Raw genomic sequence first — 144,179 nt, forward strand, 5'->3', positions numbered from 1 at the left:
AATTCATCTTTACAAATATCTGTGACGCCTGTCTTAATTTTCGACTTACACTATAGACGGTTAACGTTTGACCTTAATTCAAGAGTCTTAACTGCATATTTTATTTGCACGTTAGCAAATATTTCGTGTAACGCATTGCAAAGTAATATCTCAAAATCAATGCAACACGTTCTTAGTCTGATGACCTGAAGAATAATATATACATGAAAACCGCACAGAAATACCGTGGAACAGGAAGGCAACACGTCATAAATAGTAAGTTCGAGTCATTAAGAATAATTTTGAAATAATAAGTGCCTATTTAGAAAACGCTCGAATAAACTTAGATTAAATAAGAATAATTCAGTTTAATTCAGAATAGTCTAGAACAATTTATAACAAGTTAGAACAACTTAGAATATTAAGCATTAACATGCTTAAAATGCGTATGAACTATTCTGAGCTGATACACCATTGAATGATATCACCGTATCCTGCACATTGTTAATAAATATCAATACAGCCTCGCTTTTAATGATAGGCGCCTCATCAGCATTGATTAAGGGGTTAATCAACGTTCTAGCGTGCGTTACTCACAGGATTAATGCACTCCGGGTGTTAATGCTATCGCTGGATGCAGTCGGGCTCCGCTACGCTCCGCCCTCGTGCATCGCTTGCATTATCCCCCGATCGTGCATTAATCATGTGAGTAACGCACGCTAGACCGTTGATTAACCCCGTTCATTCATACGCTACCATTTGTGTGGGGAACAATCATAAAACAAAACAATTTTGGTTACATATAACCAAAGATTTATTAAAGTAATGCCCCGTAAGTCGAATTAGCGATTAACAACCAGCATAACAATGTACATGTGCAATTATTAAATAATACTGAACGATAGTGAATAATTATAAAGGAAACGTCTTCATAAAAGATGAACCATAATAACATTTTAACTAAAGTTTGGCAATATTGCGGCCATAAAACTATTTTTGAAAGGTCTCAATAACAAGGAACTACAAACAATTACTAGTTGGCTTCATCATATCAATACCCTACAGCTTATGGTTCCCATAGCAACCATTCTAGGGACAAACATGTACGTATGGTATACAGTCATACGATAACATGGTAGGCCTTGTATTGAACACGTACGGTACGTACCACACCTACGTACGTACGTACGTACGTACACTCACTTGAACGTACGCACTACACAGTGCTTCTCCAATTCGATCTAAGTCTTTCTAAACCAGGTTTGCAAATCTCTCATTGTTTTCCTGAGTGTCTACCTCGTCTAAAGTGCGCAAATCGAAGTTCAAATCAAACGTTATATTAGCTATTTTGTGTTTTTGATGTATTTCGATAGCTCATCAAAGCAGACGACAAAACATGATAACATGGTAACAATTGTATTCATCCGCCGGTAATTTTACCGTGCGTTACTCACAGGATTAACCACGGTCAGCTGACCTGAATGGACCAATAGGATTTAGGAATCTTTACTAAGTATGAATGAATGGGGGTTAATCAACGGCAACCGTGCGTTTATGGCAGGATAACTCAAGTGATGCACGAGGTCTTCGAACGAGTACATCCAGCTATAGGCTTATACCCCCCCCCCCATCGCAGTGAGTAATTGAGTTAACAAATCAACTCTGAAACCCATCACCCTCTAACAATTGTTATAACTGAAGAAAGTTACTTGGTATTGTTTATTCATTGTAGTATCAACTAACGGCAAAGGCCAAAAAACATTTAGCAATATTACAAAGAGTAAGGTAATTTGAGAATGCTGTTGACTCATGTAATGCTCATTGTGTGACGACTGACCAAGGCAAAGTATGTTTAAGTCACCCAACAAAAGGATATTAACTCTGACGTAACTTTCATCTACTCACTGACTGAATATGCATTTTTCAATAATACGTTAGATATATTTTATATTGAGCCCCTTAAAAAGCTGCAGTGACCAAAGTTTGATCATCCCCCCCCCCAAAAAAAAAGAGGAAAAATATTGCGGACGTGAGACACCAGCATACCAAGTACGAAGTTTTCCAAGCTTCACCTTTAAAGTTCTCTTGTTAACAAGGTTTTCAAGCTTCAAATTAAATTGCTCTTAAGTGACCTTTAACCTCCTCAAAAGCAATACAGTTCAGGCTCCTCATTAAGGTAGAATAACATTCGGAGTATAATATTATTATTAATCGCTGCTTTACTGTCGTTTGCAAATATTTGAACATTTTCCTACATAAGTTAATTACAGTTGGTCGAAACGTTATAAGTTGACCCAGTTAACTTCAAAGACTTTTGACCTCACTCAATAATGAACACACGCACGGAATAATGGGGAATAATTGGGATGTAATACATGATCTTTTAAATGGATATATGCATCAGATCTTTCTTTTCAAATAGAAGGTACCCCCTCAGTCGTAGTATATGCTACAATAACTCAGCTGGTACAACTGAACATCGTAACTGTGCGTGTCGCACAATGTACATTAAGCTGTTTGTAAAGTGATTTGGTAAAAGTTTATGTGGAACAGCAGTCTTCTGTTTGTATCCGAAACCTTGGTCAAGTGTATAATTCAAAAAGGCACAAAACATAGTTGTATTCGCTAACTTTTGTTCCTTGTTAAGAAAGATATCACCAGAGGGGACATTATAACGCATTGGAAATACATAGCTACATGCTGACGCCCGCCTTCTTCATAATTCGAGTTCTTACGTTACACGCAATGAGAATGACATTGCTAACGTTGACCTTAATTGAAGAGCGCTAACTGAGTTCTTAGTTTGCAATTTAGCAAATATTTCGTGTGACAAACAAGTCACATTATATTCAATGCAAAACGTTCCTGATCTGATGACCGAAAAAATACTGTGGAACAGGAAGGCCAACCAAATAAATAATAGTAAGTTCGAGGCATTGAGATTAATTTTAAAATAATTAGTGCTTATTTAGAAAACTTTCGAATAAATTTAGATTACATTAGAATAATTCAATATAATTTAGTATACTGTAGAACAATTTAGAATGATAAGCTGTCACCTTAGGATAGGCAATTTGCTTGACATTCTTTTGAACTGTTCTGTGCTGATGTAACATTGCATAATATCACCGTACACTGTACGTTGATAAATGACATCAATACAACTTCGCTTTTAATAACAGACTCCTCATCGGTATTAATTAGGGGCTAATCAATGGTCTACCGTGCGTTTATAGCTGGATAACGCACGAACGGGGTAAAATAAATTATGCACGAGGTCTTAGACCGAGTACATTCAGCGATAGGCTTATACCCTCTCACCCAGTGAGTAATTGAGTTAACAAATCGACTCTGAAACCAAACACCCTCTAACAATTGTTATAACTGTAGAAAGCTACATGTCAGTGTTTATTCATTGTAACATCATTTTGACAATTTACGTTCAAAGACAAAATCGTTTAGCATATATTACAAAGAATAAGGCCATCGTGAGCCCATTTGACAAAACCAAGGCACATTTTATATTGAGCCCCTTAATAAAGCTGAAGTTGATGTAAGTTTGTTCACCAAAAATAAACCATTGCAATAGATGTCTCAACATGAGGCACCATATCACACCAAGTATGAGGTTTTTCCAAGCTTTACCTTTGGAGTTATCATGTTTAAAATGTTTCAAGCTTATAACGTATATTGGTTTAGGTGACATTTGACCTCTTCAGATAGCAGTAAAGTTCTTGTAACCACATGGAGGTGCAATAATATTCTGAGTATGATAATAATTGCTGCTCTATTCTGGCAGTTTCTCAGTTGACTTCACGTGACTTTTGACCTCTCTCAATAACGAAAGCACATAATCAAAAACGATTCAATATCACTTCAATATACCTTTACTAGATTTTGTAGCCCAGATTCTAGCATTAACAAGCTTTGCAATTATCCTGTTTAGGATGTATTATTGTTCGAACAGAATCGAGTACCAACGACTATTTTTGTTTAAAATGTTGAACATTTGTTAAAGACTGCATGTGTGTACGATTGGAGTAAGTTCTTGCTTTTCCTTCTAACCAGGTTGGCCTTGTTCTTAAACTTGTGGTTTACTTCCTTTCAGCAACGATGCGTTTTGAAATCGAAAGTTGTAGTAGCAGTATAACGTTGTGCATTGTCACTCAGTGGTAATAATAGTAAGGCAAAACCCAATACAATGACCATTGCTTCTTAGGAATCACCCAAACAGTATGACTTCGTTGGCTAGTTTTGCTATTCTGCATTTATAAGATGATACTGAATATGTATGACAACTATCTTTTAGTTTTATATTTATTGACATTTAAATGACAGCTGAGGTGCAGGATTCCAAACCTTCAGATGACCAGTTGTTATATCGGAATCAAAAAGTGTGAATGTACAAATACAAATTTTCTAAGGTCTAAATTTATTTTGGTCTCGAAATTCATGCAACTAGTCAATCCACCATAGAAAACAATGCATACTTGTTTCGTGCAGTTTCTATTATTGTTCCATCAGTTCAGCATCAACTTGTACTGCACCTTTAGATCCTCTGCGCACACTTGATAACAATAAACAGCATAGTTGGAGAGGAAAGATGGTCACAATGATTAGGTCATTACCAAATGTAACAGGAAATGCATGCGACTGTGGTACATCAAACGAATTCTTCAGATCATATACTAATATGGAAATTTTTGTTTTTTTGTATTATTCGATGCATGAGCAGTTTATGAAGAAAATGATTTCAAGAGAACGAATGCCAAAAACCTTTGTTTCAGGGGCATGGAACATTATCTGTTCTGAGTGCATTCTCATATATCATTACCTAACAAAGGTTATTATTAGTTGGTAGCTCAAGACTGTAACCATTTAAATGAAGATATTCTTTTGTTGATTTCCAGGTAATTTACACGATTCTACCCAATTATTCAAAATGAAAGTAGATGCCGCTCTCAGTCATCACGTGATGCATTCTTTGTTGTTCCTACTTGTTTTCAATATTGTTGGTGAGTATTTCAAATATAAAGTAGTTGAACATTTTAAACTATCATACCCTCGCTTTACATATAATCTACACATGGAAACGATAACACGTAATTAATACTGTTGATCTTACAATGAGTTTATTATGTACATATGTGGCACTTAAAAATATCATGATCATTGCTTACAATGCCTTCACAATAAGCATGTAATGTAACAAATAATTAGTGATGTTTTCTCAACCTCATCATATGACAAAACGTAAACATTATCATGTGGAGTAACTCAGCATCAATCAATAAATCTAAATCAAAACTTTTCCTACTTGAAGTTGCTGGCTGTTATCGTTCTACTTATTGACATTGCATGTTTGTATCACCAGGTTCATCATCTAATACTGTGGTGACCTACACAACTAAGAACGTCGAAGAGATGCAGTGTCTGATAAATGGAAACACACTCGCTGCTACATGGACTGATAGTACCACTGACGATAGCCTATATACATATAAAATTTCTTCTCCTGATATTGATAATGAAAGGACTGAGCCAAAGCATGACAATTTCAAGTACTCATATGTGCCAAACACTCACTTCAATCTGATCATTGACAAAGTTGAAAGAGAAGATGAAGGTACCTATTCATGTTTTGAACTAGGAGATGACAATAACGAAACTGTGTATGACGTTACAGTTGAAGGTATGTCAAATTTGCTTTCCGTTCCTTTCACCTTGTGTTGTGGTTTTCTGTATTTAAATCCTTCAGAAGTGTGTACTTTTACCTGACATAAGAAATAAACATGGTAGTTTGGACAGAAGTTCTTACATTTACTAAAGAAAAGAAATGAGAAGTTTCACATAACTACAACAATCGATCGATTGATGAATCATTCTATTACCCAATCAACCAAACTCTACCTTTCTCTGTTTATAAGTTTAAGTTGAATGATTATGGATGCATTCGGCTGAAAATAATTGAAGAATGTAATACAGCAACCAAACTTAGCGTACTCTAAAAAACAAGTAAGGTGCCAATGAAAATCTTTAGAGTCTTAAGGCGAGCATACAATTGTGAACCCTTAGGTTAATTAATGACTAATTCCTGTTGTAAATTCATTACTTTCACCTCAATATGCTCATTTTAAGACCCATTTTTATTACTATAACGACGCCGTAACGGTTTCACTCGACACCCTAAGAGTGTCCGGTTCCTGGTGTGCCAGTAAGTACAACTTTGATGATGTCCCTGACTACAAATAAACTTGCAGTTGATTTTCAGATTACAATGATAACTGTTAAGTCTTTGTTACACACCAACGAAACATTAACAAACTTTCAATAGTTCGTTCATGATCTTAGCCTCTTCTAAATGGAGGTAGTAGTGGATTCAGAAGATACTGCTATATGGGATAGCTTCCGAGATAATCACATTGTTTTCATCTGTACTGATACAGAGCCTTCGTCAAAGATGACAACTATCTGGCTTTCACCAATGTCCATTTTATTTCCTGACATGTCCTGCAACAAGTATCATACAAAATGCTGTTAATTTAACGCAATGCACACACATACAAACACCCCATGCACACACCCACACCACCCACACACGCAAACACGCTCTCACACTCTAGATCTTCCAAAACTTCTATATATATATATATATATATATATATATATATTCTGTAAAAATCGAAATATGCCGTAAGAAATAATGGCCTCCGAAGAAGAGAAGAATGAAGAGATAAATATATCATGATGCTAGCTTGATGATAACATGATGCTGAAGACTGGAAGATTGAGGTGATTTGTAACAGATTGGTTGATCTTTTGTGTTTTGATCACCAATCTATGTTCAGTAATCTCATTCACGTTCATAGCGTGTTTTCGGTAATGTAAGTTGCAAATATTGCAGTAGATGATGCAATTGACATTTTTAGATAGGCAGTGTATTTTCTACCGTATTGTGCAAATGCGTGTAGTTTGGTTATTTCTGAAAGGCCCTAGTAGATGTGACTAGTAAGCACGCCTTGTAAGTTTGTGTGCTGTGCGATGATCCTGTATTTTCTGTATGGTTCGCCCCTGATGGTGTGTCATCCTGAAAATAAGCCCGAACTAAAATGTTCCTTAGTATTCTAGGTCTTGTAAATAAATGACAGATGAAATTTCTGAGAAAACAGACTTCACACGTTTGATGCTTTGAATTATGTGAAAATTCTTCTGAATGCAGTATTTGCCAGTCGCGGAAGACCACGGTGATATTCAGTAATGGTACCCTTTTGGGACTGGTTTGATGAGTTTCTACGCTAATGTTTCTGTGCGGGTATGTCTTTGGCATTTTTTAAGGCATTTACAATGCAACCCCGGAAACACTGTCTGTTGAGGTGTTAGTTGGTGCGAGAATCAAAATCGACTTCAGAAGAGCAAATGCATCGAATGCGCAACGCTTGACTGTATAGACTTTTTCTAGTACCATTACGTGGATGGCAACTGATTAGTAACAGGGTGAGTTGCGCTTTATCGCGGATTTACTGAACAAGTCTTTTTTTGAGTGAGCCATTTGTAGGGTCACAGTGGTGTCCAGAAATTGAACGTCATGTCTAGAAAAATCGGCAGTAACTTTCTTACCAAAAAAGCGTATTTCAAAATCCACAATAAAGTCGTAAGCTTTCTAAACACTCAAACAGGCATACTCCAAACTTTTTCATTAACAAAATGTAAACAGAAAATTAATCTATCAGCGTTTTCTACTATCAAACGATTTACCTAGTTGTTATAGGAAACACCTTTGAAAACAGTGTATCTTAAATTTATTGTCTTAATAGCCGAGACATAGCGTAGTAACATACCGTTGTATGCCTCTATTGAAAAAACTGATCAAATGTGCACTCCATGTATTGCATAAAAAAACAGTGACAACAACATTTACTGTTTGAATGTGAATTTTCCTTCTCGTAATCTGCATTTCCAACTATTAAAGAATGCGATCAATTAAACCAAAATACAAGGAGAATAACAATCTGGAAGCGTGAAAGCAAAAATTGCTGTGATGGAAATTTTACGGCTCACTCAGTGATCAAATAAGTCGCTCACGCATCAACCATTTCTTTTAAAAAGTTTGCATGTTGAATTATTTATATATGGAAAGCCAAAACGAACATTATTGAGTAACTTTGTATGCAGCTTTTACTCCTTCTTTGGTAGTAAATTGTGTGTCACATACTAAGAAAACAATTACAAGTCGTTATATGAGGTTCTTTATACGCAGCATAATGACCAAAGCTTGAAATTGTATTGGGCAGTCTGTCAGCTGTCACAGAAAAGTCGCCATTTTGGACAAAAATCATATTGTCTTTCTTGTGCAGTTTTAACGGCCGCATAATGACTTCACGAAAAATCGTAGTTTTTAAGCGTCACTATTTACAGTCACATAATGATCAAGAAAGAAAAACACTAATCTTGCGGCAATGTTATAGTCAAATATTTTTTTTTGCAGCAGAAGTAAGTCATCCGTATATTTCATGATACACACTATCAAGCCCATACGCTTGACCATTTCTTAAGTAAACAGTGTTAAGATTACCTCAAATTAATGAGTTTAACACAGGTGTATCTATGATTATTGCTTATCAAATGGCATTGTCACCTTCCTTGCAACATGAATTATCTTTATCATCAAATTATAATGTAATAAGTAAACAAAAACTTTAGTGGTCAAACTTTAGAACTCACTAAAAATTGTAACTATATAGTTATTTAAAACAAATAGAAGCAAAAACTATGGGCATCTCAGATTGGTTCCAGTTAGGATTCATTCATTAAGTAACTGGAAAAATAGTGAATCGTTTGCTTTTAAATGTCCATGTGTATGTGTTCTTTCTTTTAATTTTGATCCAATTTTGTTGATATATGTACAGTCATATCTTGATAAGTATTAAGAGAAACGAAAGCGTCTGTCCTTTTCCATGCAATAAATATAATATGAACATGTTAATATCTTTTGTATGCATGCACTATGTTTTTTTTCTATAATGATTCTGTAAACGTTGTTACTTATAATTACTTCAGCTGAGAAATATTCACTTTATATATCTTCAAATTAAGTACATTTGGATCAATACATTTGGATCTCAACTTCATAGGAATTACTATGAAGGCCCCAGTAGGGGTCACGGGGCAAAACTCTTACAAGCTGTAGCATTTTGAGATATTGCTTGCTATTTCTTTTACTTCTTTGATTTTCCAGGTGGGGTGATTACATTTGGTACCTATATTCCACTCGGAATGGACTGCATTCAAAGCTTTAATCATCTAACGTTAAGTTGTTACTCTTGTATAAATAAATGAATCTGGATGGATATATCTATATATCACCTATTGAGTTACAGTTCTGAATAATTGCAAATCTACCTTCACATTTGAACGGAGAAGAGAAAGACCAATGTGAGTGGCCATAACGTGATGATTATAGTCATTGTTTGGTCGCAGCATATCTACTTACTGTTTGGTTGGCAGGACCATAGGCGTATGAGCCCAAATTTATTTGGGGGGGGGGGAGGGGGGCTGTAACGCCTTGCCCGAAAAATATAACCAAAGTTTCTTCGCGCGCTCCTCGCGTTCAACATCTTAATGTTCATATCGTATATGTATGCATCGGTTATTACATCGCATGCCAATAACATACAATCATATGCCGTCTTATCAACCTGCCATATTGGTTGGAACTTTTGGTGAAGTCGTTACAGTAATAATGATATTAAAAACGTATATGTATGCATCGGTTATTACATCGCATGCCAATAACATACAATCATATGCCGTCTTATCAACCTGCCATATTGGTTGGAACTTTTGGAGAAGTCGTTACAGTAATCATGATAAAAGTTTAACAACTGAAAGACACATCGCAATTTTTTGTTTGTTTAATAGGTGCTCGAAGAATTCTCAGCATATTGCCCGAATTTTCAAAAAAATATTTGGTTGGGGATGCAGACCCCCCCCCCCCAGCCACAGCCTCCTACACCTGTGGACATGGCCTCAATATTATTCGAGATGTATTACATTCTGAACTTGTTACAAGTCCTATTATTGATGATAGCTATTGATGACATCAAATGTTTTCAGAGGCATGAGGGAATAATGTCACATGCGATTCTGCTTGCATATCTCTTGTTCATGACTGGTACACTTTTAAAGTTTTCTTTCCTAGTTAATTTTTTGTTTTGAATTTGGTTTGAATAGGGCTTTAACTTTATCTAAAAATTATCTGAAATGACTGTATGGTGATTATTTCGAGATATAACCACTATTAAAGTATGAACATGGATGTAAATGTAAAGAACAAACACAAATAATTTGTTTCCAGTGTGCACTCATGGTACGATATATAATAAGTATTGAAGTGCGCATGCGCGCTACAATATTGGGATAACTAGCCCGCTCCATCATCTACATGGCTGGCTGGTGAATGCCAGCTGAACATACACTCTTCATAGCACCCTCAAATAAACAGGTTGGCTACGCATGAATTAATCCAGACTCAGGTTTGCAAAGAATTGTGGCGGCGAACAGTTAATTATGCACAAGTAAATAAACAATATCTCCTTGGGTAGCATAGTTCTTCAAAACAATACGTAAAATTCTTTACTTTGTTTTTTAATCTCGAACTGAACAAGACAGGTAAAACTTGAACGCATTTTAGTTAAAGGCGATATCGCTCGTAGACTTTTTTTTTTGAGGGCGCTGGCATTATCGAGGTTTCAGCGAGGTTTACGGGGACCCCTATTAATCACGTGACCTCGGTGGCAAATTTAGATCAGTGAATAGCACAGGCAAGCGTATGCGCAACAAGCCCGTACCCATTGCACACATAATGTTATAACACAGCATTTCAGTTTACTGTACTGTTTACCGCATAGGACGTTCGTCCTCGATAGTTTGTTGTTTGTGTGCCTTTTGAGTAAAGAATACTGTACGATTTTCGTCCAAATACATTCGATTAGAGTATTGTGACAATCATGGAAAAAGGATCAGGGCAAGAAGAATCGGGCGAAATAAAACGACCTTATCCTGGAACGAGCGTAGGTTAGGTTTAAGTGGAGGAAGGCCTTTGTTGCATGGACCTGACAAAAACAGCAGTGCAAAGGAACAACAGCGACGAAGAGATGCCACGAAGATCTATCTTCTACGTTCCTATGTAAGCTGGCAAATGGAGAAAGAACTATACAGACATGTCCATGATTTGACTTCTGTGAGCAACGTATATTTCGCAGGACATTTGCTTCAGGATCACACAAAAAGGTAATGATTTGCTAAGCTAGGCTAAAACTGTATAGGGTAGTTGTCCTAGGTTACATGTATAGCCTATCAGTTTTGCGAAGTACAGAATACTGTCAAGTTCGGACACCCCTAAGAAATACACGATTTCACAATGATAACCTACAAGCAAAAGCCAATATCACTAAAAACTACGAAGCTACAGTTATTTCCTCTCCAAAATGACCTGTGTGCAAGTATGTACGTATATATTTGTCAATAAAATGAAGATAACGGAGTTTTGGGGTATTTTAAGGCTTAGGTGTTCGAATTTCGCAGTGTCTAGTATGCTATTGTATTTGTAACATACATGATTTGATATGCCTAGGCCATGTAACTAGTCCTATCATTCATTATTTTTCCAATGGGCCTAGCGTATGCTAACCTTATCATACTTATCCTAGCACAAAGTAGCAGTAAGTTGTATTACTGAGTCAGCATCATCACTGTTTGTGAATGCTTGTCATGAAGATACTGTATACAGTTAAAAATGAAAGTATCCTTTCTAAAGAAGACTGAATCATATTTATGCAATGGAAAGCTGGGCCTTCTCATCACCAAATAGTAAACTGTTTTTGCCTCAACAAATTGATGGAAATATATTTTCTAACCACTAGGCCTTGGTGATCTGTTCATCCCCACCCCCTCCAGGTTCTAAATTGTTATCAGCTGTCCTTGTTTGAAGAAGATATTCTTGTGAATGAGCATTTGAAAAAAAAAGAAAGAAGTTTGAAGCCTCATCTTTGCCCAGTCATAATTTACTAGGCATATATAGAACTAAGGCCTATTGTAATAAGTATCTGATTTTACTGTTCAAAGTAACTGCATCCCCTAATTTTGTAATATGCACCAGTGAGGAAGGCCTACTGTGCTGTACACGTACAACCACATGGACCTGCAGTTTTTCCTATAAAAATGATGCATCTACATAAATACTTTAGAATCACTCCTAACTGATTCACATGTTTTCACACCGCTACATATGCAACTATACCTTAGGTTTTTCTAAGGTCAGCCACAGCCAGCATATACGCAATCAAGTTTTAATGGTTCATTTGGGCAACGGGGTGTACATGTTATCTACTGACTCAATCATGTGTACATTTCTGCGTTTGGGATTTTTGAAGGAACCCAACTGCTATGCAAGAACTAAGGTAAATTAGCCTCACAAATTGAGGGAACATATTAGTACATATAGCTACACCTATATAAACCTTTATATTGCCATGCCTGGAGGTAAGAAAGTACCAGTTTTTTGTGTAGGCCTGATGCTATAATGTTGTGATAGGTTATCATATTTTTATATATGGGTCCATCCATGCCAAATCAACAGTGGCCTCCACGCCCACCCTCTCAGAATTGCCTGAAATTGCAATATGTCTCAAAGGATGAAATTGGGCAAAAAAAAAGTTGGAAAACTTTTTGGTTGCTAGGATACGGCCCGCCTAGCAACCAAATCCAGATTGCATTTTAAGAGCCCTAAATGATCTGATGTTTAGTGTTCAAAAATTATAATCTATTAAATTTGGTGACCGTAACTATCTCTTGTGGAGAGTAATCTAGCGTTAATGGTAGTCTGAAAACTAGCTATGCATGTAAACAGGAATTTTTTCACAATGGTGGGCTTATGTCATGGAGTAAGCTAGCATCTCAATTCTCACTCATGAAACCAACTGCTCACATAAACAGGAAGTTTACACAGTAGGTAAATAATGAGTGTACATCAAACTTTCATCAAAAGACTGGACATCTTTTAGTGATATGAAACCGATCAGTTCACTTAGACAGGAAGTTTACATAGTAAATTGTACATTGACATGTGAGCTCAGGTTGTTGAGCAAGCAGTTGGGCAACACAAAATTATCCTCACAATTTTCTTGAAAGGTACCACGGTTTTAGGATATGTTGAAGAAGAGTATGAAAGAATATATCATCCTTATCTGGGTTTAAATTATTGTGGGTTAACAATATGTTATTATTGAAATCTGCCAAAGTGTTTGTTTGTTACTTTTCTCTTTCATATTTTTTCTTGGGTAGGTATGATAAAAACATGTTTGTTTGTAATAATCATTACCAGATTCATTACGCATACAATTAAGCTTGGGGTGTACAGTAAAATTACTATTTCAGTTATATGATTTACGGACAATTTTTTTGTTCATTGAACAGGTGTTAAATGCATCTTTCCAGAAGGATACCGAAAGTCAAACAGAGGCATTCTCAGCAGCTGTCACCACAGAAAGATCAGTTGACACTCAGAAAGGAGAAGGTAAATTTATATGTTTATCCTTGCATGAATAACAGACTGGAAGAGCAGTGCTAATCTTATATCTGATCTGATGTGATCAGAAAAATAATACAATTTCATTCTCATTAAATTCCTAAAGAAAAGAAAAAAATGGTAGCATATTGCTCATCCACTAAAAAGGGTACATGTGTATGAGAATTTATATAAAAGTCAGTGGGCCTGATTATAAGGATCTTCTTTAGAGGCAAACTGACTAGTAACAGGAAATTCAAGAGACACAATAGGGCTGGTACAGAGAGGACATGGTGAACACAAAGAAAGAAGTTAATGGTGTATTGAAAAAAAGGAGTCAGGGAAAGCAGAGGTATTTAGATAAACTGTGGAGTACAAAGCGAGGATTAAGAAAGGAGAGAGGGGGAATGAACTATGGCAGAATACAGAGATGGAGCAGGATTAAGTTAGCATAGGCGTAGGAGCCTCATTTGATTTGTGGGGGGCTGAAACGACTTGCCCGAAAAATATATCCGAAATTTTCGTGCGCTCCGCGCGCGATCAACATGTTGTTGTGCATATCATATAGGCATTCATCGGTTATTACATCACATGCCAATAACATACAATCTTATTAGCCTTCCATATTGGTTAAAATTATTGGGGAATCTGTAAAACAAAAATGATCATAACAATATAAGTTTAAACATTGAAAAACACATTGCAAAATATTCTTCTTGCAGTAGGTGCCCGAAAAATTCTCAACTTATTGCCGAATTTTCACCAAAAAAAGTGAAAAACACATTGCAAATTATTCTTCTTTCAGTAGGTGCCCGAAAAATTCTCAGCATATTGCCCGAATTTTCACCAAAAAATGTGAAAAACACACTGCAAATTATTCTTTTTTCAGTAGGTGCCTGAAAAATTCTCAGCATATTGCCCAAATTTTCACCAAAAAATGTGAAAAACACACTGCAAATTATTCTTTTTTTAAGTAGGTGCCCGAAAAATTCTCAGCATATTGCCCAAATTTTCACCAAAAAATGTAAAAAACACACTGAAAATTATTCTTTTTCAGTAGGTGCCCGAAAAATTCTCAGCATATTGCCCGAATTTTCACCCCAAAATGTGCAAAACACACTGCATATTATTCTTTTTTTAAGTAGGTGCCCGAAAAATTCTCAGCATATTGCCCGAATTTTCACCACAAATTTTGGTTGGGGGTTGTTGGATGGTGCTAAGGCATTCCGTCCACTCTCTCTATCTCTGCTGTGGTGTACTATGTCTGAGATGGTTAGTCTACGAATTTAGTTACCTGTTGGGACATGTCTTACTCTAATGGTATGATTGGGGAATTGAAAGTGTTCCCCTACTGGAGTCTCCATTTTCATTGTATTGACCTGTGACTAGAACTGCTTATTGAGGGTGGTCTTGGTTTCACCAATATACTTGTAACTTCAATATCTTCTACTTCAATGTCCTCTAAACTCAATGACACCATTTAAATTGAAATATCAGTTTCCAGTGCTGCGAAAGTGTAATAAGTTCTAAACAAAAGTATATTTTTAGTCACAGCCATAGTAGCTATAGCATGATACTTGCAATCTAGTAACAAATGTTTTATGTAATCTTTACAGATACTTCTGATCCAGTTACTTCAACACCTCTCAAGAAGCCATCTGCCATGTTCTGTCCAATGTCACCAGTAGGATTAGATATGGAGCAGCATGGGAGAGAAACTTCAGACCATACAATTTACACATTGCCACATTTACATGATCCTGAACAAAAGAGATCATACATATGGCAGGGGCAAGCACTTTTCCCAGACTTTTATTGACAGGTTGTGCGACATTCACGTTGGATTAGCAGCTATTGATACATCTGCATCACCAGATTGAGATAAATTGCGTTCGTCCATTTTGTTCGATAGTAGCTATGACTGTGAATCAGAAGCTTGGCCACCCTCTAAGTCAAGGTGGGCAAGGTTGGGGAAATTCAATCAAGGAGTAACAATCAGAGAATGGCCAGCTTTGTATTATTGTATATAGGCCTACACACAGCGGGTATAAATATCTGTATCGGTTTATTTATACTGGTGTTCATATCCGTTGCCAGGAGGCAGGAGGGGATATGATTTGAATGTGGGGAGGGTGTGGGGGGTGGGGAAGGGGTCCCCTTTGAAGTGTTCAAACAGTGCTACATTTTACATCTATCTTCTTGAATCACATGTATATTAAACACCCCTATAGACACGATCAATCAGTCCTGTCTCTCACCTCCTCTCATGCACTGGTGTATTTATTTCCTGGCAACATAACAGTTAGGCATAGTAAGGGTCAGAGGTCATCACAACTTAAAAGAGTTGTGTGAGTCCCTGTGGTCTCTTACATCCTTGTAGCAGTAGGGAGAAGAAGCCTAATAGATAAGAAACCATGATTATCTTCTGTTGTGTCTTATTTTCCAGCATCCTTGAAACATTATATCCTTCCCCTTTGATTTCTTGATGTCATAAGCTGTATTTATGTGGTGCAATATTTAATTCCAGTATTGAGATTGTATATTCTTCTTGTGTATTTGACAGTATCCCAGTGATCTCCATTTTCTGCTCTTGGTTTTCTTTTCTCTGTATTTCATATCATATCTATCTCTACCCCTAACCTCCATCTCCACATTTTCTTTACTTTCTTCCTCCATCTCTTCATCTGTCTTTCACTCTTTCTTTTTTGACTTCTTTCCTTCCCTCTGTTTACCCTGTATGTTTTAGTTTGCCTACTCCCCCCCCCCTTACATCTTACCCCCCTAAAAAATGTTCACAAGGTTGACAAGTCTCCCCATGCTAGTCCCAAGTTATACACCTTTGTTGTGGTGACCGTTCACTATACTTGCGGATCAAATGGAAAGCCCCACCCCCCCACCCCTTACTTCCCCAGTGTCATGAATCGGCAAATGGAAGATTATTCGGAGTTGTTCGTGATGGTTCAATGGTCTTACAGTCAGGCATAGGCCTATATGGTTCTCTTTGTCCTTCATTGTCGTCGAAGTTTGAAATGAATTAATCGTGCTAGGAATTTCCGGGCAATGTTTAATTTTCTGTGGCAAGAAAAAAAAGCTCCCCCCCCCCTCCAGTGTCCCTCCTGGTTGACTAGAGCCTGTACGCCTATATGGTCACATAATAGTATAGATAAGTATGAGCCATGCAGACAGGTTTTTTTTTTTTTTTTTTTTAAATTCAATCCAATTTGAGTTATAGTTTTGAGTTGTAATTCGAGTCAGTCGTGATGAGGTGCCCCATGGTGGGGCTGGGTAACCCACCCCCAACCCGTTGCCGACTTGGCATTTCTTTGGGAGCCGTTCGGAACAAGAGGCAGGAAAATCAATACTGGAGTACAGTACGCTGGAAAGCAATAAACTGACGTGATTTAGAAAAAAAAGGTGTTTGCTTTGACTGCAGATGTTCAGCGAGTCACTTTTCAATGGAAATAACTTTTAATTTATTGTTCATGTACTTATTCCCTTTTTGCCAATCCTTTCTAAAGAGGGTGGAGCCGCCCCTTATGGCAACGTATTTTCGTTCCCTTTGCCGTTCAAATTTCGTTATTTTTAATTCGGGTCAAAGGGGTGCAAGGACAGGGTTTACGTGCACCGGTTAGGAGGATGGGGTGCAGCTAGGGCAAGTGTTCTGTGATCGCCTAAAGGGCCCGTTGTCAGGAGTCCAAAAATAATTAAATATACATATTTATCTATATATGGTTTATGACATAAAATCCTCCTGATATATAACTAAAATTTATATATAAAATACAATGTAAGTTGTGACTGTGTCTATGTGTAATTAATACCTAAATTGGCTGAAATACCAATTGTTCACATATGACGGACTTGACCATACGTTTGATACCCAATGTTGTAATCACTTCAGTCAATTTTTTCACTCATTCGCGTCTGTCCTTTTTGTGACACGAGTCAATGTATCAGACATAAACTTCACTATAAGTTTCTTGAGCTGTGAAAGAATGTCGGCTCGCAACTAAGGTTGCAATATTTCAAATACTTTACTCAGGTTAGTACAAGACTGGCGCATCTGTAAAGGTTTGGAATACACTGTTTTTTTTACAGTAAAATAGCGTTAGCTTACTGTACTTCTATAGGCTAAACTTCTGATATTCGATACAGCATAAAGCATGCAGAGCTTTCCAAATCAGTGAATCAACTACGAAACCAGGGCATCCGAACAGTCCGGACTTCGACTGTTCACCATGTGGGCCTAAAAGAGTAAAAAGCAGGGAACCGCTCGAGTAGCAGCTCCCTGGTCAAACTATTACATCTATACTGTACAGCTACTACAGCCCACTAGTTGTGAAAAGTTATGAACGTAAAGCAAACCACAGAGTTTTGTATCACACAACACACACGAAAACGCGACGTAATAATTTACCGCACACTACTGACAAGGGAGTTTTTCCATAACAACTCCCTGTACTGACACTGCTATACAGACAAGAAACTATGCAGGAATTTCGCCAAGGCCACCGCTTCAGGTAACCAAACCCGTTTATTGCTTACTAGCCGTAAATACGGGATTGCTGAGAAATTACGAAACAACAGCGACGAACCGGTAGAGGGTAGTATTGATATTATTTTTGAATCGGTTGGTGTGAAGGACAGAATTAACGAGGAAATTACGAGCGATCCCACCTTTAACAACATCCTGCAAAAAAGCTGCAAGCAACTAATGTTAATCGTATTTATCCGCAACGACTCGGCGTTATCTGTAGGCCTACTACTTCAGCTATTGCAACATAGGCACTTGTAATGTTATTATTGTGGCATGGCATTATACACTGTGGCCGTGTATGGCATATATTACAGGTTTTGAATGATGATAAACCAGGGCCAGGATATCGAACAAGTAGTTTTTAATAGACCGGAGGTTTATATATTTGCAATGATAAACAATAGACCAATGTGTATTCGTTAGATTAATCGTCCATTAGACCTTCGGATGTTCCTTATGTTCGTAAAATACAGTACTGTTAACATGTTGTTCAATTTGACCAATCAGTATCCAGGACTCTGTGTAATCTCTGTCAAGTCCGAAACTGGAGTAATTCGTGATTTACAGCTTAGTTCTGATGGTTTAAGTAATCATGTCTTCGTTTATATTACTGGCACACGCTAGGTAGAGTACTGTGTATTAAACATTGCACAATATAGCTTAGATTTAGTCTACGTTAATGGACTAAACGGCGAACTTGCTTCTTCGTGACCGAAATAACTTCCAATGAGTTGCCCTAACAAAGCCCCCATTGAATATGAACAACTAACCAAGTTTGACCTTCACCATGCACTACAATGAAAAGTGTTTGTATACTAACACTGTTGTTCTTGTTTTAATTGGAAATACCTCAGCGATGCTATGGTGGAATTGCTCGCAAATTTCACCAGAGTGCTATGAATATGTTCTTCTTTCATTAGGACGAAAAACATGTTTCCTCATCGTAATATTTGCCAATTTAAAATAAATACTTGTGTATTTCAAATCATAATGTCCTTAATGATTCTACCAAGCGGGGTAATGTTTTCCTTTATTGAGATACATTGTAGTCAGTTCATGTGCAGAACAATATTTCATTCACCGGCTATCTACACCGTTGCTTCTAGTGTGAGATTCTTAAATAAAAGTCATGTCTCGTTTAAGCATATGTAAGTAGGCTAAGCTCCGGCTACATTACCAAGCGTTTGCAATCTACACACTAGTGATGTTCTTTGTATTGTAGACAAGGCTACATATCGCGCATGTAACAACCCACTTGGCCATGTATAAAGTCACTCCATCTGCAATAGATAAACCATGGTGACAGATATCACCAATTTCTTCAACTTGTTTAATGTCAAGAAAACTTCGTTGTTTATTAGTCTGATTGAATTATTCATAGTAAGTTTGGAAAATCTACTAAACTTTTCAGAATCATCCTTCACATTAACTTGGTATTTTGTTTCCAGCTATCCCGGATGAAATTTCATTTGATTGCTTTGTCCCTCCTGCTGTCACTTGTCCTGCACAAGGTGTGAATCCTACTTCAGAGCTGATATGTACTTGTGCAGCTAAAGGGGTGCATCCAGGTACACTATCCTTGGATATTTCTGGTGCTGATAATGTGCAGCAAGATAGCCCAGTAGCAAATGATGGCCTGTTTGACCTTAGCTTGACAGCAACAGTACCAGTTACTGACTCTGCGATAGAAGTTACCTGCAGTGTTAATGGATACAGCACCACGGAACCAATACCACCAAACCTCATCACTAAAACATTAATGATATGTAAGTTGATTACAGTTTTATACTGTATGTAAAATGTTATGACCGTACCCTTATCGAATGAAATGAATTTAAGGACATCATAGCATATTTCATCTTATTATAACGTTTCATTAGTGGTGTACATTGACATCACATTGTAAAACAGGAATACACAACATAGAGCCAATTCCTAATTAGACTTTATAATAGGCCTATTGAAACGTTAGTGATATGTAACTTAATGATATGTCAAATAACAGCTACAACTGTACTGGATAGTTATTTTCCAAGTTCATAAAGATACATAACGATTAGACGTAGTATCCTGTCCAGCCGAGACTGCGAGCCATGGAGTGGAAATTTCATCTCAAACCTTTTGACATGGTGGGAAATTCTGAAGCTTTGATTCATCTAGTATATGACCTTTCACCTGACCATGTGCTTGCTTTTGGGAAACTTTGGCCTAATACTTCTAACTCCAACTATTTTATGAAATTTTACGTTAAGTAGCGAGATGTTTTTATCTAAAGTAATTTTATTTATAGGCACCTTGATGGTTATTGACTATAATTGTTATTAATACGATAGTGCGCTTAATAATCTAAGTTTTGTATCAATATAATATAAGTGTATTAGCTATTTGTAATTTGAAAAACCGTTTGTATCTTCACCTCTGTACAATTCATGACTCACTGGGCCAGACATACACCCATACAGTTTGAAGTCCTTTCTCTCGCAAGTAAGCGAATTTTGACGTTTGACTTTTATAGACCCCGTGGCCGTTTTAGCAGTGTACATTCAAGTATTATATGTTCAAGCACTTTGTACAATTGTAGATAGATGGCATTGAGAAGAGTTATTTTAATTTCTAGTTCTAGTTATGAAGACCTTTCATCTTATAAAGAAAATTCTTTACAACTAGTGGTGCATGGTCTATCTTTGCTTTATACTAACCCTGATATGCTTACATAGCATTAGGTACTGTATATTGTCAGTCCTTAGTTAGAACCGGCCAAAATCAGGTACGTGGAAAACTGGCCAATGCGAAATTGAAGTAGGATGTGAAAACCAAAACGAACTACATAAAAAGTGCACACACATTTTTGAAAGGCTGGTATCGTCCTTCCCAATAAAATGTGGTAGACGTCAGGCTGACGAAGCTATCTTTTCCTATAGCTCGGTGATAAGCTTTTATCTCTGCTCTGTGAAACAATAACAACACCAGTGACTTTTGTTTTAAACGAGTCTACTCAAGTTACTAATGATTGAAAAGATGTGGCATTCAGACTAAAACCATTGTTCTGCGTCTGTTGCAAGTTTGCAACTGTTAAGTAACCCCTTAATTGGAACATTAATAATAATCAGCAATCTTTAATTATGTTTCCAAACCAGCACGGATGAAGGGTGAATTTTAAGAACGGCCAAGTTCAGGTTACAATAATGCTTCGTGACCTTGGTTGGAGAATTTCACATGGGGCCCTGGTCACCAACTCGAAACGTTACTACCTAACGCATTGAACACAGATTATTTCCGAGAAACTGCTGCAATGACCATGTACACGGCATTGTTCATGTATGTGTTTGGAAACCGGTCTTTGTTTTTTAAGCTATATGAGTGGTTTCATGCTCATTCGGACATAATTAGTGGTGATCGTTCATGGTCAGTAGGGCATAGTGTTGTATTATACGGAGTTGATCCCCCGAATTGTCATGTGGGAGTTTTTCGCATGACATTGTTTGTATCGCTTTTTAATTAAGAAACATGAAGGGGGTAAACAGATACAATAAAGTGTTTTGTGGAAGAGACGATCCATGTCAGCTTGTTCCTGCAGCGTTGAAAAGTGACATACGGATCCAAGTCGAGGCCGATGTTCACTGCTTGTCGTGACATGTTTTCACGGGCCGTTGGCGCCGCGTTTGGGGGCACTGGTTGGCCGACCGTTTGTACCTTTGCATAGGTTTTCGAGTTAAGTTCAGTGTAGGGAGTTGGTGGGGGCAGATTACTCTGTGGGTAGGATTTGTCTTTTAGTGCCTTTTAGGCATTCATGTTTTGGATTCCACGGGGCGTATCACGTGAAAAGCAGCTGTTCGTGTGATTTATATTGAACTCTCACCGTTGACTTTATAAAATCATAAGTCATGGAGGGCTGACAAAATTCATATAAAAAGCAGTTTTGGTTCTCTCAAATACACACAGCGTATCACGTACATACATAATTTGGGACATAGCGAAGTGGTTGTTAATGAACGATGATATGTGCAAGTTATTGTTTTGGTCAATAGATAACTTTATTCTCAACACCAAAGTAGACTTAATAACCTTCTTGTAAACTTGCAGACGCTTTTCCAAATTAGATTTATTTTTATTCCTTGAACCTTAAAATACATATTGATTTCATCTGATGAAATGTTTTCAACATGAAGATTTGCCATTAAAGGATGTTGCTTCCAGTTTCTTAGAATCTGGTTTAACTTGAAAGTGAGAATTTAATTCGTTTTATTTGACAGCACCACCAACATGTGCCCTGGACATTTCATTTGACCAGGACTGCAAAGAAGCTACCTTAAGCTGTTCTTGTTTTGCTATCCCAACTGATGGAGAATCCCCCTCAGACTCTGGAATGGTGTTTAGCTATTTCAATGGAACTGGTCATCTTATACAGGGTAATACAACTACCACAGTACAAACCAATGACGTAGAAGCTGGTGTAGACCTGACATATAGCTGCAGAGGGTGCAATGGACTTTACTATGGAGATAGCTCATATGTCACAGACAGTAAAGTTTGCACAATAAGTAAGTATGAGATATTATGTAGTGTTGTGAATACCATCCCTATTTCATAATTAGGCTGATATGTTACACAAAGAGCGAATTGATAAAGAGGTACGTGTAAAATATTTCGCTGGTGTTGTAATGCTGAGTGACTTTTTATCTGATTATAATTGGGGTAGGGCATGATCTCGCTTGATTCAAGGTAGTAGTTTATTGTAATCTTATCTTAGTTGTTGCATGTTGATGCCCATGACAATTAAGCTAGGACTTACCTTTTATTATTCTCCGTTGTTTACATCACATAAGCCAGTTTTAGTCAGTAAGAGCGGTATTGTTCCAACATATTTTTTTTACTTTTGTCAAAGAGGAGTTAAATTAAAATCATCTGTTTCAAAACAAAATAATATACCTCCTGTCGGTCATATCACCTCCAAGCATTATTTTAGGGCTACGTAAACTGCGTCGACAGACCAGAGGATATTGTGCTACATATGTCCGGCGTTTTATGTCATTTCAGACCGATAGCAAACGCTTGACTTGATTTCTGAGTGAAATATAATATTAGAACAAATATGGGTACAAACTAGTCTCAAGTACGAGTACGGAAAATGTTCTCGGGTAAGAGTATGAGTAATAGCACTACAGGTACAGTGTACAGACCTGTCTTTTGAAACATTGAATCTAACATACAAATGGTGCTCTTCGCTTGAGCATTTAGATAAAAGTACTTCTATATTCTTATATTTGTTTTTTTTTCTTTTACGTACTTATTTTAATGATATTATTATATTGGTTTATATGTTATCGATGTGGTGTCGGCCTTCGGCCAGACTTGTAAGGAAACATTTCATTTCTGCATAAAACCTTGACTAAATGATAGTGATTTTTTCCTAATTTAAACAGCATACACATACAGGTTAGTCCTAACTTGAAATGAATCAGCCCCAAATATTTCATTAGATTGAGGTGAAAACAAATCCACTAGGTTGTATAACGTCTAATTGCATAAGACGATCGCTCTAGGCACCAAACTAGGAATCTGTTCAGTCTCTTCATTCCTGGATATTTTACCACAAACCATGCCTTTGGTTTCGTAGATATTTTCAAACTGAATTTCCTCAGGAATTATTAAAATGAAACTTTGTCATGCAAATGTGGTCTCGGATTATAAACTAATGATGGATCTGTTTCATCTTACAGCGCGGGCGTGGCAATACGGCTGGTATTTTAACTGGTTATACTATTCAACAAAGCAGTATTTGACTTGAAGATTAACATGAAAATTAATAAATAAATCACAAACTTACACATATTTCATATCCTGTTGTAAAGGAAAGTTCTGATTAAGTTGCTCATTTTTACTTTTTATTCTTTTGTTGGACTTCTATTACTGAATCACGGTAATACAATTTTTACTACTGACGAATAAAATCGAAGACAATTTACATTTGATAACTGCATGTAAATAACAGCTGCCCTTGCATACAGTTTTTTTTTTCATTGAAGGGATCAACTAATTAACCTATATTTAAGTCTGTTCTATAAATATTTTAGAAGAAGGAAGTTAATACTTTCAAATTTACAGGTAACACTGTCCTACCTACTTCTACTGTAACAACTTACCCTTTTCAGGGTATGTGAACTTCTTTTCATATTTTAGTCAACTCTTCACAATAATGTTCATAAAAGCACTGTGATTGCTTGTTATAACTATGAACGCCGTTCAAAAGTTGTGTTTTGTATTACTTTTTCCTGTAAACCCAAATGTTGTTGGTAAGCTAAAATATGTTTGATTTATTTGCTGAAGAATATAATTTCCAAAAATTACAATTTCAAAAGTAATCCATTCGTTCTGCGTGATTCTGTTCACTTTTTATTTACGGAAACGAGTCACTGTACATTTGAGCATTATAAATTGCCTGCTTTAGTTTAAATTTACGTTTTATTTGTTTTATTATTTCTAATTTCATTCTCTTTGATGCAGGAAGGGGTCGATAACTTTAAGCAAATTCTCCTTTACTGTATGTATTTGTATAAACAAATAAGCGATAATATTTTAATTACACTAATTATTCAATTATTTTCCCGCTATGTAGCCCTGTCTTCCTAATTGCTTTCATAACGTGTTAAACTATGTTAGTGACATGTCATAAGGAAATATGCTTTTCAAAGTTCTACTTCATAATGTGTTTTCTATAAAATTAATATGATTTAGTTAAAGCGACCACCCGTGGATCACTACTTTCATATAACTTTCCATGTATTTTCCATTCCAAAATTTGAAGCTAGCACGGTTACAACTCAACACCGATCTACCAATGATCCTCGGAATAAAAGTAAGTTTTTCATATCCAGTTAGCCTCATTGCTAGAAAAAGGACTGGGAAATCATTTTTACCTAATTTCATCAGATTGGTATTAATATGATTTGCTTAATCTTGACAGAAATTCTGTTTCTCTGATGGCGGTTTGAATACCAGTTAGATATATTAATGATATTATGTAGGGTGTGGTTTTAAAAATTTCAATCTCTTGTTACCAGGGATGTTGTCACATTAGAGTAGATAGGACAGTGTATTTTACTATTGGTGATGATAGGCTTGGTCATCTTTTGCATGAGTGAACAAGCTGTTGTGTATTAAAACTTTTAATCCAGGGAACCCGTCAGATCTAGTATAATCATGCTGACTAGGTAGTAGGAATGTGTCAGCATTATAGTGGTAGGTGTATGAATAGGGGTAGATTGAGAATGCTGTAGAATTGCTCACAGTTCCCAGGTGATCCTATTATCTGCGCCAATAGATGCGACATATTTTCTATACGATGGACTAGCTAATGCATGTATAAGCTAGTGCTGAACAAACACATCACTCTTAGCTAAAACACCATGCTGTGAGAGTCATATGATTTCTATATGTATATCTCTTGGTAAGTCGCCCGATTTAATTTTCCGTTTCAACACATGGCATGGGATTTATTTCACTTATGATAACCTATATAAGCCGGGAGGCCATAATGTTGTGAATTTGGAATTCATCATTGGCAAGAATTGTGTTGGGAAAAGTCGCCTGGTTACCAAAATCTTGATAGAGTCTGAGGAGGGCAGCTGTTTGATGGCAGTATTGGATGCTGACATGTATCGCTACAGCTGTACTACGGGGCTTGCCAAGGGACGTCAAATGTGATATCATTGTAAGTAAAACTTTGACATAAAGCATGTATTTACAGTAAACATTATTTGGTTAAATATTGAGATTTGCTGTAAGGGAGAAACAATGTAAAAAGGTTTGTAATTGTTCTATGAAATTCATTTCCATGTATGCATTATTTATGGCATTTAGGTAATGAAAATATAGCATGCATGAAAAGAGATAAATTGTGTTAAATTAGTGAATTTACCGCAAGTAAAGATATTATTTTAATGTGCCGCGCCTAGTTTTGGAGTTGTACGACATGTGGCAATAACATTACTCTACAAGCGTATAAAAGTAAAGTTATTTTGACGTTAGAAATGAGTTTAATGTAATGTAAAATTAATTAGGTCAACTTTTGGAATGACTAAAATGATGTATAATTTTTAGTAAATTATCCCATCTACTGGCGGCTTGAAGTTATTATTTTTGAAATATGAAAATCATCTCAAAATTGGTTGTAATGAAAGCATATATATATATATATATATATATATATATATATATATATATATATATATATATTGCATTGTGAATTGGAATTCAAAATATTATAAAAGTTTTGGGTTCTTGCTTATTAAATACAGTGCCACTTTTATATCCGTTTGGGATTCAACGAGAATAACAAGTGACTTTCATCTTACTGGGATAATCAATCCACACTGACTGGTGTAACATCTTATACTACTGAAGAGCGGTAGAACTTTATGATTGTAACATCTATAGTTACGAGAAACTGTCTCTTACTGAGGAGCATTGGACACTGGAACGTCGTTCAATTTTGAACTTTAAATATTGTGTTCACAAGTAAACTTGTTCTCAACTACTGGTAATATCATATTGTAAAATCAACACTATCGAGGTATGAGTAATTACTTAGTTTTTCTGGGGCAAACAAACTACTTGGGTATTGAGTAAATCATACGTTTTGGAAAACAACCAAATTTTGTCTGAGCACCTAAAATTTGTTAAACTCTTGTAAATGGTTTCAACTTTGTGAAGTATCTCAACTCCATGCTTGTAGCAGGAGAATATTAGAATCCATAGTATTATTGACTTAGAATTATATTCATTTATTTATTTAAGAAAGAAGAGACTTTGATGAATTTAATTTGTATTATTAAGATATACTTGGATGTCTTTGTGAATTACTTGTACTGTGTCTTTATATTGGTCGGATAGCCTCCATTCGACCGCGCTAAATTGTACCCCGCTCTTGTAGGTGACAGATGTGTAAGGATAATGTTTCATTAAAACTTAAACACTAGCGACTCATACAAATATCCTCTTACCAATCTGGACTTGATAGCAGGTAAATTTGGGAGTTGCATAGTAAGGATAGGTTCCTAATAATATATACTTAGTAAAGAACAAAAGCGATGACATAACCGGCAACAACGTCGCTTCAAAGAGTTGATATTATTCTAGCTTGTACACTCCCGAAGCGACGAGTACGTACTGTATTCTATCAACAGAAGGCAGTTATTTTTCACCCAGTAGATATAGAACACCACTCAAACGGAGATCAATTATAATAAGGGATGACGTATATGCAGACGCATACGAAAGGCTGTTTCATTTTCTTTTTTTTCTTTTTTTTTCTTTTGCAAAATTAACAATACTGAAAATTAAATGTGCAAACGTGACTCTATCCAAAATAACAGCCCAAATCTCATCAGTCCGAATGACATCGCGTATTATACTTAATTGATGATTTACTGAAAATATTAAGAGTAAAGAAGTATTTTAGTGCATTTCAAGAACGAATCTGCTCACTTCAAACAAATAATACCCTCACAACCTCACATTTAACAAATACCTATTTGTAGTTTACCCTGAAAATTCAATTATATCAAGACAAAGGCGAATAATCGAAAGTTGTAAACATTTGATTTACTAAATGAAATAAATATTTATTTGGCTCTTTCAGGAAATTGTCCACCGTCTCTGTCATATATATATACATGATGATCCTTGAACAAAAAAACTGTTAAGTAAATTAGTAAAACCACTGGCCACGTTACAAACGGTACTTCACTTCTTGAAACTCCGCCTATGCAGTAGAAGGCAGACTTCAATACTTCGCATTAGTTAGGTACGTCCCAATAATGTAATGTGTAAATGCATTTATTTTATGTTTGAACTTTCCTCAGTCGGAACTTTAATGTTGTTCCGAGATACAATCACAAACGTATTCTTTCCACAGTTTCAGATTGCAACTATACAGGGCTGATTGCTGCCTGCATAGTGGAGGCTATCATCATTGTGATGTTGGTCCTTGTAATTATTTATTTGATTGCACGTGACAGACTAGGTACGTGTTTTTATTTCTTCTTACATGCATGTTTCTAGTTTTGACTAAATAATTTCTAGGTAGAGTCACAAATTAACGACAATGTCAAAATAAAATAAAACAATAATTCCTAACAACTCTCTTTTAAATATTAATTCAGTAGTGTTTGATTCTAGATAATATCTCTACATATCAAACAAAGAATGGAGGGTAGTGAAAAAGATAAATATTTAAACAAGAAAAAAGAAGCATATTACCAAAAAAATACGATATAATACATACAAATAAGACAATATTTTATTTGAATATTAGCGTTTCAAGAACTCCTTTCCAAGGTTTTTTAATAGAAAATGACAAGCTGTTTTTAGATTAACATGTATCATATTGTAACGATTTTGGGGGTGGGGGTTGAGATTGGGTAGCGTTAGGCCGGCAGGTTAGGATCCTTGGCCGATGGTGTTGTATTTTGATTGGCCACAAAGTCGGCGAAATAGCGTGGAGTCAAACACAAGTAGAAATTATCCAAACAATCCAGGTAAGTATAAAACGGTTTATTTCCGCAACTGACTATTAAAATAAACGTAAATGGACTTCTTCGTCCTAAACAAGGATAAATAAATCAGCTCTCAAATGCTCTAAGAAGTAACAGAAAAATACGGCGAGAAGTAAAAGAAAAACGATGAAATACAGCTTCAGAGGCCTGCTCTAAATGGTATTGGCTTCAGGGCGTAAACCTGCCAAGATACCAAAAAAACGCTATAGACCTTGCCGTTGAAGAACTCGATTAAGGTGTGTCCTATTTCCTTCGAAAACATCCTTATATACGGGATCTAATTTACATAAACTTGCAATGGGTCTCTTTGACTAAGAATGGTTGATAAAAGAGTGCAGCTTTCCTAAGGTCTGATAATCCCCCCGAAAACGAAATACATTTTAAACCCTTAATAGAACATTAGCTAAAAACATCTGCACCCATCCCACATGAATGAATTTTACGATCGTACGACATACTGTTACGTAATGAATATTACCATAACGTTTGTGATGGCGGATAATCCGCATAGCGGCAAACAATGGTCTATGCAGCGCGCGGCTAATCCTACTATTACTACAGTAACAAAGGGAATACCTAAGCCAAGGGATTAACCCGGAGAGCCGCTCCGCAGGGCTCCGCCACTGCTCCCCATACGCTCCGCACGACCTTGGCCAGAGGTCGGCCCGAGCGTTACACTCTCCTCCACTTGGCTTACACCATGTGACCCCACATGATAAATACTCTTAATAGTGCCGTAACAAACAGCAAGGACCTAGACCATTGTTAGTCGCTATTTACAAACTTTTTAAATGGGTTACCTCGTGAGCACGAGAATGTAGATGTGAATTCGATGAATGCATTTTAAAAACAGAAAGGAATCACGTTACTAAGATACTGAAATACTCTCTTCACACCTACTAAGCATGTTCCTAACAAAACAGATAAAAACAATAAAGGCTTCGAAGTTTCTCACCGCTAAAATATCCAAAGGAAAACTTTACATAAATTGAATCCAACAAAAAAAAATGCGGTTCCTTGGCTGAGTCCGTACACAAATTTACAATAAATGGTCCAATTTAAAAACTCTTTGAGATCGTCTTTTGCACTTAAATTAAAATTACAAACACAAAACATTTTCTTTCAGTTTGAAACGCAAATACTCGGCTTCACAATTTTAAAACATAATAGTTGGTAACCTTCCACCATAAACTCTTCCGTCGGATTTTCTAGGGGAAACACAGGAAAAGGGACCAGCTTCCGTGTGGTGCTGGCCCCGGACTGCCGACCACATCCGATTGGTGTGATCTTACCTTGGCACATTCCGAAAATGCGAATACAAAATCAAAGGCTTTACTGCAACTAAGTTCTAACGAAACCGGGGGCGCAAGTTGTAACGGCGTCCGGGTGGTTTCTCCTTCGGGCCGGGGTCAGAAGGGGGCGTCTTACTTGGTGTTTTCGGAGTGGGTACTTCCAAGGTGTTCCTTGGTGTGACAGGTTCCTCCTCTCTGGTGTCTTCTTCGGGGACTTGCCCCTTCCACCATCCCTTATCGTGGGTGCCTAGGTAGGGTTTAAGCCGATCGGAGTGAACAACCTTTGGCTTGCACCTAGGGTTTTTCCGGATGCGATATGTCACATCTGTTAATCGTTTCGTGACGACGTAAGGGCCATCCCATGTGGGGCGTAGTTTCGGGCTCAGCCCGATCTTCCTCGTCGGGTTATAAAGCCACACCGAATCACCGGTTTGGTACCGTGTCGTTCCTTTACTGCCCCTGTCGTAGTGGTGCTTTTGTCGGGTCATCTGTTTCCCTAAATTCGTGCGTACTACCTCGAAACTTGTTTCCAATCTGTAGCGTAGGCGTTCCGCATAACCAATATGCGGGGCTTGGTTCTCCCTGTAGCTTCCACTGAAGTCCTCCTGCAGGGGTAGGCCCACCACAATGTCCAGCGGCATCTCCACTTCTCTTCCCAGCATCAACATATTTGGAGTAAACTTGGTGGAGTCATGTTCAGTGGATCGGTAGGCCATGGTAATAAATGGCAGACTAACGTCCCAGTCTCTCTGATTTCCTGACACATAGTTGGTCAGCATACATTCCATAGTCCGGTTAAACCGCTCCACCATGCCGTCAGACTGGGGATGGAAAGGGGACGTACGGGTTTTCTCAATGCCAAGTTCTTTACACATACAGTAGAATAACCGGGATTCAAATTCTCTGCCCTGGTCCGTGAAAACTTCTCTGGGTGTGCCAAACCTGCATACGAACTGCTCCACGAACGTATTGGCAACTGTTTCTGCTGTATGGTTGGGCATGGCGTAAGCTTCGGTCCATTTCGTGAAGTAGTCGCTTACTACAAGTATGAAACGATTGCCACGACAAGTCTCAGGGAAGGGTCCAGCCACGTCCATTGCGACTCTTTCCATTGGTATCCCAATTCGATACTCCTGCATGGGGGCTCGGTTCTTTTTCGTGGGACTTTTCCTGGATCCACACTCATGACATTGGACACAGTGTTCGTAGATGTCCCTCCGCATATTTCTCCAGTAGACCGGTGCACGTTTCGCTCTACTCCACGTCTTGTTGAAACCTAGATGCCCGGCAGTCCTGACGTCATGCAGCTGACCCATCACTTCTTTTCGCATGGCCTTGGGTACTAAGAGCTTATAGTTTACAGTCTCCCCGGTTGCGTCTTCCCACCTCAAGTACAGCACATTTTCTTGGATGCGTAATTGCTCCATACGTGACCAGAGAAACTTCACAGCGGCATCCTCGCTGGAAATCTCTTCCCAGGAAGGTCGGGTTCTACCACTTTCTAGAATTTCTATGAACATTTTAAGTTCTCTGTCTTTGAGCTGCTCCTTTCTGAGGTGCTCTTTCGACCAAGTAGGAATTGTCATGGAGTCTGTGGCACTATTTGGTACATGGTCAACGTCAGATATTCTGGGTAGCTTCTCAGTGTCACCATCGTTCTCTGGGTGGGGCGTTACTGCCTCCACATCTGCTTTCACGCTCAGTTCGTTTTTTCCAGGATCTGTGGAGCTGCTGAGTCCACACTGTGCACATGGTTTCCTCGATAGTGCGTCTGCATTGAGGTGCTTGGTTCCCGGCCTGTGTTCGATCTTGAATTCATAAGGGGCCAAACTCTCTATCCAGCGAGCAACCTGCCCCTCGGGTTCCTTGAATGAAAACAACCACCGCAAGCTCCCATGATCGGTACGTAGTAGAAACGGCTTGCCCAGCAAGTAATGTCTGAAATACCGTACAAAGTAAACAACGGCCAGCAACTCTTTTCTCGTTGTACAATAGTTGCGTTCCCTTTTCGTGAGAAGTCGACTTCCATAGGAAATAACAAGTTCCTGACCAGACTGTTTCTGTGAGAGCACTGCACCTATTCCAAACTGGCTGGCATCTGTGTCGAGTACAAAAGGGTCCTTATCGTAGGGGTATGCCAAAATCGGAGATGAGGTTAGTTTGTTCTTCAGAGTAGCAAATGCTTCTGCACAGTCATCGCTCCACTTGAACTGCTTTCCTTTCTCAGTCAGTGCATGCAGTGGACGGGCTATGCTGGCGAACCCTTCAATGAACCTCCGATAGTAGGTTGCAAGGCCTAGAAAGCTCCTCAGGTCTGTCAAGGTTGAGGGTGTGACCCATTCCGCTACATCCTTTACTTTCCGGGGGTTGGGACTTATACCTTCACCTGATACTACGTGGCCCAAGAACTCAACTTTGCTTTGGAATAGGCAGCACTTCTTGGTTTTCAGTGTCAGATTGGCCTCTCGCAAACGTTGGAGGACAGAGCTTAAGCGTTCTATGTGTTCCTCAAATGTGCGCCCATGCACTATGATGTCATCGATGTATAAGACGGCAACGTCCCACTGAAGGCCAGCAAGTACCCTTTCCATCAAACGTTGGAAAGTGGCCGGGGCGTTGCAGAGACCGAACGGCATAACTGTGAATTCATACAGTCCTTTTCGAGTAACAAAGGCAGTCTTAGCTCGATCCTCCTCTTTAACTTCAACTTGCCAGTATCCAGAGGCTAAGTCCAAAGTGGAAAACCACCTCGACCCGCCTAGGGAATCCAAGCTATCTTCGATCCTTGGAAGAGGATACGCGTCTTTGATGGTGGCATCGTTGAGCTTTCTGTAGTCGATACAGAAGCGGGTGGAGCCGTCTTTCTTTGTAACAAGCACAATTGGAGATGCCCAGGGACTCTTGGAAGGTAAAACAACGCCACTTTGTAACATTTTCTCCACCTCCTTGTCCGCAACTGCTTGTTTGTGAATTGGGATTCTTCTTGGGCACTGTTTGATCGGAGGGTTGTCTCCGGTGTTGATCCTGTGCTTCACGATATTTGTTCTCCCAAGCTGACTATTGCCTGAGCTGAAAAGTTCAGAAAACTTCATGAGGAAGCATTCTGCCTGATTCCGTTGGGTATCAGACAGATCGCATCCGGCTCCATCCAACAGTTTCTGAATGTGATCTGGAAGAGAGCTCTGACCTTGGTCTGCAGTGGTGCTCTCAGTTTCAGCTGCGTCATCCGTGTGGATAACACCGACAGATTTAGGCGTCCGTGTCTCCGGTGCAGTGTCATCGTCGAGGATTTGAATGGAAAATTCTACAGTAGCTGGTTGGGAGTCCTTGTACAATGTGACTTCATTTTCCGTCGGATTGAAGACTCGGAGAGGCATGACTTCCTGTGATGCATCCACGAGGGCATGTGCCACTACCACGTCATGCCTGTCATGAAAGCTCTGTAATGGTGACACGTAACCATTCCTCATGCCATCCTTCTTTACAGAATGGTGACAACGACCAGTTTTCACAAGTTGGGCTGCTACAATGGATTCACTTCCTGGGGGAACGATTGTAGTCTCCTTTACACTGAGACGGAATACAGCGTTTTGGATCGCCTGCGAGTGTAGTTCTACATTCACTCCATCAAAGCAAATTTTCCCCCTTTTCCAGTCAAGTTGACAGTCATGTTTGATCATGAAATCCAGACCCAGGATACCCTCATATTCAATGTCCATTACGTGGATCTCATGCTGGAATCTCTTGTTTGCAGCTTCGACGTCCAAGACTATTGTCCCCTTGTCCCTGATCTTACTACTGCCATCTGCCATCAAAACAAACTTGTCTTTGCTTTTAAGCTTAGCCTGCACACTGGGTGGGAGATCCTGAAAAATCCGTTCTGATATTACAGTGATTGTGGCACCTGTATCTACCAACAGCTGGACAGGTCTTTCGTGTATTTTGACAGTAACGAACGCTCCGGATGCATCGATTTTGTGAATTTGTGTCGGACTTACTCCTTTTGTAGGCCATCGTCGTCTGTCATGAGTCGGGCTAGGGCCTACTGACCCGACTCCCGTCCGTTTCCCTGGTTCGGAGGAGCCGTCTTCAGAGGGTGAGGACATTCGTACTTGAAATGGCCAAGTTCACCGCAGTTATAACATTCCCTCGAGGCATTCCTTCTGTTCCTTCGTCCACCTGCTCCACCTTCCCCTCTTTTCACCGACTGTTGCCAGTCCTTAAGCTCAGTTAAAGTGCTCTTCATCTCCTTGAGCATCTGTACGATCTGGGCCATACCGAGTGATTCTGACTTATCCTCTGGAGCATCTCCCACGACCTGCCTCACGTTACCCCGTTGCTTCAAGTGGTTTGTCTGTTGTGCCCGCTGGAATGACTCTGTTTCCGCTGCAATTGCCACTGCTTCCGCTAGTGATGTTGGTTTTGACATGAACACAGCTCTTTGAAGTTCCATGTCGTTGAGGGCATTTCTGAAATGTTCGAGTGCAATATCGTCTCTAGCTTTACTGTTAAGTGTAGGGTATGCATAACTTACAAGCTTCCTGATAGCTTGTGCCAGCTGTTGGACAGATTCTCCTCTCTCCCTTGTCCTCATAGTCAGCTGAGCTCGGAATAAAGGACCTTTATGTGCATGCCCAAACCTTGTCTCTAGGGCGGTGCTGAGGGTTTCGAAATCCATCTTGGTACTGGAGAGGTCTGCCAGCGTCTCCAGAGCATCTCCCTTCAAACTTGCCTTCAAGTACTTTGCCTTTTCACATAGGTTCCACCCATTAATGTCCGAAACACTCTCGAAGTGTGATATGTAACTGTCCCAGGGCTGCAAGCCGTCGAATTTCTCGGGGAGCATATTTGGTCGGGTTTTGGAAGAACGCTCCAGTTCTCTGGGACGCTGGGAGTGTAAATGCTCATCCCTCGTAAGCTCGGCTGGGTGCTCTCGATCCCTTGGTGCATATCTCCCAGGATCTTGCAAGTAAACATCTTCAGGAGGGGTATCGTGTTGAAGTGCTCGGGAGTCGGCTGTTCCTCCGCTCCCTAATCGTTGAGCTCCTGAACCGATTCCTGTCCTCCTCCTGTCTGCAGCTGTGTCATAGGCCCCGGAGGAATCCGGTTGGTTCCGAACCCGGTACGGGGGAATACGACTACGATGGAAGTCTACATCCTCCGCAAAGGTGCAAGGTTCCGACTGGTACCTATTACCTTGGCCCCCTTTGCCTGTCAAAGGTGCAAAGTCCGTGTGAACCTGTCTTTGCCTTTCAATTCCACTCCTTTTCTGATGAGTCCCGGTTGAGTCCGGCTGGTCTCGGTACCGGTGCTGGAAAACAGAGTCCGAATGGTCTCGTTTTTCCGCACGGACAGTGGGCTCCGAATGGTGCCTTCTACCCTGACTCGGCAAGAACCCTTCATCTATCACATGGGGTTTGGTGCCTGGTAGTTTCATGTACTTATTACTGGAGGGAGAAGAAATGTCTTCATCTGCATCCTCAACTTCATCGCCTGAATGACTGTCTTTCACGAGCGGAATCATCCTCTCACATTCTTCCTTAAGGAACTCTATTTCCTCTAAAATAACCTTTCTACGGTCAGAAAAATGTTCGTCAGAAGGTTTTGTACTTGCCATTTTTTTACGAGCTGGTCCAGCTATTCCGTCTTGATGATCCCACCGCTGCCACCAGTGTAACGATTTTGGGGGTGGGGGTTGAGATTGGGTAGCGTTAGGCCGGCAGGTTAGGATCCTTGGCCGATGGTGTTGTATTTTGATTGGCCACAAAGTCGGCGAAATAGCGTGGAGTCAAACACAAGTAGAAATTATCCAAACAATCCAGGTAAGTATAAAACGGTTTATTTCCGCAACTGACTATTAAAATAAACGTAAATGGACTTCTTCGTCCTAAACAAGGATAAATAAATCAGCTCTCAAATGCTCTAAGAAGTAACAGAAAAATACGGCGAGAAGTAAAAGAAAAACGATGAAATACAGCTTCAGAGGCCTGCTCTAAATGGTATTGGCTTCAGGGCGTAAACCTGCCAAGATACCAAAAAAACGCTATAGACCTTGCCGTTGAAGAACTCGATTAAGGTGTGTCCTATTTCCTTCGAAAACATCCTTATATACGGGATCTAATTTACATAAACTTGCAATGGGTCTCTTTGACTAAGAATGGTTGATAAAAGAGTGCAGCTTTCCTAAGGTCTGATAATCCCCCCGAAAACGAAATACATTTTAAACCCTTAATAGAACATTAGCTAAAAACATCTGCACCCATCCCACATGAATGAATTTTACGATCGTACGACATACTGTTACGTAATGAATATTACCATAACGTTTGTGATGGCGGATAATCCGCATAGCGGCAAACAATGGTCTATGCAGCGCGCGGCTAATCCTACTATTACTACAGTAACAAAGGGAATACCTAAGCCAAGGGATTAACCCGGAGAGCCGCTCCGCAGGGCTCCGCCACTGCTCCCCATACGCTCCGCACGACCTTGGCCAGAGGTCGGCCCGAGCGTTACAATATTATCAGCATATGTTTCCATAGTTAGTTCCAAAACTAAATATGACGACTACTCTTTTAACCTTATTCACGAAATTCATGAAACATTCGTACTTTTGATAATTTCAGATGTTCAGAATTTTGTCAATCTTAACACCTGATACCTATGATGAAGTATTGCATTTTATCTACTGACAGTTTCACTTCCTTTTCTCTTTTTTTTTAAAATCTTTATTGTTTTGTTTCATAAAGGAAATGGAAAACAAGAAGAACCCAGGTAAGAATACTCAGTTAAATGATACACCCATCCAACTATCAAAAAACACAGCAATACAACAATAAACAAAGGGTATCTTATAGGGGAGCGGGGTAGGTAGTTAGCATGGTTCCCCACATCCGATCATATGAAGGGGAAATTGGCTCAGTCTGGGCGTTTTGCATTCTTCCTGGGAATAAGAGGACCACTTCTAACTGTATATCAACCTCCAACCCCCCCCCCCCCCCACCCCAACTTTTTTTTTACAACATCACACTTCAAATATTTATTATTGACACATTGCGTTTAGAGCTACTTCTATCATCCATACTCAAAAAGTCTAAATATGCAACAGGATACACCATGTCATGTCTAGTTCTTTAAATTTATTTCCTTAGGAAGTCTCAGCCCCTCTTTATTAAAAACGACTTCAAAGACCACAGGACAGCATCCCTCCATTATTAAAAACTTTGTTCACACATTACCCTCCCATAAAGTTCACTATCTCATGTGGGGGAAGTATGGAGTTTATTGCTTTCTATTAACCTAAATTTATCCCTCAAAAAACACCATTTGACGTTTAAAACCTCTTTTCTAGAGCGTAGACCCCATTTAACCCTTCATAAAGTCACTTAACCAAGTGCAACCCCCCAATTATTTAAAATCGTTCAGCAGTTCACAAAAGTTCAGCGAAGACCTTAATTAGTGAATGAGTAATGAGCACACTATCAACTGAAAATGATGTCAACACAACCGTGAAACGATTAACATAATTTGGAAATAAATAAACTGTGATATATTGATCTTCACAAAACGACATTAATAAGGTCTACTTCCTTTTCAGATCCAAGAATCAAGTAGACGAAAAGAAAGGGACTGAAAATAGAGGTAGACTTTTCTTTAATTTAAAATGTTGAAATTCGAGGGAAAAAAAACAAATGTCAATGACGTATGTAATTTATATGACACTGATGATATTAACATTTGTTACCACGGAATGCATTTTTGCTGAGGGACCAAATGAATGGTCCTGTAATGTCTTGACGTACATCCCTAGTTTAAACATTTAATGGGGGAAGAAGAACAGGCCTCGTATTTCTACTATTAAATTTGGGAAAATATCTGTCACATCTGCTGTCCCATCCCTGTTCTTACGAACTCGAGAATTACATGCACGTTGTAATGAATTTGCTACAATGTGGTTGTACTTACAAACTCAACCAATAAAGGGGAAATAAAGTAGCCTATTTTGTATCGCAAATATATTGATTATGTTTCCTAATTTATCTAATCAAACTAGAATGAATGATGTCATCATGGCAATCCACTGCTGATGAGGTCACTATGTCAATGTGAAAGTAAATGTATCAAAGACAATTCTTTATACATGTCCAAAAGATACGGAATGCCATATGTATCACAATAATGTCTAAAGCAATGTAAGCATGTACACAATACTATAAAATTGTTCACATTAATATATAGCCTACATCTCGAAACTAATATAAGTATGTCGAAAAATAATAGAAACATGTTCATATGAGAGTGTGAAAACTTATATGAACATGCCGAATGTAACTGCTAACTTCAACTTCGTGATGAACATGTTGGCGTTTGAAGTTACGCCGTATGTTCCACATATCAACAATTTTGTTGTGCTGAAAACGAATACGGCATATCAAGCTCACAAAGACGGTGTACAGTCCATTTGTTACCCTCTTAATGTATGTGTTCATATTTAATATATTTTTGGACATACCTATATATTTTGGACATGATTTTATTGTTTTGGAAATTTTTGATACATATTGCTGTCTGTATGAGGGTTGAAGAATTTTGATACCAATAGTTGAAACTATAAGTATTGAAAGTATTTACCTCATAAAGAAACAGAGTATTGTATTTTTAGTGTATTCAATAGCTGAACTATCAGCTTCTTGAAGATAATTGATGAGCACTAAATCAAACCTGTCAATTATCTAGCAATACAAGCTGGTATGAAGACTAGTATTGGAGTAAGTGAGAAACACTCTCGATAGCCTTTCATTTCTAAGGTTTCTCTAGTTTGATGAGAAAGTCCATGTCAACATATATACATCTGCAAGGTATGCAGATGACAAAATACAAAATATTACAATTTGTTGTTAACGGAAACACAATTTGCTACACTGGTTCTCACTAAGTTGGAGTGTTTGAGTAGGTTATGAAGGCAAATATCACTTCGAGTGAGCGGTATGTATGTTACCGAACATCCCAAATGTGATAATACTCCGACGCTATTGGTAGCTCCAGGCTTGATGTACTTTTCTTATAGAAAAGTGTGCCATCCTTGGTTTCTATATTAAGTTAGTTACGATATCACACGAAGTCACGTTCCTGTCTTTATAGCTTACATGGATCTCCAAGAACTTGAAGTTAATACGAATGAGAAGAACAAGAATCTTGAAGTCCCAGAGAAGAATGTGAAATTAGTTTCACTTTTACCTGGAAAAGGAATGATGCAATATCACAAGGCTATAGTTATGAAAGCAGCGGGAAATCTAGAAGCTGTGGTCAGAACCTTGTCAGGTATTTACTTTGAATATTACCTTAGCAGACTAAAAGAAAGTAACTTCTTCAGTACATATTGTTTTACGAAGACATATATTAAAAATAACGCGTGTGAAAGCAGCATAATATTGTTAGGAGAATGACTTGTTTTAACCCCGTCGACTATTTCATCGAATGTTATGTGATTAAAAGAGAACAACAAAAAACATTTACAAAACTCAACTCGTCTCAATCAAAGTGTACAGTGGATGGGACAGTGATAACCTCGATGCGTTTAACAATCTACTGACTGATTGCTTTTCAGGTGATTCAACTTTGCGGATGAATGAATTACAAACTTCAGAGGTTCAACACATATTAAAACTGCCCGGTGATAACAGTATTATGAAGCTTCTCGGATGGTGTGATACTGGTACGAATACTCGCACTTTTCTAAATGTGGTATTAACCATTCAACCTTAACAATGCAGGCCTTTGTCTTTGCATGTTTGTTGTGCTATAAAGAAATACTAAAATATATACAAATAATGATACTGACCATGATAATTTTAAGTTAAGAGATAACAAATGAATTGGGAACAAGAAAAACATATGATTAAAACTTGAATTCAATAAGGTCATTTGTTTGTTCTTGTAAATAAACGACTAATCACTGATTTGCATTCGAATAACTTTATTTGGTTACTACTTTTCAGTACCAAATTATCTGATTTGTGAATATTTAAGCGGAGGAACTCTCTCAGATCACCTAACTGAAGAGTTCAGTCCCCAGAAAGCACATCAGTATGGCAATACTAAACAGAAGCGTTTTCAAGTTGCCGAGAAGGGAAACGCCGATCATTTACCAAAATATGCACTTCAGGTGGCGAGAGGATTAAAGTTTTTGACAACACATAGAGTAAGTTTATCCCAATCCAGTGTATTTTCTCCTTATAGTGGGAGGATATGTAAATCAACACATGTGGGAAATGTTAAATATGGGTACGAAAAAGGCAACAATGATGTCAAATAGCCTTGGTCAAATGAACATCAGAAGAAGACTGAAGATGGCTTTACTTGCATATGCGGCAATTGATATGCACTTCGATTAGGCCTACATGCAATGGTTTATCTTTACCTATATGTTAGCTTGAGTGGTCAGAGCAAATCAGTGTGGCTAATTTTATTAAAAGGGGTTGAGAACATGGACTGCCGTTAATGTTTTTAATTGTTCAGTCTAAATATTTATGATATGATCTCAGTTGGGACTTTAGGCACTATGACCAAAATATATATTAATTGGTACATAAACAAGAACTAAGAGGAGAATAATAATGATATGATAATTAATACTTCCAAGTAATGTATTGTCCAAAGGTGGAGGAGTACTTTCTACTGTAAATAGTGACACTTCAGCAAACAAAAACAAAAATTGGGCCTAGGTATCAAAAGTTAAGCCTTATCAAGGAGGTGGTATAGGGTTGATTCTAAAAGATTTCGATATAGTACTTAATTCTCTTACTAACTAATAATTGCTTAATCTTCATTAACAGTTCATCAGCCCCGGTCTTCGAAGTAAGAAAGTCTTGTTGACAGCGTCAGGGAAGTGCAAGTTATACGACTTTGTTTCGGTGGACAACGCTAAAGAATGGACTGAATTATCCTGGAATGAAGTCAGTATATATATATATATATATATATATATATATATATATATATATATATATATATATATATATATATGGGTGTGTGTATGTGTATCTCTATATAAGTTTTATTTAAAATACCATACATTTCTTTCGCTCAGGACGTTCCCTTTCAGTGGATGCCTCCAGAGTTTCTCTTCCTTGAAACGATTTCTGCCGCAGGAGATGTCTGGTCCTTTGGTGTTCTTCTCTGGGAAATTTTCAGTTACGGTATTGGCATTTAAATAATATAACTGGATATTGTAGATCATATGCGATTGATTCCTTCACTTTCTACGTAGCTTGAGTTCTTATTATTGCATGATAAGACAATTGTGTTTTTGTATGGCATTGTAATTTAATATCAATAAAAAGGCGCAAATAATTTATTCTTCCTATGCTTTGTAAAAATATATCAAACAAATAAAATTCCTTTTCGGAAATAGATGAGAAGACGCTTTCTTTATTTTCATGGGGTATCCATTTTTTTACCGCTGTGTAGGATCGGAACCGTACCAAGGACAAAACAGAGCTGATGTCGAGAAGAGCCTTCGCGCAAAACAGCAGCTCCTTCTTCCTGATAACTGTCCAGGAGCCATGTAAGCAAGCTTTTTTTCCCCTGTATACTAGTCTTTCTCTTATCACCTTTTCCATGTTTTTCATATATAAATTGGCTCCCTTTGTTCTCATCTCAGCTGGCAGGTGATGATAACTTGTTGGGAAACGGCTGCAGAAAAAAGACCTAAAATTGATGACGTTACATTAAAGCTGGCTGCAATGTGCAATGAGGATAAGGTAAGAACAACAAAGGAATAACAAGATTATTAATTTAAAATAGACTTTGTTTCATTCAAGGATTGCTTGTGAAGCGTTTGAGTTGTAACCCACATTTCACATTTCGGAATTTAAACAAAGAATTGTTATCAGCTCTGTTAACAATTGCAGCTCTGTTAACAATTGCAGAGTTACATATTTTCTTCAAATATTTAATAATCCTTGAACTTTTAACTTCATTAAAATCCACTGTGGATCAATAAATCAAATTCATCGATTTTCTAACTTTTTGTCAAAGGAATATCAGGAAATCTAATAAGAAGACCTTTCATAGACGGCAGCATTTATCGCCGACTATCAAATTTGAACGATGAGTATGGAAACATTATATGACGGAAAAACTATCGAAAAGAAATACTTAATATCGACTGACATATTTTTATATTTTCCATCTTTTTACTTGTTATCCTTATTTGAATGTATATATTATGTTAAAGTGTCCGTACTTGGCAAGAATAGGTTTCAATATAGTTTACATTAAAGTAAAGATTTAGAAGAACATTTTGGTACGTGGAATATGCAAATTTTTAAATATTTAATTTAAAAAGAAACCAACTAATGTAATCATTTCATGTAGTGATATATCTCTAAAAAACAATGTGATGAGAGAATATGTTCTCTTGTGAAATAAGTAAGGCAAAATAACTAAGTTAAACTATGATGTATTTATTACATCATAATACAAAGTATGTCAATTTAATTGTAAAAGTAAAAGATGATGATGCATTTTTTTATTGCAACTGCATATATGTGGTTAATTTTCAAATTAAACGCAATTTGTTGCATAGTGATGATACAGAAACAGATTCTTTGCTTTCTGTATTGCCCTTGTGATATTTTCTGTAGAGTATAAGGCTCAATGCTACCGTTAGTTCAATCATCGTGTACTTCCTTCTTGTTAACCACACAGGGATAGGAAACAATTGACCTGGTATTGAAACCAGACAGTGTGATCGTTTAGCTGATTTTGTGCACGAGAGTATCGGTAAAGATTAGGGGATTTCCCGAACGTCGATCAAAGTCGAAAACAACGTTAACAATGCCCTTACTTCAAAGGGGACCAGTTTATTTACTTACCCTGTATACGAAAATAGTGTTAATGGAAGAAAAAGTGTGTGACCTTTAACAAAACTTATTGTTGCAAATATGATGTGTTGCTGGATCTGTCGGTGCATACCTAATATCGACATATCTTCAAATTCAGATATATGGTTGTTGATCATACATAGGAATTTTGTCTACTTTTTCAATACGAAGTATTTTCTGATTTCATCCAGCCTACTTGTTTGTTTTAATAATATAATTGATTGATAGTAATTAGCAGCTCATTGTAATCGTATCAACACAGATAAACCTCGAAGACTTATCATAAACATGTTGACGACATTAACTCCAATGCTTTCAATATGCTTCGTAAATAAGCCTATAGCTATAATACTGTGTTACTTTGTTTATGACACTGCGTTGGTAATTTATCTGAGCATTTTCTCGTTCTCGTTTCAGAAATTATATACCCAATATGAGTTTGAATAGATAAGGTTCGTGTGCTAGAAGAATCAGAAACCTAAGTGATGCTAAGTCTGTGACGTGGCTAACAAATATTAACTCAAATGTTGTTGAATGGTGCATGATATTGTACGTGGTATTATTTATAGTTAAGTCTGTACTCATCTGTTTTCTTAATATTCATCATATCAAATTATATACAATACATGATGTTACAAATTCCGTTAATGAGATTGTCTGCACCATGTCCATCATTTGAAAATTGCATAACAATAAATCATTCAATTGTATAACTGCTCTAACTTGACACCATGCACTTAAACATAAAATTTGTTTTATTTAACTGTAGCCCACAGTCAGCACGAATTCGTTGAATCAATATTAACTTTGCTTCCATTTTATTCCCATTACTCTTCTTACTTCATGTTTTCTAAGTTTACGTTTGATGAAAATATATCTGAGTTATTTTTTTATTCACATAGCCACATATAGAAGATAACTTACAAAGTGTATATAGCCATAACCTTAATACGACAACGACAACTTCAATATAGGTATAGTTATACCGAGTGATTAATAACAACCGTTTTGTAGACAGTCACGCACGATTTCTTCCCTTTGTAAGAATCTTTACAAGCAATCGAAGCGATTGTCAATCTTTGTTTGTTAATATTTTCTTGCGAGTCACTGTGAAATTTATTTGAGATCTAAATGAAAGAAGTAGTATTGGTAGTAGCTTCGACGTAAAGGCAGTATATGATGCTAACACTAATGATACTAACACTATGGCACATTTATTTTACTGGGTAAAAGACCAACACAGGTTTTGCACTAATTTCAGTTCATTGAGCTGCTTAGCAATTTTTACTCAATCTTCAGTGATGATAAAGTATTGGTACCAAGCTGCATTTAGTAACGTTTGTAGTAATTTTTACGTAACTCATTCACAATCATCAGTGCTCTAATTTGACATTGTTAAAACGTACAAGATTGTTTCATTGCTTTGTAACCTACAATCATCATGATCTTTACTTACTCGCTGGGATCTAATCACAGATGCACACGCAAACATTTCATATATTTATGTTGATTTTCAAAGCATTTCCAAAGACATACTGTAAAGCACCCGATAATAGTTACAGTAGTTTCTGTAATCTCTGTGTGAATCGGCTGACTGTAGTCTTAACTCGGTAAACATTGATACACGGATCCAAGGGGTATCAAAGTCAATTCAATCTAGTACAATGAGTCACCGCATTCACAATCACGTATAATGATGGTAATTGTTATGTGTTTGTGTTAAACGGCAATAACATCGTAATATAACTTAATTGGTTCTATATAGTTCATTATGTGTTAAAAGATGATATTACACACTGAATTACTGAATCTGAAACAAAACACAATGGAATCGATAGAACCATTTAGACTATTCTTAGTAGCCACTGCAAGTCCTGACAATCACATATAAGCACTAGTAAATACACACGTACTGAAACATATACATCAATGTGTCAGTGGTTAGTGGGTAAAAGACCAACACAGGTTTACACTTATTTCAATTCATTGAGTTGCTCATAACACTTTACTCAAACTTCCATTACGTAATACTATTGGTCCCAAGATTATCCTGCATTTATTAACATTTGTAGTAACTGTTACGTATCAGACGTTGGTTTGATTTATACTTGTGACTTATAAAGAAGGTTGAGTTTAACACTGTTACCGACATTTATATTAATTACTTGAAGTTTATTTCACAACCGTCGGTGATTTTACAACATAACATGTAACACACACTATAGCACCGTTCTTATTCATAGTGTAATGGCACCGTTTCTACTTCCTTAAGCCATCGTATTACTGTGTGAAATAAGCAATGTCTATACATATATGGATGGTAACGTATTAGGATCAAACTTATATCTATTATAATAATACGAACTTGTGGCTTTTGACAAACAATAGGTTCCTGGGAATTTGAAAAGAAACATTCCAGCAGTATATTTGCATAGGCAGTCGTCTGTTTTCAACCTTTACACTTTTTATCAATTGTTATGCTGCACCAGTGTTTGTCTTACGGTGGTCACACATATTTGACTAGGTGTGGGCGGTATTTAAAAATGATTAATTTATCGTATCAGGTAGCCTTGTTACGATGCCTTGACAATTGCTACCGTTTCTGTGTTGTGTTCGTTATATTGTCCTTGAAGTACCAACGTGCTCTAACTCAATAGTAAATATGTGACGCGCATGTCATGCTGACATCAGGAAAATACAAATGCCACAACTTAACTGGTGTAGTATAATATATGAGAAAGCAAAATCTTATACAACAATGAAAATTCGAATGCAAACATATTTCGGAATTTAAAGCATTTCCATTACATTCTGGAATTAAGTAATAATAAAAATAATAACAATGGCCTTCCTTCTCAAAATTATAATTACCGTCAAACACATCAAATTACAGCTATATTCAATTGATTAATTCCATGTTAATATTTTATAGGTTGATATTCAGATTCCACACGATTCTGTGTATACCATGATGCTAATTCAAAGTCATGAAACATGATCAAGTTTCTCGCGTTTTGCTTGACATTCTTATTATGATGAAACTGAAGAACAACCGTCAATATGATATACGTCACTAAGTGCAAAAATGTAGGTAAAATTAAAAAAAAAATAGTAGTTGAGAAGCTCTGTATAACAAAAACAAACAAACATATAAACGTGTCCTTTTACTTAAATCGGTATGTAAATATCAAACTCAAAATGTAGCAACCTTTTGCAGATATATGTGATTAAAGTCAGAATTATAATCTGTAAGGCAGAAAAATATTCAATCAGTTTCACTTCAGGAATAATATTGATTTGAACTAATTTAAAGATACGTGTGATAATGTAACTACAAGGTTATGTTCTTGCAGTTATGTCATATGCATCACCATTTCAGCAAACGAACCATCAACAAGCATAATAAGTCCATTGTGATTTCCGAGGCAACATAACCGATCTAGTGATGTGCACATAATTAAATTATTCAGTCTAGTATGTGATTTTTTATTGTGTGTGTGTGTGTGGGGGGGGGGGTAATTCTAAATCCCCTAACTGTTTGAATTTTGGGCAGTAGCTGGTGTAGAGGTCCTCCTTAGCTTAGACGTCAAATTGTGCATTCTGGGGCATATTGGAACTGCAACTGCCGGTAAATATATCTAGGCAAAAAACTATGCTCATGAATTGAATTGAATTTATGTGTACGATTGAAAAACGGATGTATTCAACTTAAACTGCAAATACCTCTCCCTTGTTCACGATTGATTCAACACATCAGCGTTTCTTGAGACTCGAGAAGTGATATAATTCTTCCACATCGCATGTAAATAAATCCACGACTGGAGATGAAAGTTGGCAATGAGCACGCCATTGAACGGCATCATTGGGGAAGATAACAACTAAAGGTGTTCTTTTGACTTACGGTCTGTCGCATTTTGCGGTGAATTGGTGGAATATTTTATATTTTTTCACAACTAAAACCCTAGTTAGAGCAGTGTATTATCGTTGACACGTTAATTTCTATGTAAGAACAAAAGAAACAGCCAAGAACGTATGTATAATTAAGAAAGAGAAGAAACTGATTTGGTTTAACGCAGGTATCCAGAACTGCACAAGCAACAATTGCTTAGTATCGAATTATTTTCCCTAGTTTCCCACAATTGGTAAAAACAAGCCCAGTGACGCGTCGAGATTGGATGAGAATACATTTTATTTCAAAAGCCGGAAACTGCTATACTTGCAAAATGATTAAAGATTCGAATTCAAGCCGTAATACTACAAAACAATTGTTTAAAAATTTGATACAATAGTTCTCTGCTTTATGTTATTGAAATTTTATGTCTTTGTCCAACAAAACCATGTAGAAGAGAAAAATTAAGTTTACCTTTCTTCTCCCTAAAATCGACAGTTATGTTTGTTTGTAACAAAACATGATGGTACTATTTCATGTTATATTTTATTATCGCAGTGTCATTGAATATCCTAAAACAATGTTGTATAGAACGAGCTACAGAACCATCGCATAGGGAGTGAAAACACAGCGATATGTATGTTCTGTCGTAGACAAGAAATTAATATATGTTAATGTGGAGAGAGAGAGAAAAAGAGGGGGGGGGGGGCGAATCTTGAAGGTTATTATCGAATTCGACGAACATGCTTTCGAATTTGGTTGTAAGTTTAGTAGCAGTACGGTAGGTACCATGCCTGTTGAAGGTTGAAGTAGAGTGTGCCAACATATCTAAAATATGGACAAGAAACAGTTTGCTTACTCAAATAAACCGTATCACTTTAGATCTTATATCTAACTTAACCAACAACTATACAACAAGACAGAAAGGGAACCACATTATGCTCTTTTGATTAAAACGTTTTGAGAAATGTCACCAATTATAGAGACTGAACACTAACAGCAAACAGCTCTATCAATTTTCAACCTCAGACCCTTACATCGAGAGTATAATTGTATAAACACTCTTAATGCTAACATGTTCTAATATACTTACAACATGGAGTCTGGCCAATTAAGTACAACAACATAAATAGGTCAATGTTGCGATTTAATAAGAAGAAACAAACCTAAACAATACGAATCATTGCAGCATGCATCGACAAATGCCAATTGTAAGACATCGCGGTGAATAAAAGAAATGATTAAATGCATTGAAAACTCGCCCCAAACGGCGTGCGGCCATCTGAAAAAGTTAACTTTCTGTTGCTTGCAAGTGACTTTTTGTTCGTGTCGCTAAAAAATGCAGACAGTTATGAAACGTGATACCTTAATTGTTATCTTTAGCTGGACCTGAGATGTCCATCGCTGTATCGTTTGTTTACTGTGCTGTGGGTATAGACCGCAGCTGTATGTACTGACTGAACACTTGTGTATAATTACCGACGGTAGCAAGCTGTGTGTTTGTATTTTCTGGGATCGATGGTGTTGTTTAACACTTCTGTTACACCTCATTCGAAAATAGGTCAAAATACCGGCATTAGACGTTTATTTTTGCCCTAGTATTCACACCTTTTAAGTGGTTATCGCTTATGTTCTTGTTCTCCAAAAACAATGTAACTTCGTTCTTAAAAAATAAACTGTATTTCAAATTATTTTGGTGGTTAGAAGAAGTTAGACTTGTAAATGTTTTTGCTATTATCTCATGGAAGAACCTGATGTGCAAGATGAAAGTTTATATTCTAAGCACAGTAACTCAAATTACACTGCAAAACCACATAGTACCTCCAGCTTGTCTATATAGAAGATGACGATGCATGGTCGGTTTACCGCAAGAGATGGATGTACTTCTGAAAATCTCTATGGCATATGTCATAGTGCCTAAAATAAATTTCTTTCTCGGAATTAAATTTTAAAACTACGGCAACACACCACTTCATCACTAACAAGTGATCGGGTTTTGTTTTAGTAACGTCTAGAGGTCGTGCGCTGACCTACATGGAGTGTGACCACTCCCGATTTTGCAATTTCCCAAGATCAGGCCCCGAAAATCCCAAGAAATCCCAAAGACACTGTACTGTATGGATATCTAGCAATATCTATCTATAGGAATTCCCAAGATCATCCCTTAACTGAAGGCAAATAGATACTTGAAGCCTTCACTGTATAATGAACTTTAAACTGTGCGTCTTTCGAAATGAAAAGATTGTGGGGCGTTGCTAAAAAACAAATACAAGGTATTTATTTCAGTCTCATTTCAATTATTCGAATTTGTAAGCAAACAGCCGATATCACATCATATCAGTGACCATGAAATTGGCGTTCCAGTATGAACAACTTCCAAACTGTTAGTGTGTGTAGTGTTCGGTTTCGGAAATATCTGGTATTTTTCCATTCCTTCAACGAAGTTTTATATTAGCCGTTATAAGTGGTTTTAATATATGTACACCAATGCATGGGCGCAGATCCTGGCCTGGACAGCGGGACGTGTCCCCACTAGCTTTTTCATTAGTGGGGACATGATATATCGTGTCCCCATCAAGTTGTCTTGACCAAACGTTGCATTTCAAAATCCCCTGTATTGAACTTTGGCGCAGTTTGATCCAGCATTGTGCAAATGACATGCTATAAAAGAAAAGAATTATTATAATTGACACTGTTAGGCGTGACTTCTCCGCTTAAGTATCAACACATTCAATCATGTGAAACATACTCTGTACACGAGACTGGTAAATTGTGGTCAGCAAAACGGACTGAGTGCGAACCAAACAATCATTAACAACTCACACTGTGTGTTGCCAATTTGAGCTAGATTCACGTACGGTTCTCATTTTATTATATTTATCCACAGTTGTTAAATATAGGACGGAAATCGCATTTGCGGCAGTCTATACTTGTTTTCTGGGATAGGACTCCAGACCCATCGTATACAAAAGTCTACCTGGATTGTTTGTCCCCTGATTTTTTTTTCTGCAGACGCCTATGTATTTCCCCAAACTAAATTTCTAAGCCATGAGATCTAAAACTTAGGGAGGTTTGGGAGCATCATTGGGTCTGGGAAGTGTTATTTCCGGCGATCTAGGAGGTATATATTTGCCCAAAAAATTCTTGTACGCTACGTGAGAACCCGTGGTCGCGCTCCACTTAGATAGTATCAGAGAACAGACAAGCGTCCCCACCATTATCCAAGACTGCACTGCGCCCATGCACCAATAAATTAACCGACTGTCCCTGACCAACATTCTTACACATACCTTCCTCTACCTGTGCAATTTTGACCGGTCTGTTAGGGATTGAAGAAGGTTTTTTACTATATTGGTTGTCCATAGATGAAAATTTGTGCAACATTATGGGTATGTTTTGAAGTGAATTTATTTCACGAGAAATGTGAATTGTCAAATTCTGAACACATAATGGGCTTAAAACTTTAAAAAGTGGGGCTGACGGGTATTGTGGTCCGCGACGTAGAATCACCTACAAAAGCAATGACCCACAGGAGATGCGATGAGGTCGCACATGATGTGACTGGTGACAATCTTCTAAAAGGTTATGGATGAAAAACAATTATTTGGTTCTCGGGCAAAAGTGTAAATCTGGTTGGTCATTTTCAAGCCCGAGAAGTGCCATTTCCGGTGATCTGGGGGGTATCAAAACCAGAAATTTTCTTGTACGCTGCGCGCCAACCGATGGTGGCGCTCCGCTTAGATAGTAATTCGCGCCCCCCCCCCCGGGTTAGAAAATCCCTGATAACGGTTAATTTCTAACAACATCAATCAATAACCTGTTCCTGATCAGTTAGCCTAAAAAATATCATTTTTTGTTTTAAAACAAAATGGTTACGAGTGTAAACTTGGTCAGTTAATGTGTGACATTCTCTGTGACTATGTTTGTAGTGTATATGAGATCTGTTCATGGAATATTACCTTATAATGTGTACATTTGATCTAATGTATGCTGAATGGCGCAAGTATATGGGCTCACAGTAGGTGGTAATAGGGTCTCATTTAAAATGTGGAAAGGCAAATCTAAGCCAGTTGGCTTTCTAGACCATTTATTTCCTCTCTAGTTATTAGTGAGTTCAATATCTTGAAGAAAAACAAGTATTTCAAACTAAATTGCTTGTTGAGATCATTCACTCGGTTGTTCCTAAAAACATTTGCAAAATATCACTCCATTTGAAAAAAAACAATCATACCTTAACTATACAAACTGCTATAAGGAGTGGCTTTTGACTTAAATATTCAGCATTTTGTTTAGAGTAATTAACTTCTGCCAAAGGTTGTCCCATTGAATAAACATTGTTTTTGTACATGATTCATAATTACTGTGCATTAACTAGTGATGGGAACGTTCTAGCCAACTGCTCCCGGGTATACGTTTGTTATTTTCGGCCGTTTCCCCCAGGGACCCGTAGGGGATGCGACGGTGTTTAATATGGAGATAGCGAATGGTTCACAAAATGTGCAAGTTTAGCAGAAGTATAGGTAAAATAAGTGTTAAAGTGTTGTACTTTGGTTGGCCTATGTTTGATTATTTAAATGTAGCTCATTATCCTGCTTGGTTAAAAGTAGTACTTAAGAATAAAATAAATGTAATTGTAGTTTGAAAAATATAATAGTATCGTATCATTTTACTGGGCTTCACTTCCTATGAGGTTGTTTAGACAGTAGGAAATTATAGCATTCCAACATATTTAATTTACATTTGGCAATATATGTACTTAACATAACCTGTTTCCATTGAGTTGTATTAATCATCCTAAAATTTGTAATAAGTATGATAAAATAGGCTAGGTTACATTAATGTATATCTTAAGTTAGGTATAAGCCTAGTCATTGACCTGTCATATAGCCATCTATGTTGGATTTCAGACGCATGTTTCTAAAATGTAATTTATACTTGGTGAATCAAAGTGATGATACCTTTAACATTGAAATGCGAATGCCAGTTCCTGTTGACGAGTACAAGCGCAAGTAGCATGCAAAGCCGTGAGTATTTTTCAATATTTTGACATTTGCTGATTACGAGAACGATTGCAAATTAGCTATTTGTACTTGCACGAGTACGAAGTACAAGTGTGTTGCATTTAAGACGTATAAAATGTACTTAGTACTATTCGTCGATGCATGTGGATTCTTACATTTAATAAGCAAAATTGTCCCTTTATTAACCTTTAGATTACAATACAAAATTGATTGAAACACTTTTAGGTCATGTAATGGATGCCAAATGTCACATTTGTAAAGGAAACATTTCCTTGCACTTATAACTTGTCTCACTGTTGGAGATCTTCTCATAATTAAAACGGCAAACGCATTTAGGTCGGTGCATGCACCAGCTAAACAAATTTGCAACCTGACAACCTCAAAGAACTGTTCGGTAATTAATTTCTAGATAGTGTTGATGATTGTTTCTATACGTTTAGACCATTAAAAGGTCAATGAGTGGCCTAGAAATTTTGCGGAAAGGATTGGTGGGTGGCAGAAGGGAAACACAGCTAAATTTGGGCCCTTCCTTTAAAGAAAGTGATATTTTGTTTTGGTACTATACCAAAATGCAGAGGATATGCAATCGCTTACTCTACGAATGTAACATTGTTATATTAATGTACATTTCCAAAAGAAGGCTTCACCGAAATGCTCATACGTACCCACGTGTTACTGTGACGTGTGCTTCAGCGGAAATTCTCTAGCTGAGCTTGTACTTCAGAGTGTAATTTTGATTAGTCATGGATGGAAGCATCACACCAGGTCGGACAATGTCTTCTTGGTCAGGAAACACGAGAGCTCAACGCATCAGACCAGACAGCTGCAAACTCACCAGTTGCATGTATTATACCAGGAAGTATATATCTTCGTGTCCTAGGTTTCCTGGTATATTATCTTTAATAACGCGTAATGCGAACGTGATCTCCAATGATCATGGAACATCTGAGAAAGGATATCTCAATTGTAACATCACGGCTGATATTTCAATTGATTACAACATGCAGCAACATTTTACCCGACCTGACGATTAAGATGAAAATGACATAAAATAATACACACGCAAACGTTAATACTTTCCCTTTTCCTGATGTAAGTGATAGTTCTTAATAATTACTCACTGCGAAGTGTGACTTTTTTGTTCTAATTATATTACTTCCTCCCTGTTTAATGCAATGTTTGCTACTGACATATTAACATGATCGAACATATTTGGAACTAAATTTCTGCATGTTAATCATAACTGTATTTAATTCAGATTTTGCTTCTTATCATTTACTATTATAAAAGAGATACCCATTTGCATTCGTCAAAGGAAAAGTAATGAACTAAATTAAAGGCCTTCCAGTTCTCATATTTTTTTATAATCCTTTGTCCTAATAGGTATCACGCGTTTTTTTTTTTTGATAGCAAATGTTTAGCAGGTATTTTATAACATTGTAAAGTTAGTGTATAGGCTGATAAGAGTACTATTGGGGGCTTAACAGAGAAAAATACGCCGATGTCGTTGTCGGTAACTCCGTCGCTTCAAAGATATTCTGTTTCCCTGGCTATCGTTTACATTTAAACATTCCTACTGTGACAAGTAATGTAAGCCTGTGGAGCAGGCAAATTGCCTGCTCCACAGGCTTACATTAATTGCCTGAGGCAATAATACAAATCATAACATAGGAGCCAGATTCTCTTCCACCTTAAACTTATTAACAAACAAAGATCCATTGAGAATGAACAAAATGCCACTCCGCAATATGGTATATGTAACATGTAATACTTAACAAATGTTACATTTGCATTTTCAATGTTTAATTGACCCTTTATACTTATCCTAGTATCACAAACGAAACATCTAACCACAGCTGTCATCACAAAATATTCTCTACCTTTGAATCAATCAATTATCGTTGAATCCTAAAATACCATAAGAAAGGATATTTTAACGATGATGTATTTGTTATTGAAGTTATTTTTGTTTCTTTGTTGTTTAGAATAAGCGAGTGAATGGCTTGAGCAAAGTCCAATGACCTATCCATTCGACCCTGTCTCTTTCTGTGCGTGCCTATCTAGTAGTTTTGTGTTTTCCATGTTCTCAAATAAGCCATAACAAAAAACCGACATTTGAATAGATTCTTGCGCGAGGCTATTCAATCAATCACGAGACAACTAATTCCATCACCCGATGAATCCGGTGTACTCTTCCGATGTTATGAACACACGTACGAGCACACAGGAAGACAGCCAGACATCGGAAAGGACGTAAAATGGAAGCTGTAATAATTTTAGATAAAATGAACCGTACTTTGACTTGGTTACTGGTAGGGACATTGTAAAGATCTACAAATGTAATTGAGTGGTAGTAAGAAACTCGTTGTTTTAAGTTTAGGACCCAAATATTTGTGTTTGGAGTCAACCGAGTTCGTAGACATAACAAGGGGCTAGGCTTGTTAGGGTGTATGTGATTCACTGCAACGTTAGACACTAGATTATAAACCACCCTTTTTTTTGTTTCGTAAGAGTATTTGCGACCTAGAGAGCATTTGTACATTTGGCTCAAATATTTATGATCTTGAAGAAAACAATTGAGGGGAAGAATATTGAAAGGTAACAGCAAATTGTACATTTTAGTATTTTCACTCAGTAAGGCGAGGCTGTACTACTCAATATACAGGAGCGATATACCTTCGCACGAGTCATATTCGCCAGAGTCATTATACTCACGAGTCATTACACTCACGAGCCATTATACTTACGAGGCCCTTGTTTTAAACAGTTGTTAAATTGGAATAACTTGATTTGTGGATACATGTTATTGAGTACAAGAACACTCTTCTTTTCTGTAAAGTTCACAGGTCATTTGAGATTAAACGAGATTAAAGTATGAAAACCCTGTAAACACGATAACTCAGTAAATACATCTATCTTGTAATCAAGGGTAGACATTAGCTTGTGAGAACACTATCAAGGAAAGTGGTTCTTCAATCATCTCTTTGATATACATATGAGACCAGCATGGACCAGCAGCCAGTTTGTTATTTAAACGATAGATACGTGTAGTTTTTACCTTATTCTGTGTAACGAATCAGTTCAAGAATGATTGACAACTAGCCCGTTGGTGTAAACATTGACCAAAATATGACCAGAATTTTAAAGAAAGTTAGCTTTCAGCCTTAAGTATACTTACGGGAGAGCTTGTTAAGAGCCAGACGACCATCCACAAGAAAGATTACTAGACAGGTTTGTCATGTATGAGAGCCTATATATCAGCGACATTTAAAAACAAACAAAAAACAAACAATAATCGCTATTTGGCAAGCGTAACAACAGTTCATTGCACCAAATAATTGATTAACTTGTCACTAATATAATTTGTATTCTCTGTAAATGTTACAGGTATTGCAAGATTTAAAGTCAATTATTTCCAACCTTTGCAAGGTACATACAATCTGCTTCGTAACTCACACTGAAAATGATATTTCTATGCAATAACAAATTCTCCGGATGTATAACTTAAAATCAAATGTAACAGAATAATTGAAATGCTGGTTGCACCAATGTTGTCCCAAACAAATCCCGAAGAGCTTTAGCTATAACTGGTGCCACTTTTTTTTCTTTAAAGTTACTTTGTATCTGTACAATAGCTACATAGCTATAGGCTTGGGAGAACCTCACTGCACCTCTGCATAATATGTTCTTGCCATCTTCATTACAAAATACTATTGCTCCAATATCCAATATTGACCCCCAACAGCTTAGCTATGGCAATATTAATCTTATACCCATACCCAAGGCGGTTGGAAAGGCATTTGTCGAGTAGAAAATTCGCAACTAAGGTGCCGATGAGAATTGGAAACTTTGCATGAAATCACGATACCGAAGTTTTTCAGAACTCCTCAAATTGTGTAAATTAGGTGTCAATCATGTGGAAAACACACCGAAAAGTCCTTAATAAGATTTTCTATACATCTCGTGTATTTGTGTTCTGACTCGAAACGGTGTTTTTCTTCACTTCTTCGTGTAACCAAACCAAATTCTATTTATCTTTGTGAGCATATGTCAACAACGGGAAAATCCGAATCGAGAACTATTAATTTTTTGGGTAATTAATCTTTTCCCGTATGACAAAGATATTAGGTAAAGTATTCTAAATAAAATAAACTTATTTTTCTGTATTATCACTATTCAAGCAAAGATATGTGTGATTAATAGCAATTAGTACATACACATAGCACAACTGTAAGCAGGCTGCTTGTAACTCTGTTCGGGGACAAATAAAAATGTTATCCAAAAACTCATTTAAACAGAATACCGGGCCGCGAATATTTTTTCCCAAACTGAACTGACACTGATATAATATCCTAGATTCTGATTGGCTCTCAGCGAGCACGTGATATACTTTAATATTCAACATGGATCCCTCGATAATCTGTCGATATCAGTATGATATTCACATTAGCAATTTTCTAGAACTTTTGGTAGGTATATATGAACGAAAGTATATAGTGTTCTTAACACAATGAAGCAACTATTCCCAACTACTGCGCCCATTATAGGCAGTCCTCGAACGTTTGTTTACTCGCTTGACTCCGCTCTACACAACACATGTGATGCAGCCTATTGTACTGTGTATAGTATACAACACAATAAAACACAGTGCATTTGTAATTGCATACACATGTAGCCGATGTACATATGTACGAGTTGTTTGTGTACATTCGGAGTTGCGATACTTTTAGTTTTATCATCATTAATTCAAAATGTATTCAGTCATTGAATCATGGTAGGCCTAGTCGAATATGCAGTGGCCATGAAGACGGCGAGCGAGTGTGTGCCAGCCAGTGAGTGTATACAAAAAAAGGCATTTGACGATATGGCTGTGTCTTTTGACTTGTTAACTAGTTGTATATAGCCTTATAAACTATACGTACGGAAACACAAATGTTTGCCGGCACCATTAGACGTTCTTGTACATGGTGACCTAGTAGGCCTGCATTAACCGTATATACGTATTCGTATTAGTTCGAGATCTCAAATTCACTATAGGCCCTACCGCCCTTACAGTAGCTCTCGATAACTGGAAAGCCTCACATTTTATCTACACGTATAGGCACACTTAGGCCTACAGACTTTAACTTAGCCTGTATAAGGCCTAAACACGTATTTTTGAAATGATGTGGCCCATGAGGATTGGTATGATCAACACTTACAGTGTCACATACATTCATTGATAAACGCAGACTACCATTCCGGTTTTGATCAACCAATCAGAAATAATTTCAGTGTCAGTTCAGTTTGGGAAAAATATATTCGCTACCGGGCCTACACACTCATCAACTCTACGAACGTACCAAAGTGTTATTACTGTACATTTTCAAAATGATGCATTATCAACAGCTTATGCATATCAATATACTACTTTCACGTGTGATTCAACAGAGTTTCTCTCTCTGAGCGTGCACATGATTAGTCACTGCACCACGTATCAATGTATTGTTTAATATTGACTAACGTGTATGTGTGTTTTTTGTTTGCATTGGACATTATGAAAATATACCCGTGTGCTTGCGTAAATGAAGGATCAACTCAATTAACTGATTAATTATCTTTAGGTTCCTAATTGTCAATATACCTAAACTTGACACTCTGTTTGGTATGTTAACTGTTCGTGTAAGTCTCTCTTCAATACACACTTCAAATGGAAGTTTATTCGACTGCTCTATCCAACAACACTGTTACCCTGTCGGGGTAGGTGGGACTTCTGCTGACAGTGTGGTCAACTATTAATGATAACGATGCAGATAATGATGATGATAAAGATCAAGATCGTGATCGAGATCAATATCGAGATCATGTACATGATCATGATAATTGTCCACGACCCCGTCCCGGTCCCATCCCCGTCCCTGTCCCCGTCCCGGTATCCATATTCCAGTCCCCGTTGTTACGAGGGCCCATTGTAGCCTAACGCTAGTCACTGCTAGTGAGGAACCTAATGTTATAATATAGAAAGTATTTGAAATTGCCTACGTAACAAATCAATATTTGAGAAATTAGGTCGGGTTATCGTGTCAGAATGTTATAATACACGATTGTTCTAGTATATTCCTTATGATGACGCGCTGGTCTCGTGTTAACGTCGGCTTACGTGAAATAGCGTGCAAGCTGTGCACGCATCTTCGTGGATTCTCTGGAATGTTCGCGAGATGTGCAAAGGACTTCCGCGAATAGAGAAACCTGGTCGCGTTGTTACTCAGGTGTATCGAGAAAGATCTGGATGATTCTTGACATGACGAAGCGTATAAAAACCCGCCCGGATTGAAGAGTTTCTCAGTTTCTGTACGAATACAAGCGTCGACACATACTATACCTTTCTACTATATATCGTCAGTGCTCAACTGCCAGTACTTTCTGAGGGATTGCGATATCGATACCAAGATTGATTCTACACTTCCACTCAGAAGTTTGAAGAGGACTTTGCTGTGAAACTACAGTTTTCCAGTCGTTATTTCGGAGAAGGTGAAGAATTTCTGTCTCCGTTGAGGAAGTTCGTTACGCCAGGAGTTGGTAGCTATATAGCTGATTTTGGACTAACTCTGGTAATATTTAGTCGGAGAGAAGTTCGACTTGTGCTTCACTTGATTGTGGCTGGAAGTCCGTCTTCAATTTTGGAGCATCGCCGGAAAGAAGGTGACTGCTGTTTCTGGGATCGCGAGAAACTTCGTCGAGGGCCAGTGAATTTCGCGGTACAACGGACCGAGAATCGTCGTCATCAAGGTAGCGTGGCCGCTGAGGGATATCGCCGTTGGAAGAGACCAGCGTGTTTTAAAGTGTATCCTACCTTGTTAAGTTTGTGAGTAATTTTCTATATATTTCTAATTACCACTTGTTGTTGTAAGTTCAAACTCCATTGTTCAATATAGTTTACGTTCTCATTCAAATTCTCTAGACTCTTCAATTTGTCTGTGTTCCTCTCAAAAACGAACCTAGGCTTGTGTCTCGTTTAAAATTAATTATCGAGACCTCTCGCATTCCAACGTAACACCGTATTAATTTCGTCGTCTTTATCATCGTCGTTGTCAGCGTCCTTGTCATCGTCGTCGTCATCGTCATCGATATCGTCATTATCCTCCCCTTCCTCATATTCATCCTCCGCTTCCTCTTATTCATCCTTCTCCTTCTCTTCTTCCTCCTCATCCTCCTCATCCTCCCCATCCTCCTCAACCCCATCATCCTCCTCATCCTCCTCATCCTCCTCATCCCCCTCATCCTCCTTATCCTCCTCCTCCTCCTCCTCCTCCTCCTCCTCCTCCTCCTCCTCACCCTCCTCATACTCGTCATCCTCCTTCTAATTCTCTTCCTCCCCTCCTCTTCCTCAACCCCTCCTCGTTCTCGTCCTCCTCGCCGTCGTCATCGTCATTGTCAATATCGTCGTCGTTGTCGTCGTCGTCGTCATCGACATCATAATCATCACCATGCGAAAGAGAGTGCGAAGGCGAAGGCTAAGGATAAGGCTAATTAATAACCTCCATATTTAAACCTTCAGGTACCACTGCCTTACCTTATACAGCCAATGTAACAAATTCGTCCCCGTCTACCAATGAGCGTACAAGAACTAAGGGTATGTGGACTTACATTCACTTTTTGGCCAACTGTCCTTGCTAGGAAATAGTTTCTTAATAACGCTCAATTAAGTCTTTCTGTACTCGAAAACGGGGAATTCAGAACTGATTCTTTGTTGAAATTTTATTAATGCCTCTTTGCATTTAAATTTCGAAAGCTAATTTATATTTACAGAATATCAAAGCAGGGTGTTTAATTTAGTGGCCGCAGCATGTGTGTATGTTTAGTTTTAGATAGCATTGTAAGAACAAGCGCAAATTCTAAAAAATGTATAATGTTTTGGTTCGGTGTCATCACGTCTCCAAGTTAGACATATCAAATACTATGAAATGTAAACACTATCATTCTGTATTATTATGAAACGTCTCCGCTTTGAACAAAATCTTATTACTTTTGTAAGGTGAGTTGTAGTACATCAAATGGCTTTAAGCAGCATTTTGAAACATGTATGAAAGAACCAAAGAATAGCATATATTCTCATCAGCTTTTCATTAAAATTGGCGAAAATCACCTTAGCACTTTTATTTCAGGAAAGTCAACTCACTAATTGAACATTGTCAACGAGATCCAAGTCTTACTACACTCTTAAATATTCATTTTACTACATGGCATTATATGTAAATCGTCTTCTGATGTACGAAACATCACCAACTTTTGTTACTATCAGCAAATCTTGTAAAATGAGTGCAAATAGACATGTACTTCTTTGTCTGGAGAGTTGACGTGTCATTCTTTATGTGGTGTTACTTTATCCTTGGATGTCAGCGATTTAGCCTTTCCGTTTCTTGCCCTGGGTATTCTCCACGTATTTCATCATTTTCATTGTGGAGAAACATGTGCTATTTCGATATCTTTGTTTGCGTTGCATGTAGCTGGTTTCGTGGAACTGGTATACTTATAATTACGTTTTAATTATATTTTTGTATTAAAACTGCTCTCCCTTAGTGCAATGAACTCTTACTTCTTCGTTGAAGTTTACAAGCTTTTACTTTTTGAACTGGAATAGTTAATTTTACCCAAATAATGTACGTTTATGTGCTAGAGTCACTGTTGTGGGATGCAAGATCCCAACAACTGCTCTATTATTTTGTGACATAAGAACTAGTTCGATAACTGTCCAACAAAGGCCTATCCGCCTTAAATTAAAGTTTGGTTCCCAATTACCGGTGGTGAAGTTGAGTTGAATCTCGGCACATATGTGTGTCACTCTGTCAGCTGTCAACGAAATATGAGAGGGAAGAGTGTAGCAGTTGGATGCTATATTTGTAATCAGTGGACTCATGTCAAATGTTCTAAAGTGTGCATTCAACAATACAGATGTCTTGCATTGCCTGATGATGATTTTAATACTTGATTGTGTGCAATATATTTTCTACTTTTTACATGTTGAATATACTCACTTATTTCAAGAGGACCCAGTGTATATAATCCTGGTTATTCTATCACTAAGAAGTATCATGATCTTCATTGCACTAAAACGCCTACCTCTGATATTACTGGTGCTTTTTCTAAGGTCGATACGTTGCAACCAACGTACTCATTTAAATCTTAGAATCTGAAAGGGAACCAATTTCTACGCGTAGCACTGTGTCTGGCAGGGATCCCAATTAGAGGAAGTTGGTTTATATCTGGCAGGGATCCCAATTAGAGGAACTTGGTTTATGCCGAGAATCCTATGGTGGATGTGGTAAAGATGGTTACAAAATAATACCTTTACCCTCCTCTACCCCTCTCAACTAAAACAAATTGAGGTAGATCATCCCAAAGGTAACCCCATGAGAACACCCTGTATTTAATAACCACAATCTCAAGGGCTTGAAACAGGGATGCCAGATGTCTACAAGTATTTTTTTGTCTTAACAGAGTATTTGATGTACACGTTTTGAACAAATCTCTACATTAGCGTTCAGAAAAAGCACCATAAATTTTTAACTATTAACGCGATTAAAATGACTATTTATAGCAATGTACATCTTTATGTTCGACGAGTTCGATATGAGCAGTTTTACTTGCTTTAGCAAACGTGCTGTTTAGATCAAATCTGATTGTAGACTTACAGCAGTCTCAATTTTAAAATCAACTTCAGTATATATTCACTTAATCACCACTATCTCTGAATTACCTGTTATATCTTATTTTAAGAAAGTCATTGAAATATTATGCCGACAAGTCGAAAATACTCCTTTGCTGTCTGCTATTGTATGATAAGAAACAATATTGCATTTTTTAACTATGACAAACTATTGAACAGTTGAAAAAAACGTATGTTTGTATTTCTCAAATGTTATTATGCATATAGGCTACATTTATCGCATTACATGTGACTCCAACGTTTTATGCTTCATTGACGTTTCGTTCAGTTTATGCTACTTTACAATACAAACGTGTCGTAATAATATGTGCTGCTCAATGATTTAGCTGTCAGTTGTTATTTTTAACCCGACAAATCATCATCTACTATTTTTTCATACGTTTTAATTTCAATTTTTGCAGCTAGTGTAGTGACAACTGAACAACAACCTTTCACCGATCCTCAGTCTTTAGGTTTGTGGAATTTCCAATCTTTACCTTTATGTTTAATTGCATTATTTGTTACAAAATCGGCTTGGTATTCGAACCAGTACGGTTATTTTACCAAATTTCTGTGTCACTCTTGAAGGTTTGAACACTGTGCATGATTTATAAGTAAGAGAGTTGAGACAGGTTTAACTGTTTTGTCAGAACATGAGTATTGTGTTACCAGATATATATATATATATATATATATATATATATATATATATATATATATATATATATATATATATATATATATATAATTTAGTGTTAATTTTAAATGAAAAGTTAAAGATCTGTAACAGAAGGGCCTTTGTCGTTAAGAATTCACAAGTCTGTGCGAGAGGAAGAAACCGGGATACAACATAGGTATATTCACCTATATGTGATAATATTGTACACAATATATATGAACGTTTATGCGGCTATGAAATGTTGTGCCACCTTTTTGCCCTCCTGCACTTAAAAATCAAACTACAATTGTTTATTCCCAGACCCTAAGAAATACAAGGCCTCGTTGCAACTCATAAATATCACGGTTATCACATCATTAACATATACAATTCCAACTACGGTTTGATACAAGTCGTTTCTGAAGTTTGTTTTATTTAAATTATATAAATTATACAAAAAGTAATCGAATGGTCTGAAGCGACTCTTTTCGAAACAGATACGTACCAATTGATTGCAACGTTTTACTTCTTTGTTTTTAATCCATCGATGACCAATGGTACAATGCAATTTTTTTCTAAATTTGACGTACTTATAATATCAAACACATTTGCAGTTTAATAATTGATTGTCAAGAAGTAAATATATATCTCAATGGTTTTAATAATTTGCATAATCTATACCATTTATTATGATTTAGTTGACGATATTAATTTGCAGCTAGCACAACAACAAAGGAACAACCATCTAACAATGATAATATGTCTATAGCTAAGGGTAGTTTACAATCTCTCATGATCAGTTATCTTTCATTGCTAGAAATAATTTGCATACTCTATACCATTTATTATGATTTAGTTGACGCGAAATTCCGTGGATCCCTATTTTTATTGTTTTCATATAATTCCCAAATTTGCAGATGGCGCAACAACAAAGGAACAACCATCTAACACTGGTAATATGTCTATAGGTAAGTGTAGTTTACAATCTCTCATTATCAGTTAACTTTCATTGCTAGCAATAGGATTGGTATTGCGATGAGTATGACTAATCTTTAGAATTTTTTTTCACTGTTGACGATTTGAATACCAGCATGATATACTAATGCTAGAGAGAGGGGTTAAAAATATCGGTCTCGTGCTACCAAATATGTGTAAGTGTGAATGTTTCTTGGAACATATGAATTAATGACTCTCAAAATATCCTCTTGCAAATCTGGGATTGATAGCCGATACATACGTTTATCAGATAATTAGAGAGTTGCATAGTGAGGGTAGGCTTCTTATGGTACCATTAGATACTTAACAGAGAAAAAAAGGTGTCATTGGCAACAAAAACTTCGCTTCAAAGATGGGATACCCTGTCCTTTGACACACTTCCGGTGTAAAGAGTCCTGTAATGCTTCGGAGCAGACACCAACACAAGTTAAGAACTGTGTTTTCTTCTACCTTTTATTTACTAACAAACGAAGATCAATGAAAATATACATAATGCCATTTCTTAATATGTTTGCTTGCACTACTCAATATATGAAGAACTTTATTTTTCAAAGGCTGATTGACCCTCTTTCAAACTTATAAAAGTTTTAAAGAACAAACACCTCGGAGCTGTTTTCACAAAATATCTTCTCCTTTTTAGTTTACATAGTACATCTGCTTTTCGTTAATTTTCACGATTTCCTACGAAAATATATAACTTAACTGCAGTATAAGAAAATGTATTTTATCAGCAATTGCAGGTTTTATCCATCCAGCACACGGAGAGAGATGCTGCGTAATTTTCTTTTCTGTCTTTTTTTATTCTAAATTATACAACTTTGAAACTAAAGCCCAAACGCGACTCTATCCAAAGTGATTCCCCAAATCTCACTTGTCCGATTCATTTCGTCAACTATACTCAATCGATGGTTTACAAAGAAATGAGAGTAAAAGCAAATACAGTGCATTTCAAGAACTTATCTACTCACCTCAAGCAACCATCAATATCCCCAAAACAGTACACATTACCAATGCCTATTTGTATCCTACAATTTTGATAGTGTAAAGTGAAAGACGAATAAGGAAACATGAAAATTTTAAGAGGTGGATTTCCCAGATGAAATCATTATTAACTTGGCTGTTTCGAGTTGCTCACCATCTCTATTATAACAATATATGATGATCATTGGAAATCAAGTGTTACACTTGACTAAGACTTCGCCTTTGTAGCGAAAGCATTCTTCAGTAATTCGCATTAGATACAACGTCCCCATAACGTAATGTGAAAATGCAGAAAAATATGTTTGACATTTCTTCTCAATCTTAACGTGTACGGCTGTTCATAGTAACAATTATAAACGTATTCTTTCTGTATCTTCAGAATGCATCTATACAGGGCGTATTGCTGCCTGCATTGTAGAGGCCATCATCATTGTGGTGTTAATCATTGTAATCATTTATTTGATCGCACGTGACAGACTAGGTATGCCGTTTTCCTCTTCTTCTCTTTAAGTACATGTTTCTAGTATTGACTTAATATTTTCTACGTGGATGAAAAGTATATGGTCACATATTTAGCTGTAAAAAGATTACATACATTTTCAGTGTCTTTGACATCTAAATTCAGTAGAGTTTCATTTCGATAACGAGGCCCAATAACATCTTCACATATGAAACAAAGTCACATATTACATCAAAATTTAGCTTATTGAGCACTGATTCACCTACATGTGTATGAACCATTCAGAAAATTAAGTACTACAATATAATGTATACAACAAAAACAATATTTCAGTTAAATGATAGTGTATAAACTCTTTTTCAAAGTTGTTTAATTTATAATTAAATGGAGATTTTAAATTTACATGTATCAATATACCTTTCAATAGTTAGTTTCAATACTAAATATTGTGACTCATTTCTTTAACTTTCTCCGTAAAATTCCTCTAAAATGTTATGATTGCACCAGACAAACTAGTATTTTTTAACTATTTTGTTCAAAAGGGTGATATATGAGCGGCGCCTTGGGTCAGCCAAATAACCTTGTCTGCATTTCTCTAACAATAAGTAGCAAACATATGCCAGTGTAAAAAATCTACTATTAATTTCAGTTACTGCACAATGATTTTTAGTTTAAGCGCTTAAATACGTCATTAACTGCATTAATAGTTTCACTTTGTTATCTTGGCAATTTATTATATTGTTCTTGTTTGACAAAGGACCCGGAAAGAAAACAGAACCCAGGTAAGAATACTTTTTTTTTCCAAATGCACCATTTCGTTCTAAATTTACAATTGTTTTTCCTTGGGAGAATCCTAACCCTCCTTCATTAGATTCTGCTTCAAAGACCCCAGGGCAACAACCCTCGATTATTAAATACTTTATTCACATCTTGCCTCCCATGAAGAGCTAATTGTTTGGACAGAATGCACTATTGGACGTTTAAATCATATTTGTTATTTGGAAGAGGAGGTGGGGTGGAACACAGGTACCTCTATATAGAGGGAAATGAACCATGTGCAACCACACCCTATTCAAAATCGTTTATTCTCCTATGGCCCTTCCACAAAATTTCAGCCCAAACCTTAATTATTCGGGGGAAATTTGAATCCCTCCCCCTACACATTTGAAATCCACGCAAATAACTGACCATTCAGGTCTACTTCGTTTACAGATCCACTAACCAAATCGAAGAAATAAAAGGAGCTGAAAATAGAGGTAGATTGTTTAATTAATAATGTTGACATTTTTTTCAAATATAAGATGGATATTTCACTAACAGTTTGGCAATTTGTTACAATGTTATTTTGTTTTGCTAAGGGACATAAAGGGTCTGGTCCAGTTTGAAAATTTAAGAGGAGGTGGGGTATGGGGTATGGGGAGGAGGATAATATTTACAATTAAATTGTTAAAAGAGAAATATATGCCGAGCCCCATCCCTGTTCCTCACCGATGACCAAAAACTTGAGAGTTTCTCAAGTAACTTATACCTGCACTTTGTATTGAATTCGCTACAAGGTGGTCTACCAAATAAACTCTACCAACAATAGGGACAATCGCGTAGCATATTTTGTATCGCGAATATATGGGTTATATTTTCTATTTTTCTATTTTATTTCTTTGATATAATTCATATAACAAATTATGATGAATGTGGTCATGGCAAGCCTAATGAAAAGGTAACTGTTTCTAAAAAAAATTAATACACAAAAAGTCGTCCCCGTTTTCGCGTAGTGGCGAACGTGCACTTTTGGCGAAATTGAGTTAAATATTATTCTTACCTATTCGAGGGTGAAGAATCGGTTAAGCCGGGTTAGAAGTTTTAAAACTGTTTATTTTTTCGTTTTTTTCTGACTCATTTTTGACGAATGTCCACCTAAGACCCACTCTCGTTTTTACATACTGACGAATACTTTAGTAATCATTACAACCATTCAGTAACAATATTTGTCTAAGGTCCATGCATTTTTGCATATCGACGAATATGTCCCTTTGGAACAAGCCGAACATAACAACCATGTCATACTGACTTGAGAACCAACTGACTGCCATTTGAAAACACCCAGGATTATGGGAAGGTAATATCTGTATTAGTTCATCTCGTCATTTAATTGATTAATACAGTATTCATATACTACGGAAGCGTAGAAAGGACATGGTGATGAAAGAGAAACAAACTCGTCAAAATGACAAAATTCAGAAAAATGACGTTTTGCCGAGTTTAACAACTCGTCAAAACGACAAAATTATTTAATTTGCCGAGATGCAACAAGTCGTCAAAATGACAAAATTCTGAAAATTGACGTTTTGCCGAGATACAATAACTCATCAAAATGACAAAATTCTGAAAATTGACGTTTTGCCGAGATACAACAAGTCGTCAAAATGACAAAAATTTGAATCTCAACGTTTTGCCGAGATACAACAAGTCATCAAAGTGACAAAATTTTGAAAATTGACGTTTTGCCGAGATACAACAAGTCGTCAAAATGACAAAAAATTGAATCTCAACGTTTTGCCGAGATACAACAAGTCGTCAAAATGACAAAAATCTGAAAATTGACGTTATTGCCGAGATACAACAAGTCGTCAAAACGACAAAATTCTGAAAATTGACGTTTTGCCTAGATACAAAAACTCATCAAAATGACAAAAACCTGAAAGTTGTCGTTTTGACGATTTTTATCTCGGCAAAACGTCAATTTTCAAAATGTTGTCATTTTGTTGAGTTTGTTACTCTTTCATCACCATGTCCCTTCTACGCTTCCGTAATATACGATAGCATAACTCGTGAAAACAGAATGAGGTGTGGGTCAACAATAGCCTAGTGTTAGGATTGCAGAACATTCTATGCTTGTATCTGTTGCTATAGTAGCTATAGAGGGTAGACTGGAGTAACGCTATTTATCTCTACTGAATCGGTGTAACAGTGTGACTGTCGGTACATTTAATTAGAGCTGTTTACGTGTAAATGAGGAAACAGGTGGTGTGAGTCACTGACGGACATTGATGACAATGGGTGTAACTCGTATAAAAATGATGAATAAATCACTCAAATTTTAATTGTGACCGCGAAGACTACAATACCTAGACCAATGTTAATTAATTTAAGCCATTCTTAGAGTTAGCCTAACCATACCTAAGGATTAAAGGGAAGGAATCCCAAACCATCATAATGAACTTATATCACCAAGATCCTTGTGATGAACTTATCCCTAAAAAGTCCATTTTCTTGCACGGTACGGGAGTAAATTGGTTTTAAAAGTCGTGGCATGGACCAACTTTTTGCCAATGTGTAATGTCACAGTGCCACTTGGGATGGTTGGGGGGGGGGGGGGGCGATATAATGTAATATTTTGGTGTCCTGTCACCTTTTCAATGTGAATGTAAACAGTTCAATAAACAAATACCAGTTTTATGACAAATTAAAACATGCAAACGCCAGCTCATTTCCATTTAAGACTTCCTCCAGTCTTCAATTTCATATATAAATAAACGTTAAAAATGTAACATCTCCTTAAAGAAGTACGGTTTCTCTTAGCTGTTGGCGGCTTTGCTCATCACGAGCATTACTCTAGCCTAACTTAAAACTACCTTTTTCTAGCTAAGTAATACCTAGTTACATAATTGAAGGTCACATACTTTTACATGAAACTTTGGAAGGTACTAGCATAGTTTATACTTGAGTACCGTAGTTACTTTGCTACACAGGACGAGGAGGGGAGGAGGGTGGGCGTTTGGACCGAATTACTAGAAAATCTGTATAGCAACCTTTAATACTGTCTTGCCAAATCAATTAATGAAGGATCTTTTACGATTTATCGAAGAAACATCGCTTATTCATTGGCTGACACAAATTCTTCAAGGATGGTCCAGACAAGTAAGGTTGGATAATGGGTTATCGGAAATATTGGAAATAAAGGTTGGTGTGTCTTGGGGTGGGAGGAGGGGGTCCATTATATGGTATATTATTTACTATATATACTGATGAAATTAGGTCAAACTCACAAATTTATATAACAAAATATGCCGTATCATTTAGAATATTTAGAATACAATATACTTTTAGAAAAGGTAAATGCTGCTGCAAGACCTGAGTTTACAAGAATGGCTAATAGGATTGACAGTGATCAGAATAACCCTCTGTATACTGTACTAAAAACTCTCCTGCACAAATCGAGCAGAAATCTAAGAAATCCACACAAAATACCGAACGTAAGTTTACAACAACTCATTTATTTACCGTGCTGCTTTATACATTCCATTCGAGCACTTAGAATGTTTGTTATAGTCTGTTTGTTATATCGTTTTATGTAATAACTTTTGTATTAGTAGATGTATTTCATATGATATCCTATCATCTTGACATTTTCTCCCTTTTTACATTAGCTATTCTTGGACTGTTTGCTATCCTATCATCTTAAAAAAAACAACTTTTATATGAGTTATTCTTCTTGTTGAGGTGTTATATGACTCCTCTCTATAAATTTTATATGTATACTGGAAGGAAATAAAAAGAAGGAACAAGATACCGCAGTACAACTTGGAAACACTTGAACAATGACACAGTTATTTCCTTCTTTAAATCTGAGGATTCACACGAGGTTGGGTTGGATATTATGAATGTGCCTGTGAGCGTAAGAATTTTTTTATATGTATACTGGAAGGAAAAAAAAGAAGGAACAACATACTATTGTACAACTTGGAAACACTTGAACAATGGCACAGTTGTTGGGTTGGATATTATGAATGTGCCTGTGAGCGTAATACAATTTCACATTCCGTTTAAGGGGATAGTATAGTGGAATAGCTTCCCAAAGCGTTTGAAGGATACTTAGAAACTATTGTCAGAGACATTTCACGTAATACACTAACTTGAAAATGAAGAATTGCACACAATTTTCCGTAGTCTGTGTGCTTTATAAGAGTTCCGACTTAACAGATTACGCCACTGGAACTATTATTTTTGCAACTGCATGTGTTCACATTTCATCATATACCTTGTCTATTTTATACATTATAGAAAATGGTGGGGGTTCTTTAAAATAAATAGGACCAATATATAACCCTTTCTGCAGCCGGCTCTCCTTGCCCTCCCTACCTCAACATCTCTTTATCCGACACCCTACATTTCACCCAAGAAACACATACTAAAACACTTACATCCGCCCATAACCCATACAGATTCCTTGTCTATTTTATACATTGCAACTTAACGTGGGCGTTCTTTTTAAATTAATAAGACCAATATAACACCATTTTAACAGCCGGCTCTCCTTGCCCTATACACCACCTACCCTCGTCATATCCGACTCCATCCATGCCACTCAAGCAAAACATACTAAAACACGTATGTTGATACCTGCGTATAACCCATTCCTTGTCTATTTTATACATTCAAGTAAACCGTGGACATTCTTTTTAAAATTAATAAGACCAATGTACCACCCCTTCGATTATTTTCTTCTATCTTAAGGTTATTCCACCTAACCACCCCCCCTTCCTCTCCCCATGTGACAGTGAACATTCACGGTGTACCCTATGGCTACTACACACAAAAGTGACGAATACAAGTCTGTGACAGGACGAAACTTCAAAATTTAGTTCTAGCATAGTGACGAATGTGTGGCGAATGTCTAAAATTAACTGAAAATGACTTGACATAACGACGAATATGTTTACACTAAAATTACTACTATGTAAGAATTTTTTCGATCAGCAACAAACATGAGAACTCAAAGTTCTATTTGTTATATTTAAAATATTGACAACTTTCGGTAAAAAAGATCCTCTTTTAGTTACGCTATACTCAAGTCAAAATATGAAAATCTTTAGAACACGTTTTCTCAAAACTCACATTTTGAACATTCGTCACTACGCCAGAACGGGGACAAAGTGTTCACATTTTTTTTAAAACTTTTTTATTTTTTTATTTATTAAACATCATTTTCTATTCAATTTTGTCTGCCATATGAGTATTTGACCTAACGACCTGTACGATAGGGCAAGTAGAACAGCCACTTCAATTGATGAGCCGAAGATGTGCAAAGTTTGAATTCTTAAAAAATTAAAAGTACATCAAATATAACACAGACTGGCAGCAGTGTTCCTTAACAATAAACAAGATTTTGAATTTAATTTCCCACTTATCATCTGCCACCGAAATATCTCCTAACGGAAGCATACACTTTCATCGCTGAAATTGTATATTTTTTCGCAGATAGACGCATTGATGTGAAAGTAAATCTCTCAAGAAAAATTCTTCATGTCATCAAAAATGGCTTTAAGATCAAACAATGGGGAGACCAAATATTGAAACACTATGAAGTATGCACCTAGTAATGTAGCAGAGTATTCACTTTTGAAAGTGTTCAATAGCTTTTCCACTTAACTATCTGCTTCTAGAGGTTGCTTGATAAGCACAAAACAAGCCTGCCAATCATCTTATGACAATATTGGGTTCTCTATGTTGATAACAAAATCCATAGCACGGTTTTCAATATTCACTAAATTGGAGATTGGGAATAAGTGGTATCTAGCTATGTATTATGTTACCAAACACCATCAGTGTGACCAAATCACGACACGACTGGCAGTTGTATGCAATATGTATTATTCTTAAAGTTAAAGTTAGTTATGATATCACACCAAGTCACGCTTCCGTCTTTATAGCTTACATGGATCTGCAGGAACTTGAAGTTAATAAGAATAAGAAGAACAAGAATCTTGAAGTCCCAGAGACGAATGTGAAATTAGTTTCAAATTTACCTGGAAAAGGAATGTTACGATATCACAAGGCTTTGGTTATGAGAGCAGAAGGGAATCTAGAAGCTGTGGTCAGAACTTTGTCAGGTATTTACTTTGAATATTACCTTAGCAGACTAAAAGAAAGTAACATCTTCAATACATATTGTTTTACAATGACATATATAAAACATAACGCGTGTGAATGCAGTATGATATTGTAAGGAGAATGACTTGTGTTAACCCCGTCGACAATTTCATCGAATGTTATGTGATTAAAAGAGATAAAACAAACATTTGAAAACTCAACTCGTCCTAATCAAAGTGTACAGTGGATGAGACAGTGATAACCTCAATGCGTTTAACAATCTACTAACTGATTGCTTAACAGGTGATTCAACTTTGCGGATGAATAAATTACAAAGTTCAGAGGTTCAACACATATTAAAACTGCCCGGTGATAATAGTATTATGAAGCTTCTTGTATGGTGTGATACAGGTACGAATACTCGCACTTGTCAAAATGTGGTATTAACCATTCAACCTTAACAGTGCAGGCCTTTTTCTTGGCATATATGTTGTGCTCTAAGGAAATACTAAAATATATACAAATAATGACAAATGAGAGAACAAGAAAAATATATGATTAAAACTTGAATTCAATAAGGTCATTTTGTTTGTTCTTGTAAATAAACTACTAATCACTGATTTGCATTCGAATAACTTTATATGGTTACTACTTTTCAGTACCAAAAAATCTGATTTGTGAATATTAAAGCGGAGGAACTCTCTCAGATCACCTAACTGAAGAGTTCAGTTCCCAGAAAGTACATCAGTATGGCAATACTAAACAGAAGCGTTTTCAAGTTGCGGAGAAGGGAAACGCCGATCATTTACCAAAATATGCACTTCAGGTGGCGAGAGGATTAAAGTGTTTGACAACACATAGAGTAAGTTTATTCCACTCCAGTGTATTTTCTCCTTATAGTGGGAGGATATGTAAATCAACACATGTGGGAAATGTTAAATATGGATACGAAAATGGCACCAATGATATCAAATAGCCTTGGTCAAATCAACATCAGAAGAAGACTGATGATGCTTTACTTGTATGTGCGGCACAGCAAAACAGTGTGGCTAAGTTTATTAAAAGGGGTTAAGAACATGGACTGCCGTTAACGTTTATTTTTTAATTGTGCAGTCTTAATATTTATGATATGATCTCAGTTGTGACTGCTTAGGCACTATGATCCAAAAGATATGTACAATGGTTCATAAACAAGAACTAAGAGGAGAATAATAATGAAAAGATAATAAATACTTCCAAGCAACATATTGTCCAAAGGTGGAGGAGTAGTTTCTCCTGTAAATAATTACACTTCAGCAAACAACAAAAACATTGGGCCCAGGTATCAAAAGTTAAGGCTTTTTAAGGAAGTGCTATATCATTGATTCTCTTAGATTTCGATATAGTGCTTAATTACTTTACTAACTAACAATTGCTTAAACTGTATTAACAGTTCATCAGCCCCGGTCTTCGAAGTAAGAAAGTCTTGTTGACAGCGTCAGGGAAGTGCAAGTTATACAACTTTGTTTCTGTATAAAAGGCTAAAGAATGGACTGAATTAACTTGGAATGAAGTCAGTATTTGCTCAAAAGTGTTGTTTCCAATTTAGCTTAGAAATAAACTTTAATTAATTATATTTACAGGGATATTTATGTCCCCAATAGCTAATAAAACCTCCTATATTGTTCCATAAATACAGGGGATTTCATTCAAAGTACCGGATAATGAATATATACATATGTATGTGTGTGTATATATATATATATATATATATATATATATATATATATATATATATATATATATATATATATATATAAACTACATTTCTTTCGCACAGAATGTTCCCTTTCAGTGGATGCCTCCAGAGTTTCTCTTACATGAAACGATTTCTGCCGCAGGAGATGTCTGGTCATTTGGTGTTCTCCTCTGGGAAATTTTCAGTTACGGTATTGGAATTTAAATTATATAACTGGATATTGTAGATCATATGCGATTGAATCCTTTACTTTCTAAGTAGCTTGATTTCGTATTATTGCATGATAGGCCAATGGTGTTTTTGTATGGCATTGTAATTTAACATCAATGAAAAGGCGCAAATAATTTATTCTTTTCTATGCGTTGTAAATATATATTAAGCAAATAAAATTCCTTTTGGGAAATGGAAAAAGAAGACACTTTCTTTATTTCTATGGGGTATCCAATTCTTTACCGCTGTGTAGGATCGGAACCGTACCAAGGAAAAGCCAGAGCTGATGTCGAGAAGAGCCTTCGCGCAAAACAGCAGCTCCTTCCTGATAACTGCCCAGGGGTCATGTAAGCAAGCCTTTTTGTATTTCCTGTACCAGTCTTTCTCTTATCACCCTTTCCATGTTTTTCATATATACATTGGCTCCGTTTGTTCTCATTTCAGCTGGCAGGCAGGCGCGGCGGAACGGAAAAATTATTGGGGGGGCTAATGTGTGGAGACTATCTAAGCGGAGCGCCACCATCGGTTGGCGCGGAGCGTACAAGAAAATTTTGGGTTTTTTCAAACCCCCAGATGGCCGGAAACGGCACTTCCCGAGTGTTTTATGCTTCGAATACCTAGCCCTAAAATATGGGTCTCAAGCCTGCAATTTCTCTGATTGCACGTAAAAGTCTGTAAAAACATTGTTATTTGTATATCCGATGGTGGTTTAAGAGATTAGCTATTACTCGTAGTGTACTCGCAAAGACGTTTTTGAGTGTAGTAAGGACAGTGGCGGAGCTAGGGGTATTGGTCGGGGGAGGGGGGCAAGAATGGTCTGTAGGGGCACTTTCGACACTATCTAAGCGGAGCGCCACCACAGGTTGGCGCGGAGCCTACAGAATTTTTTTGAGTAAAGATACTCCCTAGATTGCAGGAAATGACCCTCTCCGGGCCTTGCTAATTTGCAGATAAACGGAGAATAAATAGGTGTCGTCGCCATTTTGTCGGAAAATTACACCAACAGAATATGACAAATGTCAATAGATAGATGAGAGCGCAATAAAATAGTCAATAATCGCGAATAAGTAAAAAGTAGTGAAAAGCTGAAAAGGGCGCCAGCAGTCTATTTGAGTCCGTCAGGGGGGTGGCATCCGCCCCTGACTGTATGGACGCTTCGCCACTGAGTAAGGGGATGTTGGAGAACTGGCTGAAATGAGGCAAGTCATTGGCCTAAGACGAAGTTGTGTTGAGCTTACCGGTACTCACACTCACTGCTTCCACTTTTCACGGGGCGTGAAGAAGCGGTTGGGGTGACAATGTGGTCTATAGCCAGGGGACGGCCGAGGGTCCCCCAGCATTTACTAAAATTATTACACCTGTATAGTATACGTGTGCATCGGACAGATCGACAAGTATACTGCATTGAAAAATGGGCAGATGCACGTTTAGGAGCCTTGGTAAATATTGGGGGGGCTTATCATGCATTTGCCCCCTCAACTTTTTTATTGGGGGGGCTGAGCCCCCCCAAGCCCCCCCCGGTTCCGCCGCCACTGCTGGCAGGTGATGATAACTTGTTGGGAAGCGGCTGCAGAAAAAAAGACCTAAAATTGATGACGTATCATTTAAGCTGGCTGCCTTGTGCAATGAGGATAAGGTAAGAACAACAAAGGAATAAAAAGTTATATTAACATATTTTGCTTCATCCAAGGATTGCTTGTAATACGATTGAGTTGTAACCCACCTTTCGAGAGTTAAACAAAGGTTTGTTATCAGGGTGATATTTATTCTGCAAATCATAGATAATCCTTGATATTTTAACTTCCTTAATAACCAATGTGGATCAGTAATTCAACTACATCGATTTTTTAACTTTTTGTCAAAGGAATATCAGGAAATCGTATAAGAAGACCTTTCTAGACGGAAGCATTAATCGCCGACTATCAAAATCGATGAGTATGGAAAAATTAGTTGACGGAAGAACTACCGAAAGGAATATATATATATATATATATATATATATATATAAATATATATAAAAAAAAAAATATATATATATATATATATATATATATTATTAATATCGATGAACACATTTTGGTATTTTGCCATCGTTTTGTCTTCCTTAAATGAATGTATACATTGTTTGATAGTGTCAGTACTTGGCAAGAATAAGTTTTTTATATAGTTTACATTATATTTTAGATTTCTTTGAAAAACATTTTGGTACGTGGAATATGCAAATTCTTTTAATATTTAATTTAAATAGAAATCAACTTATGTTATCATTTCATGAAGTGATATATCTCTAAGAAACAAATTTGATGAGAGAATATGTTCTCTTTTGAAATAAATAATGTGAAAATATTGTCAAACTAAAAGTCAAATTATGATGTATTTAGTACATCATACTACAAACTATGTAAGTAATTACAATTAAATCGTAAGCGTCAAAGATGATGATGCCTTTTTTTATTGCAACTGCATGTATGATTTTCATTTCCAAATTAACCACAATGTGTTGCACAGTGATGATACGGAAGAAAGATTCTTTGCTTTCTGTATTGCCCTGGTGATATTTTCTGTAGAGTATAAGGCTCAATGCTACCGTTAGTTCAATCATCGTTTACTTACTTCTTGTTAACTACAATGGGATATAAAAGCATTTGACCTGTTATCGAAACCAGACAGTGTGATCGTTTAGCTGTTCTTATGCACGAGAGTATCGGTAAAGTTTAGGGGATTTCCCGAACGTCGATCAAAGTCGAAAACAACGTTAACAATGCCATTACTTCAAAGGGCACCAGTTTATTTACTTACTTGTATACAAAAGTAGCGTTCGTGGAAGAAAAAGTGTGTGTGACCTTTAACAAAACTTATTGTTGCAAATATGATGTGTTGCTGGATCTGTCGGTGCTTACCAAACATCGACCTATCCACTAATTCATTTATTGGTTGCTGATCATATATGGGATTTTGGTCTACTTTTACTTCAATACAAAATATTTTCTTATTTCATCCAGTCTATAATTGTTTGTTTTAATGGTATTATTGATTGATAGTAATTAGCAGTTCATTGTACTCGTATTAACACAGATAAGCCTCGAAGACTTATCATAAACATTTTGACGACATTAAATCCAATACCTTCAATACGCTTCGTGAATATGCCCATAGCTATGAAAATGTGTAACTTTGTTTATGACACTGCGTTGTTAATTTATTTGAGCATTTTCTCGTTTCAGAAATTATATACCCAGTATTAATTTGAATATATACGGTTCATATGCTAGAGGAATAAGAAACCTATGTGATCCTAAGTCTGTGACGTAGCTAACATACATAAACTGTAATATTGTTGAATGGTACAGGATATAGAACGTGGTATTATTTATAGTTCAGTCTTTAATCATATGATTTCTTAATATCCATCATATCAAATTATATACAATACATGCTGTTACAAATTCCGTTTATGAGATTGTTTGCATCATTTGCATCATTTTAATATTGAATAACAATAACTCTTTCAAATGTATAAGTGCTCTTACTTGACACCGTGAAAATATAGGCTCTTCTTTTATTTATCTGTATCCCACATTCAGCACAAATTCGTTGAATCAATATTAACTTTGTTTCCATTTTATTCCCATTACCCTTCTTACTTCATGTTAAACTAAGTTTACGTTTAATGAAAATATATCTGAGTTATTCTTGTTAATTCACATAGCCACATAAAGACGATAACTTACAAAGTGTATATAACCATGACCATAATACGACAACGACAACTCCGATATAGGTATAGTTATACCGAGTGTATAATAGCAACCGTTTTGTAGACAGTCACGCACGACTTCTTCCCTTTGTAATAATCTATTCATGCAATCGAAGCGATTGCCAATCTTTGTTTGCTAATATTTTCTTGCAAATCACTGTGAAATTTATTTGAGATCTATAATGAAAGAAGTAGTATTGGTAGTAGCTTTGAAATAAAGGCAGTATATGATGCTAACACTAATAATACTAACACTATGGCACATTTATTTTACTGGGTAAAATACCAACACAGGTTTGCACTAAATTCAGTTTATTGAGCTGCTTATCAATTTTTACTCAAACTTCAGTGATGATATAGTATTGGTAACAAGCTGCATTTATTAACGTTCGTAGTAACTTTACGTAACTCAATCACAATCATCAGTGCTCTAATTTGACATCGTTTAAACGTATAATTTTGTTTTATTGCTTTGCAATTATTAGTCACCATGATAGACGTTTAAACATCTTTATTTATATTTTGTTTTCCTTAATTTCCTTACGTGATGTTTTATGCAGAGTTTACGATAGTGGACAAAATAAAGAGTTTCATCCTTTTTCACATTGCCACATATTTCTTTACTTTTTTATGGATGATAACTAACAAAGTGTATATATCCATACCAGACTACGACAGCAACAATTTATATCTAGTTACAGTTATACCGAGTGTATAATAACAACCGTTATGTAGCCAGTCAGGTACGATTGCTTCCAACGGTAAGAATCTTTGTCATCGAAGCGGTCTTTGTTTGTTTAGTTTTATATACGTTACAATGAACATGTTGACTACAATGAAAGACAACTAACTATTCACTAGCAAAATCTTGTACTTAACATGGCCTCCTAAAACTCTGAAGCACGGAAAAGATCTTCAGATACAAGGGAATTGGATACAGTTAATTTTCAAATGAAACGACAACCTGTACTCCAAGAAATCACTGACAAATGACATAATCTACCATAACTAACTTTGAACCGCACCGTTTCAATTAAAACAAGAAAAGTGATTTCAAAGACAATGAGAGAAAGGTATATGTCATCAACCAAATGTTTTTTAAAGTAAACTGTGAAATTGATTTGAGCTCTGTATTAAAAACAGGTGTATGGTAGTAGCTGTAAAATAAATGCAATATATGATGCAGACACCAAAATGACAGTCTGATTACAAGCATATGTTTGGGAGTGGTTATTTGGCACTCTTACTTTTCTGATGGGATGGGATAGTCATTTGGTTACGTGTTACTTATCATGAATGTATCGTCATAAAAGACGTAGGTTTGTGAAATTCAAAGCAATTCACTGAAATCAAATTAACGTTTCACCTCGTAAAAGTGAAGCAGTAGGTTTTTATTTCAAATCTTTCCTTACAAAATTTGGCGGGGATGGAGAAATATTTTATGATTATTCATTGAACGTGTTCCATAATACCAGCTCGCTTACCAACCTCTCTATCAGGCAATGTTGACATTACATCGACTTCAGTTCAAATGATCTGATATATTGATTTTCAGCATTCAGATAGTGTATAGGCGATAGTGTATAGGCGATAGTGTATAGGTTTTAATAAGTTACTCTCATTACTCACCGTAGGGTTACACCTCCAATAATAGCGTGAAGGAAAACGCAATCACAACAACCAACATTGCCCGTTGTCATAGGGATACTTGTTATACACAAACTCCTAAAGCAGTTAAGAAAGATCCCTCTTCATTAGAGTAGATTCAAAATGTTTATGCTACTTAATGACCGATAACTCGAGCAAACCTCATATTTAGCATTTTGTGCCACATTATTAGAATTTGATGGTTTCATTTATATCTTAAAATGTTAATATAAAATATATGAGTTTTGCAACATGTTGAATAAAAATCGTGACGTTCATAACATGTAATAGTATACCGGCATCGGCTTGAACTTTGTCTATCGTCATATTGGTTATTATTGGTTATTAATGAAACAAAATGGTACTGAAACGTTAGACAGAGGTCTCCCAAACCGACTGAGATCATTCTGACATACTTGGGCAACATTTTAAGAAAAAGCTTGTATCGCATCAGATTTATGTGATGTTAATGTAAGTAAGATACACTATATGTTTAATGTCACATAACTTGTTATGTTTTGTCAGAGGATATTGCCAGTGAATGCCGCTGTGATCTAAATACAGACACACACGCAAACATTTCATATATTTATGTTAATTTTAAAAGCATTCCCAAAACCATACTGTCAAGCACCCGATCAGATTTACACAAGTTACTGTAATATCTGTGTGAATCGGCTGAATGTAGTCTTAACTTGGTAAACATGATACAAGGATCCATGGGGTATCAAAGTCAATTCCATCTAGTACAATGAGTCACCGCATTCACAATCACGTATAATAATGGTAATGCTTTATGTGCCTGTGTTAAACGGCAATGGCATCGTAGCATAGGTTAATGGGTTCTATATAGTTCCTTATGTGTTTAAAGATGATATAACAGTGAATTACGAAATCTGAAACAAAACAGATTGGAATCGATAAAACCATTAGCACTTCATTTTTGGAAGCTAACGCAAGTCCTTCGAATTACTAGTACATAGTACATTTTGGCTTAAACATATGCATCAATGTGGCAGTAGTTAGTGGGTAAAAGACCAACAGAGGTTTACAATAATTTCAGTTGCTCTTTACATTTTATTCAACTTCAATGACGTAATAATAATAGCCTCAAGCTTAATCTGCATTTATTTACGCTTGTAGTAACTGTTACGTAACATACATTGGTTGGATTTATACTTGTCATATAAAATAGTTTAACACTTTTTTACCGAAATTTGTTTTAATGACATCTACTCTCTTTCACAACCGTCAGTGATTTTACAGCACAACATGTAACACACCTTAAAGCACAGTTCTTATTCGTAGTGTAACGGCACCGTTTCTACTTCCTTAAGCCATACTTATTACTGTCTGCTATATGCCATTTCTATATATATATATCAATGCTAACGTATTTGGATCAAACGTACCTCTATTATAATAATACGAACTTGTGGACTTTGACAAACAATAGGTTCCTGGGAATTTAAAAGTGAACATTCCAGCAGTTTCTCTGTTTGTATAGGCAGTCGTTTATATTTAACCTTCAAACCTCTCAACAATTGGTTTACTGAACCAGTGTTTGTCTTACGGTGGTCGCAAATATTTTGACTAGGTGAGGGCAGTATTTTAGAAATGATTACCTTATCGTATTAGTATAGGTGGCCTACTTTTGCTGCCTTAGCAATTATTGCAACTGTTTCTGTTTTGTTGTTACTCTTATTGATGCTAACAAGACAACTGTTCAATCCCACCGAGTCGTCGTTGTTTTGTCCATGAAGTAGTAACGTGCTCTAAATTAGTAGTACATACGTTACCCGCATGTCATATGATATATCACAATATTGCGACACCAACCGGCTGACTTCAGGAAGTAACAAATGACACAGCCTGATTGGTGTAGGGCAGGTGTAATATATGAGAAAATGATGATGCAAACATCAACACGGAATTTACAGCATTCCCAGACCATTCTGGGTAAAAATGAACAGAATGGAATATCTTTCCTTCTCAAAAGCATGATAACCGTCAAACACATCAAATTGCCGCTATTATCAATTTATCAATTAAATCTAAAAATTTTATACGTTGGTATTGAGATTCCACATAATCTTGGTATACCATGATGCTGATTCAAAGTCATGAACAGTTATCAAGTTTCTCGCATTTTGCTTGACACTATTAGTATGAAGACACTGAAGAACTACCATCAATATGATATACGTCACTAAGTGCAAAAAAATGAAGGTGGAAAGAAATAGACAGTATTTGAGGAACAACAACAAATAAACATATAGGTGATGTTACAGCATAATATGATAATAAATAAATAAATGGTAAAGGACAAAGCAAATGATACTGCAATATTAAGCTAAGACATTCTGACATATTTGGGGAACTTTTATTTGAAAGCTCTGTATCAAATAAGCTAGATACTATGGTAATGTATATAAAAATAAAATTGCAGACTGAATTCTAAAATCTGAAACAAGGCCTATTAGAATCCGATAGAACCCTTTTAATATTAACAATTACATATACGTACTAGTACATATAAATCAATGGGTCAGAAGTTGGGTGGCAACCGTCGGTGATAGGCATAATATGTAACATACCCTATAGCACAGTTCTAATCTATAGTGAAACTGCCCCATATGTACTTTCTTAATCCATTGTATGACTTTGCAATTGGTATACACATATGAATTGTAAGGTGATAACATCTACCGTACCTCTATTATAACAATATACGACCTTGTAGACCTTGACAGACAATATCATACTGGGGATATAAAGGCAAACATTCCAGCATGATCCATATCTACATAGTCGTCTATTTTTAACCCAACACACTTGTTTATCTTAATATTTTACTTTGTAGTTTTTTCTATAGGTAGGAAATTAAAACAGAGTACTATTACTGCATGTTGCACATTACCTTTTGACTAAATTTTCACTGTAAGCAAGAGACTGCGAAGAAGGATGTACCACCCGGATCCCTCTTCCCTTCCTCTCCCATGGCCGTCCATTACAACCCATTGGCACTTTTCCTGCCCGTCAGCTCCCCCCCCCCCCCAACTTATTAACTTTCCATTGGCATTAATATTGCATACGTCTCACCACTCTCAGCTTTGCATAGCGTTTTCTCCCCTAAACTATTTTGGTATCAAGTTTTTGTTTAAGACAATCAAGTTAAGATTGGCTTTTTAACATATTTTATTCAACATTTCTTGGCAAATATAGCTGTAATTATTACCAGCGGATGATTAAAAATGAAACATTCTCTCCTTTTGTATCAGTATATGGTATAGTATAAGATAACTCTTCTGTGTAAGAAAGACATTACTGACTGTTGTTTGCTCTAAATCCCTTCCTCATGTTTCAAATTCCAAACAGAGTAATATAATCTGTAGCAGTGGACAAGGAAAGGCAATAACCTATCTAGGCACTATGGCACATCAATATTTGTTATTCTGTTTAATGCCTGCAAAAACGTTCGAGATTAAAGCAAGAATCTAAAGATAGCATGTGGAAATTTTCATTTCAAGATAAATATGTCAAAGGTTGATATAGCGCGCCTCGTTATTGAAAAATGAAAAACAGTTATCTTCAAATCCTTTAGAAATTAAAGTTCTGGAGTTTTAAACTCTCTTTATCACCAGTTGCAGCTACAAAATAAACATCTTCTTGGGAATACACCCAAACTCCACCAATTTTCCTCAATTTGTGATAGATTCCTAAGCTACTGCTCTTGAGGTTTGGACCACAAACCATCATATGAAATTATACTTTTACATTGTTGTCAGGAGGAAAGCTACACAAGAGCAACATTTAGGTAGCATAAAATGCGGATAATGCAAGCTGTCGCCAAAGGCGCTGGTGAAGGTCTTTCACAGTAGGTCTACAGAAATTTGGAAGTAGACAAAGTGAATTGTAGTCCGTAAAGTCAAAGTGTCTTCCTGCTATTTACGAAAACTTCCACAAATTTCAATAAGGGAACCATGGGTGGTACCAAAGGTAATACGTGAGCGGGTAGTTGGGGCATGTGAGACGCCAGATCTCTGAAGTGACGTAAACGATAGATACACAGGCACATAATCTTGATTTATTTCGTTTTTTCACTTTATTTGGCAAAACGTTATGCGTATGGGTTGTATTGACACATTATATGAGCAATGTGACGATGTGTGAAGGAGTAGAGTCACGGTCGATTGCTTCATGTGGGTAAATGTTAAACAATGAAGATATGTGGACCTAGTTGCGCGAAAGAAAATGTTTTAAACATTTTTGAAAAAAAACCCTCCATTTTGAAGTGCTAGACGAGGAGGGACAAATTGCTGCACTAGAGAAGCTTGGAATCAGGTTCTCACAGCTAGTGCGTAAATAAAGGCCATAGCAAACCAGTATCATACTACGATCTAACCAGACTGGTAGTAGTTGTCGACTTTGTAGTATTAACGTATGAATATCTACGCTGACTTAGAATAGCCTATACCATAGTGACAATGGTGTTGTCTTTCCTTGTGTACTGTGGCCCAGTTTGGTTATCATCCTGTTCTAAAGGACAATTAGACTACTTTGATAAATCCGTCAAGTTGTATTCTACCATCACGGATGATTTTATTGATCGTATCATATGTCTATGTGCTTCTTCTATAGTCGAGGATTCCGATCACCCTCTTTTTCATTTTTACATGAAACCACGTAGATTTTACACGATCCCACGTATGCGGACAGAACGGTTTAAGCGATCATTTTTACCTTGAAGTATTAAAACTTTGAATTGTATGATACATAGATGACTTGTTTAACCTATTTTTAAGATGCTGTAGTTCATTTTATGATATTGTCATTTTATGATGAATATCAATCAATTTTACTTTACTTTACTTTACTTTACTTAGCAGCATTTTCGTTTCATTCAAAGATTTACCAATAAAGTATTTCACTTGAATCTAAGTTAGCATTCGTACCTTCAAAGTAGTTTATTTGCTACTGCTTTACAAATCGCCAGGTAAGATTAAGACATTACTCATGATGTTTGTATCTTATTTTGGCTGTTAAATGAGACATATTCGACGTGAAGTTTGTTCGTAGCATTTAGTAACAGTCGGTCAATAAAGGCAACTAAAGGGCATTCTAGTACTTTATAAATTGGCAGAGAGCAGTTACATCATGATTGGTGAATATCATTCCCCATAGTTACATCTTCTAGGCCATCATTTAACTTGACTAATGACAAATGACTTCATTGTTAAACGCTACTGGCAAAACAAAATAAACATACATTATAATTGTTAATCCGGAAAGTTTGATAAAAAACATGCGGTTTATATAATAACGTAATTTCTTTACCTCATCAATATTGAGAACAGGTCAAATCATAATTTTTAGGCGGTTACAATTTGCATTTCAGCCTTAATGTATCAAAGGTGAAGGGGAACACTACCCAGGCATAGTGTGTGCCCACCCTAGAATTTTAAATCTATTGGCCTCAATGTATACCACACTTTATTTCATTAATACAACCAACAGAGTGATTATTATGTATATGTGTGGCCCACCACCGTATGATTGAACATTAAATTTGTTAGTATTTTCTTAAACAGAAAGTTGTTTGTTTTTGAAAAATCATTGATAGAGTGATGTTTTCACGCAATGTTTGGAAACGCCTCCTTTGGACGTTTGGACGTTAGACTAAAACCTGCTGAAACGCATCAAAATTGTAACACATCACTTTGTTGTATAAAGGGCTATGACCACATAACACCATTTGATATATTTAATTATTTGACAGTGAAGCCTAGGCTTTAAATTGACTTGCAAAGCACATGGATTACCATGTTTACGCCTAGGTCAATCAGCAGCATATAAATTGACTTAAATCAACTGTTTTCAATACTTGGTTAAAATCTTTATCAAATAGTACCAGCATGAACAAATAGTTGAAGAAATGGATGAAACCAACTACACGTAGGTAAGATCTTGGCATAGCCTATCCAAAACGATGTGTTTGGCTAATTTACACTACCGTTTAAATTGCTATGAAATAACAAGTATTAATCATTAATTATATATATATATATATATATATATATATATATATATATATATATATATATATATATATATATATATATATATATATTTATATATATATATATATATATATATATATATATATATATATATATATATATATATATATATATATATATATATATATAGTAGAAAAGATGAGAACAACATGTAATGCCTTTAAACCAACATAATATTTAGAATAGAATAGAATAACTAAACGCTACACAAATTTTCGGACACCCTGGTCATTCGTCAGGTGTAAAAAGACGAAGGACCAGGGTGTCCGAAAATGTGTGTAGCGTTTAGTTATTCTATTCTATTCTAAATATTATGTTGGATTTAAAGGCATCACATGTTTTCCTCATCTTTTCTACTATTATTTCTATCCAACACGTGGAAAATTTCATCATGCGTGTATATATATATATATATATATATATATATATATATATATATATATATATATATATATATATATATATATATATATATATATATATATACATATACTATGCGATAAAAGAAGAAATATATATATATAAAACCTATCCAGAATGTTCTAAACACTGTACAAGAGGCCTGAAATGTTCTTGGAATCTTGCCAACAACTTGTTGAAGCCTACGCAGAACGGTCATCGTAACATTGTAAGATAGCAACTAGTGAGCAAGGAATCCAACATATTTGATATGAAAAACAGATAATCCGTAAATGGATAGATGGGGGTAACTAAGACATATCTGACAATACTTAATATGTAAAAACCGTTTTCAGTTCAATTTTCTGTTCTTGATAATATATGCAAATTAAACTAAAATATTTTGTTTGCAACACAAAATGTTGTATGGTTGATAGAATATAACCTATTTTGCTCAGATTAAAGTTCCTTTACTTCAGAAGGTGGATCGCATTACTATAGGAGGTCTAGATATCACTGTGGCAGATATTCTTCACAAGCTGTCTTTCCTATTCCAATATCGTTAAGAAAGTTTATCTTACAATTGTGATGCATTTTGAATGCTTGATCAGCTGTAAACGTTTATGTGAAAAATACGGTTTTCTGTTCAAAGGTGAAATGGAACGAAAAAATTCTAACAGAGGTCTTAAGTAGACATTTTTCCTTAAACGGTCATTCATATCACTTCTTCTAGAATTAATAAGATCCAGATAGGATAGACAATCTAAACTATATATTTTTCTGCACAGGCCTTTCAGTAGGTAAGCCTTTTTTTTACAGTTTGCTTTTTTGCCCCTTGATATTTATCATTTCATTAAATGCAGCTCTTTTTAGGAATATTATGTTTCTGTAGGAGAGGGTCTTAAATGTTATAAAGAAAAGCATACAAGGTTATATTTTAATTGCCATAATGACAGCATACACAGTAGTGCTGCCAGGTGCACTTACATTTCCAATAAATGACCTTCGCCGAACAAATTCCGTGTAGCAGGCCAGCCTCTGACCACGGCGACTTTGTCACTTTAGCGTCGGACCAATAGCGGTCAACAGGCTGCATTCAATATGCGGCATACTGACGGTTGGTCGTCGATGGCGGCGTCATACCGTGCTGTTTATATAATTACGTCATTGGCAAGCGGCATTGGAGGAGTGACATGCCAATATCGACTGTACAGAGATGTTGCGCAGGTGTGGATATGCTGGCGACGCCACTGTCGGATTTCCACGGTATCCGGGCATCTAACCACGAGTGGTATGCGCTGCTGTCCGGAAATGGTAGTTCTAGAAAACAATGCATACGTTATTTCCATTTTAAAAAGCAACATTCATGTTACATCAATTAGCATTAGACTACGGATTTTCATTTCATTTTACTTCTCTGTACGGTTACTTCTGTCCCTAGTTCTTAATAGGTCTCACTCTTAATTTAAGAGTAAGGAGACCCTAACTTATAGAGCAAATGTTACTGCAAGGCAAACGCTTGTTTAAATAAAAACAGTATTTGTAGCACTCTCTGAAATACATACTACCTCCTCTCTCGTCATGAATAATATCATTATATAACGTGTACTGACTAATTGTGTACGGAGAACCACTATTACCACTGCCTTTAAGTTGAAATGTTCTTAACCAAAGTGACTGCAGTTTGTCCAGACGAAGTAACTGTATTTTTGTTCTTTAGTAAGTCACTGTCCAGTGGTCGATTTTCTAGGAAAAAACAATCGGGAGGTAAGAACAAGATTTAACAATCTGAATCTTTAAGGTAAGCAGTCTCAATCAGTCCGCTAAATGGTCACTGTAATGTTGGCTTTTCGCACTTCTCGAAGCAGATATTTTCAATGTTAGTCAATTGCATCATTCCACTGGTAGGTAATATTTTTTAATGAACTAACGTTTGCCTTTTCCTCACGTCTTTTCACAGAGTATTGAAGATGGCTTGTCCTGCCAGCAATATTAAACTTAGCAAGTTTAACTCATTCCTGTTTATCCCATTTTGTTTTGTTATAGGTACGTTTGTTATTTTATGAGTGAAATTATTTTATAATGGTCACAATCAATATTTCATATACCTTTCCAACGCTAGCAGTGTAACAAATATATGCTAAGCTGATATTCAGTCTCATGGATGAATGAATGAACGAAATAATGAATGGATGGGTGGATAGATAAGCAGAATGCTTAAACAAAATATTGATATTTATGACGAACACAGACAAAAATCCCAAAAATGTGCATAAGAGGTCTATGCTTTAAAGTTAATGGAATTAAAGTAATAGTGTATCTAGATCAACTTAACCTGTTATATTTTATTACAAAATGCTGAGTTGCTGATATATCTACTAGTGCACTTTTTTTTTAAAGCTCTGAATTCAGCATTTGCATGAGATCAGGTATCGGTGTATGGGAAGGGGTTTTATTATGAGTTGCTCATTATGCTCTCTCAAATCCGCCTACGTTAATTTGAATTGTAAAGGTTTAATTACTACAATGTTATACATGATGACTCCGACGAAACAAATTCATAAGAATGTTACAACGGGCGACATCAAAGAAATGCTATGTAAATGGTTTCAAATAGTGCAACAATTAGATGAGTAATAAAATGTTGGAATGTAGATTATTCTGTTAATATTAAAGTTATCTATATTTGCCATAAATCAAGATTGTACAATGTTAAAAGATCCTTACTTTATGTAAATATTTTTACATGGTCTCATCAACATGATGAATAGGAATCCCAACCCAACTCAAAATGCAGCTTAACATATGGGTTCGTTAACATTTCCCCTATAATAGTTTCTTTAAGTGAGGAGAGGAAGCAATTTTAAACATGGATATTAAACAAGGATCTTGATTGAGAGCACTTGGTTAACTTTTGAATTCATTGTTAGGTGCATCATGTCAGACTTTGGTGACCTACAGCTCTAAGTCATCTGAAGAGTTGCTATGTCCAATTACTGATCACACAATTGCTGCTACATGGAGGGATGAAACCACTGGGAATAACTTAGCAAACTATGTGAGAGGAGGACAACCTGACATTGAAATTGTAGATCCAGGTTCCAAACATAATAACTACATGTATTATGTTAGTTCTACATCATTCAGTATATTTATCCAGCCTGTTCAAGCAGAGGATGGAGGTGATTATATATGTTCTATTGTTGGAGGAGGAGGTTTCAGAAATGAGTACACTGTTGTAGTAGAAGGTAAGTTTCTCACTTTCTGCAATATAAGCCGCATCATTTCAGAGGTTTATAAAGTAAATACGTTAATTTTGAAACATATTGCTTACCAAAATGTGTAATTGTCTAAACAACTGCACGCTTTTAAGCATTTTTAATACAAAGTTGTTGCATGTTTGGGATCAGCTTGTTTCAATGAGATATAAAAAATATATAAAGACCAGATAAACCTTTTTTGATATTAACATCAGTTGCAGAATTGTGAACTGTTATCACACTGAATTGTGATTTTAGAACCCTTTACCTTGATACTGCAGTTTCTTTAGTAAGTTTATACTATTTAACAATCTATTGGAACTATTGTTTCTGACATAAGTGACCATTTTCCAGTATATTCCATTTTACATACTCATTGAAGCCCAATCTCAGATCAGGCCTTGAACGATGATAGATATTATTTCAGAAGAGATACCTCTTTAAATGCTATGAATGACTTTGACATGAAACTTGAAATGGTAAACTGGGATTTCTTGTATAATTTTACTGATGTGAATATTGCTTATAATACGTTTATTGATGTTATTTCCTCTTTATATAGCAGTACTTGTAAGTTAAAGCGAATTAGAGTTAAAGCTAGACATAGACCGCCGATAACAAAAAGCATTACAAATTATATCAAAACAATAGGAAACTATATATAGCATATATTTTTAAGCCCACACAGGTAAAAACAAACTAGATATACTATTTACAGAAACAAACACACTAGTGTTATTAGGGCTGCTAAAAAGTATTATTTTGCTGGAGTATTCGGAAAAAATAATAAAAATAATTTTCATAAAACTTGGCAAATAATAAATAACAGTATTGGTTTAAATAAGAAAAATACCATGAATTTTATTTTTAATAATAAGAACAAAGTTTTTACTGATCATAGGGAAATTGCTAATGCTTCCAATGATTATTTTATTACAACATGGTCCAAACGTAGCAAAGATAATACCCGATTGCTCTTCTAAAATCGATGACTATCTTCCTCAAAATACTAACTTATATTCCTTATTTCTTTCACCAAAAATCCTTTTGAAATAATAAGCATTACAAACAAATTACTAAAGAATTCTGCTCCTGAAATTGATGATTTCCCAACTAAAATTATTCAAAATAATAGTTACAAAATTACTGCCCCTCACATATTATTAATTTATCACTTTCTTCTGGTATTGTGCCTGACCAAACCAAACTTGCAAGAGTGACTCCTATTTTCAAATCAGATGATCTATCCGCATTCAACAATTACCGTCTCATTTCAGTTCTGTCATCTGTATCTAAAATTTTTGAAAGGATTATTTACACTAGAACTATTCATTTTCTCAATAAGCAAAATATCATTAGAGATCGTCAGTTCGGTTTTCGTCAAAAGTATTGGACATATATGGCAGCGTTAGATATCTCCAATTTTATTTCAAAAGGTTTTGTTAACAATGAATATACCCTAGGCATTTTCTTAGATTTATCCAAAGCATTTGATACTGTCGATCATAACATACTCTAAAGTAAGCTTTCTCACTATGGTATACGAGGTGTTGCCCATGAGTGGTTTCGATATTATTTATCCAACCGTAAACAACTTGTAATGTTAATGATTGCTCATCTTTACTTAGAGATATTTCTCGTGGTGTGCCCCAGAACTCTATACTTGGACCTTTGTTATTTATTTTATATATAAATGATCTTCCATTATTTTCTAAGAAATTGTCTTTTTCTCTTTTTGCCGATGACACCAGTACTCTTTTCTCTATCTCCTTAATCAATCATGAACGCACGCACGTTTCTGACTGGTTTAAATCAAATTGTCCCTTAATGCTAAAAGACACACGTCATGTTATTTTATCAACTTCGCAACAAGTTTAAAAGTCTCAAAATATGCATCGACGACACCTTTGTTACACTCATTCTGACTCATTCTGTCAAATTCCTTGGACTTAATCTTGACCCTCAACTTAACTGGAAACTTCATATTTATTCAGTATGCAACAAAACGGCAAATATTATAGGAGTCCTTGATAAAAAAAATAAGTCATTTTGTACCCAAAAAATGTTCTCATTACGCTTTACCATTTTCTTATCTACTCGCACATATCTTATTGTAACATTGTATGGGGTAATACTCATCCCACTTACCTTAATCGCTTGTTTATTCTTCAGAAAAAAAAATTCGTATAATCACACTGTCAGACTATAGAGCTCACACTTCGCACAGGTCTCTTTAAAGATTTAAAGATTCTCACCTTGTCTGACATTCATAGATTTCAACTAGGTATTTTCATGTATAAAGTTAACAATAACCTTCTGCCCTCCCTGCTATGCAGACACTTAAGCTTAAACTCAGACATCCATGGCCATTTTACAAGACATTCGAGTCATTTTACATTTGTATAGTATCCGCTCTAACATTCAATGAAAATCTTTCATTTTCTCAGGTACCCAATTATGGAATTATCTTGATAACACGGTTAAAAATGTCCCATCACTTGCAATCTTTTCTAAAAATCAGAAGCATTTACTTTTATCCAATTACTGAACAGTTTAAGATGGCTAAGATAATACATATTTTTAGTTTTTTTTCTTTTAATTTTTTTAATTTTTATAACTTATATAATATTTCTTTAAATTGTATAATGTTAGCTTATGTAACGTAAGTACAGTTACATGGTTTATTTGTGTGTGCAACCTTTGTTTTATTGCATGCATTGTTAATTGTTTTTTCTTTTCTTATTGTCTTTGTACGGGGGTCTGCTTCGTAAGAGCCTCGGCTTTCTCAGACCTCCTCCACTTGTCACATACATTTTCTTCTATTATTGTGTTATATATTTTGAATGTTGAAACAAATAAATAAATGAAATGGAATGAAATGAAAATGAACGAAAACCTTCAGTCCTACTCAAAACTCGGTGAAAATTTGGACTCTCAAAGAGAGTGAAGCATACCACATACACATGACAGAGTGTGGTTCAGCACACTAGCATCATTCTGTAGAAACAATTGTGTTTGTAATGTTCACGAGATGTGAAAACAACTCAAAGTCGCTCTCATTGCCACGATACCACAGCTCAGATCGTGGAATGATATTTACAAATATACATACTACTTAAAATACAGTGTAACAGTCAAATAATTACGTACTCAGTAACATTTTAAACTGTCAGCAGTCATAAAGTTGCCCACTGAAAGTATTGCCGAACATGGTCCCGGATTAAACAAAATGCACTGGTTAAATTTCTAAACGTACCGATCAAGAATAGTGAAAATGTTGCAGTTATGTACCCGATTTACATGGCCTGATCAGTTTATACTGTGAATAAGAGACAACCGTTAATCAGTTTAAACTGAAGTGCGTGATAACACAAAACACATTTTAGACTTGTAAGCAGATGCTACTATGGACAGAGTTACTAACTAAATTCATTACTTAAAAGCTGTTTTAACTAAGGCTGGCTATTAGTCTAAACAACTGTTCCTATGTTTGACTAAGTTTGGATACCTTGTGAAAATGGTTCAAATTGCAGATTTTAAGCGTTTTGCAGTAAAATGTCATCCACCTTCTGGTAAAATGTGGACGAAACCTTTAGAACAGTATGATTAGTCCAGGCAAACGGGTACTCACCCTGATCAGTTTTAACTGATTAAGCCATGAAAGTCGGCTGATTTTTGACGTAGAGATTTATGTTATTCTATACTGCATACAATAAACCATTATTATCCCGTACATATACACATGTAATGTACCAGAGATGACATTTTGTAGTACGTTTGCTGTTAAACCCTATAAGTGCTCTAGCAGTTATCACAGCAACAGTTGCGATAGAATTGGTGGCTCCACACCCGATTCACCTAGTCAGTACAGTACAAACTGTTCAAACTATGATTCATGTGCCAGTATAAACTGTATCTCGTATTTTAAGCACTAACAGTATCTACTGTACTAGTATAACAGTAAGTATGACAAAGCTTTGATACAACGAAATTATCTGACGGATGGAAGGCGAAGTCACCGAAAATAATACAGTGCGAAAGTCTATTATTACTGGTACACCGATCGATAGTGTTCAATGGATGGGTCATTTAACTTACGTTACGCTTTCGTATAATATAAAAATAGGCTTAATAACCAGACAGCTGACCTAGCCGAAAGAGAAGAGACTTATATATAGACTTAGATATTTAAATACAATATATCATTAAAAAATCTCTGATCTGAGTAGCAGAAATGCATCCCTCATGATTGACATCTGTCATATGATATTCCTATCATATTTTTATGACAACAATCAATGCTTCACAAATCTGTTGTTCTCTATGTGAACTGGATTGAGGTATTGCAACAAGTATGAATGGGATATTTACAGATGTTGATTCATCTAAGATTACTGAATTGTTGTCGCAAGAAGACCATTGGTATTTAGTCATCATACGCATAGCAAAATGTAAAATTGGCCGAAACCATCAAATTACTGTGGAATGCATATTATGTTAGTTTAGAGAAAATAATGAATGTAAAATTTCTACAATTTTTAATAACCATTTGTATTCATTTTTACCAACAAATGTGTCGTGAACTCCTAAACCATACCTATAGCTTGACTTTTTGATCATTACCCACATACTAAAATAACAAAATATCCGAAACTCACAAATCGATGTAGGATATCAGACTCTACAAGTTTGCAACGCATTTTGTAATGCAAAGTACGAAAATTCAGGTAATCAAAAGAGGTATGATGTGTAGCCCTCCTTTGTGCGAAAACGTATGTCGTGAGCTCCTAGACCTTAATAGTAAGTGCTAACTTCGTGAACAATCCTAGTCCTACTACGATATTCAGTTTATCCAGAATATTGAAGCAGAGGAGAAAGGATATTACTTTATGTTCTGCTGTCGGATGAGAAAGAAATCGATGAGATCCTCGTTGTGTGTGAATGATCTTCAACGACAACAAAGAATGGATCAACACTCGATATGTGGATACATCTTAGGTATTAGAAAACCAGTTGCTTATGTGCACCGGCCAAGGTTGTTTAAAGCTTATGCATGGTCTGTAACATACAAATACATAGTACACATATTATCATCCTCGAAGTTGCGGTACACAATTGCAACAAACCGAGACTTATAGCAGTTTAAACATTACATAAGGCTCAATGCATCAATCGCATCATGCCGTAAGCAATTACAAGCTCTTATTTTGTATGTGGTATTGTCATCGTAAGTAGATGGATCTAGAGATAAAACTTTAAAAACTTTGAAAATGCGATAACTTAATATCATAATGAACTTCATACTTAATATTTGGATACATGTATACTAGTACTGCTATTTATTATTGAGGTAAGTGTTTCTTGTAATCATAGAGGTGGATTCCCATATAATATATTTGTACTTTTAGATTTATCGTACTAACAAGTTTTCAGACTATGACCTCTCTTAACCTCAAATGAACTTTGACCTCGACAGTAAACAAAAGGGGCCTTGTAATCAATATGGTGGATCCAGGAAACAAATATGATTATTATGTTCATCTAAGTTTATGGTTTGCAAGGTTACAAACTTTGCGATAAATCAAGTAATATTCATCCTCTCCAATTTTTAAAGGCTTCTTATCCTCACCATTGTGAATCTGAATACCACGTAAGTATTCCATCCAAGCTTCAGCCTGTGAGTGAACAAGATGTTCTGACTTTGGTTTCTGTGAAACTCTAGTCATCTCATGCCTTCACCAAGTCCAATAGGAATATTGTTATTGCAAAGAAGAATCTAAATAGTAGTATGCAATTCATCCAAACTTAAGTTTGTTCATTATGGTGTTTAAATGCTTTGAGATATTGACCTCAAATGACCTTTGAAATCCCCAAATTTCAACACTTTTCTTGTACTAAATGAAATGCACTTTAACACGATTCATAAATTTATCATGTACTTTTTTGGGTAATCGTGTCTACGAGGCTAGGCGTCGCACAGACATACACATCCACAGAAAACCGCAGACAGGCACGCGTGCACGAGGTCACCATCGCACAATGAACGAAAATAGTAAAAAAAAACGTACATATTTACATAATCATCACAAGATCAATATTTCGCGTCGCGCAGATGCACGGTTTACACAAGTAATCAAGTCATCATATGTAATCAGCGTTTAGATGTACATATCTAAAAACCATATATAATCTATGTGAGCTTTTAGGGGTAATAATTTGTGTACATTGGTTTAGCCTCCATGCATGGGCTATATCATTTTGACATGTATACGAATTAAGAAAACATTGACTGAGAATAAAACCTACAGTTACACGTACTACTGCATTCGTTTAATATGGTCATTATACTTCGTACGATTGGACATTTTTGTGTCAAGTTGGGAAAAAACTCAGAAATTTGCTCTTAATTAATTGTACTTTGGCTTGCTTTCAGTTATTCCAGGAACATTTTCTCTGAATTGCTTCGTTCCTCCTGATGTCACTTGCCCTGAACAAGGTGTGAATCCTCCATCGGATCTGATCTGTGTCTGTGCAGCTAACGGAGTGCGTCCAGATACACTATATTTGGATATTCCTGACGCTTACAATGTGCAGCAAAATGAAAGCATTGAAAATGGTGAACTCTATGACTTACGCCTGAAAGCAACAGTACCAGTAACTGAGTCTACGTCAGAAGTTACCTGCAGTGTAATAGGATACAACACCACGGAACCAATACCATCAGAGCTCATCACTAAAACATTTGTGTTATGTTAGTTGCTTACATTTTTACTTTCTGCAAAATTAATGACATGTCAAATATATTGAAATTCTTTGTTGATATTTCCCAATTGTTCGACACCAATTGTGGATTTCAGCCAACCTATGGGGCTCTTATTTATGATTATTGAAAATTGTACATATATTACCAATGACTTGTAGGAAAAGCATAATTTGTCTTTTTTATTTGTCAAGAATTTACTTTTGTGTACTAACAAACAAAACACAGTATCTTCTAAATCCCTTACAACTACCAAAGTGATTATAACCACTTCGGCAGTAGTAGTGACATCGTTTGAACCAAAATATCAATAAATGATGAATACTGGACGATATTCGTTACCTCATATCGGTGCTGGCATGTGATTGTGTTACTAACGCTTGGATTTTAGCAGCAGAAGCTTTCAGATTTGTTAAAAGGTAGCAATTTTTACTTAATTTACCTTGTCTTAATATCTTTTCAGAGGCCTAATTAAATGTTAGGATGTATCATTTATTTGATTACTTCTATTTTTCTTGTTTCAATCATTGATCATTTAACTATGTTTAATACCGTGGCAGTATGGTCAGCCCATGTAATATCACACAAGGCCGTTGCAAGACCTTCGTGCAAAATACCAGCCTCATTGCATGGTTAGACCACTATGAAATAAGCTTACTCAAAAATGCTTAGTTGCATTGCTTCCAATTGTCTGATTTCTGACATTTTGGAAGTTCGTAATTTGCCGGCATTTTGCCATTTGGTCCTTTCACTCAAGTGAACATTCCTCTATCCTTCCGTGACAGAAACCTGTAGATGATACAATGCTAAGATATGTGCATTTTTTGGTGATTATCTCCTAATTGTCAAAGATATTTGAGTTTTATGAGTATAATGTATCACCTACACAATACAAACAAATGTTACCCTTGCCAGGTTGTCAAATTACAAATGCAAGTCTGAATATTATGTTATTTCAAACATTCCTTGTTATATATGTGATCCATTTGATTAATTTGAGTCCTTTGAACCTACATACACAGCCTCTGAAATATTCATTATTTATCCATATATTTATTGTATGTTAGGTAATTCATGTGTTATACTATTTTCATAATATAGTGTTATTCTAGTCACTGTAGCATGAATATGTGTTTGTTTTAATTTTTTGGGTCTTTGCTTTAGTAATGATGGGGGCGGAGGTCTTAGAAATAACCGAATATCGCACACGTACTCTTCACAATGATGTTGTACTACAAGCCTCATTTACTTACACAACAGATGGCAATCTTTTCAAGTGTTATTTAAAACAAAATGGTCAGCGAAATATAATCTCCAATCTCAAGTAGATTTCACATACAGGTGAGATGATAGCATATATTAGAATATTCGCTACATCTTTCTGTAAATAAAAGTTAACAGTCTGGGTCCATTTCTTTGTATATATTTGTACTAGAAGGATATAACTTCTGTGCAAGTTAATTGTCATTAATTTGGTGAATAATACCCACTTCCTTTTTATGTTCATTACAATTGGGTTTGACATGAAATACACATTTATTAGTATTCCATTTATTTTACAGCTCCACCAACATGTAGCCTGGATATTTCATTTGACCAAGAGTGCAAAGTAGCCACTTTAACCTGCTCTTGTACTGCCTCACCAACTGATGGAGAATCACCGTCTGATAAGGGCATGGTATACAGCTATTTCAATGGAACTGGTCACATGATAGAGAGTGAAACTACTACCACAGTAGAAACTAATGATGTAGCAGCTGGTGCAGTAAATACATATAGCTGCAGAGGATGCAATGGAATTTACTATGGAGATACCTCATATGTTACACAAAGTTCAGATTGCACACTAGGTAAGTATCAAATATTTTCTAGTGTTGTTAATAATGCCGTCCCTATTGGGTATTTGGGCTATTCTTGGTTTCGTATGTGACCCAAAATGGGAGGTTTTCTTGTTTTAATTACCTATTGTTTTTCTGAGAACAGTACTTTGTCTTGTGGTCCTTTAAATTAATGGACACTATGTGATCCTGGTCTTAGATAATTAAGTACAGTCGGCTCTCTCCCTCTCTCTTAGTTTACTAACTGAGGTCACACAGCGGTCAGTTACATGTGTGACATAATAAACCTGTGTAGAAAAAGCTGCAGTTCCTTAGTTGGCTGTTGAACTCTTAACTTATCATGCATTACCAACACCATAATATGTGTATCTGAATCTCAATGAATAATTTCGTCCTCATCTGTATGCCTGAAAAATATTAATTTCTGTTAAAAGAGAATTGGTTACAAATGCGACATTAATCACTTACTGTGTGACGTCCTCTGTGAATATGTTTGTGGTCTGTATGTGATATTTATCAAAAAAATAACTAACTATGTGTACATCTAATGTAGTGTCTGTTGACTGGCCCAGGGATTGGATCACAGTAGGTGGTTAGTGATGTCACTGTGAAAGATGCTTTAACAACTAAACGTTTCTATTATCATCTTCTTGTTCATTAATATCCTTGATATGTGATACATTGGAAGAAGTACAAGTCTGAAAACAATGGGAAGACAAACATCTCTAGAGATGTTAAAGTAAAGAATGAAGGAACTTGATAGTTGATATCAATTTTTGCATAATTGCAAGACCTTCCATATCACATGGAGTGAGTAGCAATGCTTAGCACTTTGTGCAGTCTTACTGTAAATATATCTGTAAAATGTTCTCATATAAAATGTGAAACGTTAGCTTTCTTGTTTCTAGAACATCATTTTCCTCTGTGAAATTAGTGAGTTAAATATAATAAAGGAACAAGTATTTTCAACTAAATTGCTGGTTGACATCATTCACTTGGCTGTCCCTAAAAACATTTGTTAAATATCACTTAATTGAAAAAATGTTTGTAAAGTAGTTGACTTCTGCCATAGTTTGTCCCATTTAATCAACATTGTTTCAGTACATTGTTCATAAGTAGTGTGCTTTGATTAGTGATGGGAACGGTCTCAACATTTGCTGCCGGGTACCCGTTTGCGTTTTTCAGTCAGTCTCCCCGGGTATCCGTTCATTACTCCGAGGAAAAACAACGGACTATACCGAGATAGCTAATAGGTCACAAACAGTGCAAGTGATAGAAGAGGAATGTGTAAAATAAGTGTTAAAGTTTTGTAACGTTGCTTGACCTGTGTCTGGTAATTTCTGGAAAAAAATACGCCGATGTCGTTGTCAGTAACTCCGTCGCTTCAAAGATATTCTGTTTCACTGACTATCGTTCACATTTAAACATTCCTACTGTGACAAGTAATGTAAGCCTACGGGGCAGGCACCAATTAAAATCATAACATAGGAGCCAGATTCTCTTCCACCTTAAACTTATTAACAAACAAAGATCCTTGAGAATTAACAAAATGACACTTCGCATTATGGTATATGTATCATGTAATACTTAACTAATGTTACAATGCATTTTTCAATGTTTGATTGCCCTTTATACTTATACTAGTATCACAAAGGAAACATCTAACCACAGCTGTCATCACAAAACATTCCCTACCTTTAAATTAAATCAATTATCGTTGAATCCTGAAATACTATAAGAAAGGATATTGTCACGATGATGTATTAGTTATTGAAGTAATTTTTTATTTATTTTTTTAAATTTATTTCAACTTTATTTTAAGAGGGTAGCTCGTTTAGCAATAGCTAATCTTCCACGAGGCCCTCTGATAAGATATATAATAATATAACAAGTATGAAAATTTAAGAAGTCATAAATACATTAATAATGCTTAATAAAATAGTTTAAAAAAAAAAAAGTTTTTAAAAAGACATATAATAAAAATAAAAAAAATATTAAAAAAAAATAAATAAATAAAAAAAGTTTATAAAAAGGTTGTTGTTTCTTTGTTGTTTCCTGAATAAGCTGGTTAATGGCTTGAGCAAAGTCTAATTACCTCTCCATTTGACCCTGTCTCTTTGTTCGCGTGCCTAGCTAGTAGTTTTGTGTTTTCCATATTCTCAAATAAGCCATAACAATAATCCGACATTTGCATAGATTCTTGCGCGAGGCTTTTCAGCCAATCACGAGACAGCTAATTCCATCACCCGATGTTTCCGGTGTACTCTATGAGAGTAATATCCATGCTTCCAATGTTTTGAGCACACGTGCGAGCACACATGAAGACAGCCAGACATCGGACAGGATGTAAAAATGAAAGCTGTAACAATTTTAGGTAAAATTACCGTACTTAGACTTTGTTACTGGTAGGGTCAATGTTAAAGATCTATAAATGTAATTGAGTGGTAGGGAGAAACTCATTGTATTAAGTATAGGACCCAAATATATATTTGTTTGGAGTCGTCCCAGTTCGTAGACTTGACAATGGGCTGGGCTTGCTAGGGTGTATGTGATTCACTGCAACGTTAGACACTAGATTATAAATCACCCTTAGTTTTGTTTCGTAAGAGCATTTGCGACCAAGAGAGAGCCTGTGTACATTTGGCTCAAATGTTTATTATCTTGAAGAAAACAATTGAAGGGAAGAATATTGAAAGGTAACGTCAAATTGTAAATTTTAGTATTTTCACTCAGTAACGCGAGGCTGTACTTCTCAATATACAGGCGCGATATACCTTCGCACGAGTCATATTCTCAACGAGTCATTATACGCACGAGCCATTATACCCTTGTTTTAAACAGTTGTTAAATTGGAATAACTTGGTTAGTGGATACATGATATTTTTTGAGTACAAGAAGACTATTCTGTTCTGTGAAGTTCACAGGTCATTTGAGATTAAACGAGATTAAAGTATTAAAACCATGTAAACACGATAACTCAAGAAATACATCTATCTTGTAATCAAGGGTAGACATTAGCTTGTGAGAACACTATCAAGGAAGTGGTTCTTCAATCATCTCTTGGTAGACATATGAGACCATCAGGGACGAGCAGCCAGTTTGTTATTTAAACGATAGATACGTGTAGTTTTTACATTATTCTGTGTAACGAATCAGTTGAAGTATTTTTTAGATTTGTTGTTGTTCTGTCGTGTTGGTTTTTAGGTTCTATCTTAAATTGGAATTTTTAATTTTTAGCATTCAAATTTTAGATTTTGTAGTCATTCTGTTTTATCGCTTTACGCTTCACCAGTGCTTTTATTAGTTTTTCGATCTCATATTCCTGTTTATATCTGCTTTATATTGTTCTGTCGTGTTGGTTTTTAGGTTCTAACTTCATTTGGATTTTTCACTTTTTTGCATTCAAATTGTAGTTTTTGTAGTCAATCTGTTTTATCGCTTTTCGCTTCACCAGTACTTTTAATAGTTTTTCGATCTCATATTCCTGTATATTTCTGTAGATGGTAATATGTATTTTTTTTTTCTTTTTATTGTTTTATGGCATTGTATTTTCTAGATTGTAAAGCGCACAGATGCATCGCGCGTAGTGCGCTATATAAGATTTTATTTACATTTATATTTACAAGTATTATTGACAACTATCCCGTCGGTGTAAAAATTGACCAAATGATGACCAGAATTTCGAAGAAAGTTAGCTTTCAGCCTTAAGTACACTTACAGGAGGGCTTGTTAAGAAAAACAAAAGAACAGACAATAATCGCTATTTGGCAAACGTAACAACAGTTCATTGCACCAAATAATTTATTCACTTGTCACTAATATAATTTGTATTCTCTGTAAATGTGACAGGTATCGCCAAATTTGAAATCAATTATTTCCAACCTATGCTAGGCATATACAATCTGCTTCGTAGTACACACTGAAAAATGATATTTCTGTGCAATAACAAATTCTCATAAAAAAGTGATGAATAACCTAAAAACAAATGTAACATAATCATTGAAATGCTGGCTGCACCAATGTTGTTCCAAGCAAATCCCGAAGAGCTTTAGCAATTACTGGTGCCACTGCTTTTGCTACAAAGGTACTTTGTATCTGTACAATAGCTACATAGCTATAGGCTTGGGAGAACCTCACTGCACCTCTCCAAAATATGTCCTTGCCATCTTCATTGCAAAATACTAGTTCCCCACTATTGACCCCCCACAGCTTAGCTATGACAATATCTTATACCTATACCCAAGGCGGTTGGAAAGGCATTTGTCGCGTAGGCTTTTCGCAACTAAGGTGTCGATGAGAATTTTAAACTTTGCATAAAATCACGATACCGAAGTTTTTCAGAACGCCTTAAAATTATGTACATTAGGCGTCGATCATGTAGAAAACACCCCGAAAAATCCTTAATAAGATGTTTCACCACCTCTCGTGTATTTGTGTTCTGACTCGAAACGTTTTTCTTCTTCACTTCTTTGTGTAACCAAACCAAATTCTATTTTATCTTTGTAAGCATATGTCAACAACGGGAAAATCCGAATCGAGAACTATTTTATTTTTGTGTAATTTATCTTTTCCTGTATGACAAAGATATTGGGTAACAGTATTCTAAATCGAATAAACTTATTTTTCTGTTTTATCACTATTCTAGCAAAGATATGTGTGATTAATAGCATTTAGTACATATACATAGCACAAGTGTAAGCAGGCTGCTTGTAACTCTGTTCGGGGACAAATAAAAAATATTATCCAAAAACTCATATAAACAGAATACCGGGCCTACACACTCGTCAACTCTACGTACGTACCAAGGTGTTATTATTGTACATTTTCAAAATGATGCATAATCAACAGCGTATGCATATCCATGTGTTACTTTCACGTGTGATTCAACATGAGGTGCGTTCGACTCCTCTACTCGAGTTACACGAGTTCAGCTGATAAACGTTCGGCTTGTGGAAACGTCACGAAAACGTCACAACTCGAGTAGCAGAAATGTAACCACCTCCGGGGGTCGGTTACTTGTGTAGATATGACGTTATTTACGTCACAATTAAGATGGTAACACACGAAGTAACCCTGCCTTCGGGCAAAACAGTGCCAGTTAAGATACAAAGTGGCCAAGAGGAAACATTCTCAAAAAGTAAGTTTGTTATGTGTACAGAGTATTAAGTACCAGAGATCTCCACGTCAGTGTTTACGGCCCAATTGGCTTGTAAACCAGCACATGGCCCTTCATTTTGACCTACGAATAAGATCTCGAACGTGTTGACAACTGAAATGCATCGGTGTACCGTATCTGTAGTGTAGGCTATTACTCTAGCCTATACAGTCTATTGATTGAGATTCGTCAACATAAGATTATTATGAAAGTTAAGGTAGGCTAGCACCCTCCAGAAGCGAATAGTGCTAGACATTACAGGCTATCGAACGAGATCCAGCGACCCATTGTTGCCTGTTAATGTTACGATAACAAATATAACCATATAATTGTACTAGTAAATTGACAGTCAAATTAGGTAAGCTATACATGCATAGTCTAGACAGATAAAACATTCCAGATTTATAATTAGGTCACGCCAGCATCGCATAGATTCATTGGCCTTCGGCAACCAAAAGTCCTACGTTTGGTCTACAAAGTCATACGTATGTTCTGTTTTATTGAAAATTTTGTTGATCATACTTTTTCACCCGGGTCCACTTCAAGGCCTGCCAGTAATATTTTTAATGACTGCTTAATATTCTGTCTGGCCAACAGTATAAGAACAGTATTAGAACAACTGTGTAAAAGTTTGATCTCACAGTAAGTATCAGTTTACAGTTGTACTCTATGTGCATCATATTTTAAATATATTAATCTTCTGATTTCCAGACTTTACAAGAGTTGTGCAGGTTCTACAAGACTTACCGCAGGGTGTAAGCTACCCGGTAGCCCTTGAATTCAGTGAGAAGGCTGCAGTAAGTACACCAGCTGCATTGAATGACAATCTTCTCCAGCCTTCAAAAGCTTCATCTACTACAACCATCACACCATCTACCGAACCCAAGACAAGTGAACCAGTAGCGTCATGTACCCCATATAAAGAGTTGGTTTCATGGGAAGATAGCCAGGTAAAAACTCTACTGAACATCATAAAGGAAAAGAAGGACCTACTCAAGGTAAAAAACAAGAAACCAATCTGGAAAAATATTTCATCTGAGCTGTCTGACACACTTGGTGTGAAAGTAACTGCTGATCAGTGCTATGACAAATACAGAAACATTAAACAGGCTCTGCGCAAACATGAAGATAAACGTCGTCAAACAGGTAATGGTCAACCGAAGCCGTTCAAATTTCCAGACATTTATGATATAGTTGGTGATGACCCCTCTCTTCAACCAGCCTATACCTGTGATTCAGAGGGAAACATGTCAGAAATTGGGGGCCAGCTAACAAGTGATGAGGACACAGAACCCACGCGTAAGAAGATTAAAACTCGAAACCGGTCATCTCTCATAGTAAATGAGATGAAGGGTATGTTCATGGAAAGCCAAACACAGTTGCAAGAAACCCTAATGACTATGCACAATGAAAACAAGGCCCTTCTTACAAAACTTATTGATAAACTGTAGATACATTCGAGCTCAGATAGCATAGGTGTTTTTGTTGAACAAGTTAACTCTTTAATTTTTGTTCTTTCTTTTATTAACTTCATGTATTAAAATCATCTTGAAAAGAGGTTGGATTTTACAAAAGGAGAAATTACTAGACTACATAATCAATAAATTAAAAAATGATCCTGTTGAACAAAGCACTTAGAAGACAAATGTTGTACTAGAAAGACAACCTTTGGAGAAGTTGTAACATATTTTACAAGAAAAAAAAGGACAAAAAAAGTTATCTATAATCTCATACTTAAAGAATTATAAGAGCTGCCTTAAATTGTTTGTTGTTTAATAATAACTTTACAAAAAATGCTTTCCAGTGTAATCTTAATTTTATTTGCATATGTAATTGTTCTGTTAGCATCATGCTTTTTATCTGCTAGAAAGCAAACAAGCTTATAATGTTAGTTGAACAATGCCATAAGCTCCTGTCGCCTCTCCTGACCTGTTACTTCTTCGTTGTAAGGATAATCATGCTGCTCTCTGTCATGGTCACGGTTTTCGTGAAACTCCTCCATAAGCTCATCGTCATTCATGATGCACACATTATGAAGGGTGCAGGCTGCCAGTATGGTCTTACAAAGAAACGTTGTATCCTCTGCTCTAAAAATTGTAGGCGAAGAAACCGCCCCTTCAAATGACCAAACGCACGCTCTATGACATTCCGTTGGCGACTCAATTCTTGATTGAATATTCTTTCCTCAAATCCCAGATTTCCATAATCTCTAAAGGGAGTTATGAGATACCGCAAAAGTGGGTAGGCAGAATCAACTAACAAGTAATATCCAGGAGGGAATTTGTTATCATCCCCCATTAAAGAGCAATTTCTGAACACTCTTGCATCGTGAACACTGCCAGGCCATCCCGTCAGGACGTGTGTGAAAAGTAAATTACTGGTACAAACTCCCTGTAACTGCATTGAATAGAAGTGCTTCCTATTGAAATATGACTGTGGGAACTCTCTCGGTGCTGTTATTCTGATGTGTGTGCCGTCGACTGCACCAAGAGTATTTGGCAGCCTCCCAATCCTTCGGAATCCTTCAGATACAGCTCGCTTGCTAGCATCACTAACTGGCCAGGAAACAAGTCGGGCCAAAACATCTGTTACTATGGCTTCAGCAACTCTGCAGCAAACATTGTGATATGTGGACTGAGACACCCCAAATCTGTCAGACATTGTCCTGAAGCTCTCAATGTTGCCTATAGAAAAAGAAAATGTGATCTTACTGAAAGATTATTAAGCCACTCTAAAAAAACCCAAACAAAGCCTGCAGGTCGGCCTGGCAGCTAGGTAAAGCTAATATGGACCTATATATACATCGGCATGCTGGCCAGGGTACTTTACAAAGAGTACGTACGGGCCGGACCAAGCTTATAAAAGTTGTTTACTAGCATAACTTTATGATTGCTGATGTATGCGGGTCAATGGAGGCACGAACAGGGAAAAGGATGGTGTTGTAGGTGCAGTACCAGTGTCACACCATTTCTTGGAATGAATTTCAAGGGAGACCACAAAGAAAAAGCAGCAGCAACTATAGGCGTACTTACCAACGAACCACAGAAACATTAGGAGTTGTTTTTTCAGTGTCACTGATTTCGTGCCGCCTAGGCAGTTTTCAGGCGTTGGAATATTCGAGCTCGCTAATTGATTTATAAGTATTTCTGCGGTGGAGCTGTCCAATCTAAAATGAAACTTGAAATCAAGGTCGTCGTATCGATGCACAATGTTGTCTGCAAATCCAACTACTCGAGGGACCTCTTCCCTTTCCAGCTTATTGCCGACATGACTGGAAAAATCGCTTTAGTATGCTGCATAGCAATTAATTGTTGCATCTCACATTCCTGGAGATAAATCTGTAGAATCATAGCAATGCAAACTTTTCTCCTTCTTGTCTGAGCATCCATGCTCTGTTGATAACATATAAACCACACTGTCAATACGACTAATTCATGACGTTTTGCCCATTCAGTCGTTCGTGTCGTCTATTCACCACGCATGCGTAACGAAGTTAACTGACGTCGAGAAGATTACTCGAGTTGCTACGCGAGTAGAGGAGTCGAACGCACCTATAGTTTCTCTCTCTGAGCGTGCAATTGATTAGCCACTGAACCACGTAACCATGTATTGTTTACTATTGACTAACGTGTATGTGTGTTTTTTGTTTGCATTGAAATTTATGAAAATATACTCGGGTACTTGCGTCAATGAAGGATCAACTCAATTAACTGATTAATTCCGGTTCCTAATTGTCAATAGACCTAAACTTGACACTCTGTTTGGTGTGTTAACTGTTCGTGTAAGTCTATCTTCGATACACACTTCAAATGGAATTTTATTCGACTGCTCTATCCAACAACACTGTACCAGCGTAACCCTCTCGAGGTAGGTGGGACTTCTGTTGACAGTGTTGTCAACTATTAATGATAGTGATGATGATGATAATGATGATGATAAAGATCAAGATCGTGATCGAGATCAATATCTAGATCACGATCATGATCATGATAATGGTCCCCGTCTTCGTCCCCGACCCCGACTCCGCCCCCGTCCCCGTATCCGTTCGTCGTCTTCATCATCGTCATCGATATCGTCATTATCCTCCGCCTCCTCGTAGTCATCCTCCTCCTCGTCAACCTCCTTATACTTATTCTCCTTCTCTTCTTCCTCCTCGTCCTACCCATCATCATCCCCATCCTCATCCTCATCATCTTCCTCATCCTCCTCCTCCTCCTTCTGCTAATTCTCCTCCCTCGTCCTCCTCATATTCCTGCTAATTCTCCTTGTCCTCCCCCTCCTCCTCCTCAACCCCTCCTCTTCCTCGTCCTACTCGTCATCGTTATCGTTATCGTCAACATTGTCGTCGTTGTCGTCGTCATCGACTTTAATATCATCATCATGCGAAAGAGAATGCGAAGGCTAAAGCTAAAGCTAAGGATAAGGCTAATTGATTACCTCCATTGAAACCTGCAGGTACCACTGCCTTACCTACTGCAGCTACTGTAACAACTGCATCCCCGTCTACCAATGAACGTACAAGAACTAAGGGTATGTGGACTTACATTCACTTTTTGGTCAACTGTCCTTGCTACGAAATAGTTTCTCAATAACGCTCAATGTAGTCTTTCTGTACTCGACAACGGGGATTTCTGAACTGATTCTTTGTTGAAATTATAATAATGCCTTTTTGCATTTAAATTTCAAAAGCTAATTTATATTTACAGAATATCAATATCTGGTGTTTAATTAAGTGGCCGCAACATGTGTGTATGTTTTGTTTTAGATACCATTGTAAGAAAAAGCGCAAATTCTTAAGTTTAATAATGTTTTGGTTCAAAATGTAAACACTATCATTCTGTATTATTATTAAACGTCTCCGCTTTGAACAACATCCTACTACTTTTGTGAGGTAAGTTGTAGTACATCAAATGGCTTTAAGCAGCATTTTGAAACATGTATGACAGAACCAAGGAATGGCATCTACACTCATCAGCTTTTCATTAAAATTTGCGAAAATAACCTTAGCACTTTTATTTCAGGAAAGTTAACTCACTAATTGAACATTGTCATGGATATCCAAGTCTTACTACACTCTTAAATACTCATTTCACTACATGACATTATGTGCAAATCGTCTTCTGATGCACGTATTTCATCGTTTTCATTGTGGAGAAACATGTGTTATTTCGGTATCTTTGTTTGCGTTGCATGTAGCGGCTTTCGTGGAACTGGTATACTTATACTCACGTTATAATTTATATATCTGTATTAAAACTGCTCTCCCTTAGTGAAATGAACCCTCACTTCTTTGTTGAAGTTTAATAGCTTTTACTATTTGAACTGTAATATTAAATTGTATATGCATAATGTACGTCTATTTTCTAGAGTCGCTGGTGTGGGATCCATAATCCCAACAACAGCTCTATTATGTTATGACATCAAAACTAGTTCGATAAATGTCCAAGAAAGGCCGTTCCGCCTAAAAAATAAAGTTTGGTCCAATTACCGGTGGTGATGTTGAGTTGAATCCCGGCCAATATCTACATCACTGTGTCAGCTGCCAACGAAATATGATACGGAAGAGTGTTGCAGTAGGATGTTATATTTGAAATCAGTGGACTCTTGTCAAATGTTCTAAAGTGAGCATTCGACAATACAGATGTCTTGCATTGCCTGGTGATGATTTTAATACTTTATTGTGTGAAATATATTTTCTACTTGTTACCTTTTGAATAAACTCACTTGTTTCAAGAGGACCCAGTGTATCTAATCCTGTTCATTCTACCACCAGGAAGCACTTGTACTTAAACGCCTACCTCTGATATTACTGATGCTTTTTCTCATATCGATACATTGCAACAAACTTCCTCATCTAAATCTTAGAATCTTAAAGGGAACCAATTTCTACGCGAAATACTGTGTCTGGCAGAGATCCCAATTAGAGGAAGTGGGTTTATGCCGAGAATCTATAGTGGATGTAATAAAGGTGGTTACAAAATAATACCTTCACCCTCCTCTACCCCTCTCAACTAAAACAAATTGAGGTAGATCATCCCAAAAGTTACCCCGTGAGACCACCCTGTATTTAATAACCACAATCTCAAGGGCTTGGAACAGGAATGCAATATGTCTACAAGTATTTTTCTTGTCTTAACAGAGTATTTGATGTTCACGTTTTGAACAAATATCTACATTAGCGTTCATAAAAGCACCATAAATGTTTAACTATTAACGCGATCAAAATGACTATTTATAGCAATGTACGCCTTTATGTTCAACGAGTTCGATATGAACAGTGCTTAGGTTTTTACTTGCTTTAGCAAACGTGCTGTTCAGATCAAATCTGATTGTAGACTTACAGCAGTCTCAATTTCAAAATCAACTTCAGTATATATTCACTTAATCACCACTATCTCTGAATTACCTGTTATATCTTATTTTAAGAAAGTCATTGAAATATTATGCCAACAAGTCGAAAATACTCCTTTGCTGTCTGCTATTATATGATAAGAAACAATATTGCATTTTTAACTATAATAAACTGTTGAACTGTTGAAAAAACGTATGTTTGAATTTCCCAAATGTTGTTATTCATATATATTTGTCACATCATATGTGATCTCAACGTCTTATGTTTCATTGAGGTTTCGTTCAGTTTATGCTACTTTACAATACAAACGTGTCTTAATAATATGTGTTGCTCAATGATTTAGCTGCCAGCTGTTATTTTTAACCCGACATATCTTCACCTACTATTTTTTCATACGTTTTAATTTCAATCTTTTGCAGCTACTATAGTGACAACTGAACAAAAACCTATCACTGATCCTCAGTCTTTAGGTTTGTGGAATTTCCAATCTTTACTTTTCTGTTTAATTGCATTATTTGTTACAAAATCGGTTCGGTATTCGAACCAGTACGATTTTTTTACCGAAGTTCTGTGTCACTCTTGAAGGTTTGAACACTGTGCATGATTTATAAGTAAGAGAGTTGAGACAGGTTTAACGGTTTTGTCAGAACATGAGTATTGTGTTACCAGATATATATATATATATATATATATATATTTTGATGATATTGTACACAATATAGATGAACGATTATGCGGCTATGAAATGTTGTGCCACCTTTGTTCCCTCCTGCACTTGAAAATCAAACTACAATTGTTTATTCCCAGACCCTAAGAAATACAAGGCCTCGTTGCAACTCATAACTATCATAAATATCACGGTTATCACATCATTAATATATACATTTCCAACTACGGTTTTATACAAATCGTTTCTAAGTTTGTTTTATTTAAATTATATAAATTATACAAAAAGTAATCGAATGGTCTAAAACGACAAAACACCTAAGCACAGCTGTTTTCACAAAATATCTTATCCTTTTTAGTTTGTATAGTACATCTGCTTTTCGTTAATTCTCACGATTTCCTACGAAAAATATATAACTTAACTGCAGTATAACAACATGTGGTATTCTATCAGCAAAGGCAGGTTTCATCCATCCAGTATACGGAGATGCTGCGTAATTTTCGTTTCTGTCTTTTTTATTCTTAATTATACAACTTTGAAACTAAAGCCCCAAACGCAACTCTATCCAAAGTGATTGCCCAAGTCTAACTTGTCCGTGTCATAACGTCAACTATACTCAATCGATGTTTTACAATATAAATAAGAGTAAAAGCAAATGTAGTGCATTTCAAGAACTTATCTACTCACCTCAAGCAACCATCAGCATTCCCAAAACAGTACACTTTACCAATGCCCATTTGTATCCTACCATTTTGATAGTATGAAGTGAAAGACGAATAAGGAAACATGAAAGTATTAAGAGGTGGATTTCCCAGTTGAAATGATTATTAACTTGGCTGTTTCGAGTTGCTCACCATCTCTATTATAAAATTATATGATGATCATTGGTAATCAAGTGTTACATAAATTATTAAAACCCACAGACACTTGACTAAGGCTTCGCCTTTGTAGCGAAAGCATTCTTCAGTAATTCGCATTTGTTACAACGTCCCCATAACGTAATGTGATAATGCAGACAATTATGTTTGACATTTCTTCTCATGTTTAACGTGCATGGTTGTTCATAGATACAATTATAAACGTATTTTTTTCTGTTATTTCAGATTGCAATAATACAGGGCTGATTGCTGCCTGCATAGTGGAGGCCATCATTATTGTGGTGTTAATCATTGTAATCATTTATTTGATCGCACGTGACAGACTTGGTATGCCGTTTTCCTCTTCTTCTTCTCCTTAATTACATGTGTCTACTATTGACTACATATTTTTTACGTGGATGAAACTTATATGGTCACATATTTAGCGAAATAAAACCTTCACATATGAAACACAGTCATATATTACATAAAAAAATTGAGCAAATTGAGCACTGATTCACGTACATCTTATAGACCACTCAGAAGAATTGAATTATCCAATATAATATAAAAAGCAAAGACAACATTTCAGTTGAATGGTAGTGTACAAAACTCCTTTTCATAGTAATATATTTTATAATTAAATGAAGATTTTAAATTTACTTGTATCATGATAGCAAAATACGTTACAATAGTTAGTTTTCAAAACTAAATATTGCGACTAATTTTTTTAAATTTCTCCGTAAAATTATATAAAATGTTATGATTAACTGCATTAATAGTTTCACATTAGTTTCTTGTTAATTTATTATATTGTTCTTGTTAGACAAAGGACACGGAAAAAAAAGGGAACCTAGGTAAGAATACTCTGTTCCAAATGCGCCATTACGTGTCTACATTTCCATTGTCTTTCCTTGGAAGGACCCCAACCCTCCATCATTAGATACTGCTTCAAAGACCCCAGGTTATAACAACCCTCCATTATTAAATACTTTATTCACAACTTGCCCTCCCATGAAAATTCATTCCACTATCTTTATCATTCGATGGAATGTTTTGTTTATTATAACTTATTAGCACAATTCTACGTTTGAAGCTACTTGTATGGACCTAAAGTTAGCTTCAGAATGCACCATTTGACGTTTAAAACATAGTTTCTTATTCGGCGGAGGGGATGGGGTGGAACACAGGTATCTCTACATAGAAGGCAATGAACTGAGTGCAACCACACCCTTTTCAAAATCTTTTTTTTTGTCTGGCCCTTCTATAAAAGTTTGGCCCAAACCTTAATTATTCGGGGGAAATGTGACCCCTCCCCACTCCCAACACCTTTGAAATCCTATGCACGCAAATGACTTACCATGCTGTCACCACAACCGTGATTCGATTATTATAGTACCAAAATAAAGTGTTGTGTATTATTGGTCTTCTCTAAACAGAAAATATATCAATCAGGTCTACTTCTTTTTCAGATCTACAAACCAAATAGACGAAATAAAAGGAGCTGGAAATAGAGGTAGATTGTTTTAATTAATAATGTTGACATTTTGAAGGATTACTTCAAATAAATGGTCCGGTTTGAAAATTTAAAAGAGTGAGGAGGATGGGTATAGGGAGGAAGAAAATACTCACAATTTCACTGTTAAAAGAGAAATACATGCCCAGCTCCATCCCTGTTCTTCACCGATGACAGATAACTTGAGACTTTTTCAAGTAAATTATACCTGCACGTTATATCGAATTCGCTACATGGTGGTTCTATCAAATAAACTCAACTAACAATAGGTAAAATAGCACAGCATATTTTGTTAATCAAAAATATTTTTTTCTATCTTCATTATATCTTTTACATATATAGTTCTTATATCCAAATTACAATGAATGTCGTATTAGCAAGACTGTTTAAGAGGTCACTGTTTCTAAAAGAATAAATCAACAAAAATGTTTATTCATTAAAATCTATCAGCCTCTTCGATTGATGAGCCGAAGATGTGCGAAGTTTGAATTCTTAAAAGAGAACATCAAATATAACACAGACTGGAAGCAGTGTTCCTTAATATTAAACAAGATTTCGAATTATTTTGCCACTTATCATCTGCCACCGGATTGTCTCCTAACGGAAGCATACACTTTCATCGCTGAAATGTTATTATTTGTTTGGCAGATGGACGCATTGATGTCACAGTATTAAGGATAGTCATGTCATCAAAAAATGGCTTGAAGGTCAAATAATTATGAGAACAAATATTGAAACATACTATAAATTATGCACCTAGTAATGTAGCAGAGTATAAGCTCTTGATTGATTGTGTTCAATTGCTTTTCTACTGAACTATTTGCTTTTAGAGTCTGCTTGATAAGCACTTAACAAGCCTGCCAAGAATCTGACAACAGTATTGGGTTCTCTATTTTGATAACAAAATCCATAGCACGGTTTTCGATATTCACTAAATTGGAGATTGGGAGTAGGTTGTATCCAGCTATGTATTATGTTACCAAACACCATCAGTGTGACCAAACCCCGACACGACTGGCAGTTGTATGCTTAATGTATTATTCTTAAAGTTAAAGTTAGTTCTGATATCACACCAAGTCACGCTTCCGTCTTTATAGCTTACATGGATCTGCAGGAACTTGAAGTTAATAAGAATAAGAAGAACAAGAATCTTGAAGTTCCAGAGAATAATGTGAAATTAGTTTCCCTTTTACCTGGAAAAGGAATGATGCAATATCACAAGGCTTTAGTTATGAGAGCAGCAGGAAATCTAGAAACTGTGATCAGAACCTTGTCAGGTATTTACTTTGAATATTACTGTACCAGGCTAAATGAAAGTAACTTATTCTGTACATATTGTTTTACAAAGACATGTATTTAACATAACGCGTGTGAAAGCAGCATTGTATTGTAAGGAGAATGACTTGTGTTCATCGAATGCTATGTGATTAAAAGTTAACAAAAAGACATTTAAAAAACTCAACTCGTCTTAATCAAAGTTTACAGTGGATGAGACAGTGATAACCTTGATGTGTTTAACAATCTACTGACTGATTGCTTTTCAGGTGATTCAACTTTGCGGATGAATGAATTACAAAGTTCAGAGGTTCAACACATATTAAAACTACCCGGCGATAACAGCATTATGAAGCTTCTCGGATGGTGTGATACAGGTACGAATACTCGCACTTGTCAAAATGTGGTATTAACCATTCAACCTTAACAATGCAGGATTTTTTTTGCATGTATGTTGTGCTATAAATAAATACTAGAATAAATTCAAATAATGATACTGATAATGATAATTTTAAGTAAAGAGATAACAAAAGAATTTAGAACAACAAAAATATATGATTAAAACTTGAATTCAACTAGATAATTTTGTGTTTTCTTGTAAATTAACTACTAATAACTGATTCGCATTCAAATAACTTTATATGGTGACTACTTTTCAGTACCAAATTATCTGATTTGTGAATATTTAATCGGAGGAACTCTCTCAGATCACCTAACTGAAGAGTTCAGTCCCCAGAAAGTACATCAGTATGGCAATACTAAACAGGAGCGTTTTCAAGTTGCTGAGAAGGGAAATGCTGAACATCTACCAAAGTATGCACTTCAGGTGGCGAGAGGATTAAAGTTTTTGACCAAACATAGAGTAAGTTTATCCCATCCAAGTATGCTTATTTATTAGATAACGATATGTAATCTGCGTGGGGAACTGTGTTCCTATTGAATACAGGGATACGGATATGGAACCAATGATTTCAAAGAGCATTGGTCAAATCAGCGTCATATGTAGACCGATGGTGGCTTTACTTAACAAAGTTGCATATGAGGCAATTAATAAGGACTTCTGTTAGATGATATGGGTTGTCTTTATCTGAATGCTAGTCTCATTAGCAGCTGCACATTAATCAAGAAGCAGGGTGGCTGACATTGTTTAAACGGGTAATGGAAAATGGACTGGCGATATGTAGTTTACATGTAGAGTGCGAATTTCTATGGAAATAACTTAGGACTGCTTAGACGAACTGATAACAGCCATCTGGCATGTATACACTTTTTTCATAATCACCATCTAAGAGGAGAATGATAAAAAAATGTTGTCCAAATGTTTAGGAGGCATTTGTCTGGTAAATAAAGACAATTCAGCAAACACTGAGAACATTGGGAGCAGGTACTAACGGTTAAGCCTTTTCGATGCAATTTAAATCTGAACGATTCTTTTAATAACCGACGAACTACTTAATCACTGTAAAGAAAACCGTTGTTCAATCTTCAACAGTTCGTAAGCCCCGGTCTACGCAGTAAGAAAGTCTTGTTGGATGCTGCTGGGAGGTGCAAGTTATACGACTTTGTGTCAATGGAAAACGCAAAAGAGTGGACTAAATTATTCTTGAATGAGGTCAGTATTTGCTCCAAATGTTTGTTTATAAGATAGCTATTAAATTAACTTGCAAGATACATATGTACAAAGAGTTTTTTCTGCTCATATTAGCTAATTAAAGTCCTCATTTATCCATACAAAAAGATATTTTTATTCGAAGTTCAGGCTAATTTTAAATGTCACTGTTTTTATTTATAAGGCCGTATGTTTCTTTCGCACAGAACGTTCCCTTTCAATGGATGTCCCCAGAGTTTCTCTTTCTTGAAACAATTTCTCCAGCAGGAGACGTATGGTCCTTCGGTATTCTCCTCTGGGAAATTTTCAGTTACGGTAAGCGCATTTTACTGATATAATCGAATATTGTAGCCCACATGCGACTGAATTACAAGCTAAGAGTCATTCCTGCATTTTATATTTAACTTTATTTCGCATAATTTTCTGATTAAAATATGCTGTACTTTAATTGTGCTTCATAGGTACAAAGGCTCATAAAATTTATTCTCTATGTGTTGTAGACGTATATTAACCAAATATTTTTTTTTGTATTTGACATAATGGAAAAGTAGATCATGTACTTTCACGGTATATTAAATTATTAACCTCTGTGTAGGATCGGAACCGTACAAGGGACAAACCAGATCTGATGTCGAGAAGAGCTTTCGCGCAAAACGGCAGCTCCCTATGCCCGATAACTGTCCAGGAGCCATGTAAGTCAACTTTATTTGTACTTCATGTTACTGTGCTTTCTCTAAACAACCCTGTTTATGTTTTCTATGGTAACATTGGCTCTGTTTGTTCATCTCAGCTGGCAGGTGATGATAACTTGTTGGGAATCAGCTGTAGAAGAAAGACTTAAAATTGATGATGTCACATATAAGCTGGCTGCAATGTGCCATGAGGATAAGGTAGGAACAACAAACTAATAAATTTATGGTTAATATTAAATGAATTTTGCGTCAACCAAGGATTGCTTGTGAAGCAATTAAGTTTTATCCTACATTTCACTTTTCGGAAGTTAAACAAACCTTTGTTATCACCCCTGCAAGGAATACACGTATTTTCTCTGGAGTGATTTATATTTTGTAATAATAAATGATGTTTTAAATGTTTTACTTCATGAAATATCACAGTGGTTTAGTACATCAACTTTCTAACTTTTTGCCAAAAGGAATATCAGGAAATCGGATAAGAAGATCTTTCTACACGGAAGAATTAATCGCCGACTATCAAAATCGATGAGTATGGAAACATTAGTTGACGGAAGAAAAGGAAATACTTAATATCGATAACACATTTTGATATTTTCCATCGTTATGTCTTTCTTGTATCAATATATACATTGTTTTAAAGTGTCCTTACTTGGCAAAATTAAGTTTTAATATAGTTTACATTATAGTGAAGATTTCTTAGAAAATTTTTTTGGTACGGGGAATATGCAAATTCTTTTAATATTTAGTTTAAATATAAATCAACTAATGTAATCATTTCATATAGTGATATATTTCTAAAAACAAATATGATTAATCGCCTAGAGTATGAAATAAGTTATTTGAAATAACTAAGTCAAACTATAATTTATTATAACATCATACTACAAAGTATGTCAGTAACTAAACTTAAATTGTAAAAGTAAAAGATGATGAAGCCTTCGTATTTTTTAATGCAACTGCATGTGTGAGGTTAATTTTCAAATTTGTTACACAGTGCTGCTACGGTAGAACAATTCTTTGCTTTCTATATTGCCCTTGTCATATATTCTGTTGAGTATAAGGCTCAATGCTACCGTTAGTTCAATCATCGTGTACTTCCTTCTTGTTAACCACACATGGGAAGAAAGGCAATTGAGCTGGTATCAAAACCAGACACTGTGATCGTTTGGCTGAACCTATAAACGAGAGTATGGGAAAAGATTAGGGGATTTCCCGAACGTCGATCAAAGTCGAAAACAACGTTAATAACGTCATTTCTTCAAAGGGCACCAGTTTATTTACTTACCCTGTATACGAAAATAGTGTTAATGGAAGAAAAAGTGTGTGTGACCTTTAACAAAACTTATTGTTGCAAATATGATGTGTTACTAGATCTGTCGGTGCTTACCTAATATCGACATAACCACGAACTCTGATATATGGTTGCTGATCATATAGGAATTTGGTCTACTCAGCCCACAGTTAGCACGAATTCTTACAATATTAACCTTGCTTTCTATGTTATTCCCAATATGTTTTCTAAGTTTACGTTTTATTTTAGATATATCTGAGTGTATTGCTTTTTTTTTTTACATAGCCACATATAGACGATAACTAACAAAGTGTATACAGACATAACCATCATATACGACAACGACAATTTGTATATAGGTATAGTTATACCAAGTGAGTTATAACAACCGTTCTGTAGACAGTCACGCACGATTGCTTCCCTTTGTAAGAATCTCTTCATGCAATCGAAGCGATTGCCAATCTTTGTTTGTTAACATTTTCTTGCAAGTCACTGTGAAATTTACTTAAAATAAAAAATAAAAGAAGTACTATTGGTAGTAGCTTTGAAATGAAGGCAGTATGTGATGCAAACACCAAACTGAGAGTCTCATTAAAAGCATAAGCTTGGGAGTAGTTAATTGGCACTTTTATTTATCTAAGATGGGATGGTCATTTGGTTACGTGTAGTAAACGTTTCTCCTCGTGATTGATGTTCAATAATATATTTGCAACAAATCGAAAGTGACTTTCTTGTTTTAATTTGCATCACAATCCTTTAAAAATGTTCCATGTTTTTATGATTTAGTAGTGATTCCTTTCAATATATAATTGCTTCAATACATTTAAAGTGTCCCTAATGTGTGCTGAGTCGGAGCAGTGCATCAATACCATTTTGGTTTCATTAGACTCCTGATAATGGGTCTTCAGGTAAGCATGTCAAAAGTTACTGGACACTCCAACGGGGTCACTACTACATCCTAAACACCTTTGTGTGATAACCTGTAAGATAGGCCTACATCCTGGACATCTTAAAGGTGTCTCTTGGTGCCCATATTGGTGTCATTTGACTCCTGATAATGGGTCTTCAGGTAGGCAAATAAAGGTGTCAGTGGTGACTGGACACAACGTAGTCTGAAATACACCTTAAAGTTCACATAGACACCTTTGTGTGCTCACCCAAAAGTTATACATTTACACCTTAAATGTGTCTCTTGTTTTTGGAAGACCCTGCAAGTACTTGAAGTTACATATAAGTATACTAGTACACTATACACGCACTAAAACATATACATCAATGTGTCAGTAGTAAGTGAGGAAAGACCAACGCAGGTACACACTTATTTAAAATCACTGAGTTGCTCATTAACCTGTACTTAACTTCAATGACGTAATATTATTGGTCCCCAGGCCTATCCTGTATTTATTATCGTTTGTATCAATTGTTTCGTCACAGGCGTTGGTTGCCTACTTACTTGTCACTTATGAAGTAGGTTGAGTCTTTTTGACAACCGTCAGTGATTTACAATATAACACGTAGCACACACTATAGCACAGTTCTTATTCGTAGTGTAATGGTACCGTTTCTACTTCCTTAAGCCATCGTATTACTATATGAAATAGGCCTTTTCTATGTACAAATATGCATGATAACGAAATATTATCAAACGTAGCTCTATCATAATATCCAAACTAGTGGACTTTGACAAACAATAGGTTCCTGTGAATGTAAAAGCAAACATTCAAGCAGTATCTATATTTTCATAGGTTGTCGTATATTTGTAACCTTTACACTTCTTATCAATTGTTATACTGCACCAGTGTTTGTATTACCGTGGTCGTAAATCTTTTGACTAGGTGAGGGCAGTACTTTAGACATTGTTACCTTATCGTATTAGTTTAGGTAGCCTAGTTATGCTGCTTTGGCAGTGGTTCTGTTTCTGTTTTGCTGTAATATATGAGAAAGCAAAAACCTAATGCAACAATGAAAATTATAATGCAAACATATATTGGTATTTAAAGCATTCCAATTTCATTTGGAGTTAAATAATAAACAAACAGAATGGAATATTCTTCATTCTCAGAAAGCATGATAACCTTCAAACACTTCAAATTACCACTATTATCACGTTATTAATGCAATAGGTTGATTTTCAGATTCCACACAATTCTGTGTATGCCATGATGTTAATTCAAAGTTATGAAACAATTACCAAGTTTCTTGCGTTTTGCTTGACATTCATAGTTAGAAGGGGCTAAGAATACAATCAATATGATATACCTCACTAAGAACGAAAATGAAGTTAAAACAACACAGTAATTGATAAACTTTGTAAACCTACGACAATAAACATATGTCTTTTTACTTAAATCGGTATCTAAATATCAAACTCATAGTGTAGCAAACTTTTTGTAGCCATAATTAAAATAAAATATTTTAGTTTACTAAGTATAGTTATTTTCTGAAGGGATTTAAGGACATGTTTAAATTTGACTGCATTAAGTTCAGCCTGTCATCTATAGTTCAATATTCTATACAGCAATATGAGTAAAAAGGAAGGTAAATATATTAGTTGAGAAACTTTGTATAACAACAATAAATTAACATATGAATATGTCACTTTACCTAAATAGGAATGTAAATATTAAACTCAACATGTAGCATTTAACAATTTTCAACCTATCTACACACACAAACGGTCCATGCATGCAAGGAATCATCATCTGGAAGACAGATGACCATACTTCAACCCTCGAAAGTTTTCAGTCCAGCTCGCGAAAAGGAACGTCCCATACACTTACACTAGTCACTACAGTGAATATTGTTCAATTCAATAAATATTGTTCCATTCTTTTTAGTTCTCTCTTGCCCTCTCCTCAAAACAATACACACATATATATATATATATATGTATATATATATATATATATATATATATATATATATATATATATATATATATACATATATATATATATATATATATATATATATATATATATATATATATATATATATATATATATATATATATATATATATATATATATATATATATATATTCTTTGAATTGTGAAAGTGGCAATTTCCGGACTTAGTTTAACTCTCTCTCAATTGTTATCAGTCGGAACTATTCTTCAAGTATTAGGTCAAACTTGAAGTCTGCGGTTAACTGATCATAGGTTGGATATCTCTCTGTTCTGTGAATCTCTCTTGAAATAATATTTCAGAATAATTACTTTCCTATTGGCCGTTTTATTTAAATTTTGTTACTAAAAAAGCTGTTTATCTCCAGATGGCGGTTCTTTTGTAAAGATAACCCACTGTTAGTTTTATGGAAAAGGGCAATGAAATGTATTTGTGGAAGATACGTTTATGTACTTTAAACAGTATGAGAACAGAGCACACAGGTTTATCAGCTAAAAGTATAGCGACTTTCTCCAAGCGCTCAGCAGGGGGAGATGGGTGATCCACCTCCCCCCTCCCCTCCAAAAAAAGGGAGGGAAAAACCGGGACCATTAACGAGGAAAATTTGGAGAACAACGTAGAGAAATCTCACACAAAGTTTCAGAAGTGTGGAATATCATTTCTACTTATTACTAAAAATAAATTTCAGGGGCATGGACGGAATATTTAAGCCTTTTGTCACCCACAATTTTGAAAAGCTACCTACGCCGGCAGCCTTCAAGGAGTCATTTTATGCAAAAGGACTGCAAACTACTAAAGGTTAGCTACGTCAACAGGGGCAGAAATCGAAAAAAAATGTCCTTGGCCTTTATTCTCTAAATACGACCAGTTGTATTACAGAAAAAAAAAATCAACACTGCTGTATAGGCTGTAAGCGTCAACTGGTATCACACAGTTACACCATCGTATTGTTTGGTTTTATTACTGGCTATGGCCACAGTGCCACGGATTTGATTAGGCCACCCTCGAATTTAAGTGAGTCATTAGCTACTTGAATAACTTCTACCCAAACGAGTCAATATTAGGTTAATCATATGCAGTATTTTGAAAACTTTACTATCATTTTACATGGCTATCTCGAAGCATTACGTTGAGGGTCAATAAATTGAATCCGCCACTAATATGAAATCCTGGTTACGCGCTTGACTTTCTCTACAATATATCAAGTTCATATTTTTAGTTGGACTCTCCCTTCAACAATTTAGGGAATGGAACTCAGGAATAAACTGTTTTATTAGGGTAACGAAGCATTCGTGACAGTACCATTAGCATGGTTTCGCGTGCTTGGGAATGGGGCATATTGCAAAAGTACCTAACATGACCGAAATAGTAAGGCGCGAACATTTCCCCCACTCTAACCTCCCACCCCCCCCGAAAAAGTTTCGTAGCATCACTGCCAATTGAGCTATCTAGCCCTTGGTAGGTGGCAATCATGATATAGCCATTTGTTTCCTTTGACACAGCATCTTGCACAACGTGTAACCAGGGATCACTAGAAACAACCCAGAAAACGGCAGGCAAGGGTTTCATTTGGCAGATAATGAATAACGGAAAACTCATATGGAAATATGAGTCAATTGCAAGGACCTAAGATATTTATGGCTGAACGGGTGTCACATTAGAATAGTATAATTTAGTTAATTTGTATTTGTATGACAGAAGAAGTCAATCTGTCAGCTGTTTATTTTAGAAAGTTTTTTTTTAGTAACTTTTACTTTAGTCAATGCTGGTTGTTGTTGATGTTGGAAAGTAGTATCCAGGGATGTAGGACAATTTACATAAACCCTAATCCCTCTATTCACTACAAAAATACAAGGTAGCATAATTGAGTATGTATACAAAAGAAACATCACCAGGTCAGGGCATAGTTAATATAATACAAAGGTACAGGGTAGCATAGCATAGCTAGTGCACACAAAAGAAACCTACCAGGGCAGGACATAGTCAAGATGACAATGTATTGTATTGCCAAGTTATGCAAATTGATACACTAGTAATTATGTGTGACATCACATCCAGCCAGTGAAGTGAGTGTTGGATAAGATTTTTATTCACTCTCCAAAATACCACTATCGGATTGAGTCCTGCTATATCTCTTAGCTGAAAAAGACGGAGCTACAATATTGTGATTTTCATATCATGGGGCACAGGATCCTATGTATAGGATACCTGTATTGAAGCCTGGGCTGGCATACTTTAATTAATGCCTGGCATTTAACTGTGAAAGCTTGAAACACAATTTTTCCCTGGAGATTCCAGTATCACAAAATATTTAGTGTTCTGGATAGGGCAGCTTGTCGGCAGAGTTGGGATCGAAGTACATCACCTGACCGGATAAAGTATAGCTGTATTGCAGAGCTCGTCTGACAGTTTAAGAACTGGAACCATTGTAAGTAGAAACTTGTTATATTAATCTTACTGTATATGTAATATTTGGGATGCAACCACTTTAAAGTTTGTATACTATTGGAGGTGCACAAAAGTCAGTTGAATTTTGTGTAGTAATTTTTCATTATGTTGGATAGTAACAGTCACGCCTTAATTGACTTCCCTTAAGAAAGTGGATGTTTGCTATGATTGTAATGGTGATGGTGACTTTTATAGCACTACCAATTAATTCATGTGATTTTGGCAGAGAGTGGTTATATGTTTAGTGTAGTGGACATGAGGTTAGCGTGCATAAAAGAGAGTTATGATGTGCTCACCATAGCTTTGGAGTAGGAATGTATATATGTTTGAGTTTAACCAATTGTTTGTTTGTATGTGGAACAAACTAAACTTTGTTCAAGATTCATATATGGGTTATTGTTACAAATGTTTTATTATAGATTTATGCAACATATTTAGTATAGTGTATTTGGACAAAGTATTATCAGAGAATCTGATTGTGTATTTTGTTCCGATACAGTGCCACTCTCCTCACATTGGGTCGAAGACCGGAAGCTTTTGAGGATAGTTTTTTTTCACCGACTATAACACCTACCACAACCTGATATCAGCAACCACGTGTCAACAAGTATTATCAACATCCTTAGGCAATATTCATCACAGTGACAACTCAGAACTCATTTTTTTTTAAGATAAATGTTAAATCAGAATATCATGATGTAAAGGGGGGAAAGCTCTTCAGACTAGAAGAGGTAATCTCATTCTTTTATAGAGAAAAGAAAATCCAATTAATATATATTAAGACTAAATTTATACGTGCCAGTTTGCTCTCTCGCAATTGAGAAAGATCCAGGGATATCAAAACTTTGGAAAGTCTTAAACTTTTCAGTAGTTAAGCTAAATCTAGTATATGTTATCCTCTGGTAAAAGATTGCGACAAAGCAATCTGTTATCTCTAAGTATTCAGGAGTCCTACGTATTCTTAAGCAGTATTACAGAACGTTGTAACCTTTATTTTCCATGTTCCTTTTTTTTATTATTTTAAGGAGAAAGTTCCTCCTCAATAAATACCTATTCACTTAAGAAGTTGAATTTATAAAACTTGTTCTGCATCATTAGTTGTTTGGAGCATTTCTTTTTTACATTGCATATTGATTCTGGATAGCCGCTAGGCGAATGTGTCGCATTGCCACTTGCATTCTTTTTGTGGGTGACAACGGGACTCCAACGAGAGAACTCTGACTTACAAGCTGGCTTGCTATAATATACATTACTCTTTTCCATTGTCTGAAATTTACCGGTCAGTTTTTTCATGATTCATTTACTTTTTTATTAAGGCATGTAATACTGAAGTTATTCAGTTATCATTTCTTGAAACTAGCTGCACTTACTTCTTCCACTTTATAAAATAGCGTCATAATTTTCTGCTTCTTTTGCGGAATTTGAATTAAAGTTCATATCACTGCATCATCGCACTGCCTCCTTTAGTTGCTTTTAGAAAAAGCTTACAAAAGCACTCCATCAACATGTACTAGAACTGCGAAATGAAACTGGGGGGGGGAGGGAAGGGAGAGGAAGGGGTGCTTCTGTTTGTTTGGGCTTTTTCTGTTCTCTTTTCTAATTGTAGAAGTTCTGTATTTTTTTCAGGGAGTTTCACTACCCGACAAGCCCTATAGGGTTTTTTAGTACACTTTCTTTCACAAGTTTTGTTTCTTATCCCCTTATATGCCATATGTCATACTTATGTTTTGATAGAACGAAAATAAATAAATGAAAAAAATAATAAATGAAATCTGAAAAATTATGGGGTTGTAGTTTGGCTTCGCAGTAATAAAGTAAAAGTTCATCAAATGCTTTCAAGTCAAACGTATTATACAAACTATTTAGTCTGATCGGACATAATGTCATTATATTTTGTCCTTAAGAGACCACATACAATCTGAGGGGTAAATTAAATATATGATGTTTCTTTCGACTTTCCATATTTCATTTGTACAAAAAATCCGTCCCGGACACAGTTTTAACAAACTGGTAACAAACTTGTTTTGTACCAGCGCGAGTAACGTTTCTCCTAATCACATTCTTTCCTATCGGGTGCATTAGTTTTTATTAATTAAATGCCTAGCTGTGTTTAACTGTCACATGGAAAAACAACCCACATCTTATACAAGCTGATGATCAAATACAAAAACTGCCCCCTCAGTTACAAAAATGAATTCACATATGAAGTTTTTGTTCACCCTACAGTCAATGGAAAGCACTTTTAGAAAACTTGTAACATTTATCATTCTTTCTGTGTCTGTGAGGAGAGATGGGCATGAATAGAAATCCATTATAACATACATCCTATCATAACCTTAAAGGAAGTCTCTAACAAGGATTGACGTTTGTTAACGAACGACTGCGAAATTCAGGGTTGAAATTGAAATTCCTACCAAGTTCTCGTTGTTTGGTACAGCAAAAGTCAGAGTTAAAATCCAGCAATCCCTGTAAATCATTCCTAATAAGGTAGGTATCGATAAATTTTCCTTGAAAAACCTTGACATATTTTTGGTATCATGTTTCATGTAGTACTGGATAAGTAACCAGCTCCTCTTTTCCCCTGGCATATACTACAACGCCATAGAGTTAATGGACAAGTCTGAAGGAATAATAATTTAGTAGTCGTCTAAAATTTCCTACCGACAGTAACAAGCAACTATAGCAAACTACAAAATCACCGTAACCACTGTTAAGGTAAATTCACCTTCAATGAGTGCACACCACATTCTTTCTTTAATCATTATCATATTTAAGCAACAAAAATAGACATCCGGATAATTTAACATTGCTTAATCACATAAAGTGATGTTTTCTTAAGACATTTTACAATATTATATTACTGTCGAAGAGAAAATAATAAAACTCTGGAAAAAAGGGAAAAACAAAATATAAACGAGATTGCTTTCCTATCATCAAAATATTCCAAACATCATTGTTCGTCCTAGTATTACCATTGTGCGTAATAGCCATGCCAATCCTTCCATATTACGTTTAGTTAAAATACAAGTTTGTTATTAGATTCTCTCCTCCTAAATGAAGTTCGGCTCAACGAGTACAATCCTTTTAAAATCATCGGTACAAACATCATACTTAACGACACTTATAATTGTCTCAATGACATTGGAACGTCTAATGTTTCGTTGATATTCATACTGCATAATTATTTTATACCTCAGCTCTCCAAACCAGCTTTACACATGAGAGATACCGGTAATCTCTGGAGTAGGGCCAATATGTCACCAAAAACAGAACTAGTATTGTTCGATACAGGTGGCACGTGCCTACAGTGGAATTAAGACCTTCCTTACCGGTTTGGAACCTCTGGATATACAATCAGCGTCCATAGCCTAGTGGTTAAAGTGTCCGCATATCAAGCGGGAGGCCGGGTTTGGAACCCCGCTCGGGGCTGAAAGTTTTTTTTTTTCTGTTCTTCATTTTTCCAACTCCTTTCGATTTCAATTATATATATATATATATATATATATATATATATATATATATATATATATATATATATATATATATATATAGGCTTATATATATATATAGGCTTATATATATATATAGGCTTATATATAACAGGCTTATATATTCCCGGGCCCCCTTTTTGCTCTATTCTTTGTTGCTTATTCTTCGACGTTGAGTATAGTCTAAAAGTTGAATAAAAAATACGAAATAAACGTTATTAACTTAAGCTATGCACGTATACTTTACTACTATAAGCAGGCAGAACTGCATATAAAATTTTATACATGAAAATGTATCTATAATTCGGCACTGCTGCAGCATTTATTTCAGTCAGTCAATCCATTTCAAATGTATTTCTCTTATTAGCGTTCCTATATGATTTTCACTTGTTCTGCTTCATTCCCTCCGGTGGCGACTGTCCAGGACCAGCCGAAACTCCTCCATCTGCGCTAATATGTATATGCAAAGCTACCGGTGTTCGTCCAGCGACATTGTATCTAGATATTTCTGATGTTATTAATATCATCAGAAATGAAACTATCAGTAATAATGAGTCATTTAATATGCTCTTTGAATCAGAGGTGTCGCTTTCTGACACCACCACAGAGGTAAGAAGCGCAGTAGATGGGTACTACGTTGCGGAGCCAGATGCCATTTTATGTATGTTAACAAACTTTTATCTTTGATGCATCTTATTTACAACTCTTTGTGAACTGTTTATCACCTATATAAAAAGTGTTATGACGACATTAATAATTCTACAATGTAGTCATGTCCGTGCATTTTATCAGATATGATTGGTGAAATTACTCCCCATCATGTCCTCCAATTATGTACAAAGTCCCTTATAACATTTCAATGAATTGCTCACTTACATCCCGTCCCATTCTTCAATACAAAACTATGTCATCCACGAGGACATACGTGGACGGAATATGTCGAATCACCCTAAAAAGAGCTTAGATCCCATAAAGTTCAATACTGTATACGGAAATGGAACTTTCGATGTGGCTGAGAGAGGAAATGTTATATATTTGCTGTAAACTATCATGAGAACGACGAAGATGTTAGAGAATATAAAACATTCTGGATTATTAAGTTATTTTCAATTATACACTGAGAAAACTAGGTTGGTATAGTATCTCAAAATTAGTCATATAAGAAGGACAGGGAAAGAAGTTTGTCATATTCAAGATTCATTTTGAGTAATTTTATCCACCAAATTTTCTCAATGTATGGTTTGATGGAAAAAATATTTTAAAGCAAACTTTTCGATAAACACATTTTGGATTGTGATGTTCAGAATGGTGAATAACTTCAGTTCCTGCTTTTCAATCATTGTTTCATTATAATAAAATAAATATTAATCACATTTTGAACCTAAAAATGTTCAACCAATTCAACCAAGAAGAAAGTGCATTACCGATCCCTTTTTTTTTCTTTTTTTTTGAGGGGGGGGGGGCTGCTGAGCTCTTTATATGTTAATTTATTCTTTAGAAATATACTAACTGTGCAAACATTCCGCATATTAAACAAGTTATCGTTACAAATTGAATTGTCGTAGAATTCTCGAACTGTCGCGAATTGTCGTTATAGGCTATCTACAGCTCCACCAGATTGCGAACTGAGCATTTCGTATAACGATGACTGCACTGATGCCAACTTGACTTGCATTTGTGCTAATGCATCACCAAGTGTTGGAACACTGTTCAGTTTTTCTTTCAATCATGCTGGTGAATTCATTTAAGGTCCAATTAAATCCCCTACAGCACACGATAGTTATGTAAAAGCTGACGTGGAGTTGGCGTATGGTTGTAGAAGATGCATTAGCCTTTTCAACGGAAATACTTCGTATGTATCAAAAACATCAATTTGAACCATAGGTATGACTCCACACTATCTTCACTCAATATTCAACATGTTTAATTGTTTTGTTTTGTTTTGTCCTTTTCCTTTTTGCTTTAAGGGATGATGTGTGGTCAGCTACTCTTATTAATGAGACTCTGGTGGTCTTCATTTGTTCCAAACTAACGATAAACAAGTACCTGAAATAGTCCGAAAGACATATTATGCAAAGAAATCAAAATTATGTAATAACCTTCCTAAAACAGTTTTAAAGAGAGATTCGACATTTCCTTATAGGGAAATGTATGTTTAAATATCTCGATTTCTGTCAACATTTTTAATGTGTTCACTTCCTTTAATAACACAGAAGAATTATAAACAGCCATTAATATCCGCTATTGTAAAATATTTTACTCTTTAAATTTTCAATACTGTAAATTCCTGCAAAAGATTATTCACCTTTTATATTATGTTAACTTTAAGCATCAAGTGTGACATTTTTACATAACTCTGTCTTAATGTAACTCGTAATATGTCAATGGTACTTTCTATTACTATATTGGAAAAAAAAAGTTGATATCGATTAATTTATTAATTTATTTTAAATGGCTTCAAACTCAACGGAATACATTCACTCATTATATTCAGACGCGTACTTCCAAATATTAAGGTAAAATATTTCTTGTCCAGTTATTCGAACTTTCGACTTTTTACTTTTTACCGTTTGTTGACTTTCTTTTCTTTTCCCGCGTTAAATATTTTAATTTTCATTCTATCTTATTTTTCTCAGAAGAATATACCGGGCTCTTTACTGTTGGCACGAGTGCTTTACTGGTAATTGCCATGATGATTATTAATATTACCTGTGTAATTACTTTTTTTTATCTATCAGAGGAGGTATGTATACTTACTTCAGTTATACGGAAATAATAAGGTTATTAATCGCGGGTTTCTTTAAGTGTATTGCATCGTAACTAGTCGTAGGGATAATATTACTTAATTATATTTGCATCGTAATTTGTCAATCACGATGGAACAGAAAAATAACTCATAATGCGTACACTGCATATATACAGATTTAAAGTGAAGCTGACCCGTATGTTAATTCCATTTTCTCTGCTAAACTTGAGTTAAAAAGCACTCAACTATGTAACATCAAACTAATTTAAAACGAAATTGGGGAAAACCCCTCCCCTACCCCACACCCGAAATACATGAGCAAATTCTTTGGTAGTTATTGTCAAAGAAATGCAAAAAATGTATAACCTTTTGTTATCTGACAATACTAACAATCGTTTTTTGTTATTATATCGTTTTATTAGTTTGAAATTAATGCTGCCAGCAATCACGTCAACGATGATAGTATACGCGCTAACAGTCAATGGCGGCGAAGGGAGGTTTTTAAGTACAAACATCGAGAGTAATCAGGCATGTGACTTTGATTTCAGTCGGTAAACTACAGTGTGACCACGAATTCAGCATTTGAATGACTGAAAAGGGCACATTTGAATAATTTTCTCTTCTTTCAACAAAAAGGCCCATATTGTCTTTGCAAAATGGGCATATTTTTACTACAAATATGGGAGGAGGGTACTTTCTGTTAGCGAACAAGGCACATGTTATTTATGTTCAAATGACACCTCATGGTATTTAACCAAACTGCACAGAGCGTATATTATCCTTTTATTTTCCGCTGCCCTGGTAATAGATTAGATTAGATCAAATTTATTAAACCACGAGGGTCATTGCATGCTCGTATTAAACAGGATATGAGATACAAACATTAAAATAGGAAAACATTAAACGTAGAGTATCAAACGATTGTAAGAATATGAAAACATAAGACATTTTAAAACATGCAGTAAAACAATAAAGCTCAGGACAATTGCAAGAGAGTACAGTCGGAACAGAAGAAACAGCCAAACGAGATCTAACGTTGAAAGTCTTCATTATAAAGTTTGCTGCATTGTGGAATGAATGAGGAAGAATGTCGATTCGTATGAAACGTTGGTAGCCGCAACCTTCTACTTCTAGGTATAACCGCTCTAATGTATAGCCTAGTAGATTGATTAGCCATATGGCTGTGCTGTATAAGTGACATTCCGTTGTCAGCTTGCAACGCTTTACTTCAATGTTTTATTAAAAGTTCTTCGACGCCTAAAGCAATTGTAATAACCTCATCTGCAACCATGAATGTACCTACTCGTTAATGAAAAGAAAATGGGATCATGAATGTGACTCAGCTTTTCGATAACGGCGATGGACTTTCACGTTGCACAATTTGTAATTATTCAATCACAGTTAGCTGAATGTATTACAAAATGTATTACAAAACGATTAGTTATAATTTCCATGTCGGTTCTCTATTAGAAAACTTGACATATTTGTAGTGCATCCCACAGGGAGCCATGTGTTGGTTGCACATCTGTCCCTTTCGGCGTTCGTTGCTGTACCCATTGTCACATTATCATTACAACGAACACGAAACAAATATTACGCTCTTTAGAAATGTAGAGTTTATTGCTGAAGATGTCGCTTTTTAAGAAGTAATTGAGGAAAGTTACCTGAAGGTGCTGCACCGTCCTTTTTGTTACGTAATATAATATAATCTCGACCATGCTATGTGAGAAAAGAAGTAATAAACCCCTCAGCCACCAGAACAAGCGGTGGTAGAAATCAGCACTCTCTCCTGCCTATTTATTCCTGCGTATCCTCACAAATGGTGTCAGAAGTGGGATACATGCAGAACAAATAAGGCATCAACGAGATAAAGGGCGGTGGCAGTATGTCGTCCAGGGCACTTAAGGACCTCCAGAAGCAGTTGGATGGGCTGGCGGCGGAACTGGCTAGAGCAAAGGTGGGAAAACCAGATGCGCAACCTAATACGGTATACGTTTTGCCCAGTGAAAGGAAGCTGCGTACTTTCACCGGGACTGATGGCCTGCCAGTGATGACCTTGGTGGAGGACATCCGTACAGCATTGAAGTTGAGAAGGTTGCAAGGGACCGATGCAACTGAATTTGTCATGACGTACCTAGCCGGAGCTGCCAGGCAAGAAATTAGGCCTCAGCCAGATAAAGTGTCCTCCGATGCAGATGCCATCCTCCGTACACTCTGTGAGACCTTTGGAGAACGGAGGAGTCAAGGTTCGGTGATGCGGGAAATCTGTAGTAGTGTGCAGAAAGATGGTGAAACTGTATCTGAGTTTGCTTTCAGATTGATGGCTCGCGCAGATGAATTTGCAAAGATCCCTAGCGCCCCCAAACCTGAAACTGCCATCAAAGAACAGTTTCGGGACGGATTGTTAGATGGAGTGCTGAGACGGGAGTTGAAGAGGCTCATGAAAGAATATAAAGGAATAACCTTCATTAAATTAAGGGACTTGATTTGGCAGAAGAGGAAAGCGATTTCGTACCGAGGCGTACTCGACGAGCAGCTGTTAATAGTACTGAAGCTGCTACTCACCAACTTTCTGCTGTGGTAGAGAAACTTGCCAGCACTGTCCAGACCCAGGCTGATATCATGGAAGCTATTAGGGTGCAGCAAGGAGAGATCGTTTCACGACTAGAAAGACTGGAGAGAGAGGGTCAACGGTATAAAGGTAGGGGGCGGCCCAGACCTGACAGGAAAGACATAGAATGCAGACGTTGTCACCAGATGGGGCATTATGCATCAGAATGCCAGAGCCCAACTCCAATTAATGTGCCATCGGGAAACTAAGCTCGCCCAGTTCCGTGAGCCAGGTACTGGGTGGTCCAGTTAAAGAGCAACAGGGCTCACAGGGAGTGGAGATTGTAAGTGCATGCCAAACCACGACGGTTCTTGTAAATGGAAAGACGGTCAAAGCAGTTCTGGATACAGGTTCTAAGGTTACTATCCTATCAAAGAGGTGTTTTTATGATCTGTTTGGCGATACACCCTTAGAACACATCAATTGGCTCAAGATCAGCTCTGCCGATGACGTCGAAATGCCCTACTTAGGCTATTTTGAAGCTGACATTCAGCTTGGGAAACAAATCATAGTTGGCAGGGGAATTCTGGTTTTGGCAGCGGACAGAGACCCGCCCATGCTGGTTGGACTAAATGTCATCAAGGATATGGACCCAGCTTACCTTGTTCAGGAGTTAGGTCTCTCGACAGATACACCAAAAGCCAAACCCCAACCAAATATTCAAGGACTGGTGAGAGTCTGCGGGACTAGAGTTATCGTGCCACCTGAGTCTGTTAAAGTTATATCAGTCTCCTGTCCTTTTGTGCATGGTTCTGATGAGGTTGTGGTGGAGCCACTAACCCAATTGCCTAAGGGTATATTTGTTGGATCAACGTTAAACCGGACTGGTAGGAAATTGAATCTGCAGGTACTGAATCTCACTAAAGAAAATGTTGTTTTACAGCCCCGAACGCCTCTGGGAAAGCTGGCAGTCCCATCTGTTATTCATGATGACGCACTATCTGTCACAAAAGTAAAGTCGAGTGTGCAGCATGTACATGTTTCAGTTGATACTGCACAGAGAGAGCCCTGCTGGAAAGTTCCTCTCCCTGATAGCCTGACAGAAGATCAAAGAAACAAAGCTGTTGACCTTCTACGGAGATATGCTGAGATATTTGCTTCATCAGATGATGACCTGGGCAATGCAGAAGGTGTCTCCCACAAGATACCTCTCACCGATGAAGTACCTGTCAGACAACCATTCCGTCGTATTCCACCGTCCCAATGGGAAGAAGTAAGGGAACACATTCGGAAATTGTTAGACAAGGGAGTAATTAGACCACGTACCAGCCCTTATGCCTCTCCGATTGTTCTAGTACGGAAAACAGATGGTAGCCTTCGAATGTGTGTTGACTACCGGAAACTCAATCAGAAAACAATTAAAGACGCCTACCCCATCCCAAGGATAGAGGATTCAATCGACGCACTGCATGGGTCTCAGTGGTTTTCTGCTATTGACCTCCTTCCGGGTACCATCAGGTTGCCATGGCAGAGACCGACATGATGTAATAGCATACTGCGAAGGATGCGATCGGTGTGTTCGTGCTAAGAACCAACCAAAGATCCGAGAACCGTTAAGAAGTATTGTGGCCAACAAACCAAATGACATAGTGGCAGTTGATTTTACTCTCTTGGAGCGGGATACAGCGGGTAAGGAAAATGTACTCATCATCACGGATATATTTTCCAAATTCACGCAGGCAATACCAACAAAAGACCAAACTGCACAGACCACCGCTAAGAAGCTCGCCCAACATTGGTTTTTACTCTTTGGGGCCCCTCGTCGATTGCACTCTGACCAAGGAAGGAATTTTGAATCGGCATTAATTCAACAGTTATGTCAGATTCATAGCATAACCAAAACAAGAACTACCCCTTATTACCCAGAGGGTAATGGCCAAGCAGAAAGGTTTAACAGAACTCTACATAATCTGTTAAAAACACTTCCACCCTCCAAGAAAAGACGCTGGTCTGAGTATTTACCAGAAGTACTGTACGCTTACAACTGTACCCCTCATGCCTTAACTGGGTTTTCACCGTTTTATCTGATGTATGGCAGGGAACCTATTTTACCTGTAGATTTCTTGTTGAGTCAACCCCACTCTCAAACCTCAGATTCAGTAGATGAGTGGATTTTCAAACATAACGAAGCTCTCCAGATGGCCCACAAGAAAGCAGGGGAGACTCTAAAACATCAGGCTGCAGCACGTAAACGACTCTTTGACAAACGTGCTGAGGAAAAGCCACTGAAAGTGGGTACCAACGTATACACCAAAAACCACCCCCGGGGAAGACACAAGATTGCAGATGAGTGGGGAGCTGATGTCTATAAGGTTCTATCCCGTCCAAACGACAACTCTGTGTACGAAATTCAGCTCGCCGATGGCTCTGGTCCAAACAAAATGGTTCACAGGAGGGAAATATGTCCTTGTCCATCACCCAGTCAACCAGTTCCACTACTCCATGGAAATCTTCCTAACAACACCGACGCTAGAGATATGTCCTTGCCTCGACTGACGTTTCCAACATCATACCTAAGTGACAGTTCTGACGATTCTTCTCTTTATTCATCCGATGACGAGCAACCACGACTGCGTCGTAGCTGTAGAGTGAACCGGGGGCAACATACAAATCCGTACAACGTCCCTAAAAGTGTTAAGTAAACATAGTTCTAGTCAGAGTTTCCTTATTGTTTTTGGCTTTGCTGACAAGATATCCTATTGTTTTTGAAGTCGTAAGTTGTGTTGCATTTTGGCAGCATTATTTATCATCTGTATTATCAATACTTTTATTTCATGTTGATAATTTCACCTTGCATCGTATTGAACTGCCTATCATATTGTTGTGTACTGTGGCAATTCAAATTTGAGTTTTATACTTACAAGTTAAGCTCACTAGTTGGTAGCTTAGTACAGTTGTTTTACGGCATTCGTTGTGATAACACATATATTCAACGATAACATGGGCGCAGCCATCTTGTTTGTTATGAGAGGGCGCTGTATCGGAATATAGTACGAAAATACTTTATACACACTTAGTAATTCACCGTAAGGCACGCTTAGCCTAGACAATGAAACACACGAATAACACGATTCTCTCGAATACAACAATAACAAGGCATGTGAACTTATAATAACATATTTTTAAAAGTACAGAACTTACTAAGCCCTTGAAAATACTCAAAATGAACTTGAATACCATCGTGATGCATTCTCGAAACAATAAACCTAGGCCTAATACACAATATCACGATAGGCTAACCCACGCTGAGAATAGGTCCACGTTGTACAACTAAAATACAATTTGTCAGTCACAAACTCACTTATACTTCCCTATACTAACATGAGCAAAAGCTTAAATATAATATACATATAATTACCTCAATTACTTCTTAAAAAGCGACATCTTCAGCAATAAACTCTACATTTCTAAAGAGCGTAATATTTGTTTCGTGTTCGTTGTAATGATAATGTGACAATGGGTACAGCAACGAACGCCGAAAGGGACAGATGTGCAACCAACACATGGCTCCCTGTGGGATGCACTACATATTACATTATTTTATGTCTGGAATATATTAATTAAATAATATGGAGAGAGAAAATAATTTCTTAAATAATTTTAGATGATTAACAGCTATGTTACATGTTAAGATGTCATCATTGTCTGATTGATGTTGTCACATGTTACGATTACAAGGCTCTGTGCCAGTCAATTAAAGGGCAAGAGCAAATATGCTTGCAAAAGTAAATTTCGTTATATACTTAAAATGTAAAATGAGGACTGTTACACGGGGCCCGACTAGCCCAATACCCTAATTTATATGAACACGATAGGGCACTTACCATAAAGCGAATTTATACATAACGTAATGGCTTTCTGTTTCTCATAGACAAAGTCAAATTCGCACATTACAACATGTATCGGTCTAACCTATGCAAAATTATAGTTTATACTGTACACCCGCGCTGCGCAGCTATGTGATTTTTTTTTCATTCATTGAGCTAATATTATTCTACTTTCATTGCTATTTCAAGGACTTGCACTTCAATGATCGTGGTTGTGGATATTTCAGGTAAACCAACACTTCGCTAAAATTATGTTTATTGTATATTACATTAAGTTTCACATAACTGTCACTTCCCGATTGACTCTTGTGGAGGACTTTGAATTTGACATGGTACTTTTCATGAGTTTACAATATTTCAATGCACTACCACCAGGTGGTCTAAGAAGGAGAAATTCAGATGTGTTTGATATCTTTATTTATGTTTAATAGGTTTCACACAATTATTACTTCCCGATCAACTCATGTGGAGAACTTTAAATTTGCCAGGATATTTTCCACGATTATACAATAGTTCAATGCTCTACCACTAGGTGGTCTAAGAAGGAGAAATTCAGATTGGTTTGTTATCTTTATTTATATTTTATAGGTTTCACCTATTTTATAGTTTTTCAGAGTTTTGTGTTATCGTTACGTATGCACGAGTCATTCAACCGCATAATATGAAGCATTTCAAAACATTTATGAAAGGAAAGATAAATGTTACAATGAAACAGAACTTGTCACGAAATACTCAGAATGTTGTTACTAATCGATACAAAGGCTTTGGAGGAAATTATTCCAAGGGTAGTTGAAGCCATCTAAAGATGCACAGACATTAGAAAAGAATTGCCACTGTTATTTCAGATTCATCATATAGCAGTAGCTTTCGATATAATTGAAAAAAATGCATCTTTAGTTTTACTTATGCATTTCCTCAATTAACATACTCATCATGGTTACTGAATGGCATTACCAAGTATCACCCCTGTAAATGGATGGACCTTAGATATTTAAAGGTAAAAGCTGACACAAATACGACAACGTTTGGTCGAAACAAAATTTGAGAAATTTCATAATTATCATAATTATTCATAATTAATTTCGCTAAGAAAAACAAGTACGTGCTTGTTAGTTGTGTGGTAAAGAGTTACGTCAACGCTATATAATTGCTGTTTCGCTTACTGCAATTGAGAAGAGCGTCGTAAGTTAGTGTGTCAATAGCAGTTTGATTAAAAGTGCTAGAATGTTATGTGTAGGTCGGGCATTCCTTCTGCTAATAATATAATAAGCCTACTTAAGTCTTTACGTGATTGGTTTACCCAGTCACGTCAAGACATGAAAGCAAAACAATTGTTTTAAACAGGGAATATTTTTAATTTATTAAACTAAGATTCCTATTTTATTGAGGTAACTTCAAGAGAAATCTTCGCTGCAGTTACATTATTTTGTCAACCATCTACATATAAAACTTATATTGTATACATTGCTGGTCAGCGACTAGTCTGTTGTTATTGGAGCACATGAGAAACCAAAACTGATATCAATGTACAATAAAGGTTTGATGAGTTTTCGGCCAATTATTAATATATTTTTTAGTTAAGAGGGACCTTTATACCAACAATTTCTTTTACAACAAAATGGCACGATTTGATACAACAAAAGTGCACTTCTCATTTATGAAAACTGGAACCTTTGAGGTCTCTTTAATATAAGCCTGATGGGGAATGTGCCCCTCTCGTCAATCCCTCCCCACACCCCTGACTTTACAAACTCAGTCTAATGTATACTAGTTTATACATGATTAACGTTAGGTCTAACACTTAATATGTGTAGAGTCGTCGGAAGACAGGTCGAGCCCTACCATCCCTCCCCCTCTCGAGAATTGAAAACAAACTGCAAGTATATAGCTTTATCAGCTTTTTATTCAAATCCAATCATAAACATGTTCTGAGGTCGTCAAATAAAATAGTGTGATACAATACGCCCATCCCACTATCATTAACCGTCGAAGTATTTACGAGAAAGTTGTTCCCTGTGTGGTGTGTGTTCTCTTTCACCCTCTGAAAGAAGCTGGAAAGACAGAAAAAAAAACAGTTAAATATCTTACTTGATTATCGGTGTTATTAAATGATAAGAAATAGGTATAACATCTATCACATAAGCCTATAAATGTAGTCCAAAAGGCACATACTAAATAGGAACTTCCCTTGTATTATTCAATAATAACGCAGGTCATAACCTCTAAGAGACATGAGTAACATATTTATACATCAATAAAGGGAGGGGTGAAGTATATTCATTGAGTGAAGTATTTGTACTAGTTTATAAATATTTACTACTGCATAGATTTTAAATGTGAACTTTTCTCGTTTAGTCGATACTTACTGGTCAGTCCTGTATTGTAACAATAATACATAGGATGATCCTTAAAAATTGAGTCTCCAAAGCGTATGACTCCTCCCTCATTGGTCTGACACCATTGCACGGCTTCTAATGGTTAAAGTACAATTATCAATAATAAATAGGAATCACCAAATAAAAATCATTACATTGGATACAAAAATATAATGTAACACAATAATGATAATTTGAACATTTTCTTTTTGTTTTGTTTGGTGGAGAGAGTTCGAATGGAGGTGGGAGTACACATGGCTTCACTGTTAAAAAAAATCCGTAATTTGACGGTAAAAGTACTGGCAGCCAGGACGCCGGTGCTATTCTGTAAAATAACAGTTTTTCGAACGTAACGAAATTAAACGGTAATACCGTACAGTTATTTAACGGTTTGTACATTACGCCGTAGTGCTGTAGTTTTACGGCAATCGTACAGTTTTAGCATTGTTTTTAACAGGGAAATACAACTTCATTTTACGGGTGTACCGTTATTTGACGGGCCAAAAATCACGGTGTAATACAGTAATTAAACTGCAAAATAACGCTGTGAACAGTAATTTAACAGGGGAAATATGTTATTTAACGGTTACTTAACCGTAACGTTATATAACGGTGAAGGGACTGGCAGCCAGGACGCCGGTGCAAATTCTGTAAAATAACAAACAACTAACCCACTGTAAATTAACGGTATAGGTATAACCACAACACACAGTAGAATACACCTACACGAATGAAACTGTTTTTACTTCAATTTTTGTTTATTAACTTCTTTATTAACGACAGTACTATTAACGATAGTAATGTTATCTTTTTATAAATAAAGGATACAAGTTATATTTTGCTTGACTGTAACTGTAACTTCTAAACATATGACAATACTTTCTTGTTACAGAAATGACCATAAAAACACATACACTAGTTATTTTCAAATTATTTCCTCTCAAAACTTACATCCTACCTTTACCTAACTGCACAACAGGCTTTTTCAATTAATGCTCTGCAGCTAAACTTTGACAATTGTTAAAAATGTCCACTACTACTACAACTATAAGCAAAATCATGTCACATGCAATTACATATACAATCAAGACCTTTAAACAATTGTATACCTATCACAATCAAAACATATTAATCATTCTAATGAGGCAAATGAATATAATCATACAGTTACAAATACGTCCCTTTTAGCACAAAAGATAATAACAAATAAATGAAGGAACAAACAATAAATGCTATAACATACTGTTATTTGTCTTCAATTAAGTAACCTACTCATCATGAAACTATAAAACAATGAAACCCCCACTTATTCAGAAGTTTCTGTTAGATGAAATATGAAAAAGAAATATTAAGAAAAGTGTTATTAAATCCTTTAATGGCTTTCACACATTGCAAAGTTGAACAGATCTAAAGGAGAAAAATCTATTTAACTTCATCGGGGGTGGTGGGGTGATACACATGTAATATATTAGGGAGCAATCCCTCTGTGCAGGTGTGGTTTTACTGCACTTCTTTTAGGTCCCTTCTGTTATAGTACACAACAAGGTAACAATTCTATTATGAGCACAACCGCAGACTACTGCAACACAGGAAAAAGAAGGGGAAAAAATAAAACAGCTAGAGCATTCTCCTTACAATATCTGAAGATGTCAAATTACACCATAATTGCTAAAACTATATCAAGCATCATAAAATTTTCCTAAACTATCTCAACAAGAAAGACAGCAAATGTTTGATCGCTCACTAACATCTGCTGTATTTTTTGTTGACCCCAGACGGAGTGTTACCTGTGACACCTAATGAATTCATAGTTCATACTGACCACTGCCTGTAAGTCTCATGACCACTGTAGAGAAATTCAGGAGAATACAGTTCGATGCCTTTCTCTTTTGAAAAGCATTTTATATGCTCCATATTACACTCACAAAATCTTTCAACTTATTATTTATCTCTAACACCAATAGGTGGATGGACTTTCCTATAGCTGATTTGCATTTTCTGCCAGGTTGATTCATTTCTAACTATATCAAGCATCATAACATAGGAAGTTCATGAAATATCAACAAAACTGTTACAAGATGAGCCATTTTGCATCAGCATCAGAACCAAAACTTCATGGACCTTTCATGAATAATTTTTCCTAAACTCTCTCAACAATTTTTGTGAACACTCACTTACTGCACATCTATAACGACCACAGACGACATAAGTGTTACCTGAGACCTCAACACACTTCATACTGATCACTGCCTCTAAGTTTCACAACCACTGATAGGTACACACTGAATGTGGAGCATCAAGTTCAATCATGCAAAGAACAATCCTAAACTAAAATGCCTACAGATTATCATGACCAAATATCAACTGTATCAAGCATCATACTTGCAAATGTTAATGAAAATATAAACAAACTGTTAAATCAGAACCAATATGCAGTAAACGCCTAATGATAACTTTTTCCTAAATCTCTCAACAACTCAAAGACACAAAATACTGTGATCACTGACTAACATCTACAGTATAAAGACCCCAGATGGAGTGTTACCTGTGACCTCAAACTAAAGAGCACATTTTAATTGACCACTGCCTGTAAGTCTCATGACCACTGTAGAGAAATTCAGGAGAATACAGTTCGAAGCCTTCCTCTGTTCGAGTTTTGTGATCACTCATTTACATCAACATATAATGACCAAAGACGACATAAGTGTTACCTGAGACCTCAACACACTTCATACTGATCCCTGCCCTCTTAAGTTTCATATGCTCCAATCACTTTCAAAGTTTTTCAACTTATTACTGATCTTTAACACAATTGGGTGGATGGACTTCCTTTAACTGCTTTGCCTCTTCCTTCAGGTGGGTTAAGAAAAGATAAACCATTACGTATACATACATATATAGGGTAGTATATTTCAAAGACAATTTTGTGATGATCCCAGATTTGCCCAATGCATCAAGCCCAGGAACACACTAACTATGGGGGAATGCAAAGTTCTAAATCTCCAGACCATTCCAGATTTAAGCACATTGTCAGTAGAGAATATAATTCATTTGTTATAGCATTCAATATTTAATTTCTTGAAAATCTTAAAACACGAGGTAAAACATTTTTTCCGGGTACCCTGACACCCACCTAGCTGGGAGAAAACAAATACAAAATACACTGGTGTGCGAAAATGATCGCGCAACGAACCGATATTTTTTTCAGCTAGCTAGGTGGTGTCTGAGCATACGTCACAAACCAAGCGGCTATATTATAACAAAAGGATCGGCAGTCAGAGTGTTTTTCAGTGATTTATTTCACAGTCTTGTGTCATCTTTCTAAATGTGCGGCGCCCGTTGACTGTACTGAGCAGTACATGTGGAGGGCGATTTTTCAACTTCGTAGGGCGAATTACCCTTCGCCCCAATCTATTTTGAGCCCTGGTACCAGGACACTGGTAACACTACCCAAAATATGATGTTTATCCCCTTTGCAATAATGTCACTTACCAGCTGTAACAACACACGGGGTGCCAGGTAAAGCAACTTCCCCAGAAGTTTGAGATCCAGGTTTCTTAAATTGAAATAAAAAGTAGTAATTATTGAAACTTTTGCTCACTATATATATACAAAGGCTTCTAGGGTAAAAGAATGACCAGTTGTACAGTGTAAACAACATTTAGGTTTGATAAACTCTCTTTTGACTTTATGCAACACCAACTTGCTCTTTGACCCCTACATATGATAAACACCAGGGGCCACCTGAAGATATTTTAAGTACTGCTGTATTGTTACAGATGTGCAGTATATACTGTGCTGTGGTTATTAACTAGTTTTCTGTTCAGATTGTGAGTGAACAAAGTCCAAGTTTCATGAAAGGTTAATTACATATGATTGTGCAACATGAGGTGAAATGGCAATTCGAAATATCAGGAGCCATTCCGCAACTGTGAAGCCCAAAGACTAATTCACTCATATACTGTATAGATGGAATTTTCTTTAATCTACTGGGAGGATAGCTGATTGACCTACAGTAGTCAAGCAAAAATGAGATCATAACAGTGGCACATTTTCTAGGGAATGTAAAAAAGCACAATTTCTGTCTCAGTTCACAGTTCGATAACTACTGAAGAATATGTAACTTACTTTTTTTTTAAATTGCTGCTGTGTCATCATCAAAGTATCTGCACAGCAGAATCAAGGAACTAATAATCTTTGGCAAGCTGTCACCATTACTTTCCATCACATCCTTGATAGAATGTAGAGTCTGCCTTAATCTCTGAGTAGTAGATGCCTGCTGCTCCAAGAACCTATAGAGTGTTGGTATCTTCTTTTTCGCCGACTCCTCCACTTTCTCCTTCAAGTTTACTCAAGTTAATGTACTGAAATGATCGAGCAGTTAGGCCTCCTCAGAGAGATATTGCCACTTTTCCATGAGCTCAACAAGGACACAGTCTTTACTGTTTATCATGTTTTGTTGGCTGGTATAGGTCAGATTCATTAGTTCTTTGATATTAGCACCCTGCTGACCAGATTTGTGGAGTGTTTGCAATTCCTCCATTTTTTGCTGTTGTATTTTTCAGTTTCCAAGGCCGGAGAAGTATCCGGTTGCCAACTGATGCAGCCATAGCTGTTTGTTTTTCTCGTTTTTTTGGGGGGGGGGGTACTATCATTAATGTGAGACGCTCTCTTGAAAGGATGGCTACCTGGCAGTCGTGAAAAGTTATCTGCCCTATTTACTAACTGAGCCAACAAACTATCGTAGCCAGATCCAACATCATCTTTAAATGACTCAGGGTGCTCTGCAACTATTTTTTTCAGCCAGGATCCTTAACTGCTTTTTTCGAGGTAGAGAAGACGGAGCTTTGTGAAAATGATCAATTATAATTCTAATCATTTCTTTTCGCAGTCTAGGTGTTGGACGTTTATTTTCTGGTCAGTGATTCCGTCAACTGTTGTGTAATTTTATGCCAGGGTATGTCCCAAGTTTGATTCCTCCCAAAAGCAATCTCCTGATCAACTGAGAACTCCGACGAAGATGATGGTGAAGATGATGGTGAGCTTTGTATCTGCTTTTTCCCATTGTCGTCTGCGTCACCATCTTCACACCTGCCCAACACAGATTTTTGTCATTAAAAACACTGAAAATTGGATGACTATCATTACTACACACAAACTGGTTAAAAAATGTCTTTTTTACATCAGAGAATTATATATATGTATTAATTAATAATGTTCATTGAAAGCTAACATGTCATAATGAAAAAAAGTTAAACAGGAAAGTCAAATGACTTTGTGATTCAATGCCGAGATAAGACTAGAATGCAATACTGCATTGTGCTTTCAATGATGCTTCAAGAATAATCTTATGAATGTGACATACTGTAGAGTGTAGACTATAGCCAGGATGAACAGCTTCCCTTCTTGGGATATATTGTTTACAATGTTTTACTAATTTGACAATTTTGAATCTCAACTGACCTCTAGCAAAACAGTAGGCCACTTGTACTCAATGTTGAAAATAAATACTAAATTTACTAGATTATAAACTAAGTCTCAAAATTTGATCCCTGGTGACCCCAAATGACCTTTTACCACCAAAAACAATAGGATGATGACAGGCTGTTTTGTCAGATGTAGGAAGTTAAGTGTTCCCAACCCTTGCCACTTGAGTTACTTACTATTAACTAGATCACTTATTGAAAGGCATTTGTACAATCTTGAATTAGGAACTTACTGAGCTAGTATACAGTGGTCTAGCACACATTCACCACCATGAATAGCATTGTTTCGATATCTTCACCCCCCCCCCATATTATGTCAGTGGTGAATGGCAACGCTGGTGAGCGCAAAATCTGTCTAAATTGCAGCTTAATGAACTACTTCTTGTGTAGTTACATCTAAATCTATCGTCAACAAGGAACGCATTTCACACAGTTTCTATGATGCTAACAATGAAGTACTGTACAGTAGTTACTGTAGTCAGGAGGTCCATTTTACTGTAGCAATGTATTGTGCCATAGATAAATAGTGCTATTGCAATGTTGGGCAGAATTTCTGTCGAGTCCTAATGATAAGTTGTTTATGAGTTACAAATTTGCATTGTAAAGATCTGTTTGAGATACAGACATATAGGTCTATATAATATTGATTTGTGTAAGGCCATTTAAAACATTGCAGGCAGATGGAAATTACAAGTTCCTTAAAATTTAACGTTCTTTTTTCTCCACGGTGATAATGAAAACTGTTAAAGAATTTGAAAATCTGGCATATTTGGGGCCAATACAACATACCTCTAAACTAGAAAATGCAACTTACCAGTATTTCTCCAATTGCAGATCAGTTTCCTGACTTCTACTGCAGTCAGTATGTGGCTGATATCACTTTCCAACACAACTTGTAGATCTTCTGTAGACACCACACCAACCATCTGGGGGTCTATCAAAGTCTCAACCAGCTGAGCAAGTTTGACTGCCCCAATTTTGGGCAGCACAAACAGAATTGCATCTTCTATTTCAGACAGCTTGATGATGTCACTGTCACTACTACTAGGTGAATTTTCTGACTGAATCTTGTTTTTTGTTATATCTAAAAATGTTCAAGAAGTTTCTAAATTAATTGGCGAAGCCCACTACTGTATGAAACGTACCTTGAATGAATGCACAATTTTTCGTTGCAAAATTAGAAAAACACACCTAGTGCTGGGCACTATTTCACACAATAATAAACTGCTTTCTACACCATCTTAATTGGTTGCTAGTTGATACCATGTCTCTTAACTTTGATGCCTTCTTCTCTTGCACCAATTTTCAAATCAATGGAGACAAACTTACAGCACTTGTTTCTTATAGTTAGCCTACCATATGTACTGTCAGTATGTATCTTAAATCTGCAATGCTGGCTTATGTTTTAAAGTTACCAATGTAAGACCGTTAACCCTATAACCCAACAAAGGATAGTGTTGAGGTTTTCATTCAATAAGTCATAGGTGAACCACTTTTGTTTCACGAAGTAATCTATAAACAAGGCTAAATCATAATCTACGAGGTCTTCAAAGAGATCATGACCAAGGCACGGTGGCAATCCTGGAACAGCTACATGAAAATGTGACAAAGAATTAAACACAGAGTTGAACTTAACACCCTATATATTATCATTTTAACTCTTCTAGTTCTTCTAGTAACTGGATGGTTCTCATGTGTGTTACTTTAAGGGCCTTCTATGTTATGTTTACCTTCACATATTTCGGTTTGTGATAAACTACAGTAACGACAAAAATATTCTGCAATCAAACTTTCACAGAAGCCTTATATG

At 36.3% G+C, this 144,179-nt stretch overlaps 3 protein-coding genes and 1 long non-coding RNA gene across 13 annotated transcripts in view; all 4 read left to right on the top strand.

The window, feature by feature from the left end:
* The first annotated feature begins 2,141 nt into the window (after window positions 1-2,141).
* Window positions 2,142-43,512, top strand: LOC139977547 (uncharacterized). 3 transcript variants are annotated; one of them, XM_071986929.1, is made up of 18 exons: window positions 2,152-2,901; window positions 4,890-4,994; window positions 5,354-5,671; window positions 19,529-19,846; window positions 22,334-22,621; window positions 24,186-24,233; window positions 24,886-24,936; window positions 27,997-28,104; window positions 36,678-36,702; window positions 37,526-37,569; window positions 39,070-39,249; window positions 39,536-39,643; window positions 39,927-40,129; window positions 40,764-40,883; window positions 41,018-41,126; window positions 41,398-41,494; window positions 41,591-41,690; window positions 41,968-43,500. In XM_071986929.1, exons 1-18 carry the CDS (start codon window positions 2,832-2,834, stop codon window positions 41,983-41,985), a joined length of 2,310 nt encoding a protein of 769 aa, XP_071843030.1. In that variant the 5' UTR covers window positions 2,152-2,831; the 3' UTR covers window positions 41,986-43,500. The 3 variants fall into 3 exon arrangements, with proteins under 3 accessions (XP_071843032.1, XP_071843030.1, XP_071843031.1); XM_071986931.1 differs by lacking the exon at window positions 40,764-40,883 and having other exon boundaries at window positions 2,142-2,901; window positions 41,968-43,512; XM_071986930.1 differs by lacking the exon at window positions 24,186-24,233 and having other exon boundaries at window positions 2,154-2,901.
* A 16,851-nt stretch (window positions 43,513-60,363) lies between these two features.
* Window positions 60,364-71,836, top strand: LOC139977263 (uncharacterized). The gene is made up of 7 exons (XM_071986551.1): window positions 60,364-61,883; window positions 62,986-63,036; window positions 64,425-64,526; window positions 65,263-65,287; window positions 65,718-65,761; window positions 71,216-71,395; window positions 71,679-71,836. Exons 2-7 carry the CDS (start codon window positions 63,027-63,029, stop codon window positions 71,834-71,836), a joined length of 519 nt encoding a protein of 172 aa, XP_071842652.1. The 5' UTR covers window positions 60,364-61,883; window positions 62,986-63,026.
* A 162-nt stretch (window positions 71,837-71,998) lies between these two features.
* LOC139977559 (uncharacterized) lies at window positions 71,999-73,656 on the top strand. Its single transcript, XR_011796594.1, has 3 exons — window positions 71,999-72,237; window positions 73,195-73,303; window positions 73,577-73,656. It is a non-coding gene; the product is annotated as an uncharacterized lncRNA (long non-coding RNA).
* A 13,153-nt stretch (window positions 73,657-86,809) lies between these two features.
* LOC139977545 (uncharacterized) overlaps window positions 86,810-144,179 on the top strand; it is a 270,650-nt gene continuing 213,280 nt past the window's right edge. The window contains exons 1-18 of one of the 8 annotated variants that reach the window (XM_071986923.1): window positions 86,862-87,007; window positions 87,167-87,252; window positions 88,137-88,454; window positions 94,900-95,217; window positions 96,789-97,076; window positions 106,675-106,749; window positions 108,991-109,041; window positions 110,342-110,443; window positions 110,922-110,952; window positions 111,568-111,611; window positions 112,709-112,888; window positions 113,156-113,263; window positions 113,546-113,748; window positions 114,379-114,498; window positions 114,702-114,810; window positions 115,091-115,187; window positions 115,286-115,385; window positions 115,649-117,195. In XM_071986923.1, coding sequence (XP_071843024.1) covers window positions 87,177-87,252; window positions 88,137-88,454; window positions 94,900-95,217; window positions 96,789-97,076; window positions 106,675-106,749; window positions 108,991-109,041; window positions 110,342-110,443; window positions 110,922-110,952; window positions 111,568-111,611; window positions 112,709-112,888; window positions 113,156-113,263; window positions 113,546-113,748; window positions 114,379-114,498; window positions 114,702-114,810; window positions 115,091-115,187; window positions 115,286-115,385; window positions 115,649-115,669 — 2,241 coding nt within the window. In that variant the 5' untranslated portion in view covers window positions 86,862-87,007; window positions 87,167-87,176 and the 3' untranslated portion in view covers window positions 115,670-117,195. Of the gene's footprint in view, window positions 87,008-87,166; window positions 87,253-88,136; window positions 88,455-94,899; window positions 95,218-96,788; window positions 97,077-106,674; window positions 106,750-108,990; window positions 109,042-110,341; window positions 110,444-110,921; window positions 110,953-111,567; window positions 111,612-112,708; window positions 112,889-113,155; window positions 113,264-113,545; window positions 113,749-114,378; window positions 114,499-114,701; window positions 114,811-115,090; window positions 115,188-115,285; window positions 115,386-115,648; window positions 117,196-144,179 lie in introns of those variants that run through there. The other 7 variants (XM_071986924.1, XM_071986922.1, XM_071986927.1 and 4 more) reach the window with 7 other exon arrangements.

This window comes from Apostichopus japonicus, chromosome 12 (genome assembly GCF_037975245.1).
Source record: "Apostichopus japonicus isolate 1M-3 chromosome 12, ASM3797524v1, whole genome shotgun sequence".
NCBI classification, from domain to species: Eukaryota; Metazoa; Echinodermata; class Holothuroidea; order Aspidochirotida; family Stichopodidae; genus Apostichopus; species Apostichopus japonicus.

Excerpts from the sequence above, each read along its gene's own strand:
- LOC139977547 (XM_071986929.1), top strand. The coding sequence starts at position 2,832 with ATGCAAAACGTTCCTGATCTGATGACCGAAAAAATACTGTGGAACAGG. Across the intron at positions 39,250-39,535 it reads TGTGGTCAGAACCTTGTCAG|GTGATTCAACTTTGCGGATG; the intron begins GTATTTACTTTG and ends ATTGCTTTTCAG. Across the intron at positions 40,884-41,017 it reads CTGAATTATCCTGGAATGAA|GACGTTCCCTTTCAGTGGAT; the intron begins GTCAGTATATAT and ends TCTTTCGCTCAG.
- LOC139977263 (XM_071986551.1), top strand. Across the intron at positions 64,527-65,262 it reads GATCGCACGTGACAGACTAG|GACCCGGAAAGAAAACAGAA; the intron begins GTATGCCGTTTT and ends TGTTTGACAAAG. Across the intron at positions 65,762-71,215 it reads AAAAGGAGCTGAAAATAGAG|CTTACATGGATCTGCAGGAA; the intron begins GTAGATTGTTTA and ends CCGTCTTTATAG.